The sequence below is a fragment of the Amphiprion ocellaris genome, chromosome 15 (assembly GCF_022539595.1).
Source record: "Amphiprion ocellaris isolate individual 3 ecotype Okinawa chromosome 15, ASM2253959v1, whole genome shotgun sequence".
Taxonomy (NCBI): Eukaryota; Metazoa; Chordata; class Actinopteri; family Pomacentridae; genus Amphiprion; species Amphiprion ocellaris.
The window spans coordinates 26,424,058-26,568,236 of NC_072780.1; the positions used below are offsets into that span (position 1 = coordinate 26,424,058).

Below are 144,179 nucleotides of genomic sequence, written 5' to 3' on the forward strand. Positions count from 1 at the left end.
TACACATTAGTACATGGTTAATAATAATCTAATTGTACAATATATAATCACTCATGTCTTGGTCAACAGTAAACTATGACTTCTGGTGAAACATAAATCTTACTCAGGGGTTGAGGTGCAACTTTTAAGTGCATTTAACACAATAAAAACATTTTTATTTCACTATTTATAGTGACAGGTCGAGTTTGCAGTGTGTTTTAAGTGATGCTGTCACAAGAACGATTCATATCCAAGCTATTGAATCTAAGATGATATTGTAATATTGTACAAATTTGGCAAAAATAAATACTATGCTCTAACTAGATTCTGTTAAAAAAAAAAAAAAAATATTCTCAGTTTCTTCTTGCACCTGGCACCTGGCTGTGAATAACAGTCGTGAAAAAATTCAGGGACTTTTGTGTTGAAACAAAGCTGAATGACAAAAGCTGGATGGTCATGTTCCACTTTCATTTTTGAGTAAAAGTGAAAATGTGAGGCATTCAGAGATTACAGCCGAGAATCTCTGTCTGTTCTACAGAAACTAATATCTCAGTGCTGAAATATAGCCAGGACAGAAGAGCTGGGCTTCCCCTGAGGATTTGGGGGATCACGCTGTCATACAAACTGAAACTTTATGCCTCAAACTGAAAAGATTCCAACAATAATCCTGAGAGTAGTGAAAGCAGCTGTGCGGAAGTTTAAGCTCAGAAAAACCATCAGTGTTGGAGAACAGCTGAATTCCGCCAGCAACATCTGCCTTTAAGCGTGCACTGTGATGGTGTCCTTAAATTGAAAGTCAGTTTTCTCAAATGCTTGACAACTTCAGCATCATCTATCAACGAACGACCAGCCGTGAACCTTCATCACAGACTGGATATCAGTTTCATACAGTGACGCATGCTCCCATAATTCACGTAAAAAAACAAAACGTGAGCGATCAGAACAACAGCTACACTGAGTCATGATAAATGCTTGAAAATGTCCAATGTGTCAAATATCAGACAAACAAGAGCGAACTGGACACATAAATAGTTGTTGCAAACTTGTGCCAGCAGTGACTCAGACACCAGATCTACTCAGAGTAAGACCTCAACAATGAACACTGAGTTTAACTCCGGTCAATTAGACAGCAATCCTGCTGGACTGAATTAGGTGTTCTTCTATTCCCAATAAGTGACTTTTTAAGAAAACAAACGTCTCTATTCATTTCATAGTAATTTACCCATGCTGTGTATGTGCTAGGTATCAATAACCAGCCTTCCTGCTGGAAAGTTTGCTATTTGATGCCAGCAGACAACCAGATAAGAAAAAAATTATGAAAACTTAAAGGGAAAATAATTAAGGCAGGTATATATGTGTACCACAAACTGTCCTGAAATACAAAGTTTCACAAATATGCTGAGAAAAAGTGAACAGAACAACATCAGTACAATAAAACATTACTAAAATGTGGGAAAGTCTGACCAAGGAGAAGCAGCACTTCATTTATCATAAACTTCCACCACCATCTGGTTTGCATCTCTGGGGAAAAGGGTTCATACTGCTGCAGGACAATGAGGTCTAGCACAACAGACACTACAAAACAAAGAATCAAAAACCTTTGGAAAGCTCTATATCCCACAATTCTAATTATGTATGACAGTTAACCAAATATAAGCTTTAAATTGTGGTATTTCATCAAAATCATTTTATTTTATGTTTCAATCAAAAAATCATCAAAGCTGTGACCAACAACCACATGGCAATAACTCAAAATTCAAAGACGGGACAAGCACAGAAACAAGTTAGAGAGACCGAGAAGAAAATATAATAAATGGTTAAAAAAGTAGATCCTGCATGGCTCAAAAAACAGCAGAGAGAAGAGCGGGTTGTTAGACGATACATTCAGCACGGTGAAATAGATCGTTTCTATAGTTGATGTGCAGAGTCGTGTGTAAAAATGTAATTGCTAAAAATCTGTAGTATGTAGACTCACAATTTAGCTTTTGTCATACTGCAATAATAATAATAATAATAATAATAATAATAATAATAATAATAATAATAATGATTATACTAAGTCCTCAAACTTCATCAAAATCTATTTAATCTATGTGCCTCATTTTAAAAAACTGCCAAAAATTAACCATTTGCTTGAACCACATTCTGTTGAAAATATAAAATTCTTTGCTCCTTGTTGCAACTGTAACAACTTTAATGATCCAGCTGTGGCCAAGAGTCTTATTTTTAAAATTCTGGGATTTTTTTTTTTTTTTTTTGGTTGAAATAGGTTGAATTGCAGGTTGTGCGTAGAGCAGGTGTTGGTAAGTATGGAAACAAATTAAAAATATTTTGGACCCCTTTTTTTTTTCCTAGTATTGGACAAACGTGGGTACATGAAAAGTGTTTTGTGTTTCCGTTATTATTTTTTAAACTTTTTTTAAATGATTTTTGGCATTATAACTGTATCATATTGCACAGTAGACATTTCTGAGTTTTCTCGACTTCTATTCATGCTTGTTCTGTTTCCATAGAAGTGCAGGACTTTCTATTGCAGTGAAAAATGAGCCCACATTTAGCAAAAATGTGACAGGAACAGGAAATATTATCTAGAAATAGCTTGGGGATCACACAGTTAAAGAAAAAAGAGGGCAGAATGAATATTATAACATTCATCTCTTTGCTCATAATGTTCTGAAATTGTACATTTTCAAGAGTATTTTCACTTTTGGTCTGGACATATCAGACAAGGAGTAAATCTTTCAGTGTCCCAGATGCTTTTTTAGCTCAGAGAGGAAAACACCCATGTCTTCTTTTAAAAGTCCTTAGTCAACGAGGAATCCCGGCTTGTCTTTGCAGAAATGGAGCGTGCTGTAAACTAACTGCTCCTGTTTATACATGCTCTGCATAAATGCACTCAGTTAAGATTAAACTCATTCCAGTTTCATGTCGTCACAGGCAGGGCCTTTAATTACTAGAACCTAAACAGAAGCCATCCTTGTGCTCTGCTGCTCTGCTCTATGAAGTCATTTATTTGGAGCTTGCCTTTGGTTTACAGCTTAAAAACCAGCTGTTATGTACGACTTTTTGTTCTACTGCAGCTTTTCCTCATGCATCAGTCTCTTTCTAAAAAAAATCTGTTAATGCAACTACATTTGTTTTGTTGAGGGTATTTATTTTGCAACTATTTGAAAAGTTAATATTTGTGACTGTCGGTTGCAGCCAAGTTACTCATGGCTTCACTGTTGAGACACAGAGTTCTCCATTTTTTTCTGTTCTTACAGACACTGTTCAAATGCATAGGTTATAGGTCGGTAAAATTTGAAGTGAGAAATCAGAACAAAGTCATTTTGATAAAATATCATGATTGTAAACTCAGATTTGGTTCCTAAAATGCACATGATTAATTTGAGGACCATCAGAAAGCTTAAAATCTGACAATTCTTGCTGTTTTTACAGTTTCCGGCTCTGATTAACTGTGCAAGTTAACTATTTAGCAAGTTTACTTCATTTCTTTTAAATAATTTACCTTGATATAGCAAATGTAAGCGCATAGGAAAACCTGCAACATCCAGCAGAACTGAAGATCTCCAATGAGAAAATGTACCTTCAAATTAAGGCTGCCATCATTGTGCACTTGGCATGTCAAGACAGGTGTTGTGTGAGGAATTAGTCGAGGAATGAAGTTTCAGTTTGCCAGACAGCATGATCATAAAAACACCTCGAGGGAATCCCGGCTCTTCTGCCTCAGCTGCATTTCAGGGCTGGTGTTTTTGTTTCTATATAACGGATAGAGATTCCAGTTGCCATGATGTCAACTAAATAGCATCACTTTTCATTGCCAAGAATAAGAAGTAAAACACGACTGCTTCATCTAGTCATCCAGAGTAATGAAGAGGAGGTTTATTGAGGTATATAGAGGGAAATATTCCACTTTTGACAAGTCATACAATCAGTGTGTAGAGAGAGCTGTTTCTGACACACTCTGAGTCACAGTGAGGAGATGGTCATAGATTGGTGAGTTTAATTATGAAACTGACTCAGTAACTTCATAATGTGTTCTCATAACACTGTTTACCACTCAAGAGATCAATGCAGCCTTTGTTTCAATCCCTACTCTAGCAGAGTTTCAACATAAGTGTGAAATGTGATTTCACTAAAAAAACAGAAAACAGCTGATGGTTCTCAAAGTCAAATACTGGCGACTTTTTTGTGGTTTCTGAATGAATTATGACTGCAAAGGCTTCAGGACCCACATTTGTCGTTAATTTAGTGTGTCAGTGCTTCTCAAAGTGCTGCAGCAAGGGGTACAGAAATAACAAGAAAAGCACTCAGAGAGCAGTACTCTGCCACAGCTGCTCAGTTGTATCATTTCCAACAGCTGAAATGTTGAAAAAAGTTGTGACAGAAATCACGGCACTATAGAATGTGACTATTTAATATACATGTTCCCATAAAAAAATGACCTTGTGCTGAGCACAGGCACGTGTTATGCATGTGTGTGTTATGTATAGATATCAAATTGCGTGGCCTAAATATGTAGCGGTCAGCGGGAATTGATGGGACAACAAAACACGGAAACATCCCCACAATTTAATCAATTGTTCCTTGTATGATTTCCAGAGGATAGGTCCCAATAAATCTGCAGTGGTCGATTTGCAGTAGGATCGTAATCATGTGATCGTCAGCACGCAGCTGACGTAGTGTTCACTTGTTGTCATAGTTACAGTGACACTGTGATGCCATTTTGCAATGATACAGAAATCTTTAACAAATCCGTGGATCCAGACTATAAGCCGCATCACTGCCAAAATCTAATCAGGTGGTCCTTGTGTCATTTCTGACACCCTGAAATATTAATACAAAATTTGTTATTCCGTTTTTGAGTAATGTTGCTAACAGACAGACAGACAAACCAACACAGATTGTCACATTACTCCGCCAAGGCTCCACCTCCTTGCAGTAATAACGGAGCAAGTTTGTGTGTTTTGTTGAATAAAAGCCTTGTTGGACTTGATTGTAAATGTAAAAAATGCGGTTTAAACAGTTTCTGTAGCATCCTTTAGAAATAACCTCAACTGTTTGGTTTGTAAAATGTCAGAATATCTTTGAATTAGTTTTTTGGCCAAGCATTATCTATCTATATCTATATCTATATATATATCTATGTATTTCTATCTATCTATCTATCTCTCTCTCTATATATATATACACACACACACACACACACACACACACACACACACACACACACACACACACACACAGACACACACACACACACATATATATATATATACATATATATATATATATATATATATATATATATATATATATATATATATATATATATATATATATATATATATAGTAGCAGAACGTGTAGAAATGGTAGAAACTACACTTTATGATTAAAATTGCACTCATTTATTTAGGCGCAGCATCCTCAGCCTACCTGAGGAAATTATCAATTTAAGCTAAGTCTCAGAGACTTTGATTAAAGTTGATCAGTCTCATTCTGAAAGTCATAAACTCTGATTTCTTTGACCTCCAGTTCCCAAAACAAGGAAAAACACGGTAGAAGCGATGATAATTATACACAAACATTTATTAACTAATACTACTAACAAAGAATAAACAACAATGACATGACAACAAATGACAGTGAATAAATGAATGAATAAATGCAGATAAGGTAGTGAACTGTGATCGCCACTGGAAGCAATTGGTAGAAAAGGTGATGAATTTAGAATGACTTTGAAAACTGGAAAACAAATTGTAATTTGTAATTCACCCGTTTAGCAGAAGGAAAGTGATACTTGAGTAGTCGCTGCAGGATGTGGAGCTGTGATGATCTGCTGGATGAGATGTTCAGGAACGCAGAGACAAGAGGGAACTTTGGCAGATTTGCATTGCAAAATTGTGCCAAAGTAAAAACACTACGAGTCAAAGCTCACAGTTATCAAGGAAATATTTGCGCTGTTGTAGTTCTTCAGTAATTCTTAAGTCCAGTTGCATTCTTCTAACAGTTGCATTTTTCTAAGATCCTTTGTTACAAAGCCCATTCTTACAAGCTCAGTTACAAACCTAAGTTGAATTTTTCTGAAAGTCCAAGTTACATTCTTCATAAAGCCAAGTTTTCAAAAGCCCTCAAAAAGCCCCAAAACAAAACTAAAACTAAACCAAAACCAAGTCAAAAACTAAGTTGCATTCCAGATTCCCTCTATATAGAAAGCTTTGGAGCCAAATGCAAATCAGCATCTAACCAATCATGGATGTGTTCCTCCCAAGGGGTGGTGTTAAGCTTCACTGTCCAGGAGAGATCAGAGATTAAACACCTTTATAACTTAGTCTTCGTTAATTTCTTAAATATACTAATCCAACTGTTCAACATTTATCATGATCACAGATCTAAAATAACACCAAATTAATGATTTAAATGACACCAAACACAACATGTTTATCTCATATGGTTGCAGAGATAATAATAAAAGGTGTAGACATATGAATAAACTTACAGATTATAGACTTTAGACTACATGAAGGTAAACTTCAGGAACATAACCATCAGCCTCAGAGACTGGGAGGTTTAATGCTACTCCAGAGAAAGACAGACTTTGTTTGCTGTGTAATTTAGTTAAAGTTAAAAATGAGGTTCATTTTATGTTTTACTGTCCTATATACGAACATATAAGGGTGGTACTTTTCAGTGAGATGTCCTTTGTTTATGCTGATTTCTTTTGGTTAAATGACCATGAAGGATTTCAGTTGGATTTGAGCAGTTTCTTTGCCAGGCCTGGACAGAAGGCAACAGATTTAGTTTGAGAACTAAGCAGCAGAATAATGTGTGTTTTGGGTGAACTGCTGCAGTGCTAGTATAGTAAACCCATGAGGGTTGGGCACACTTGTGTGCATGACATGAAAATGAAGAAAAAAAATCAATCAACAGCCCATGAAACTGGAGCTCAACATGTTTGTTAGAGCTTCAGCTTGTATACAATGTATTTTAGTGAGTAACACTAAATGCATGAATAACTTTTGTAGAAAAAGACGCCTCAAATCACCACACAGCCAATCAGATAACACGAGAAAGCAGGTGAATCCCGTTGTCATGAAGACAGCTTTAATTATGGGGACAATGGTGCAGAATCTGAGACACATAGTGACAGAAATAGTTGTAAGGAAACTGAAAAAACAGGAAGCTGGAGAAAGACCCTGACTCCTTTCTCACCTCTCTACAACCAGAGGATGCTGCAGTATAGAGTTACATCCAAGTCATTGCAAGGCATATTGAAGCTTTTAAATATTCAACTTCTGTTCACAGAGATGAGGCAAATAGAGGGAGTTTAAGTGTGCGAGTGATATTTTATCAGTTAGATAAGAATGGACACAGCCTCCCTTTCAAACAGATGTTGCTGAGGTATGGGAGGAGTGTGTTCCTGGAGCTGTCTGACAAGTATTTCTGCAGAAATGTAATGAACTCTTTATGAGCTACCAAGAAAAGGAAGCAATGGTGACAGTGTATCACAAGGAAGTGAGAAGCAAGAGACTGTTAAGCAGAGGTTAAGCATTGCTTCCTTCAGAAAACCCACCACTGCAGGGAAATTCACTGTCATTGTTTTCTTCTGATGTTCCTCTGGATATTGTGTCGAGGAAGGAGGCTAATGGGTTCTGATGGGAGGTCAGGGAAGCTGTTGGACCTGATGTGGTTAAAGGAGTTGGTTTCCTGTATGTCTGCTTTTAATGTCTTAGTGTAATGGGCTCTGCAAGGAATCCCCTGTTTACTGAACAGGCTGTGCTTTTGCAAAAGCTCATTTAAAAACACGCAAGAGAGTAACAGATTCCTATAAAAGGATGCTACAGTTTGATGCTGGAATCACCCTTTTATAGGCATGTCATTTGCGGCCTTTGGTGACAGCTCTTCCAAAAATGTTGAGCAATTTTCGGGCTCCCAAACTGTGCCCAACATGTTTAGTGCTACAGAGCCACTCTCCACCCAAATACACTCACATTTCTCGGTAACAAACCAACAGAACAACAGAAAAGGCAAAGCAGTGAGTAAAATATCAAATCACATAAACAGTCTTGACACTTTGTTTCTGTTATTGTGAAAGTGGAAATAATATGCCCAAAACTAATGGCACCCCTGGAAATTTTCCAGAAAATACACCATTTCTCCCAGAAATTGTTGCAATTGCAAATGTTTTTGGTATACACGTGTTTATTTCCTTCATGTGCATTGGAAAAACACAAAAAAAAGAAGAAAAAAGCCAAAATTGACAGAATTTTGTATGTAAAGACAATGGAATTATCAATAATATATTATAATAATAAACAATTATTTTTAATCTGTATGTGAGGAAGCCAGACAAGATATCTCCCATTTAACAAGCAAATCTATGTAAAACTAAACAAGACTTTTTCTATCGTTTGTCACTGAGTCCAATTTTAAAAATACATTTAGAGTATTAATCTTGAGTTTACCATCCATTCAATTTTTAAATATAAGAAAAATAAATCAGACAAATATAAATGAAATTCCAATAAATGGATGTACTTTAATAGTCTTTTTATGTAAAAACAACAACAACAACAACAAAAAGAAAAAACTATTTTCTTAAAAAAAAAGTGAACATTTATAGAAGTCATTTTGTTGTAGAACTGGACCTCCCTAAAAGGCATCAAAGTCAGCAAATTAATACACAAATAACATAGGTTAAGGATGTTTGCATGTACATGTACACATGACGTATATAATCTGACTAAATTTGATTCAGCCTGATCTTGCACTTTTGTGTCGTAAACACTGTGGAAAATTTCCAAAGTTCCAAAGTTTTGCAAGTACATTTCCATAATAAGGTCATAGCTACTTTTCCAGACTGTCATCAAATGAAAGGACAACAGGACGGCACAGCTTTTATCGCTTGTATTATTAGAACATCTGATGCACAGATGGTCACATCCTGCAGAACAGCTGGATACATAAAAGCACACAAACACAGATGCTCCAGCCAAGACCCAGAGCTTGATCTGAACTCTTGAATGAAAGCTGTGGTTATGCGTGAGATGTCTCGCCAAACATAAACACACTATCTCACAACACTGACTGACAACGTTAGCATTGTCTTTGTCACCAGCCTGCAGATTTCCTTTGGGCCCCCAAAGACCTAATTTTCTTCCTGTCACTTTCCCATCTCATCCACAAAGAACACAATGCTTGTTCTCACTGGAACAAATGACATCAGTGGGCAGCAAGCAGAGAGTCACCTGGAAAACCTTTTTCACTTTTTCTGTGTTTTATTGTCGAAGCTGTCTTTCACAATAAAGGCAGCTGTACAAACTAATAAACTGTGACCTGAGAGAACCAACTTCAGACTGAGGAATTCTAATGGAAACGACTGAAGCGAAATTGGATGAAATGCCATAGTTGCATTTTTGTCTGAGCAGTTTCTGGACATTTCTTTGCTCTTGTCACATTTTTGTCTGCTGTGGCCTCATTTTTTGTTGCAATGTAAAGTCCTGTCACCACTATGGAAACAGGGCAACCAAAACTAGAAGTAGAGAGAATGCTGAAATGTGTTTGCAGTATAATAAAGTTTCAATGCCATTAATCATAAAAGGTACATTCATTAATTAATAAATTTTTGAAATCACGAAAAAAATGATGTTTTCATATTTTTTACAAAAATATTAAAAATCTTAAATTCAACATCCACAGCAATTTTCCAAGTTGTGAAAACTTCTGTAACTATTCAAGATTCTCTCATTTAATGAAAAAAAATAGGTAATACTAGAGAACGAATACTTTTTTGATTAATTGCCTCTGAGTCTGATAAGGAAAAAATAGAGATGTGTATGAAATTGCTAGGAATTTCTAAATGTATTTTAAGTCTTATGTAAAACAAAAAAAATCTTTAAAAAAAAGTGGAAATGTTATTATTAAATAATTTTGCCTTACTAGCAGCTGCCAAAGTTGATGAAATAATACACACATACGTAATTAATATAACTCAAGTAAGTTTGTATATACAAATTCTTTTGTACATCTTACAGTGTAAAATGGAAAACAACCCACATGTGGATCTATACCTGCACAAGCCATTAAATCCAAAAGAGAGGCTATAATAAATCAACACAAATATAAAAAAAATAAAAAATAAAAAACGTATTAAGGAAAAATATATATAACTGTCCAGATACCCATATTTAAATTAAAAATCAAATAAAACAGCATTAACTGATCAAAAATATGACAAAACAAATACACAGAAAAAAATATTTTGCACTGGGCACTGTTCTGTGTTGGGAAGTAGAGAGCATTGTGGGGTTTAGCTAACAATGGAGCACCGTGACAGAGACTTGTGGAACCCTTAATGACCTCTAGTTAGAGCCAATGTGTTGTGATTGACTAAGGTGGCATTCCAGTATCCCAACAACATGTGTAACAAAGAAGCACCTCTGTGGTCCAAATCATGTGTCTGTTGGCTAAAATAGTGATGTCAGCACTTATTGGCTGATAATGCCACTGATTATTGATTAAGAAAATTTTTCAGAATTTGCATCTTTAACATCCTGCCACAATTTATTCTCTCCCTTTATGGCATTTATGACAAGATGTAAACAAAACAAATGGTCAGGCTTGCATTTGTGCTGAAACTGATCAGTTTAAAAAATGCCTTCAAACAAAACAGAGAAAATAACCTAGTGCTAATAAGGTTCATTAGTTCATTGTACGAGCTTGTATGCAAAATTTGTATCTTCAACATTCTGCCACAATTTATGGATGTAAGCAAAGAATCAAGCTTAGGTTTGTACCAAAACTGATCAGTTCAAAAAATGTCTTCCTCAGTCTTAAACTTTGAGATCAGATCAGATCGTCCTGTAAAAGAGAAATTTACCTGGTGCTAATAGGCTTAGTTAGCGCTGAATGTAATGGACATTCATTTATATTGAAGTCCGGCGCTCTTCACTTTAACTTCGTCCATTAACTTGGGAGCATTCAAACAGACTATACAGAGTGATCAGGTTTCTTCAAGCCGATCTTATGCTTTTTAATTTCTGTCCGATATTTTGAGTAGTTGAAGACTATGTTCAAACCAGAAAAAAACATTTTTAAACTAGTATATCTGGGAAACGCAGTAGTGAGTATTAACAGCTGAAAAATACTGCTCAATTTAAGACAGCTCTCTGCAAGTATCACTGAAGTTGTAGAAAGCCTGAAGATAGGGCAGCTGAAGGTTCTGTCTTCTTAGTGCATCTGTGTAATTCAAGGCAGCTACTTAAAGGGCAAGACCTGTAACATCATGACATCTTTCGGTTTCCAAGAAATGATGAAGGTGCCTTCCCTAAAATGGAGCTTTGGCTTTGCTATTTTCATCATTAGCCATAATTGAGCAACTGTTTTTATCAGGGCTTTTTTTTTAATCTAATGCCACAAAGCTGCACGAATTCACTGCAGAAGTGAAGTACTTACCGTCATTTCAGGGTTGGTTATGTGAATAAACAACATGATTGATTGAAACCGTCACTTCTGTGATAATACACAAGGTACACTGAGGAGAAAGGCTTGTTTACAACTCGGAGTCTGAGTCAGTCAAAATGGTCATCTGCTCCTCATCAGCAGCCTTTGGTTGTTTTGGTTTAGTATTACTGTATGTCTTATTGTTTAGGATTTTTTTGTGGACAATGTCAAAAACAGTTCATGTGATGCAGCAAAATGCACTCAATCCACAAGGAGCCACACAGCAGTGTGAGTTCACGCAACTTGTAAATAAAGAAATATGACAAGTTCTACACCCCTGGGGTCCGCATGGTGTGTGTTATGCATGTGTACATTATGTACAGATACCAAATAGCGTGACCTAAATATGTAGCGGGCGGCGGGAATTAATGAGACTCAGAAACACCCCCACAATTTAATCAATAGTTCTTTGTATCATTTCCTTCGGATATGTCCCGATAAGTCCACAACAGTCGATTTGTAGAAGGATCGCAATCGTGATCGTCAGCAGGTAGCTGACGTAGTGTTCACTTGTAGTCGCAGTTACAGTGATGCCGTGCCGCTATCTCACAATGATACAGAAATCTTTAACAAATCTGTGGATCCAGACTATAAGCCACATCACTGCCAAAATCTAATCATTTGGTCCTTGTGTCATTTCTGACCTTCCCTGAAAATTTCATCCAAATCCATTTGTTCGTTTTTGAGTAATGTTGCTAACAGTCAGACAGACAGACAGATAAACCAATGCCAATCATCACAAAGCTCCGCCGAGGCTCAGCCTCCTTGGCAAAGTAAAAATGCGATTGGAGAAAAGAAACACCCAGAAACTGCTTACGGCTCAGAGGAATGAAAAGTTAATTGATAAATCAAAACTGCACATATTCATGTGTATCTATATTTAATGCTACATGAAAGCTTTAAAATTAAATTTTAAAGGTGTACAAGGTAATGACAGTATGAACAGTAAATAATTTCCTGTCCGTGTCTCTGCAGAGTGCTGAGGACGAGTCGCAGTGGGTGGAAGACCTGTTGAAGCTCCACACGGCCCGAGTCCGAGATGTAGAGATTTTGGCAGGCCTGGACCTCTACAGATCCACAAACCTCACCTACACCAGCACCCTGAGCCTCAAAACCTACCTGCAAACCTTCGAGAGTGACGACTAGATGCACAGAGACAGACGCACACACATATACAGGATGTAGCCTTTTGTAGAAGTCCTGCATTTTCACCGCATGCTCGCCGGACAGACGGTGCATCGCTGCTGCTCCACTCCTGAGGAACTGCCCAAGAAGTGCTCAGAAAAAGAGGAACACACCTCTGAAAATTGAAAAGAATAAAAGAAGCATTTGTTTGGAAGATTACGACAGGAATACTCAATACTACACATAAAATCTGTGTACAAATATGCCAGCATAAGATGCAGGGTGGGCGACTAACAGCTGCCACTACACATCCCATAAATATAGTATATACAAGTCATTCTCCATTACACATAAAGGACCACACCGGTGTCTTAGTTTCTTATCAATAAATGTTCTATAAATCATATTTGTACTGACTGTCCATTGCAAATTTTAAATGTGTGTTGTTCACTTATTAAAATTGATTAGTAGTCCTTGGATTAAGGAATATGGTCATTGTGAGGTAACTCAGTGAGAAGCTAACCGTGAAATTCAAAAAACAAAAAAAAAACTTGGAAAATTGCTTTAAAAAATGTGGAAGAGTTTAATTTTTGGTGTTTTTCTGTAAAGGAATACTTTAAAAAAAATTTGAGATATCCACTTAAATTCCACTGCGTGTGTTTATATGAAATAAGAAGTTGGAGCAAGCAACCAGTTAGCATTAAGACTGGAACCAGGGGAAAGCAGCAGAGCCAGATTGACTGTTTTCCTCTGTTTTTTGTCTTTTTGTTATTTTAAGCTAAACATTTCTTTCCTTTAGCTTCAATATTCTCACCAAAATCAGAAAATGTTAAACTACTTTGCTATATAATGAAGGGACAGTGGCCACTAGAGGGAATCCAGAGGCCTGTCATCTGAATGAATGTAGCATTCAACAGGTAAAAAAAGTGAATAAATAAATAAGCAAAGGCCTTTTAATGTGGATCACACAATTTCTACAAAGATTTGCCACAACAAAGGTTTACAGTGCGTCAGCACAGGGGCACTTTTTACAGTGCATCCTCAAAAAAGAAAATTATTGCTAAGCCTGAAATTGGACAACTTTGTTTTCACATCCACTTGCTTCTTATATATATTTCCCCATAGTTCTGTCACAACTTATCATCTAGGTGTATGTTTTATACAATTCATCATATTTATTGCCCAGTGTCATAACATAACAGCACCTAGTATTAATCCAATGTAACTGCTCTGTCCCCACTTGTCATATGAAGACGGAAATAGATCAGCGATGTAATGCATTTTCCCCAAAGCGGTGACAAGACTGACGCTCTTGTGAAGAAAAATTCTTTGCTTTTAAAACTTGGTCTTATTTTATTTTTTGTTGGCATTGCAGCTGTTCATTTGACATGTCAACACTGACACATCATCTCATCACCACACAAAGTTTTGGAGTGAAATCATTAGTTAATTTGCCTGAATTGCAAGCCTGTGTGCGTGACCAAGCAGGATGAACTTCATGGGAAACTGAGCACAGTTTCTTTGGAATGAAAAATGCATGCCGCCATGATGCATTGATTCTAACTTAACAAGAGCCATGTTTTGGAAAACTGCCTCCTTCTGGAAGTTATAAGAGCAGAGGTCCTTTTTCCCAAGCCGGGTTGGTTGAGTTTCCTTTTGATTCAGTTTCAGCCAAACAAGTCTAATTTTCTGCGACTGTCAGCTTCCTACGCTCACACTTAATTCAGAAAAAGAAGTCAGAACCTGTATTTTTTTTTCATGTTTGGTAGTTATTTTCATAATTCACTGACGAGTTAACATAGCTAACTGTCATGGTAATCAGTAGAACAGAAAATAATCAATAAAAAGTCAATTAAATGACATAAGAGCTTTCCAACTTGTAGAAGAAGCTGTTTATTCCTGTAGTCTTTCAAATAAAAGAGAATTGGAACCTTTCATCAAGTTGAACTGAGTTGTTTTTCCCCATTTAATTTTCCTCTGCAACCAAAAATACAGTAGCGATAAGAAGATGAATTTGACTTGAAGACATCTGTTTTCATGCAACAATACCTGCAAAGTAGTAACAGAATCTGTGTATCTTCCAGCAAAATACAGTGGAAACAGGAGGTAAGTGGCATGATGACAGAAGATTTCCACAGTACTGAGTATTATCTTGCAAACACACTATCCATGTAACACTACTGTGCCTTCATCAGTATCAAAACAATTGTTGAAATGTTAGTCTATGCACATTAAAATGACTTTTTTTGTCATTAAAGTTTTTATTAACTTTTCAATGTATTTCAAATGAAAAAATAATGTTAGAAAGAACAAAAGTAGAGAATACTGGGATACTGGGATTGCACAGGCCAGACAGCCAATTACAAACATAGGATAAAAGATACATAAACAGACAGAGAATCCAATCAGAGAGAAGCTGTCCTTTAACAGCTTCATTCTATAAAGTCTCAATGGGGTGTGAGTACCTGTGCAAGATCTTAGATTGTATGAACTTTCCTTGAGCCTCCTTTATATATTTTCCAGCACATTAAAAGGATTTGAGATAAAAGGTGTGCTTCAGTCTCCTTCTGCACTCGAAAACTAGGTAGGTACCATACTAACAGACATGTTAAGAGTGGGGTCGTAGACCCGAAATCACAACTCAGAAAGGAGTCTGTCCACTGTTTGCATCAAGTAGAGCCACACATCTTCTACACAATGAGTTTGTTGTTGCTGCCTTGTTGAATGTCATCAAACTTATAAGGACTCAACAAAATTGGTCGACATTTTTGGGGACTGGATGACGTTGTTGGACATCCCGACAACGGTAGAGTTGTGGATGTGCTGTACATGTTGTTGTGGCATGTTTCAGAAGGTTTAGAGGGGAAAAGACCCTGATCCTGCTATCCCCACCCTCCTCATCCCCACTCTCACCAAACGAGACAGATGGCTGCCTTCCCTGAACCAGGTTCTGTCTGAGATTTTTTTCCCTCTCCCTATTCTAGTAATTTTCACAGTCCTTCCCACTGTCGCTCATAGGGAATCCAAAGGCAGCTTTGAATTATTGGGTTTTCTGTTCTCTGTTTATAAGATCTGTACCTTACAATGCTAAGCACTTTGAGATGACATATGTTGTGAATCTGCGCTGTGTAACTCAAATCGAACTGAACTGAAAAGACTGAGGGAGTTAGGTGGAGCTGTACTAGAATCAAGTAAACCTGACAACGCCTGGGGACTGTCATCCCAGGAACTATTTTATTAAATCTGGACAACCACATTAGTCTTGCACAGGTCACACAAGTTTGTTGACTGAAAGAAAACAAAGGTATGGTTCAAATGATAAGAAATTACATTTATTGGATAACTGATTGAATAGTTGGTTGACTGCTGGATATCTGGAAGTGCTTGCAGAGAAAGTAACCTAAAACAAATACAGAATAAATCGAATTAATGAAAATGCACAAAAATATTACATTAATTCTATTCAACAGTAAAATTATTTTAAAAAGAAACACTTTCAGAAAAAAAAATGGCACAGGGAGAGGAAAGTGGACAGAAGCCAGCAGAGGGAAGGTGGCCAGTTACACCAGGACCACTTGTGAGCTCACAGCAATTCACAACCACTACTAAACTGGAGTAAGCTTAGGTGCCGCAGTGCTCTTAGCACTACAGCCTGTTAAGGAAAAACACTACAACGTCTAACCTCCACCACCAACTGGCAACCAGCTCCACTAAAGTGGATAATTGCTAAATAAAATGTTGGCTTAATGTATAAAAAAAGCGAAGGCTAACACAGCAAAGCTAAGACAAAACCGACAGCAAAAGAGCCCTATAACTCCACAACAAAAACAACAAAAAAACACATTACACATCAATAGCAGGTTTATAATACATAATGACAGATTCCCTTTAATATCACGCCCTTGTTAACTGCTGGCCAGAATAAGGCACACCTTGACATAATGGTAGCTTAGGTATGCAGACCTGAGGGGGATTGGCAGCATCCGCATTATGCAAAGGCAGAAAAACTTCACAAACCTCAGCCAAACAGACCACAATATGAGGCAAACTCCAACAAATACAACTTAACCATTGTGTGCATGTGAATGAACAACTCTTTGAAACAGGCCATGTGGCGACCATCAGTGAGGGACAACCTGATTCTTCAGTGTTCAAGAGCTATCAGGAAATGCAAAATCTGCCTGAACACAAATGTTCCCACTACATTATCAGTGAGGCAGCAACAAAAATCTGTGCAAAAAGCAAGAGAGGATAAAGAGCTTTTGTTGTAAAAGGTTAGTGTTAGTGTAAGATCAGTTTCTACAATAAATTAAATATAAAATACTAAAAGCCAAGAAAAAAAAGGCTGTTTCAAAGCTTTCAGGCTGCAAATGCAAAGGTTCTTTCTTCTTTACCCACCAGCCTCAATGGTGAAACAACTAACAGCAACTGCTTTGAGGATTTAAGAGGCCTCGTGGTAGAGAAACATACCCAGGAACCAAAGCAAATAAAAACAAACAAAATCAATATTGTGTTTAACAGGCAGCCAGTGCATGTTTTTTGTTAGCATTAAGGAGTCATGCTGCAGCTGAAGAGAAGACCAAGAGGAGTGGCCAGTACTCTGGTACAGGAAGTCATAGTAATGTGTTTGAGGAAATGAATGCAGTGGTCAGTCTTTATGTCACTGTATCTCAGTTTGGCAATATACCATTATTTTGGTGGAACAACTGCATGCAGGGAGGGGAACACAGATGTGAAATTTTCAGTGAGGAGGTTGATGCTCGGAGGTTGTTGATTTTGCTTCTGGCAGTTAAGTGGATTTTGAAAACAGTAACACAGAGATAGTAGAAGTTGAAGAGAATCTTGTATGAAATGTGCAGTGAAAACAGCATGCTTATGGGTCATTCCGCCTCAATTCACTGAATGCCCCATGTTTGACTACCTTCAATTTGACTTCTTTTTGTTTTTTGGTGAATATTGATTAAGTTGATCACGTGTAAAATCTGTGGTCGTATCTAGCATTAGTTGTTTGGGTTAAAAATTCTTAAAGTGTGGTGTTTGAAGTGCCATAACTTGAGAAATAATGTAGCTAGAGGCCTTAAATTCTGCAGGTTTATTGATAGGTGCATATAGTCTTTGACAGAACAATACAAGTAAAGCCAGTAACATGAAGGTGCAGAGTTGGTTAAAAAATGTCAGTGTGTCAGTTTACTCTGATATTGCATCAACCATAAAACCTTTATTTTTGATCTTAAGTGGCTGATTTTTTTTTTCTGCCTGTGGCTGGCACCAATAGGAGCTTTAAAAATGCAGAGTACAGTGCCAGTCAGATGCATATTTCATGAAAAAAAAATAGTAAAACTACATTTTTGCATAAGTGTGAGCAGGGATGATGATGATGAACAGTTATGTTTTGCTGTTGGGCTAAAAGAAAAATCATGATTTTCCACCTCATACTGCTTCAAATAATTTTATGAAAAGTGGTACCATAAGCAATTTCGTCGATGTTTATTATCAATATGTCAGACAAAGTGTTTATAGTTTTACTTGTTCATGAAATTTACATCCAGTGAGTCAGACTATGTTAAGGTGTACAGTAACCAAACCTGAATTATAGAGTTAGCAGGAGGAGCACAGGGTGGATGGTGGGGTATAAACACCACAGACTGGGGTTTTTATTCAGATTCTCATCTCCTACTTTGGGTAGCAGATGTGGTTTTGCTTTAACAGAGAGAAAAGAATGAGTGAAGTTACGATGAACTTTTTCAATATAAAACCAGACTGAGTTCTTACCTTAAGGAACTGTTGAAGACATATAAAAAAAAGTTCAATATTGTCATGACAGCAAGTTGATATAAGATTGGACATGTGCAGTATATTCAATATTTATGTAGTAAAAATGTTTCCTCATAACATGTATGTATTTGCTGTTATAATTTAGTTATGTAGAGACATGATTTATAGGAGACAGGATATTACTGCCACACTGCTGACGTCTTTCATTGTTGACCTAGAAAGCAGCTTGGTGGTTTCTAATACAGTGAGCATCATGTTTACTGCTCAAAATGGGTTTACTGTTGCTCTAAGCCACATTACTTTCAAAGTCATAGCGGTTTTATTTGTTATGTGCTTCATAGTTTCAAAGGAGATGGCTTTTGTATTTCAGTAAAGTGCTATTTGAATAGACTCAGGATACCTGCATAGCATTGTCCCATACACTGATGACTACGCAAGTACATACAACACTGTTCATGTTCCATAAGACAGAATAAACAAACTTACCATTTGTCATAAAAGACATACAGTGCTCCAGTGGAAAGAACTGTTTACTGGATAGTTTGTTGTAAGCTGCAGTAAAATAGAAAATAAAAAAACTGATTAAATAATAGGAATAAGTTCCAGCAATGACCTGTATTGTGTGGTTATTTCGTTGCAAGTGGAACTGCTTTCTATTTAACTGCCTGGTAATGTTTGAAGATTGCCAAGCAAGTATGCAACACATAGAGTTTATGAGAGTTCATTTTAATTCTCTATAAGTTTTACTCACACGTAGTAGCCTAAGAAGTGTCATTTCTCCACCACGTGAGCAGAAACAACATTGAAATGGCAAACTTTATATGTGCAGCCTGTGCAGAGATAGTTAGAACCTTTAACATGCAATTATTATAGTGTATTCCTCATTAAAAGGTCAATTTATAATCAAACAGAAGAGCTGCAACATATCCAACCAATAGAAAACCAATTTGTTAAGCACTTGAGGTCATGGAAAATAGTTTGAGAACCACTGAAAGACAGTAGTAAGCTACATACATGGGATTCCCATTTGCTTTAAACATAATACTAAGTAAAACAAGTGTCGCACTGTAATTACAACTCATTACTCATGATTCAAGATGTAATCTTTTCCACACACCTGCATTTTGCAGGCAGACAGAATATCCAGGATGATGTTTTGTTGCTTCTATAAACAATGAATTCTCATCACAGAGACAATGGAATATCATTCCTCTGAAAACCAACAGACTAAGCTGGGCCTATTCAATTGGCGGCCCGCGGGCCACATCCGGCCCGCGGACCCCTCACAACTGGCCCACCCCCCAATGACCCCTTTCCAACCATCTAAAGCAGCCCTATTCAATTAGCGGCCCGCGGGCCACATGCGGCCCGAAAGCAACCCTCGAGACGACAAGTTCTTACAAAAATTCCAACATTATTGCGAACATTGAATGCAACACTTGCCGTAATCTAGCAACTAACCCACAATGCCTTGCGTTGAGGAGACGCGTTTGAAAAGTTAACATTAGCAGTTCTATACAGGTGAAAATAGCATCATGTCTTTTTCTATCCTGAAACGACAAATCGGCGAGGAAAACCGTCGGTTTAATCCTGCGTGGACTGAGAAGTATTTATTTATTTACCACCAAGTCCGAACGCCAAACCAATGCGTTTACTCTGCAACGAGTGCTTTGCAGCGCTGAAAGATTATAACGTCCGAAGACACCACGTTGAAAAACATGCTGCGTTTCGGACAAACTTTCCCGAGGGATGTCCACAGAGTAAGAAACTGTGAAGGACTGCATGTTGGCTGTCGTGGATGGAGTTTTAACGGACGATAAAGTTAAGACGAGTGTGACATCTGCTATCAAACAGGTCTGACACGTCAAACATTCGCAGGGTTGATGATCTCGCCACAGATGTCTTCGAGACATGGTAAGTGCAACAAAGCAGCGTGCTGTAGCAGACACTAAAGGTAGTTTTATGTATTTATGTGACTATTTTATGTTCACTTATTATAAGTTTAATATTTAAGAAACACATTTTGTTTTGACAGTTATTTCACTTAGTTGCACTTTATTATGCACTTTGATGTCAGCTTTATTTCGTTTCAAAGGGATAGTAACTATCACTGTGCCCACTGTTTATTTTTTTGATTATATGCACTGAAGATGTGACTGTCTCAGATGAGACCAAATATGGCCAGGGACACTCTCTGTTTTTTGTTATTTCAAAAGAAGAAAAATGTCTCAAGTTCTGAAAAGTTACTGTTAACCAAGTTACTTTTTAATGCACTTTGAGATGTGACCAAAACAAAAGATGGTGTTTCTAATCTACACTTAGTTTTTATGTTCATATGCACCTTAACATGTTTACCTATCAAAATGTGTTGAAGTTGTGTGTTTGAAATGTAAAATTTAAAAAAGCAGTATTTCAGCACAGGTTTAGTTTAAGTACTGCTCTTCTATTATGTTTATGTCCTTTTGGATGTGGCAATACGTTTATAAACATCCAGTGTCTTTGTTATCTGTTTGTGTTTATTTTAAATGGTTAACTTTGCTCAGTGTCTGCTAAAAACATCCGGCCCAGCTCATGTTCTTAGTCTGAAAATCCGGCCCCAGTGAATTTTTAATTGAATAGCCCTGGACTAAGCTTTCCAAATGCAACAATCCAGTTCGGAAATATGACTCAGAAGATGAAATGGTGAATCAGTTTCTGTTCATTATTATTTACTCAGCTTGACAGCAAGTGGTTTTGTCTTTGGCTGATGTAGTCTCATGGTGTTGGAAGTCCTCAGACTCAAACAACATTTTCTGATCCTGTACCTCTGTAGGTTCCAGGCTTGATTAGGTTTGTAGGACTGTAAACCCTCCAGTGGTGGTCAAGAAAGAGACCATCATCAACATTGATAGGAAACATGTCAAACTGTGTCTCTGGAAGTATATGTACTCCGCCAAGGAACGGCGGAGTTATGTGACATCGGCGTACGTTTGTCTGTGAATCTGTGAATCTGTCCGTCTGTCTGTGTGAAACATTACTCAAAAACGGACCAACTGATTTGGATGAAATTTTCAGGGAAGGTCAGAAATGACACAAGGACCACCTGATTAGATTTTGGCAGTGATGCGGCTTATAGTCTGGATCTACAGTTTTGTTAAGGATTTCCCATTGCGAGGTATAGACGCCAGTACAGCGTCGCTGTAACCATGACGTGAACACTGTGTCAGTTACCTGCTGATGATCACATGATTGCGATCCTACTATAAATTGACTGTGATTTATACGTTGGAAATCATACAAGGAACAAATGATTAAACTGTGGGGAGTTTCTGAGTCCCATCAATTCCTTCCGCCGGCTGCATATTTAGGTCACACAATGTAGCAAACACCAGCCAGACAATGGTGAAGCTCCTGATGTTTCACAAAGCCTTTATTTACATTCAGCCATCAGCCTTATTTTGAACACAAATTCACCTTTCTGTCCTTCACTCATTTCTTCACCGTAAGAGCTTGTCTCCATTCCAGCTAGGTGCTGCAAGTTTAGACACATCCTTTGATAGACACCAACAGCGTGGAACCATTTTCTTTCATCTTTATGTGAATTTTCAGACATTTCGGCAGTGTCGTTGTCATGTCAAGAAACCGCTTCTTAGAGAAATGCTTCTTGTGCCGCTGAAATGGTGACAAAATAAAAGCCCATAACATTAAAAGTACGCCTTCAAAATGCAAGCATGGAGGGAACGGTTATTTTAACACTAGCAAAACAAAGGCTTGCCAAAAGTGATCAACTGATCAACAGACCCTTACAGGAGTAATTTATACGCAATTTGGTATCCATACATAACATGCACATGCATAACACATCTGTGCTCAGCGCAGGGTCATTTTTTATCAGATTTCATCCATCTGAAATGATACGTCAACTGAGCAGCCTTGGCAGAGTACTGCGCTCTCTGAGTGCTTTTCTAGTTACCATTTTTATACTGTGAATCTACATGTCAAATGTAAACTGACATTAAAAACCTGTGGATAATGTCTTTACTTTTTTTGAAGAAAATGTATGTTTCTTCAAGCATAAAGTAGCATTTTAAGTCCTACTTCCTTCAGATTCAGATGTCATTCTGCATTTCTCTCTCTCTCTGTTTTCACTCACAGTGCCATTATTCATGAGACTGACTTGGCTCACCTGTCAACATTCTGCATAAGTTAGCACATCAAGAGAATCGTTGCCATATTTTACACAAGGAGATCATGTTGAGGTAAACTGTATGTAGTTTACTCACAGTGTACTGATTGGAGAAAAGATTCCAGACCTGGGGTGGGTGGGCTCACTCGCAATCTTCCTGGCCTTTAACCTGCATCATTTGCTGTAAATGTCCTTCAGGTTGGGAAGGGTGGTTCTGATGGTGTGCTCAGCCGAGCGGACCACCCTCCTCAGGGCAAAACGCTCTCAATGGTGCAGGTGTAAAAGTTCCTGAGCACCTTGAGAAGGACCTTAAACTCCCTCAGGCATTTGAAGTGATAGAGACGCTGTGGAGCTTTCTTCACCAGGGTGTTAATGTGACAGGATCATGTCAGGTCGTGTGTGATGTTAACACCCAGGTACTTGAAGCTCTGCATTCTCTCCACCTCTGTCCCGCTGGTCCTGAGTGGGTGGCATACCCTCTGCTGCTTCTTGCTGTAATCCACAATCAGCTCCAAAACGGCAATACCCCTGAGGCTTCCAATTTCTGTAACCGATGAAAGAAAAGGCTTACCTCTACAGTATAGCATCACCGTTGCCAAGGTTTTTCAGCCATTTGCAAACAGGATTCCTCTGGATTTATTGTGTATATTTCTGCGGTTTGCAGTATCTCTTGTATAACAGATCACAGTTGTTCAAGACCATGTCTTTAAAACAGCATTAGCAAAAACAGATCTTGAGTGTTTTTAATCACATATCCAAGCAATTTCATAGAGAATCTCCCTCACTTATGCAGCTCTTGCAGATGAAGATTTGATCTATTTCTTTCTTGCTAAATGCGTAGCATGTGCAACAAGACACTACATCTGGTTGTGTAGAAGCACACAGCAGTCATTACTTTGACTGTTGACTGAGCCAGACCTCATTTAGTGAAGAGTCTGCAAGAAGCTTCTTTGGTCTGACAACACCAAGGCTAGACGATATGTTAGGCACCAACATCGCATATCATCACAAAAACACCATCTCCACCTTGAAGCATGGTGGTGGCAGCATCATGATGTGGGGATGCTTCTCTATGGCAGCAGGCCCTGGAAGGCTTATAAAGGTAGAGTGTAAAATGAATGCAGCAAATATAAAGAAATCCCAGAGGACAACCTGAAGCAGACTGCAAGAGACCTGCCACTTAGATGAAGATTTGTCTTCCAGCGAAACGATGACCTGAGGCATACAGCCAACGCTTCACAGAAATGATTTAAAAACAATAACATGAATGTTCTGGAGTGGCTGAGTCAGAGACAAAACCTCAATCCCCCTGCAAATGTTTGGCTGAACTTACAAAGGGCTGTTCCCTTACAATTTATGCCCAACCCAGAGAGAGCTTGTGTAGTTTTCTAAAGAAAAATTAGGTAAAATTAGGGTCCAGATGTTCAGGCTGATCGGGACCTATTCACACAGGCTCAGTGCTGTAGCTGCAGCCAAAGGAGCAGCTACTAAATACTGACTTGAAGAAGGTGAATATTTATGTTATACTTAACTCTTTGTATGTTTCATATGCTTAATTAATTGGCATTGCTTTGGAGAAAAGCACTAAAAGCGTGAGTGGTTTAGGCAATGTCACAAATTATTAATTCAAGACTATTAATTAGTGAATTATATGTACACATTGGTATGTGTTTTAGTTCTTTAAAAGCCTCTGAGTGTTTTCTGAAATTGAGATACATCCTCCCAAATTTTAGGAAACCCATTCAACAAATACTGAGTCTGTGCATTGGGCTGTGTGTCCATATCGTTGCTCTTGACTTTACTGCAGTGCCAACTAAAAGGCAACCTACCAGTCCAAAGGTAACTATTTTTCATAATTCAAATAATCACAGCTTATCGAGTGAGGCTCTTTGTTGCAGTTCCAAGCTCAAGGTCTCTGACGACACTTAAATAACCTGAGTCGTCCCATCTGCTTCGATACAGCAGGTGTCCATAGACTGGCGGCGAGGTGTGAGTCAACATTTCTCATCATCTCAGCATCAATAATAGTTTATTATCAGCCACAGTTGCACTAGAACTATAATTCTGTCCAATAAAGTAATAAATATTCCCAAGGAATTATCAGTTATCGATAGTCTGGGCAATCAGATCACTTCGCACTGGCACTCTGAATGTCTGTATTCCAGGCTGTGGCTAATGATTATCCACATCTTGCTAATTTTGCTTTTTATTACCTTTTCATCTGCCGTGTTCTCAGGTGAGCCTCTGGTGTTCAAAGGCGTCAAAGGGAACATCATCTGAAAACACACAAATGTGAGGTTATCTCCTCGTTTCTGGTAATCAGTTACTTTTCACTGCTTGCACCTGGTCCAGAGGTCACTGCAGTGAATCCTCCCTTTAGCCACGAGAAGAGAAATGTGTTTCCCTCTGGGTCTATCTGTCGTCTGTCTTTCTTTGCTCAAGACTGTGTGACTGCGCTTTCACGGCAGACATGGGTTGGTCAAAGGATGCACAGAAAAACAAGAAGAAGATCATTGTGAGTACTGTTTTTTTGTTGTTGTTTTGAACTGCTCAGTGAAAGGCTTTTATGTCTTTGTTTTAAACACTGGATACGAGTTGAGGACTTTAATTAAATGCAAGCTTCCATTTTAGAAGCTTCTGGTTCATGCTTACATATTGAATATTAGTAAATGCTGCAAAAAGTGGTGCCATCTGTCAGACAATCCACAATCTCAGGTAGGTTCATGCAACAGACACTCAGTGAATTTACATTTGATATGAAGTTTGAAATCAGAAGTGAAAGTTAAATGGGTTCCACTAATATGCAGAAAGTAAGTAAGGCTTATATGTGAGTGACTGTGCGTTAGTGCCACTCTTACAGATGCATTACTTTCAGTAAGTCTAGTTTTATTCTCTATTGCTTCCATGGAACATTGGCGCAGCCATATACTCTTGCAGAGTTGAGGGGGTCATGAGAGTTTGACAGTTTGACCATTTAGTCTACAAAGGTTTTATGCACTTAGAGAACACCTAAAAATGTGGTCCCTGGTCCTTGTGCAACCAAAGGAAGAGCTGTGCCTGTATTCTTAGAAAAAAGTCAAACAAATTTCTGGCAAGGTTGTTGTCAAGGTGCAGCCATGTTGAGGAGCATGTTTGGTTTGGGAAGCTCAGAGTCACATCTTCGCTTTTTGCAGATGATGTAGTTCTGTTAGTTTCATTGGGTCTTGACCTTTAGAGAACACTGGGGTGGTTTGCCGTTGAGATGAGAGTCAGCACCTCCAAGGTCTGATGCCATGGTACTGTGCATGAAATCAGTGGATTGCTCCTTTGCTGTTGCTGTCACAAGCAAAGGAGTTTAAGTATCTTGGAACCTTGTTCATTAGTGATAAGAAAATGGAGCATGAGATGGACAGATTGACTGGTACAGCTTCAGTTGTTGATGTATCACAGACACATGCCACCAAAAGGAGTTTCCTCCATAAGGAAGATGTCTCCAAGACCTGACACCAATTATTCAACAACACAATAATTCTTTACATGCAGATGATGCACACATATACATTCCCTGGAGATGTGATAACTCAAGAAGGCTGTTGTTTTAGATCATCTCAGTGATGGGAGCTGTTGGATGGCACAAAGTTTTCGTCAACTAAATAATTTAAAGTCAGAAATTATATTGTTTGGTCTCCCAAACTGTACCACTCTCACTGAAGGCAGCCTTGTCTCTTTGTCTTAAAGAAACTTGGTACCTGCTATTTGATACAGATTTAACTTTTGAACCTCAGATCAAAGAAATCACTGACCTGCCACGTGAAGATAAGGCTCATAGATTCAGTAAAGCATGTTTTTATAGACTTGAGATGTTGTGCTTTTATTGTGCATTAAGCTTTTTATAGCTCATTAGGGTTGTAGTGCTTTTATTATTCTATTTATATTTAATAATATTCATATAGTGTGTTTTGCATTTTTGCATCATTTATCGTCTTGTTTAAATAATTGATCATAATCAGAATTTCACCTTGCTTTGTTTCATCTTACTGTTTTGCCTTGTGCTGTTTGGTCCTCTGGGTATCCTGCTTGTGCTTCGTCAGTCAAAGCACTTTGAACAAATTTTTGTCCATCAGGTTCTAGACCACTTTGTTTGCTGCCTCTTGAAAACAAGACTCAGATGTGAAAACAGTCCTCTTCTGCCTTCATTGATTAAAATAATAATGATTTTCAAGATTTTTTTTGGGCCTTTTTTAGCTCTATTGATAGAATAGCACTGAGAGAGAGAGACAGGAAAACGGGGAGAAAATCGGGGGAAGGACCTGCAGCAAAGGGCCATGAGTTAGATTCAAACTCATGACCACTGCATCAGGGACTATAACCCCTGTTTATGAGTCACCACTCAACCTGCTAAGTTACCATGGAGCCCAAAATAACAAAGACTTCATGAAAAAATTATAATTACTCCAAGCTATGTTTTTGAAAACTTAATTATTCCAGCAAATGAATGTTTATCTTCACTTTAGACATCTGGAGTCTGAAAAAAACAGTGTGATCATTATAGAATGATTGTTCAAAGATGCTCAACAAATAGCAAAACAACATTTCCTCTGTGAACAAAGCCTACATCAGCTACAAACCAAATTTAAACATGCGGTCGCACTGCAAGTTCGGGTTTAAAGTGGTATACAACAGTTATAAGAGCAACACGGAAACTGAACTGCAGCAGCAACATGCACAGGAATGTGAAGGACATGTCACAGACAGCTTTCAGCTCCACTTACGCAACACAACACTTGTCTCTTGCAAACGAATGACAAATGTTGTTGGTGTTGAACTTGCTGCCCTTTTATACTGTTTATAAAAGACATCACTCCATGACTCACAGATTGAGACTGTCCTTTTAGTCCGTTTGATTGTGATTAACTGAGTGTGAGTTGTGGGAGGACAGCTGTTAGTTGAACCCAAATCTGTGTCTCGTCCTGTAAGTTAAAGACTCGTTGATAGCTTCAAATTGCAATTCTGTTTCCGCATGATCTAAGGAAATCTGTGTGTGCGTGTGTGTCTGTTTTTGTGTGTCACAGATTGGCGCCTTGGCAGTGTCGATCGTGATCTTGATCCTGGGTTTGGGACTTGGATTAGGACTGGAATTGCAGAGATGCCAAAACAAAGGTGCAGTGAGTCACCCACATATCACATGCACTCACATCTGAATGCTCACATACTAATACTGTAACTGATGCCCCTGCATATCTCCATTCTTTATTATCCAGCATATTTTGGTAATTTCTGACCTGCATTGCCATGACAAAGATAGATCAATTATGGTGACTCAGAAGCAGAGTGACTCATGGTTTTTGTATTCAGTCAAAAGTTCATGCTCAAGGAACTCACATCCACTCACTAACATTAGAAAGAGAGTGAATATCTCCCTAAATGCAGATACAGTTCTAAATGTACATCGGTAACTGATGTTAAGTGTTGTTTAAGGTGGTATTTCTGTAGCTATTTGCTGTCTCTTTTTCTTTACACTATCACAAAGGTGTTCTATTAGATTTGAGTCAGGTCATAGTTTTCACTTGGTTCATCTACAGAAACTCTGTTGATTTTGTGCTTTGGATCATTATCATGCTGCAGTATTCATCTTCTGCCAAATTTCTGCAGACTAGGAGGCATCTTGTCAGCAGGTGTTTTGGAAAATCCAAAGACATTATATAATGCTATCTATAAATATCATCTCCCCACCAGTTTTTGCCTTCATGCTCATGCAGCCCCACATCGCTCTCCCACCTCCATGCTTCACTGTCAGGACTATGCCTTCACTGTGGTAGTCCTGGTTGAGTTCACAGCAAACTGCTGGATCCATCTGAGTCAGACAACTTTGTCTTTGTCCTAACATACCAAAAATGTTATGAATTGTTCTGTAAACTGTCTGAGCTGTCACAGAAAGTCAGTTCACTCAACTCCCCCGTCAGTGGCCTCATTTTAGGGCTATGACGACTGCAGCTCTGATTAGTGGTACTATGCCGTGTTCTATTCTTCCCGATTACTGCCGCAACTGTGCTTCCTCTGGTTTAGCTGGTTTACTATTCTTTCTGAATCCTTTTCCATCTTTGTGAAGTCTCACAATCAGATTTTTCAGCTCCTCTGGCAGTTCTTTCCAGATGGAGCTATGATGAAGACATGCAGACAGACACAGTCCATAGCTTCTAAACTGAGAAAGTTCACGGGGGATTTCATAACCATGTTTATGCAGTTAGGCTGACTGGAGAACAGATGTACTCAGTTGGGTTTCAGTGATAACAGATTTTATAACTTGTATGACCACAGGTACATTCAGTGACATATTTGTGAGTGATTGTCAATAAGATGAAATATTCTACTGTTTAACTTAGAAGTAATGCAGTTCTTGACAGGACAATTTGAAATTATTTGGCAGTTAACTAAAATTGCTCCTGGGTATTTACTTCCGGGCTGCACAGTGGTGTAGTGGTTAGCACTTTCACCTTGCAGCTAGAAGATCCCTGGTTCGCATCCCGGCTTTCCCGGGATCTTTCTGCATGGAGTTTGCATGTTCTCCCTGTGCATGTGTGGGTTTTCTCCGGGTACTCCGGCTTCCTCCCACAGTCCAAAAATATGCTGAGGTTAATTGATTACTCTAAATTGCCCGTAGGTGTGAATGTGTGAGTGCTTGTTTGTCTTTGTATGTGGCCCTGTGACAGACTGGTGACCTGTCCAGGGTGTCCCCTGCCTTCGCCCGAGTCAGCTGGGATAGACTCCAGCCTCCCCCGCGACCCTAATGAGGATTAAGCGGTGTATAGATAATGGATGGATGGATGGATGGGTATTTACTTCCATTGTAGACCGTTACAGCCTGATGTCTGCATAACCCTATCCACCAACACTTACATTAACTATGAGCCTGAAATATTTAAGGCTGTCTTTTAAACTGAATTTCAATCTCAGTCTAGCGACTGCAAAATTAAATTGTAATGTAACTGAAGAGCTTAGGTGACTTGAACAAGGAGCAACTCTCTCTTTATCATGAATGGACATTTTCTGCTGTGAAAAATGAGGAACTACGTGTGTGTGCGTGCGTGCGTGCGTGCGTGCGTGCGTGTGTGTGTGTGTGTGTTTTCCCGGAATTTCCCATTTAGTAAATTCTATTATTGTTCTACTTTCCTGCTGAGGTCAGCTGTTTATTACTGAACAGTGCGTGATATGTAAGAATCATGGAAAGCAGACAAACAGAAACGTCAACGCTCAGCTGACAATTTATGCTTCAGTTCATTCATTTGAAGGAGCACAAGATACTATCATGTTTCCACACAAGGCCTGAGATCAAGATGAATCCTTTGTTTTTTTTCTGTCAGCATACGTGCAGCTTTCCACAGTAAGACTGACTTGCTGCACGCATACTATCAAACATGAAATTAGATTTCACAGTCATGTGAATGTTTATAGGTACTTCACCATTTGAAAGTATCCAGCAATCAGATATGCTGCTTATGGTTTTTAACTTGCACTACAGGGCAAATTGATATTCTAGCAGTAAATATAAATCCCAAAGCAGTTTCTCTGCATTTTTCTGCTCCTGTCACATTTTTATGTCTCATTTTTCACCACAATATCATGTCCTGCATCTGTATAGAAACAGCACAAGCAATGAAAACTTCTGTGCAGTATGATGCAGTTCTAATGCTGTAAACATGACAACCCCCCCCCCAAAACACCAAAACGTGAAAAACTTTTTTTTCACAAACAAACCAAAAAACAAGGGAATTAACACCTACAACATTTTTTCAAGTGCCCATAGATGTTTATGATACTGTAAAACAATTGTGGCTCAACATATTGCAGAGCCAAATAATAAATAAACACATAAATAAATAATGAAAGTAATTTGTTTGCCTCAAGGAGCATAGGAGGCCTCTAGAATAAAGTCATTTCGATCAAATATTATAATTTTAAGCTTAGATTTATCATTAGATGAGTTGTTCCAAGTGAGTGTTTTCCAAAAGCTGCGAGTCCAGTTCTTGCTGTTTGCAGTTGTTTCTCACTGATAAACGTTTTGATTTTGGAGAAATTTTAAAGGTAACTTGCTTTTAAATCTACCGGTGGGTTTTGCGGTTAGAGCATTAATGGACTATATCATTAATATGGTGGTACTGTTTTCTCAAAGGCTTTCCTCATAAACATATACTATCTACCTCTACGGCAAAGTAGTATCCAGCTATGATTATGCAAAACATCTTGCCATTTGTTAGCTTTATTACAGCCTGTTTAAATGTGCCATTTGCCCTTTAAATTTATGCGACTCATATTTTCTGACAGTTGAAAATCTGTCACTTGGGAAAGGTTAAAGAAACTGTTTAGTCATGGAAAGACTAGTCACTATTTTTCACGATCAATTTCCAGCTGTCATGTGCAGATGATTCACACCATGATGCTGTGCTGATATTTCATGTCTTGTCACATGATGATCGCTAGACTGGAAATGTGACTTATGACTGTCTCATCGATGCAGGTCTTCATGTGGTGTCAGGTTTTAAATTCCAATTAAAGGAAAAACCTGTCAAACCACTGGGATATGTTGTTACTAGACACTGTGACTGTGAAGCCAAAACTAACAAACGCTGCAATACTGAGCAACTATTAGGGAAAAAAAAATAACTAAGAAAAACCATCATGTAGGACATTAAACTATTGTGAGAATGGAGTCTTAATTTTGAATTGTTCTAAAATTAATAGAATATTTAAAAAAAACAACAACAACAAAGCTCATATGTATGTAGTTATATATTTATTTATTTTGTATATGTATTTTTAAGAAAAATCAACAGTTAAAATATTTCTACATATAGGCTGAACCTTAAGTTTATGTGAAAGAAATGCAGAAATGTTTATGTCATTACATCAGCAGCGTAAAGGAATAATTTTGACCTAAAACACAATAACACAAGTGTGTCAGAATAAGTTTGTGGTCCGTATATTTACATTGGATTATACTGTAAATACCAATAGATATTGTGAAAAAAAAATCTACATGTGTTTGACTCAAAGCTGAGAAAGATAACTTCATATTTCAGGGAAAAAAATGTCATTTTCAAGATTAAATACTGTGAAAGTATTTATTTACCTACCAGTCAAAAGTTTGGACACACCTTCTCATTCAATGCTTTTTATTTATTTGTATTATTTTCTATACTGTAGATTAATACTGAATATTAACACTTTTTTGTTTACAACATAATTGCATATGTATTCTTTTTATAGTTTTTGTGTCTTCAGTATTAATCTACAATGTATAAAATAGTTAAATAAAAACCACTGAATGAGCAGGTAGGTCCAAACTTTGACTGGTAGTGTATATCTAAGTCCCAATACAGCCATCGAAAGTTTTGAGAAACTTTATTCAATTACTTATTTCCAGAGTAAATTTCACAGCCGCAGAGGTCAGAAGGTAGGAAAAAATGTGTACATACTTTAGTGTACGTGTGTTGACTCATCTGATATCTATTTTTCTCAGATAGGAGATCATTTGTTTTCCCATCTGTCATAATAAATCAAACACACAGCGATACCTGCGTGCCAGAAAAGTATTATGAATTATCAGGGGAGGCTCATTATCTTCCAGACAGACAAACACTGAAGAGACAAAAAACAAATTAACTGCACTAGAAAGCCCCAAAGTTTATCAAAAAACACAGGAGAAGGAAAGAGATGTGTTTATCTCCATGCCGTTATTTAATGGTTCTGATTCAGTCACCCACATGCCCCATGGGAAAGTCTAGCTGAGATGTAATGTAAGATGCTTCCTCTTTGCTACTCTCCCATGAAGCTTTCTGTGTTGAAAAACAAGCAACAGTTTTTCTATGAAGCTTGTAACTCCTCCAGAGGAAGTCATAGATGTCTTGGTGGCCTACCTCACGGTAACTCAGTTTTTGAGGACGACGTGCTCTGGGCAGATTTATTCATTATATATTATGCAATCATTTGTCTGACATTTCGTATTTTTAATTAATTCCCATCATTTTGTAGAAATCTGCACTCATTTTGACATGAAAGAGTCTTTTTTTGGCGTCAAAACAGCCAGCTTAAACTGACCATGAGTAAATGTGGAGAAGTGGTAAAAGAGGAAAACTTTCAAGGCGGATGAATATTTTTAATCAGCACTAGATGGACCGATATATCAACGTAATTGTTCATTTTTAACTCAAAAGTTGAACTTTGCAAAGCAGATAAAAATAAGAGTAAAGAATATTCCCTTGGTGTGAAAAGATGTATAAAAAGCCAGGTGCTACAACTACACTAGTTGGATACGTCTTAGAGCTTCAACACACCCACTGTTAAATAACATGTCAAGGATTTATGTTGTCTTTCACTTCCAGTCACTCCCCACACATCCTGCAGGGACAGATGCTACGAGCCCTACGACGACGAGATCCTCGGCTGCAGATGTGACAGCAGCTGTAATGCCACCGACTGTTGCTACGACTACCAGGACATCTGCACCGTTCCTAGTGAGACGCTGTTTTTCACCTCTCAGTGAAACAACCTCCAAGAACAGTTAGGATATTTCTGATTCTACAGCCAGGAACCTTTCTCCTAGTCGGTCATCTTTATAAGCAGTAGTATGTCGATGCCTTCACAGTTGAGCTGATGATGATAATCAGAGTTTTTGCTTCGCTTTATGGAAACCCCAAACAGTTTGTGGATGGTTTTGCTTTCTTGTCACATTTTTACTCCCTATGGGCTAATTTTTCAAGTCCTGAACCTCTGTCAGAACACAGCAATCATGGCTTGAAGCAGAGAAAATGTCCTCTGTGCAACAAGACACAGTTTTAATGCTCATGAATCATAAAAAAGGGGAAATAGTAAAGTTAAGGCTGAAGAAAAATGTGGAATCAAGATGTGCAACATTTTTCCAAGTGCAAACTGGTGTTACCATTATTGGAATAAACGGTGACTCTACTTGCTATAAATGTTTTACTACTTACATTTCAAACTTGTTTTCAGTTTAATGTATTTTGTCTCTGCTCTGTGTAAACACTGACTGCAGTTCAGCCAAAAAATCTCAAACTAATTTTTGTCGCTATTTTTGTCCGTAGCTTCTTGTTTACACCAAAGAGCACAGACTCTTTAGCATTTCAATGGAGTCTTGTTAGTAAAAACTATTTATTTCAGTCAAATCTTTAAATGAGACATGGGATAAAATGTTTTTGATCTTTAAATATCACAATTTTAAGCTTAGATTTTATTGATTTTCTCAACAGAATGTCACAGGTTAATAGTTCAAGGACTGTTGAAAAGCCAACAATCTCACAATTCTTGCTGTTTTTACAATTTCTGGCTCTGATAAATGAAGGGTTACCAAGCAGAGTGGTCTAACCGACCTTGTGTAGTTTTTGAGAAGTGCAGGTTCAAAGTTTTGTGTTTTCAAGAATGGTCTAACAGTCAAAGTGCCACTGTAAAGCTATAATTGTGGGTTAGACCACTTTGCCACTAAAATTTAGACCATAAAATATTACAGAAATGATTTAAAACTCAGTTTGGATTATTTGTGGGTTAGACTACTCTGCTTCCAACCCCCCGAAATGGTGTTAACGGTTCAGAGGGTTGAGGAAAATGGGAATTTACATTAAAGTATTGCAGATTTGCAAATGTTTTTATCCTCAGTTAAAATTAATTACAATTTGCACCTAACTCTAAACCTGTTTTCTTCAGCCCAGCAGTGGGAATGCACGAGGCTGCGATGTGGCGAGAAGAGGCTGAATCAGAGCAAATGTCACTGCTCTGATGACTGTTTGTCTGCAGGGGACTGTTGCACCAATTATAAACATGTCTGCCACGGTGAGACTCTGCAGGATGACAAAAAACAAAAAAAAATCTTGAGAAGAAACAGTGAATATTATTATATGATAATAAATGAAGATAAGACAAGGCTGGGGAAGATTGGAGCTGCTTAACCCTAAGAAACTGTAAATTAGAGCTGCCTGGTGTCTTATATCCCCACATATGCAACACGTAGACTATGCAGGGTGGTGAGTTTTTATTTTGTTGGAAATGACTTTGCTGTAAATGACAGCAACCTGAGTGACCTGAAAAGACTCATATGGGTATGTTTGATTTAAACACTGATTTAGTCCTGGGAAATGTTATTCTGAGTTCTTCTCAGGGTCTATGAGCCTCCTGCAATTGTAAACTGCAGCTTAAAAGGTTCTTTTCAGGATTAGCAACTTCTGAGCAGGACATGGCTGAGAAAGAGAGCTTTTGCATTGCAAATAGAAACTCAAGACATTTGGCTGAACAAATGTGCTGCTAGCTTAGGCAATTTAGGGTCAAACACAACTATATTTGGTGGCATTTCTTGTATGAGGCGCCCAGCTGTAATGCTTAATAAATCTTTAGCGCAACATCAAAGATTTGCAAATCCAAACCCATTGTTATACCTGTCCATGTATAGTTAACCATTACATTTTACTTTATTGATAGATGCAATGAAATGCACTGTGACTTAAGATATGCAATGGGGAAATACAGAATATTAGCCATGATTCTTTCTTTTTTCACCTTGCTGCAGGGGAGACTGAGTGGGTGTATGATAAATGTGAGGACCTGTCAGCCCCTTCATGTCCTGCTGGGTAAGATTTTATTATAAAGGTGAAAGATTTGTCATCACTGACAAGGAAATGCAGTAAATTCAGTGATGTGAAGAGCATATGGGTTCTGTAAAGTGTCTTGAGACAATTTGAACTGTAATTGGTGCTACATGAATAAAATTGAATTGAATTGAACTGAATAGAACTGATGGAAATCTGTTTTCTCTTGCAATGCATGTCTACTTTTCTGAGCCTAATGTACAGTTAGAATCTCCACCTGTACCGGGCATAGCAGTTAAGTTTGGACCAAAGTGTGGTACAGCTAAAAGAACAGTAAAACACAAGATAATAAACCAGTAAGACAACACAAGTAAAAGGCATCTATCAAAACTCCATCCGGTTTAAAAGCAGAGGAATAAAAGTGGATTTTCAAATCAAGGATGTCAGGACAGCCAGCAAGTCTTCACTGTGCAGAAAGCTAAAAGGTCAGAGATCAGGCACCAACCCGTTCAAAGACTTTAAACAAGTGAAATTTCAAAATCAATTCTAAATTTGACTTTGATTCAATGCAAAAAGGCAAATACTGGCAAAATGTGGTATCAACTGCAGCAGCATCATCAGGTGGGAAAGCAGATACTGGAAAACACCTGAGTAAATACATAACAAAATAAAGGTGTGGATGATGACCCTTTCAAAGATGGAAAAAAATCCCCATCCAAAGCCAAAGGTTTTGGATGGGGAAGAAAACTTGTGTTTTCTGTTCCAGATTAAGAAGTGGCATTTTCAAAATGAAGGCACAAACAACATGTCGGCTCCTTGTCAGGTGCCAAATGGCAGTCTTAGAATTTCAAATTGTTTGTTCTACACCAAAAAAAAAAAGGCTTGCAGAGGCTGACACTCGGAAAACGCCACATGCATTTTTTGTTTTTGTTGCCTAATCCAGTTTGTTGTGGTTAATGGTGACTCATATGTTAATGGTTAATGGTTAATAGTGGCATTTTATCTGAATGTGTGCTTCTGTTTTTACACTGTACTTAGACATTAGAACAGTCTTTGTTATTTTGCTCCTCTATTGTAAAAACCAAAACAAATGTGGATCTTTATTGTAAATATCAGCAGATCTGTCTATCTACCTATCTATCCATCCATCCATCCATCCATCCGTGTGTGTATTTTCCCGGCTGAATCTTTTTTGTTTCTCTCACAGCTTTAAGTCTCAGCCACTGCTGCTCGTCTCTTTGGATGGTCTGAGGGCCGACTACCTGCAGAAGTGGGGCACTCTAATCCCTGTTCTGGACAAACTCAGTTAGTGTCAACCACATTACACTCTGTTCCACATTCCATTTTGATCATCTCACCACAAAAACATGACATCTTACAGAAAATGCAGGTAGTAGTTATTGCTCTACACACACACACACACACACACATTAGGCCACTTCAAAACGGCGAGCTGGTTTTACATTTATTTAGTAGACTGGATATGTATTGCAGATGTCTGAGCTCAACTTCTTAAGAGTCAACTAACAGATAGAAATTTTGTTAAAGCACATAACAGCTGGATTTTGCCTTTGTGTGTGAGCTTCCTTTTCCATTCAGTTTTCTGGTTCATTCAAAACAGTTTGTGGTTAAAGTGCTTGCCAGTGTTTGTGTCAGTTGACCTGCCCTCATGGACTAAATGATTTATCCAGCTCACATACAGAACAATGACACATCCCATCCCTATTACTAAGAAGCCTTTGATGTATTTAATTTTCTTCAGCACACAACTCCCATCTTCCAACGTCACATTTTATCCTGTTATCTTTTATGTTGACAGGGGCGTGTGGAACTTCGGCTCCATACATGCAGGCAGCTTTTCCCAGCAAGACGTTCCCGAATCATTACACCATTGTTACGGTAAAAGCACCTGCACTGCTGCACACGGAGCCATGCACACGAACCCTCACCGAGCACTTTGCCAGGAAGACAGATCTAATCCAGTGCAGCTCTGGGAGTGATGCACCAACTGTAGTCTTGTCTGCATTGTGTTGTTGCTCTGAATAATGCTGCACTGAACCAAAAGGATGCAGTTTTAGCAAGCCGTGGTTGAAAGTTTCTCAAGTAATTTAGTGTTAATGTTTGCATATATCAATTTAGTTGTATTTATATGGCGCCAATGCACAACATAAGTCATCTCAGGATGCTACACATAGTAAAGTGCAGACCCTACAAAAATATATTGCCAAGAGAAACCCAACAAATCCAATGATTGCCTTTGAGCAGCTCTTTGGCAACAGTGTGCAGAAAAAGCTCCCCTTTGCATGGAAGAAACCACCGGCAGAACCAGGCTCAGGGAGGGTGGACGTCTGCCTCGACCAGACAGGTTGAGGCTAAAGGATAGCAGTGAGAAAACAGCTAAACCAAGCATAGGACAACAATAAACACTGAGCAGGTTGGTGAGATCAGTAACTGCAGATGAGAAAAATAAGAGATACCTGCAGACAGGACAAAACACAAACTACAGAAAGAGAAGACACAAAGCTAGCGACATGCAGTGGTGGCAAATGGAAAAAGTGTCATGAGAAGGCCCCCAGGCTCCTCCAACAGTTGAGGCAGCAAAACTAGGGAGTCTTTCAGGATCACCTGAGAAGGCCAAGATTTATCTAAAAGGAAAGCTTTAAGCCTAATCCTTAAAGTAGAGAGTTACTGTGTCCTGAAGTCAAATTGGAAGTAGGTTTCACAGGAGAGAGACTAAATAACTGAAGGTTTTGCATCCTAGTTTGCTTTTCAAAACTGTAAGAAGGGTTCTGTTAGGATAATATAGTATGATAATGATTTTAAGATAACATAAAGCAGGGTCACGAATGGTTTTATATGTGAGGTGAAGGATTAGATATTCTATTCTGGATTTTACTGGGAGCCAATGAAGAGCAGCTGAAAATAACTCCTCTGTTACTTCCTGTCAGAACACTGGCTGCAGCATTTTGTATCAGGTGGAGGTTTTTCAGAGAATTATTAGGACATCCTGACAATAAGGAATTAAAACTGTCCACCCGAGACCAAAGAACCAGTTGTTGAACCAGTTGTTCGGCATCAATCTGAGACGAGATGTTCCCATTTATTTAAAAAAAAAAAAAAAAAAAAAATCATGTGTCTGTTGTGTTTGGGAAACAACTTTAGTTCCACCATCTAATAGCACCCCTGAGTCAGCTGAAATATCTCAGCTGTGTGTAACAGAATTGCTGCAGAAATTTTCCAGGAAATCCACCATAAATCAGTTGTTCTGAAGTGAGGGAATACCATCCACCAAGTTCACTTTCACACTGAGTGACTCATTCATGGGGATCGCTCCACTCTGTCATAAACATGTGATGATTCACTGCCAATGTCCTCTTCATACATCAATTTTATAGAGAAACTGGTTCAGATCCAAACCCCCTTTCATGTTTCTACCCTCCACCTCCTCTTTCAGGGTCTCTATCCTGAGTCTAATGGCTTGGTTGACAACTCTATGTATGACCCGGTGCTTGATGCCAGCTTCAGTCTCTCCAATTCAGAGAAAGAAAATCCTGCTTGGTACCTTGGACAACCCGTGAGTCATGTTAGCTTTGATAGAAAGCCATGCAAACGATGCTTGAGATGCATTTCTTTTTCTTTTTTAAAAAAAAAAATTCCCTTGGTTTTGTACATGCAAAGATATGTAGCCTCAGTTGGTTCAGTGGAATGCGATTGTGAAATCAACTAAATGCCAGCACAGTGCTGATCTGATAAGATATGGTTGAGGTCCAGGGGAATAATATCATTTGATTTAGTGGTGCAACTAAGACAAATGGAATCTTTTAGATAAAGATAACCGTTAAATTTTGCAAGAGATAGACACCTTATTTACTGTTGATCCACACTGATCAGTAATGATCATCTTTCCTGTATTTGTCTGGAGATTTGGCACACAGTAAAGTATCAGGGACTGAAGTCTGGGACCTTCTTCTGGCCGGGATCAGAGGTTAAAATCAACGGAAGCTACCCTGATATCTACCGACCTTACAACGGGTAAGACTGGCATTTCTGTGACCGGTTGTGCACCAAAATCAGGCCCATATGGGTAAACTATTGTATCGATGTAAGTCAGTTTGATTCTTTTTAAATAAATGCATCAAAGTTAAAGCTGAGATAGCATTCGTGCTCCAGATACACTAGTCTATTAGCTGCCAGATCTGCTGTTTTCAACTTCATCTTCTCTCCATTAAGTTTTGGAGCTGATTAAGACATCATGTTCACCTCCGTCATACTTGCCAGAAAAAGACTTTTTAAACATTTACTATGCATCACTAAGTCAGATATAGATAGATGCACACTGCAAACTTGGAAGCTATACAGAAAAAAACAGTCTTCTCTTATCTGTTGCTTCACGCTGATCCAATGAAGGTCAAGTAAGTCAACGTTTTCAGCTCCTCTTTAAGTCTAATCTGTTAGCCATACTGTAGGGCACCACAACCATGAATGTAATATAATTGGTTTATCATTAACTCCATTTACAGTTCTTGCATTGAATTGCTGCAATCAAAAAAAGTGTCATCTGTCGAAATCATTAACTTAAAATAAAGCTAGTTGCTACATGATGCAGTGGTTTTTCCTCTAACAATCTCCTTTTTTGTGTCTGAAATGTGAAACAATAGCTTCTTCTGGTCATTAGCAACTTCCGAATGCTATTTAACTCTACTGCAACAATACCAACATCAACTAGCGCTTGAGCAGCACTTCAACAGCATCCTGACATCTACATTTTTAATAGACTGGATTTGTGTTGCAGATGTCTGTAATTCAATTCCTCCTTGTCAAAAAGAGCATATCAGATATTTATGTCAGTCTTCCTTGCAGGACACCATCGTTTTCACTATTCATAGGTTTCTCATTACAGATATGTACAGTTCAAATTATGATTAGTTGTAATTCCATTAAACTGTAGATTTCCAGTTGCAGAAATCTACAGTTTAATTCTGGGTATCCATTATTCTAGATCAACAGTATGTTTAATTCTCCTTTAATCCAGATTTCAACATTGTCCTTTATAGAGTCTTTAGGTTTCAACTAGTCAGAACCATGCTGTAAATATCTTGAACCTTAATTCTGGCCAGTGAAAATGTAATGAATTAGCATTTTGACAGGACAAAATGACATTGCACATATTGCAGGTGGCTTGTTTTTCAAATATACCACGAAACTGCACCTGTAAATGCACACGGCAGCCGTTTTACCACCATGTTGGAGCAGCCAGATGCCAAAATTTTGATAAATTTGAACTTGGCTAGGCTTCAACGAACAAAGCTATAGTTTCGCACAAACTCTTTGCTGATGAGCCATTTCTATTCCGTGGCATTTTTCAGATAATCTTATCCACTGCAACAGCCGCCATTAACATCTGTCATTTCAAATCTGGACATTCAAACTCATCTATTCAATGTTAAAGTGCTTATGCATACTTGGTGACAATGCAACCAGGCCACATGTGGCTGTGTTGTAACTTTGTTGCTCGAATTGTGAACATAATCTAAGATGCTCAATTTTATAATCTATATTTTGGTAGTAATTCATACAGTTATTTTACTAAAAATGTGAATATTTACAGCAACATTTACAGATTTTGCTGTTACAGTAATTATGTGGGAACTTTATTTACAGTTACCTCAGTCTAAGTCCTTCTTGATTCTGACTGGTTGTTCGTGGTCACATGAGTGTCAGAATGAGGAAGTTGCGTTGTAGAAAAACGTTCTGTCTTCATCGTGCTGTTTCTCTTTGGAAATGGGATCCAACCACCACAAAGAGAACCCACAATATTCTGCAAATTCTGGTGGCTTCAAAAAATCCAAGATAAATATTGTAAGTGCAGATAAGTTCACATCCACACAGCTCCAACACTACAAAGTGAACTTAACAGTCAATAAAATCAGCTGACTCTCAGCAAACAAGTATTGTTGGCCAACTTCCAAAAACACGAGCAGTTTTATTGTTCACTTTTTATGTCCTGTGAAAGAGAAAAGTGATGAAAAAAACAGGAGAGCTGTAAAATTTTAACTCTAAAGTGACAAATGTGGAGCTTTTTAGTTGTTGAGACATCTCCAGCATCCAAATATCTGTCAGTTGCTGATTCAGGTTTACACAGATTATACTTTTAAAGTGTGTTCATGTATGTCATCTGATTCACAGGTTACTGTAACTGTGTTGTAAGCTCAGTGTTTATCCTCCAGTAACATTTTATACTTTGGTTTGATCTTTGAGCCAAATATCAGCATTATGATCTGTGGAGCAATATCAATAAATGTGTAACATATTTATAGAGGACTGGCCAATAAGACTATACGCAATACGAAACTCATCAAAGTGATTATTGAAATAAAGAGGCCACAACAAGTGATGCAGTGCTGATGTGCTGTGTTGATTTAGTAAGAGCCTTTTATCACTGCGTGGGATGGTGGGTTGATTAGGAGGTGATGTTTTAGGAGACCAGATGTTCTTCAGCTTTATCATCTCATGGTTGAAATTTAAAGTGTTCATTCTGATGCTCTGTCCTACGTGTTTCTAGTTCAGATAACAGCTGCTTACGTGGCATTTACGTCCTGGATGTTCTGAGCAGTTCATCCAGTGCAGCGTATTCATCCAGATGGGAGTGATAACATTCACTGAATATTGGCACAGTGACGTCTGGAAAATTTTTTATTGCAATAAGAATATTTTAGTTTATAAACAGGCAACAGTTCCAGAGAGGAGTTCGTCTTTAGCTACTGGAGAAGGGTCACAAGGTCAGAGTGATGGTTTTCATAGGATCAGGATGCACAAATGTCATGAAAAGACCAAAATCAAAAATCTGTTAGCTTGTACTTCCTGCTTTGTATTTGGCTTTAAAGACATCAGTCTTTCAAAAGAACTATACTTTCCTAAGATAAATACATTAAAATTGTATGCTGTGTAAGTTTTTGAACAGAGGAGCTTGATGGCACAGAGTAATGACAGATCAGGTTTCAGATTTGCACACAAATTGCTGGGAGTTGGGGGGCTGAGGCTCAGACTAGTTGCTGGGAGTCAGGGGGCTGAGGCTCAGACTAATTGCTGAGAGTCAGGGCAGTGGGCTGAGGCTCAGACTAGTTGCTGGGAGTCAGGGGGCTGAGGTTCAGATGAATTGCTAGAAGTCAGGGGGCTGAGTCTTGGACGAATAGCTGGCAGCTGAAGTTTTAATGAGCAGAGGAAGGCAGACAGACAAGGCAGGAAACCTGGATTAGGAGGTTGATTCATGCATAGAACTGCCAGATGAAGCTGGAGCTAATCAAACCAGATTACTAAAGGCTGCAAGCATGACTGGCTACATGAGCAGAGTCTCTGTTGGGGCTAAAAAGCGAATCTTTATTTGCAGACCTTATGATTGTGATAACCTGCACCTGGTGGATTTCTGCAGCTGCAGCGCACCTGATTCCACTGCTGCAAAAAGCACACAGACTCACAATAGGGAGATACGGAGTGGCTGCAGAGATTACATCATTCAATGCTGGTTTCGATCTTTTCATGGGAGTTTTGCAATGATAACAAAAGTATAGAATATAACTAGACTGACGCTGATTGGACTTTTGGAAGATACAGATATGATCAGTGTAGGTGAATGGCGTTGATGTCTCAGTGATGTTTGTATTTCAATCCACATAAGACCTTTCGTTCCACGATTCCTCATGAAAGCCAGAGGAGATCGAGCCTTTGCAGTTGTGGCTCCCACGCTGTGGAACGCATTGTCCCTCTCTGTGTGATCTGTGAATAGCCTCTCCATTTTTAAAACACATCTTGTTCACCCTGGCCTTTGGTTGAACAGAGCCACCTTCAATGGATCTTTTATCTGTTTTGTTTTACTGTCTTATTGTTTTGCTTTTTTTGTTTTCGTATTGTTCATGATTTGTTTTACTCCTAAGCACTTTGGTTGACCTTAAGATAAATCTGGCATTGGCATTCTGTGCATTTAGACGCGATTAAATGCCATAAATCATTGAAAAATGAGGAAAAAAATAACTAATGTGTCCAACATTTTACTAAGTGCTCACAGGTGTTGCTTGACATACTATAAATATTTTACTACTTACATTTTTGATTTGTTTTCATAAAAAGCCTGCAATTCAACGCAGACGTCTCTGAATTTCTTGATTTTTACAGAATCTGTTTTTGTAAGTGGATGTTTATGAGACTTTACTGCTTATATTTTCAATTTGTCTTCATATTTTCTTGTCTTTGCTGTCTATACACAGCCTACAGTTCAGCCGAAATGTCCCTTATTTTCTTGAGTTTTACAAAGTCTGTTGTCTTGCAAATGCTTTGTCTTTTGGGGCACATTTTTACATGAAACATGTACTTTATTACTTGCATTTTTTATTTGTTTTCATATTTTCTCCTCTTTGCTCTGTCTATACACCGCCTGCAGTTCAGATTAAATGTTCCTGATTTTCTTGATTTTTACAAAATCTGTTTCCTTGCATTTTTTTTACATTAGACATGTAGATTTTTGAGCTTGTATTTGGTCAACTTAAGTGATGAAACAGAATATTACCGATCAGCAGGACTGACAGAAAGTCCAAAATTGAACATTTCTTTCTTTTTTCACAGGGAAATGGTATATATTTTGCAATTTGAAAAAAAAACAAACAAAAACATGCCTTTCAACCCTGCTGTCAAGTGGCTTTAGAATTAAACATGTCTAATACAAAAATGCTTGTTTGTTTTAGCAAAGTGCCATTTGAGGAACGAGTCTTCACCGTTCTGAAGTGGCTGCAGCTGCCTGATGATGAAAGGTTGGTTGTTCCTGGATTTACATCAAAGAGGTCATCATGTTCAAATCAGGATTCAGTCATTCAAAAAAAGTTTTTGTTTATTGGAATTAAGTAAAAAAGGACTTTCCTCTCCAGACCAGATTTCTACACGTTGTATCTGGAGGAACCGGATAAATCTGGACACAGTTATGGTCCAGTCAGCGGAGGGGTAAGTTCGCCTCAGAAAGAAGCAAAGGAAACACCCTGTTTCTCATTTTTCTGTTCTGTTCTATGACTCTTCTATGAATCTGTATTTTCTTTTCCCCTCTATTCCATCTTCAACTTATCTGCTTTAGTCAGATCTTCATATTCACTTCCTCTGAATACCACTCTTGTTCATCATATTGGATGCACGGCACTGTAACAATTGCAGATCCAGATCCTTAGCCATTGGCACAAGTGGTCACAGATAAGGCTTTTAATGGCATGATTAAAAAAGTCTGAAGTCCAATAATGGGCTTATTAATTTATTCTTTCTTTATTAATCTTAATGGCATTGCTATTTAAATCATTTAAATCCAATCAGCAAAGATGAGACTCTTTATGATTCTTAATAAACAGCTTACACAGTCGTGCAGTGACCTTTGGAAGTTTGCCATTACATAAAGCATGGAAAGACACGTACGCACATTTGATGGTTTCTTTCCTCCTCTTTGGCAGTAAACTGAATAACTCTGGGTTGTGGACAAAACAGGACATTTGTCACCCTTTATCTGGGCAATGCTGATGGAAATTTTTCATCACTTTCTGACATTTGCTAGCTCGAGAAAATAAAAACTGCCCCTAGACGCAGCCCCAGTATGATATTACTTCACAAGCCTTCAGCCATTTTCAGGGTAATTTTACATTTGAGCTCTTATCTTGGTCATTATAAGGGCTTAACCCCACATGCTAGATGTTGTTTTTTTCAAAACAGGCTAGGCTATCCAGCTCTTCCATAGTTTGATATCCCTTTTTTGTATTCGCCTTTAAATCAAGGAAAACATCTATTAAAATTAGTGGTGGGAGGTGAGGTTTTGTAATTAATTAATTAATCGCAATTAATTGCATTTTTGCCAAATAGCTATATTTGACACAATAAGCAACGTCTTTATATTCAGTGTTGGTTGACGACTGAATCGATGAATAGACATATACGTGAACTTAAACAACAAAAACGTTTGTGTTTCATTTATATTTATTTGTGCACTTTTCATCTATTCAATCCAATTCATTTTTTTTTTATATAGCGCCAATTACAGTCAAATTGTCTCAAGACGCTTTCCAGAACCCATATGCCTGACCCCCAGAGCAAGCCAAAAGGCGACAGTGGCAAGAAAAACACCCTTTTAACATGGAAGAAACCTTGAGCAGAACCCGGCTCTAATGTGGGGGGACCCATCTGCCTGCTGGCCGGGCGGGTTGAGAGGGACAGAAGAGGTAGAAAGGTAGAGATAGAGGGATAGAGATAGAGGGATGGAGGTAGAGGCAGAGGAGGAGGCATGTTATATGTGTGTGTGTGTGTGTGTGTGTGTGTGTGTGTGTGTGTGTGTGTGTGTGTGTGTGTGTGTGTGTGTGTGTGTGTGTGTGTATTTGTAAATAGACTGTTTTGCACTTTTTTAAGATTTCTTGCACTGAAAAGGAGAAGCTTTCCAATTTCGTTATACACTGTATAATGACAATAAAGCATATTCTATTCTATTCTATTCTATTCTATTCTATTCTATTCTATTCTATTCTATTCTATCCTATCCTAAGAGGAGGGTGGGGAACAAGGAACATATAACACACAGTTCAATACATGCGTGATAAGCTAGATGATACATACAAAGTACAAGCTAACACTGAAACTGATTCATAAGTTGTCAGGCCCTGGTATTAAATACACTACATATATAGCTGGTAGTACAATGCAAACAGTATGTAGATGAACATATCAAGTATAGTGAGGGTGATGCAGAGTAGACTGGTGGAAATGGGCAGATGGAAGCAGTGGACTGGAGGAAGGTCAGCAGCAGCATCCCACAGATGGAGAGTAGGCCAGTTGGTGGGACAACAACCACACATCTGAAGCATCCAGCTCTGGGACCAGGGACACTCAGCGAAAGGACACAAGGAGAAACAGAGTGGATGCAATGCAATAACTGTGCATATAGTAAATACAAAAGTAGTTAGAGAAGGGCTCAGTGCATCCAGAGAGGTTCCCCAGCAGCCTAGGCCTATAGCAGCATAACTAGGGGCACAACTAAGGGACGTCGAAAGAGGAAGTCAGTTGTACAAATGAAGGCCCCATTTGACCCCCTCAGAGTCACCCAAATCAGCCTTAACTGTAAGATTTGTCAAAAAGGAAGGTTTTAAGTTTGGTCTTTAAAATAGAGAGGGTGTCTGCCTCCTGTGCCCAAACTGGGAGCTGGTTCCACAGGAGAGGTGCCTGATAACTGAAGGCTCTGCCTCCCATTCTACTTTTAGAGATTCTAGGAACAACAAGTAAGCCTGCAGTCTGAGAGTGAAGAGTTCTGCTAGGATAATATGGTACTATCAGGTCTTTAAGATATGATGGAGATTGGTTGTTAAGCACTTTACATGTCAAAAGAAGGTTTTTAATTTCTATTCTGGTTATAACAGGAAGCCAATGAAGAGAAACCAATATAGGAAAAATATGATCTCTCTTGCTAATTCCCGTCAGTACTCTGGCTGCAGCATTTTGGATCAGCTGTAGATGTTTCAGAGAGCTATTGGGAAAACCTGATAATGAGGAATTACAGTAGTCAAGCCTGGAAGAAACAAATGCATGGACTAGTTTTTCTGCATCACTCTGAGACAGGATGTTCCTGATTTTTACAATATTTCTCAGGTGGAAAAAGGAAGTCCTACAGATTTGTTTTATGTGTGAGTTAAAGGACATGTCCTGGTCAAAGATAACTCCAAGGTTCCTCACAGTAGTACTGGAGGCCAATGTAATGCCATCCAGAGTAACTATATGCTTTGAAAGCGAGTTTCTAAGATGTTTGGGGACAAATACAATGACTTCAGTCTTGTCTGAATTTAGTAGTAGGAAATTACAGGTCATCCAGGTCTTTATGTCCTTAAGACAATCTTGCAGTCTGGCTTGCTGATTAGTTTCATCTGGCTTCATAGATAAATATAATTGAGTGTCATCAGCGTAACCATAGAAATCAATACAGTGCTCCCTAATAATATTGCCTAAAGGAAGCATGTATAATGTGAACAGTATCGGTCCTAAGACAGAACCCTGAGGAACTCTGTGATTAAATTTAGTATGCTCAGAAGAGTCATTGTTGACATGCACAAACTGGAACATCATCTGTCCTCTACATTCACAGATTACTGCAAAGTCAAAGAGCAATTATAGTGATGATATTCAACATTTTAAGGCTTTTTCAATGTCTTGAAAAGTGGTCTATTATGGGATGGCTACACTGTTTGCCGGTACCAGGACTGTCATAGCTAATTTGTCCACAGGATTGTGAATTTCTCGCATGCCATTCATTGTCTACGTGAAATGCATCACATTGCAAGCTGCGTTCCGATGCGTCTCTCCGGAGCTCATTGGCAGAAAGTAGACTTAACTTCTACTTTATGCAAATTCGGTGCACACAGCGGATGTCCAACACATCGCGAAATATTCATTAAACGCCTAAACTAGTCGTTGATGAACTAAAACGAGGACAGATTCAGCAAATGCACAGCTTATTTCTTGTCTCAAATGCTTCCAGAAATACTTTTTACTGAAGTGTTTGTGTAATAAAAGAGAAAGTTTGAAGCCGAGCCACCATGTTGGTCTGACATTTCTACCGGACTGAAGCTAAAGTGCTGTCATGTGGCCAGATAGTGGCCCACTATAGTGTGTCCTGTGTATCTTCTTCATGGCTGGCAAACAGACTTTTGGTTCATTACCGCCACCTAGTGGGCTAGAGTGTTCATCAGTGTTACCAGTGTGCCAGAAATTAGGGAACTGAGAAAGGTGCTATTAAACGCTTTACTTTTTTTGTAATGCTTTATTTTTTATGCAATTAGTGAATTAACTGAAATTAACGTGTTAAAGTTCAAGCCCTAATGAAAATATAACAAATATTTGCTTGGATACTGTCCTGATGTTCACATATGTAGCTTTCATATAACGTTTGCAAACCAGGTAAATATCTGATTTAATTTAAAATTGACATGCAGTGTGGTTTGATATGTGTTACACGCTGCTGTAATTAATACTTGGAGGGATGTGATTTTGGATTCAAGTTGCATCTGTCAAGCTCTAAGGGTTCACACAGAGTACAAGATGAATAAAAATATATAACGTCAACCCAGTGCTAAAGTGGAGCTTCACAGCTACTGTAGTCTTTTAAAGCCGCCATATCATACTCCTTTTTAGCAAATTAATCAAGTCTCACACGTCCCTAGAATGTGTTTTTATTTAAATTTTCAGCTCAAAATACTGCAAAAATGGTTCATTTCACCATATAACTTCTGGTTGTAATCCAGTTCTGAATAGGCTGTTTCAGCCTCTGTTGCTTTAAATGCAGCGGAACTGCCCCCTTCAGGAAGAAGACTCTCTCTGTTTGTGATTGACAGTGATTAACCCTTTGATACACAACATGGGTCAAAAGTGACCCAAATTTAATGGAAAATGGGTATCTCTTGACCCATGTTGTGCATCAAAGGGTCAAATGAATGTGTGAGACCAGGACATTTTATCGCGCCGAACTTTCTCTTTGAACAAACATTTCACGTTGAAATATCAACAAACAAATTCACAGCACAGCTTTGTTTTCAACTCGTGTTTTTGGTGACTTTGTTGGATAATGTTGCAGTTTTCGTATTGGTGCTGCATAGTAACAGTTTGGAAATGGTTGTAAGACAGTAACTACAGCTTCTAAATGCTTCACTCACCTCAATGTAGAAGCCAGTAGGAGGAGGAGGGATTGTGCAACCTTTTAACTAAACGTTTCTTCAGTTTCTACTTGGAAACTGGGAAAAAAAATTCTCACTGGCCTGTAAAGCTGGAAGGTCATCTAGTTGAGGGCGGCCTTGAGGAATGGCATTAGTAAGCATTTTCATATCTTTACAGCTTTTTTTTTTAATACCTCCAAGTTTTTAAGACGTATAAATCGCAATAAAAATTTATTTTCACCATATGGGACCTTTAGATAAGGTGAATCAATAAATAGCTGTGTGGATGTTTCAATGAGGTTCAACTCTGTAGGTTTTTACTCCACTGGTGCACTAAGAAGCCAGTCATCATTAAACCAGCAAATTGCATCATAGAAAAGAAAGTCATCTCCTTCCATTATAATAAAAAAAACAAAACAAAACATGATTGCACTCTACAGGAGGGGAAAAAAGACCAAATGCATGGGTTGATTACCAGATTATCTCACCATTACTCAAAGCAGCCTCGTCTCTGCATGTCTGTGGTTTTGCAGTTGCTTAGTACACTGCAGAATCTCACTGACAAGTCCTAGACCCAAAGTTGTAAAACTGGAGGCAGGCTGCTTTGAGTGACTGGTATTTCAATAAATGTCAACTATTTACCTGAGTTTAACATGTGATCAACACCAACTTCCACCCTTGTAACGTTTAAACTGAACACAGGCCACCCAAGGACGAAACGTAAACGACTTCCAGCTGACTGACTCATTGAAAAGCAGAAAACCTCTGATGAGTTAAACGGATCCTGTGCAGAGACGTGACTCATAAACAAGCCCTGCAGCTAATCAGTGTTGGTTAATTTGACAGTCAACCTCACCTGATGTGAATGAGGAACCGGTGTTTCGTAATCGCCTGTATTTTACACGTGACAAAGGAAAAAAACAAAAACACTGAAACAGAGAGTGCAGTTTTACTTGCAGTTCTTCTTTTGTGGAGTGAGAATTTGCAATTATCTATTTTTTTCTGTTTATGGTTTTTGCTTTTTGCTCACTGTGGGCTAATTTTCTGCTACAATATATGCACTTTTCTTTGAAGTTGAAAAACACCTGGAATCAACACATACAACATTTTCCAAGTGCCAACACGTGTTACCGATTCTGCAAAAATAAATGGTGAATCCACACATTAAAGATAGTTTAGTACATACATTTTTATTTTGTTTCCATACTTGTCTCCTCTCTGTTCCGTGGAAACACTGTCTGCACTTCAACCAAAGCAATCAATGATTTTTTATCGTGTGACTGTTGGTCACAGCAAAGTCACTAATAGCTTCACAGTTGTTCCAGTGAGAGCACAAATTTTTGGTTTTAACAAATTCTGGATAAAGCAAACACTTTATTTAAGGCATTTTCTTTAAATAAAACATGTAAAATTAAGAGGCTGGGTTTCCAGTTGTGGTAATTAGTGTGGAATTTTTTTGACTTTTACAAATTCTGCTTAGGGCAAACACTTTATGGCATTTTCTTAAATAAGACATGTAGAATTAAGAGGTTGGGGTTTCCAGTCCCATGAATATATGTATGAAGTGTCAGTCACCCTGCATTCATTGTTGATAACAACTTATTCCTGTTTCAGAATCTGCACAATTTGCACTAAACTTTTGGTTTACTTTTGAACATGCTTTTTTTTCCCCACACATATCTGTAGGTGGAAGTTAAACACTCATTTTTGCTTCTTTAACCTGTCACCTATTGTTTAAATGCATGTGCATGCAGCTGATCCTGATTCATGAATGGTATGTGACAGATAAGTAGCTTGTGAATCATCTGAATGCTGAAAAGCCAAGAATTTTCTTAGTTTTTTTTTTTTTTTTTGCCATTTCTGGCTGTGTTCAGTGCCGTCATTTTCTAAAGATAACGTGCCTTTCCAACCCGCCTGGAGGGTTTTGCTTTCACAGAGTTTATCAAAAATGACGGAGAAAAACAGGATCTAGATGTTTCAAAAGCTGCATGCATGAATCTGTCGATAAAGAGATGGCCTTTTTGTCTGAGTCTTACTCCACATAAACTTTATGAACAAGATTGTGCAGGTACCAACAGTTTTATTTAGGAACTGCTTCAGACATTACATTTTCACTTGCCCTTCTGCCAAAATAGCTGTGCAGGGGAGTTGTTGAAAGCTAGAAATGAACTTGTCAGAGATTTTTCTTGACACGATCGATGATGCCAATCCAGTTTATATTCCTGGAATCACAGGGTAGTTTCAGGCCTGTCGACATCAGGTTTCACCCAGAAACGGCACCCAGCATTTTTTGGTCCAAGCAGTCTAATATAGACCGGGTCTTACAGAGAATCTGTGGCTCAAAAACAGCTGCCAAGGGGTTTTGTGGGACATTTCACCTGACCTGCTGCTTCACAATACAGCTGAGGCAGTTTTAGTCCCCGATGTTCAATAAATGACTTGTAAAACAAAGACACAGCTGCCCAAAATAAACTACTGAAACTGCAAATTCTTACGTAGAAACTCGTACATGAGTGCCATAGAAAGTGTTGGAAAGCTAGTAAATACTACAGGACAGACTAAAGGCCATGTCCAGTAACCAAGTGGACGTGTACATGGTTGTGCAGCTTTGCACTTTTACAGAATACAGCAGCTAGTTACAGATTGGACTGTAGCACCATCATCATTCCTGTGGTGTGTTGAGCACAGTGGGTGAACATGGATAATTAAAAGCATTTGCAAGGTCCAGCTTCAACTAAAGCTTTTTTATTAATTAACTGTAAAGGTGTGGATGATGGAGAATCTCCTTCAAAACAGGATTTGTTTGAGGTACCATTTGTTTTCCTGGCACATGCTCAGTCGCTTGCACAGTGGACATTCTGCACAGAACTGAAATAAAGCAAGCCTGCTGCAGATAGACTTGGGTTGATGATGAAATTTGCATGTGTATTTTTCAACCCCTTGCAGATGAGCTGCAACCAGAAACTGGCCTTGACACATTAGTGACGCTTTAGGGTCCACATGTGTTTTGAAATCCTGCCACAGTATCTCTTTCAGGCTAAGACAGGACTTGACTGCACTACTGCAGAAGAAAGATTTTCTTTCCATGAAGTCATTCTGCAGTAGATTTACTTTACACTGTATAAAGTAGATTTACATTAGACAGTGTTTAGGGCTGATGTCATGCTGAATCACCCTACTTCTGCACAGCTTCAGCTGACAGTCTCACTTACCTCACTTTACAACCTACGCTTGAATGTTAAGGACAAAAATACAAGGGTTTGTGTCTTATTACTTAGAATTTACTATGTTTAGTCATTTCCGCGTCTTTGATCAAGATCAAACTACAATCTAGCCCTCTAATCACAATTTAAAGGCATGTTATATTAAAAACAAATTGCAGAAATTACAGCATTTATCACAAAACAGAGACTGTAACAACAGGAGAAATTGTCAGATTTTCAATTTTTTGACTGTCTCCATTTAATCAGATCCTTTAACCAAGTCTAAGGTTCAAACGGTGTGATTTCATCATATCCAAAATAAACTGCATTCAATGGATTCGAGAAAAAACTAAACATTCTGTGCTCATCGGTGCAACCGAGAAGGTGTATGACCGAGACTGAACTGGAATGAGCAGAATATATCTATATCTATACACACACGCACACACACACACACACACACACACACACTACCGTTTAAAGGTTAGGGGTCACACAGAAATGTCCTCATCTTTGAAAGAAAGCAGTTTTTTTTTCAATGAAGATAACATTAAATTAATCAAAAATACAGTCTAGACATTGTCAATGTGGTAAATGACTATTCTAGCTGGAAACGGCTGATTTTTAATGGAATATCTACATGCAATTTTTTAAAAAATGCTACAAATAGTGTTTGCTCTAATTAGAATTTGATAAAAGCAAAAAATCCCACGCTGATTATCACAACTGGAACACCATTAGTGACTTTGCTGTGACCAACAGTCTCATGACAAAAATTAATTGAGTTTTTTGGTTGAACTGCAGGCAGTGTTTACACAGAACAGATAGGAAATACATAGGGAGTATGCAAATAAATCACAAACGTAAAATATCTACAGTAATTGGGGCCACTATTTTCCCACTATTAATAACACTTATGGACACTGGACAAAATGTTGTACATATTGACTCCAGTTTTTTTTTTTTTAATTTAAAAAAAAAAAAAAAAATGATCAAGAATCGTCAACTTTCGTCTTTACTTTTTAAGGTCTTCTGGCATTCCAACTCTGTCATACAGCACAGGACACAATTTTCCTAGTTCTTCCTCCTTCTAGTTATGGTCGAGTTGTTTCCATAGAGGTGCAGGATTTTGTATTCCAGAGAAAAATGAGCCCACAGTGAGTAAAAATATTTGACAAGCAGAAAACAACCAGAATGCAATGTAAGCCACAGAAACTTCTATAAATAAAGTGAGTGAAACAGAGAATCAAAGCTGTTTGATGCCTGGCAGCAGTTTCCACGTCAACACTCCATCTGATGATCAGTCGACAGTATTTGATTTGGATCATGTTTCAACCTCACCTCATTCAACAACACTTGAACTTCCTTTGAATGTGGTTTCTGTGTAATCCAATACTCACAGCGCTACAATAGGGCATCATTTACAAGAAAGTGATGCTTTGAAGTTGTCATTCTTTTTGACTGGCATCATATCCGATCAGAGCTTTATGGGGAAACCTTCTCTGGAAATGTGCTGAATGTTTGTATTTGTGTTTGTTCCAGCTCATAGCAGGGCTCCAGGGAGTGGATAGGATTGTCCGTCAGCTGATGAATGGCCTCAAGCAGATTGGACTGCACCGCTGCGTCAACATCCTGATAGTGGCTGATCACGGTAACAGTACAGCAACATGCCATCAGAAACATTACACTCAACATTACGGCTCTGTTCAGTCTGCCATGGGTGTAAGCTGTGTCAGTATTTAGTAATAGTAGTATCTTATGTAGAAATGATTTGGATTACAGGTGCCCAGATAGCTCAGCTGGCTGAGCAGGTGACCCATAAACAATGGCTATAGTCCCCAACGCAGTGGTCATGGGTTTAAATCCAGCTCATGGCCATTTACTGCATTTCATTCCCCCACTCTTCTACCCATGTTTCCTGTCTCTCTCGCCACTGTCCTATATAATAAAGGCCAAAAAAAAAACTTAAAAAAGAGAGAAATAATTAAGATTGTAATGTGACAAATTGATTTTAAATTTGGGGAAAAAAAAAAACCTGATATCTCCATACTGTGAGTCAATACCCTCTGTGTTTAAAACAGTTACAGGAGAGAAATAGTAGCTGTACCTTAGAGGAATGCAGGGAATCAGGGCCAAATCTCCCAAATTTTCGGATACCCACATTGTTAGTTCTTATTCATTTTGCCTTCATTTGGCCTTTATTCAATTAGGACGTATTGTTGCTTGACTGAAGATTAATAGTAGCAGTTTTTCTTGACACAACTTGCCCTACTTTTAAGATGTACAGAGATGTTAAGAAAGTCTGAAGACATTAAAACTCCTTAAACATTTGACTGTGAGGCTCACATCCCAACTAGAAATGTTCCTTTTGTTGTAAAAACATTCTGAGAAGCTGCTGTTAGACCATCATGCCCCAACATTCCTAAATGCTTTCCAAATGTTGCACTGAGAATGTCCTTCTTTTGCTTCTTTTCCATGTAACATTGTGGAACATCGTGGTGATGTCTTGAAAAAACATACTTTAACAACATCTTTGGAACATTCCAGACAGAATGTTCTACTATCGATAAAATATTATGTTACAGGAGCGTTCTTTTAGCGTCACATGACATTTTTGGAATTCTGGATCAAGAACGTTTTTCGTTTGTTATCATGTGACGTAATGTGCATCCCTGGCAACATCCTCTCAATGTTAACCTCACAGGAACATATTTAAAGAGATAAATATCATTCAAAGGCTTTTTGAGTATTTGAATAAAACATTTTCCTCTACAGCATTATCAGAATCTGTAGGTAATGTTTGCTAAAGATGTCCTGCTAGCTGGGTGCAGCTTTCAGCTTCATACACTGAATATTTTATGAGTTGTATAATGATTCCAATGAAGGCCACACTAGTATTCTTTTTTATAGTCTGTCATTAATACAAAATCATCAAATTGTCATGGAGTTCATGAAGTTCCAATATCCTGCTAAGACGTCGCGTCCACATATGTGGAGATAATAAATTTTTTTCATAAAGAGCATATTGTTAATAATAAGAACAACAACAATAACAATATACATATGATATAAATATAAGTATAATAAACATAATAATCAGATATTAGATATTATCAGTTTATTATATTTATTGGTTACTCCTTATCCCAAATAACTAGAAGTCTAAAATCTAAAATTCAAGCCCAACCAAAGCTCAGGTCTTAGGAGGATATGAAAGAGTTAAGAGGCAGTTTTAGGGAAATATCTCAGTTACATTAGATGTCAAGAAATTAAATCCAGAAGGCAGATAATGAACATGGATATTATGAAAAGGCAATTTTCCGGTGTAATTAAACTTAAAGGTGCTGTTTGTCAGTCTGTCTGTCTTCACCTGACAGATTGTGGATATGGATTCGAATAGCAAGTTGTCGCAGCAAGTTCCAGCAATGCATTTTATGCATTTTTTGTGTGTTTCATCTAACAGAATTAAAATAACTTGCAAAATGGTTAAGGTCTTTTATCGGAACTACATGTCATGCAATGAACTGCAAAAAAATGCATTCTGATTACATACCAAGTCACTCACTATGTTGTCACAATCTCATTATCATGCCTTTTCGCAAAGATCAGAATGATTTTCCTGAGAAATTTCCTAATCAGTCTTTCTTCAACTGTGCACAAGCAGCTGGTGATTTACTTTAATGTATGATCTTGCAAAAATTTATTCCAGGTCTTAAGTGTTGTGATGCCATTGGCAAGCAATCTGAAATGGAATTGTTAAATACGTGAACTGCAGTTTTGTTCTTTTGGGTCCCTCAGAAGACAAATTACGTCAGCGTTGTTGTGTAGTATCAAAAAAAAAAGAAAAAGAGTTTGATCTAACACTGACATCCATTTGCAGGTATGGAGGAGATGAGCTGCAACAGGAAGGAGGTACTGCAAGAGCTGGTTGGAGATACCAGCAGCTACTTTGTAACTGAGGGTCCGTTCGGGCGAATCCGAGCCCGGAACAAAGACACCGCCAGTGAGTTAATGCACAAAGACAACCTACTTTTATGCTGCTTCACTAATCACACTGACTGAGAATCCAGATATTAGCTCAGACCCACGCTGAAACTCAAGATTTCAAGAGGCAACATTTTGTCAGTTTATCGGGAATCATGTAACGTCCTGAAACAAGCAGAAACATGAAAAATGTCCCAGATTACAGGTCTCTCTTAACGCCAGCTGCACTGCTGACAGCAAATAGCTCCAGTTGGCATTTTAAGTCAGTCAGTGAGACAAAGTGCACATCTGCTTGGCGTTAAGTGGAACAAAACAACCCTCTTTCTCCTGGGCCATGTTCAGACACTGCTCAATGCGTCTGAGCAACAAAACATTCAGTTAAAAGCAGACACGCAAAAAGACACATACACTATTTGCAGTCACGACACGTGTATCTCACATCCAATCTTAGCGTATGTCATAAGAGAAGATGACTTTGATTCATAGTGGAGGATTCATAGCTGTCTTGGTGGCCGCCTTAAATGGTCTCTTTCTTGCAGTCCTGCAGTTATTGTGCCATATTGCTTTCATTTCTTAAGATGGATTTAACTGGACTCGAAGGGATATTTAGCAGCTTATAAATTATATTGTATTGATCCATTGACTATACTTTTTCATAACACTTTCACGGAGTTGCTTGGAGTGTTCTTTTGTCTTCATGGTGCAGTTATAGCCAGGGGTATTGATTCACCATGTCTTATGTTACGTGAGTGAAAAAAGCAATTAAAGTGGGATAAATACCTGTTATTGTGCAAAAGTTTGTGCTTTGAAGTTTCTGTAATGACAGAAATGTGTTTTCTTTCCAACAGTTGACTCAGCTGGACTCGTTGCTAATATGACTGTAAGTATTTAAAATTCTCTTGCTATCAAGATATTAGTTTAAATGCAATATGAGAACATTTTCAGGGAAAACACTGTAATGTTTTACCACATATTAGACATAAACACAACTTGCTGCTATAAAAAAGCAACACCTGTTGATTTCAGTGTAAGAAGCCAGACCAGAAAATCAGGCCGTATCTGAAGGCTCACCTACCAAAGCGCCTCCACTTTGCCAACAGTCGTCGCATCGAAGATGTTAACGTTCTGGTCGAACCTAAATGGCTGTTTGAGAGGTATTTTATCTGCAGTTTGTCTACCATGTCTGTTTTGTTTTATTGATGCCTTAGCTGAAGTTGTGCCGTGTAGTTTTAAACCATTTTTGAGAGTGACAAGCCAATGATGGATAGTTGGGAAAAGATGCCGTTAATTAGAACCAGAGTGCAGTTTGGAATGTTAAAAGGTGTAAAATCACAGTACAATGATTCATTTTACTGGTTTGACATTTTAACGTCCCAGGAGTCTCGTTAACACTTGGGAGGGCCGTGTTTAGTGGAAGGATATGTTTTTTCTTCATCAATTTATGAATCTCTTTGTGTATATAAAATTTAAAGACAAATTCAGGAGTTATTTCAAAATACAGTTGAACATAACATCTTTGACATATTGTATTGCTTTCAAATATGTATTCTGCTGCAGATAAACTTGTATTATTCATCATTATTACTGTTGATTTAACACACCATGGGCATGAACTACTCTTCTATTGTTTGGCAGAATAGCATCACCTCCCCTCCGTCCACCACTGAAATCTACATGTAGAGGATTAACAGGATATTGTTTCTGATATTGCAGTAAACTGGCTAGGAGGTAGAAAAATACATTACACAGAATGCCTGTGGTTAAAACACGGGGGATAAAAGACTTTGCAACATAGAACACACTGGTTAGTAAAAGACCTTGGTCTCTTCATACCTGGTCATTGCATATCTTATTTTTAGAACCTGATCCTGGCCACTGCTGTAAACCTCCATGCTAGTAGAGTTTAACGTTTTACCCCTTTACCACTACTTATTAAAGGTAATATTAAGTCTGGTTCCAGAAAAAAACAATTTGTTGCCTTTTGAAACAGTTTCCTCAACATCATCTTGATAACTACGTCCAGATATGAAAACAGCTGATTTCCATTTTTGTTGTTTCACCAGATTCACTCAGTAATCAGAGTCTGTTAAAATGCATAAACTATAATCTCTCCAAGCTGCTTCCATGAAGTTCAAACATTCAAGCAAATGACTAGTCTGGAAATAATGATTTTAAAATGATTGCGCAAAAATGCTTAACAAACAAGAACAGTTTTGCTGTGGACAAAACCTAAAGTGGCTACTTTAAAGGGGTGTTAGTCAGTTGAAATAGAGACTGCTGGTTAGCATGTAGCCTTTATGGGCGGCATCTCAGTTTTAATTTAAAGTTCCAGCTTCACACCTTTAAAATTGTTGATTTTATAACCACAACATTGTCTGAAAAACTCACCATGCACAGTTAAAAACGATGGCTTTGCTGTAAATTCAGCAATATTTCCATGTAAAATATCAACAGTTAACTGTTTTGCTCTGCACTGTAAACCACAGACACAGAGAGAGTCTTCTTCCTGAAGGGGGTGTGGAGAGCAACAGCTTAACTGCATTTAAAGCTACAGACACAGAAACAGGGCTAAAGTCAGGAGTTATGCAGTCATGATGAAATGAACCATTTTAATGGTATATTAAGCTGAAAAAATTAAAAGACAAATTTTGGATATATGGGAGCTAAAAGGGACAAAATATGGGAGCTTTAAAGTTAAAACAAGGAAATAAAAGTAAAATGTTAATATAAATAAATAAATACAAATAAAATAATAAAGGAATAATACGTTTAATAAGCAGTATCTGTGAAGGTGAACAGTGAATTAAGGCTGGAAGTTCCAACTGCAGTGGCTAAATGCCAACCCATGGCAACCTTGCTCAATTATAAAGGGACCAAAATGCCCGTAAAATCTATATTTTTAGGTCTTTTCAAGAAGACAAAGCAAAAGTGGACAATGGTTCAGCACGTCTTATTTCCTCAGGCCGGTCGTTCCAAAGCTGAAGGATTGTGATGGCAAAAGCACATTCATGCTTTTAATCCCCTGAATGATAAAAACTCACCGACTGGTTTAAAATACAATACAATACAATACAATACAATACAAGAACTTTATTTATCCCCAAAGGAAAATTCAATAAAAGACTTGTTATCTTTAAAAAAAAGAACAAAAACTGCCAAGATTACACCATTTATTAGCCAGAAACAAGAAGAAGTGTGGGTTTTTCACCATTCAACAGTGATTAAATTACTCATCTGCAACATTCTGGTTTGTGGGAGAAAAAACAAAAATTGTTGGTATATATATTAAACTGTTGCTTTTTGTTTTTTTTTTAATTCTGCACTATTTAACACAACTGTGAATAAATTAGTAATTAGTAACTCGGCTGTAACCAACCATTCTGTGAATTTTCAGCTGAACTGCAGGCTGAAAGGAGATAAATGTATCTGGAATCACCTGCAGGAATGTAGAACCTGAACAGTTGTAACAGGCGTAGATGGCAAGATGGCAGTGCGCATGGACGCAGTGGCTCAGTGCTCTACCTTTTGGTGTGTTTTTTGTTTGTTTGCGTGTATGTTGCTCATATGGATGACATCCTGTGGGGCTAACAAAACCTTCAGCCGGCACGATCTCCTAGAAATAGGATTATCCTGCAAGCGGGTAGTTACAGCGGAGTTTCTCCACTCCCACAACATTCCGGGGGACGTCGCCAGGAGCCCCAGCTCTCCTTGGACTATCATCCCCACCAGCAGGCGTCAGAGGCGGCGCATGGAGAGGAGACAGAAGTGGGACTGCAGAGCGGGCTTATTGGTGAGGCTACGGAGATGGCCACACAAACTGCCACTTCCCAGCCTTTTCCTCTGCAACGCAAGATCCCTCATTAAAAAGATGGATGAACTGAGGCTACAGGTTGCAACAAACAGCATCGTGAAAGACAGCTGCATTCTGCTCTTCACAGAGACCTGGCTTCACTCATCCATCCCAGACACAGCAATTGAACTAGCAGGTCACACAGCATACCGGCATGACAGGACTAGAGACTCCGCTGGAGGGTGCCTCTCAGATGCTGCAGGACTGCTTTGAGTCCACTATCTGGGATGTTTTTGAACACCAGGACCTGGAGCAGCACATTACAGCAGTTCTGGATTACATCAAACACTGCACAGACATGGTCACTCTGGACAAGCGCATCCGGGTTTATCCCAACACAAAGCCCGGATGACAAGAGAAGTACAGTGCCTGCTCAGGAAGGGTAACAACGAATTCAGGTGTGGGAATGGGATGCTGTACAGTGCTGCCAGAGCCAATCTAAAGAGAGACATCAGAGAAGCCAAGGCTGCCGACAGGAGAAGGATTGAGGACTGCTTCCAGAGGCAGGGGGTGCAACACATCACCAACTACAGACCAAGCAACACCACAGCTGAGGCTGGTGACGTTACACCGGGGGAGGAGCTGAACCACTTCTTTGCTTGCTTCGAGGTGGAGTCACCCACAGCCACACCTCATCCACCTGCCCACAGCAGCCCCATCCTACAGGTGGAGGACCATGAGGTGAGGCGCATACTGAAGGCTGTGAACCCGAGGAAAGCTACGGGACCAGACGGCGTCTTTGGTAACGTGCTGAGGATGTGCGCGGATCAGCTGGCGGAGGTCTTCACCAGGATCTTCAACCAGTCACTGGCTCAAGCTGCTGTCCCCCCCCTGTTTGAAGTCTTCTACTACTGTCCCAGTCCCAAAGAAGAACAACATCAACTGCCTGAGCGATTACCGCCCAGTAGCACTAACACCTATCATTATGAAGTGCTTCGAAAAGCTGGTCAGGACACACATCATTTCAAAACTCCCGGCAGGATTTGACCCCCATCAGTTTGCCTACAGAGCCAGCAGATCCACTGAGGACGTCATATCCACAGCTCTCAACTCTGCTATGTCCCACCTGGAGCAGCGGGGGAACTATGTGTGGCTGCTCTTTGTGGATTTTAGCAGGGCTTTTAATACCATCATCCCTAACAGACTGGTGACCAAGCTGCTAGACCTGGGCCTGCTGTACTCCTCCTGCCTCTGGATTAAGGACTTTCTGTCTGACCGCTCCCAAACAGTCAGGGCTGGACCACACATCTCCTCGACCCTCAGCCTCAGCACCGGCTCCCCCTAGGGCTGTGTGCTGAGTCCTCTGCTCTATACTCTGTACACCTATGACTGCATCCCCACCCACTGCAGCAACAGCATCCTGAAGTTCGCCGACAACACTACTGTGGTGGGACTCATCTCTGGGGGGGATGAGTCTGCTTACCGGGATGAGGTGGAGCAGCTGTCGACATGGTGTACAGAGAACAACCTGGCCCTAAACACAGCGAAGACCAAGAGAATCGTCATAGACTTCAGGAGGAATAAAGTGGACACTCGGCCCCTGTTCAACAGTGGAAGCTGTGTGGAGAGGGTGTCAAACTTCAAATTCCTGGGAGTCCACATAGATGAGCACCTGACCTGGGACGCACACACTACTGTGGTCATTAAGAAAGCACAGCAGAGACTGCACAACCACCTCAGTCAAAAACTGTTAGTGTTTTTCTACCGCTGCTCCATAGAGAGCATATTGACATATTGTATGCGTACATGGTTCTCCAGCTGCATGGCTGGAGACAAGAAAGCGCTCCAGAGGGTCGTCACCATAGCTGGGAAGATCATCGGCTGCCCTCTGTCCTCTCTGGAAGATCTGTACAGTTCCCGCTGTCTCAGGAAGGCACACAAAATACTGAAGGACCCATCTCATCAAGGTCACTCTCTCTTCGAACTGTTGCCCTCTGGCAGGCGTTTCAGGACAATAAAAAGCAAGAACAAGCAGGATGCAAAACAGTTTTTACGCCAGGGCCATAATTGCACTCAACGGACAAAAACTAGACACACACACACAGTGATAGGGAATTGTGCAATAACAGGAACACAGTGTTATATGATATGACTTGTGGTATGAATGTAGTGTGGTATATTTCTTATGTTAGTTTTTACTTATATATTATGATGCTTGGTACCTATGCACCTTAAGGATTGCACTTTTTTAAAATTTATATATATATATATATATATATATATATATATATATATATATATATATATATATATATATATATATATATAAAAAAGTTATTTGTTGGACCTTTTAGGCTGCTTTATTGTATAGGACAGTGAATCTCAAGCAAGCATAAGTTATGGCAACTGGACTAACCTCGTGTGAGTCGAAAACGTTTCACCTCTCATCCAAGAGGCTTCTTCAGTTCTGAAAGCCTGGTGGGGAGTACCAGATATTTATCCACCAGGAGGGTGGTGGCAAAAACAAGTGGACAAAGACCCGAAACCAACAGACTCGTTAGGTGTTAATGTGAGTCGTTAGCCTTTGATGGGCGGTCGTTACCCCTCCCAGCCCTCTAGGAGGGTGGTTGGGGGTCACCTGACTGCAAGTGGGACAGATGGCTGCACCTCCTTGGGAGGGCTCTAAGAACGGCGTTGTAAGTGGGAGACAAGTGGTGTCTGAGGCCCCCTCCTCTGTTCAAAGATGGCCGTTCTAGTTTGACATGAATGGCTTCTTTTACCCCTCTCTCAAACCATCTGTCCTCTCTGGCTAGAATGCGCACCTTGTGGTCATCAAAGGAGTGCCCCTTCTCCTTGAGGTGGAGGTGGACTGCTGAGTCCTGGCCTGGACAGTGAAGAGAGAGACAAGAAATGGTGGGATGGTGGGAGTAGAATGGGCTGGACTCAAACCCATGACCGCTGTGTTGGGACTATAGCCCCTGTTTATGGATTGTTATGGGTTACCTGCTCAACCAGTTGAGCTACCAGGATGCCTCAAGATATTTTAATGATTATGTTTTTATAGTGTTTAGAGTCACAGATTATTTTTGAATACTGGTAACACCTATGGGTAACTATTTTTTTCAGTTTTCATGAAATAAGTAATCAAATGTCCTCTTGTTTTAATGATTTAGGGCAGTATAACTTTAATAAAATGCTCAAAACACTGTGTTTATTTCTCTTTATAGTCATGGTTGTGCTGTTTCTATAGATTTGCATGACTTTGTTGCAGCGCAAAAACAAACCCATAGTGAGAAAAATGAGACAGGAGCAAAGCAAAAAATGTCCAGAAACTGCTTGGAGTTTGAAGAAAGTTTGATTTGATTAATTTTATGGTAAAACTGGGGAACTTCTGTGTGTCTCCACAGGAATCCAGGATCTCTTACATTCTGCTCTGGGGGGAATCACGGCTACGACAACGATGCTGAGAGCATGCAGGTGAGCGTTTAGGATTTCTACACTTTTCTGTTTAATTCTGTTATTTATTTTCCCTAACTTGGCCATGCTTGCAGCCCTGAAAGATGCTTTTTAAATAACCTCCTTCGTCGTCTGTTGCAGGCCATGTTTGTCGGTTATGGCCCAAAATTTCTGCACCAAACAGAAATTGAACCCTTTGGCAACGTTGAGCTATACAACCTCATGTGTGGTGAGTATATGGGTCTTTAAAAATAAAAGAAATATCATTATCTGCGTCTTGTAATCTGTTGTGGTTTGACTAAACATCTAAAAGCAAAGCCAAAATGGAAAAGTCCCAACTCCAAAAAGTTAAATGCACCAGTGAATGATGATCCATTTCCTGTGTACATCTGCATTGCCAGAGATTAGACATCAGTGGTGAATGTTGATCATGATGATTTCACTGTCTGTGATTCCAGAAATGTAATGTATTATCACACAACCAGTGGTTAGGTTTTAAAATCTCTGTTGTGGGTAAATCTGCCTCAATGCAGATGTGCTAGAGATCTCCCCCACTGACAACAATGGGACCCACGGCAGCATGAATCACGTCCTGAGGAAGCCTCACCACATACCGACGCATCCTGCAGAGCAAAGTGGGCCGGCTGAGTGTCCACTGGAGAGCCTGAACCCTGAAGATCCCCTGGGATGTTCCTGTATCGACCTGGTGGGTATCATCCTTCCTACGTGTTGGAGAGGTGAACTGGAAGGGAGAGTTGAATGGAACAGAATAGAACTGGAAAGATCGTGGGACTTATTTCTTGTTTCTTTTATATATATATATATATATATATATATATATATATATATATATATATATATATATATATATATATATATATATATATATATATATATATATATATATGCATTACATTTGCACAACACCGAATAAGGGAAAAATAGGAAAGCAAAGGGATTTGGCCTTGTCTTTATGCAAATGTGAACCAAGGTTCAACCTGGCTGCACCTTTGAGCAATTATTTCAGAGAAAACAACTGCAAAATAATAATTATAAGCAAATTCATATAAATCAATGTAATTATAACAGACAAGAAGGATGATCTCATTCAGCTGGCCCAAAAGTACATGTTGGCAAAGCCCATTATTCAATGATTTATTTCATACCACAACAAAGCAATCCAGTGGGCTGATTTTGACCAAATCCAACCATTTTCAGAATAAGTTGGAAAGTGGCAGCTTCCTAACATCTGCTTGGTTTTGCTGGTTTTGTAGCCTTAAAATTATTATCACAAAAAATAAAAATCAGTGCATCAGTTTACAAGCAGTCTCAGCCACTTTTAAACACTAATTTAAACAGTAATTATAAGTTCAATGTTATTTCTCTGTTTTTTGGTCTTTGCACATTTCATTAATGAAGCACAGCAATGTGAGGCCAAAACAAGGGCCCTTTATTTATTTCTCCAAGTGGGTAGTTTGGCAATAAATACCAATGATTTTATATAATTGCACCAGAATAACTTGGAAACTGTATTTGTCAGTGAAACACACAGCAGAGTTTTGTAACAATGAAAACAAAGACTGTGTTTATAAAAAAAAAACTTAATGTGAAAAATGATGTATTTCGTGCAGACATGCCTTGGCAGCTGTAAAATGAGATGACTGATTCTGTGAATGCACAAAATGCAAATTACCGAACAGACTCTTAAATGAGACATGCAGAGTGAAGTAATTTGGATGAAATACCACAACCTTTAAGCTTAGAGTTTGTTAGGTTTCCTGACCAAATGACCAAAAGACTGGTGGAAAGTTGAAAATCAGTGTAGTTTTTACAGTTTGGGGCTGTAACAAATAGTGTCATTTTGTGGGTTTTTTGGGGGGGCAACTACTGAGGTTCAGAAAGTCAATGTAAACAGATTGTTCACTTTTCTAAAATGCTGGACAGGTCAGCCTGTGCTTAACCTGCTCACAAGACAAACAAGAAACATTTTAAAGGATTAGCCAGAACCTGATTGGAAGTGAAACAGGGCATGATGACCTTGACATTTCAAATAAATGGTCAATGCAGCCGATAACGTCATGATGCATGTTTTTAGTTCCTGGCGGGTGTCCAAGACTCTTATCTCATCAAGACCGGAGACATGATGTCTGAGAAAAGCTCTCATATTGCAAAAATATAACGAGCAACAGGCCAGCAGCCAGTTACCAGGATAACTTATCGGAGAGTTATGAAACCATGGAAACAACTACAACAGTGATGTCGACCGGAAAGTGCCACATTGTTTTCCAAGTCAAGAGGCCAGTGGAATGAAATAGGTTCCCAGTGATTTACTCTCTTGATCCCATAAACTGTAAAACATGAGTGAGCAAAGACAAGAGCCCGGGATACCCTGACTTTTACTCTCTACTGTGGATGAAGAACGTACAGTTCTGTGAACACAATTCTTTCATCAGGTCTTTCCATATTGCTGACACACATCCATCCATCCATTATCTATACTGTAGTCTATCCCAGCTGACTTAGGGTGAAGGCAGGGGACACTCTGGACAGGTCACCAGTCTATCACAGGTCTACATATAGAGACAAACTGGCACACTCACATTCACACCTACAGACAATTAAGAATCACAAATTAACTTCATGTTTTTGGAATGTGGGAAGAAACCAAGATTTTTCTAAATTTTTCAGCAGCATCATGCAGTGAAGCCAGCCTATCCACCAACACCACCAACACCACCAGTAGGATTGTTAGTAGTCAAGCTTTTTTCAGGGTATAATTCCTCCTAAATCCCCTTTTCCACCTATTTGGAAGCTTTTTGCTATCAGGAGCAGATAAAAAGGGATGTTTACAAGAACAGCTACTCTAACTGGCCCAGTTTGTCTTTCTGGTTGCATTGTAGTGTCGGATTCAACAGCTTTGTTATCAACTCTCAAGATGCAAAAATTATGACAAACAGTAATTTCTTTATTTTCCTCACATTTTGACCTGGTTTCTCAAATATTTGAACATTTTTTTGTAAAATTCAGACTTTGTGTCAAAATTATTCATAAAATTAGGACTAAGGTCTTAAATTACTCACTTTATTCCTTCTAATTTTGACTTTATTCTTCAAGAAGAATACGTATGAATTAAAAAAATTTCCAAAATATATTTTCCCTCAAAATTATAATTTCATTTTTTCACAATAGACCCTTTTTCTTCGAAAATTCTTGGAATTTAAAATTACATTTTTCAAATAGTGTGACTTTTTTGTAAAAATATGATAATTATTATAGAAATATCCCCATAGTCTCTCATAGTTTCCTCACAGTGGCCCTAATATCTCATGTATTGTCTAAAACAACAACAACAGCAACAAAAAACACTCAATTGCCACTCGGATAAAACTTTGGGAGGGCAGGAAATATTGGCCTCCTCTCCAAATTGAACTGATAAGAAAAAATGAACAATACAATTTCGAAAATACTTGAACGTTAACTTGTGAAGTTTTGACTTTATCACAAAAATTGTGAGCCTTTTATTCACAAAATCAGGACTTAATTCTCAAAATATTCACCTTTTTCACACAAATTTTGACTTGAAAAAGCATACATGATTTCTTGAAAAAATTGCAAAAAAAAATTGGTCAATATTACAACTTAGTTTTTATAATAGATATTTTGTCTTTTAAAATTCAGGGTATTCACAATTACATTTTTCTGGCAATATGCTATTTTTGTTAAGATACCATAATTATTATACAAAAATAAAAAATCATTGCCACCTCCCCCACACCCCCCATAGCAGCCCTAATATCTGCTGTATTGTCTAAACAAACACAAAAAACCCAAAAACAAAACAGTATCTCAATTTATGTTGTTTTTTTTAAAAGAAGACACCAAGAAGTTAAAATGCTGAACAATCAGTTGTTGTTTTTCAAATGAAACCGTGTATAAGATTATATTTAACATCAATTCATGAAGGAGTAAATGGTGAAAGCAGAAGAGGAAAAACTGTGAGTTTATTCCAACTTTAAGGAAGAACAAAGGAAAGAAAAGATATTCAGAACGGAGAAAATGAAAATGTCTTTTCCGTATTATGAAGCGCATCTGTGTTGCAGGGAAAACAACATTTATTTCTGACTGAGTGCCTGTCAAGATCTGGGCAGTGGTTGCACAGAAGTACGTAAAACCATAAAAATTTCCAAGTTCCTGCAATGAATTCAGTCTGATTTGTTTTTTTACATCCGAATCCACCCATTTAATAGCCCTGATTGATCATACTTTCCATACCAGTGGAAACTTCCTCCAGCTTCTAGTAAGTCCAGTGGGCTATGATCAATCTGTGTGATCATATAAAAACAATTTGCAATCCCACTAACATTTGCCACCTCTGGCGGGTGTGTGAATAAATGCATGTAAAATATCTGCTGTAGGTGTCACAGTGGGAAAAGTGAGTTTTTGTATCTTCTCTGTAGTCTATCCAAGTAGTTTGGTTCCCTTAACTTAACCACATATCAACTGAAAATGCAAACAAACAAAGAAGAATTAAAAGAAAATACAATAATGGCCCAATATGGGAATTCAACTCGAATCTTCAAGGTGAAAATCCGCCACCAACAACTCATTCAACCTCCAAAGGTGGACTTTGATCCATTTGTGCTTGTACAAAATCATGGCTTCACCACTATTAAATTGGGTGACACCATTACATGGGGCAATAGCAGCCTACTGAGCCATCTAGAAGGTTGATGAGGTTCCTGCTGGACCATAACAATAGGAATGATATGCAATAAGAGCCATTTAATGGACTGATTACTCTGAAACTGGATGGTTGCTTCAACGGAAAATTGATTTACTGTTAAGACATGCAGGTGCAAAATGAAGCCGCTGTATTCATGTATGAGACTGATTCTGCAACAATCCAACTATCACAGTTGTACTTTCCCACTGGCAATGAATCCGGTCTGTAATTCTTTCATTTTAAGAGGTGTATCAGTGGCAAAGTCATTAGAAACCACTGCTGGAGAAGAGATCCCGAAGCTGGAAAAGCACAAAATGCAATGAGGGAGTAAAGACGAAATCCCTCAGCAGAGCAAAGTCTGTGTTATGACTGTGAGAGAGATCAGAAACGACGATTCCTGCCAGTCATGCTGTCAGTTTTCTGCACGGAACCAAAGCAGCTTTGATCGTCAATGGCATGAACTCGACAAGACCTCCACTGGTGTCCTGTAGTACCGAAACAGTAGCAGCATTGTTTAAGTCCAGCAGGCTAAAGCTGCAACAGATTATTCCAGAACGTCATCCAAAATAGGTTCATGGTTTCTTCCAGTCAGAGCAATTGTGGTGAGGCTTTGTGGTGAAACCAGCAGCTACCTGACTGGGGGAAGATGTCGGTCACAGAAGACTTCTTGGACGTGTTTGTGCTTTGTGGAGTGGATTTTAAAATGTTTCAGAAATCAGGAGTGACAAGTTTCTCGAAACTCAGCTAGATGACCACCAAACAGTTTTCTTCACATTCTTAAGATCCCTCTAGGACTACTGTGAAAAGTCATATTTATTTTCTTATTTTGGTGGTAAATCTGATGTTTCCGACAGTCTCCCAAGAGTCTCTGTCAGAAAACTCTTAGAAAATGAGAATGTAACTTAGTTTACTTTTGTGGAGCAGTACAGTTGCAAAAACAGCAGTTCAAGTCAAGGTTTTGTCTCCTATTGTGACATCTTTTTCTATTTTTTTTTTTTTTATGTTTTAAAAACACAAATGCATTGGAGTTAGCGAAAAGCTCACAATGAAGCCCATGTAGTTTAATAAGATGGAACTATTTATTGAGACCGTGTTTTCCATTGATCCTAATTTGAAGTATCACATATTATCAAGGGGGAGTAAAGGCTTTCTGTTAGTAATTTGAAGTAAATATCTGTGGGTGACCCAACTAAGAGATGTTCAGAAGAAAAAGCCATCATTTCATTAGATTTTTTTTAATTTTTATTTTTTTGCAGTAAACTGTTTAAATAGTACAAATACTGTTTTTCTGTATTTTTGAAATACACAAAACTATCCTAAAATAATAATAAAAAAACTGCCTGTGAATGTATATGTATGATGTAAACTAACACTACCTACCTAATTTTTAGTTTTTAAATAGTTTCACTAATATTTCATTTTTATTTAATAGACAAAACCATTAAATATGACTTGTATATTTTAAAAACATTTCTTAAATTAAAACAGTTAACTACAAGTAATAGACTACTAACAACTAACATATTATAGGTAATTATATTGTTTTTATATATGTGAATATCCTTTATTTAACATTAAAAAGCTGAGAAAATACCCAAAATCTTTTTGAAGAAAAAAAAACAACTATGGAAATAACCATTTCATAAAAACACAACATTTTTCATAATTAAAATTTTTTCTATCCTTCATTTTTTTGTTTTGTTTTTTGCACCAAAGCACTAAAGTTTTGTTCTATTACACAAGAAAAAACTAAATATGTATGTCATGCAATTGACTGGTATGCAGTTAGAGAAACATTTCTTTTTTGTGTTGTTTTTTTAACATAGATTTAACACAGATTGACCTGACTTTGGTGTGACTGAAATCTGAGACATAAATAACACCAATAATGTTTACTTGAAATTACTAAAAGCTAAAAGACACCAGAATCAAAGCATGGTAAATATGCTTTGAGGTATTAATGTGAACTGTATTTGGAATAAATAACTCCTCTCAGTGATAATAACTGTCAAATAAAAAACTAAATATAGATACAATTTTAAAACTGAGCAGCACAGAAGCCACATACATGTTGTGAGGAAGTCTGGTACAAGTCACTGAAGATAGATAGATAGATAGATAGATAGATAGATAGATAGATAGATAGATAGACAGATAGACAGATAGATAGACAGATAGATAGACTTTATTGTCTGTCCCAAGCGGTGACAGAAATTGTTCTTTGACAGGCTCCACAATAAAAAACAACACATAAAAACACAAGCCTTGTCAGGAGTCGCTCCGACAGAGTAGCGCCCCCTCATTACAGAAAGAGTACATTATGAAATCTTTGCAGTTCTTTTTATGATTCAAGTCAGTTCAGTTGGATAAGATGTGAATTCCGGATGCATTTATGTGTTGTTTATTATTGTTTACTCTTAAATCTTTCTCTCTCTTTAGGCAGGAAATGCCAGCAACAGCCGTCTGAATCTGACTGCAGAAGAAGGTTAGGAGTTTTGACAGAGATTGAACCTTTTAATTTTCATCTTCAAGGTTTTTTGGATTCTTTTGGATGAATAATTTTAGTTTTTCACCATTTTATTGTCCTGATTCTCACTGCTCATTTTCAGAAATACCAAAATCTGGAAAATGGAATCTCTTGTCACAGTATCTCTACCAGCCGCGACGTTTGCTGCACATTGATCAGCGGTTAGGACTAAAGCACACTTTTCCCTCTTTCAGAATCTGCTGCAGAGAAGAAGCACCTGCTGTTCGGCCGTCCTCGCATGCTGCAGCCCGACCAGAAATACTGCATCCTCCACCAAGAGGGATTCATCAGTGCCTACAGCAGCTCTGCCCTGATGCCTCTGTGGAGCTCATTCACCATGGACAGGCCGGTATGTGCATCACTGGGGACGAGAATTATTTAAAATGTACAGTAGCATTACTAGAGATGTTCAAATGTAGTAAAAATGCACATGCTGTGTAATGTGCAGTACTGTGGATTTTTGAAAAGTAACCTAACTCCTGATGACTAGTTTAAATTTAAGCTGTTGTATTGCCATCTATTAGCACAATAATCATTGGATATTGCAAGTATGCTTGGACTGCCAGATATATAATAAACTAAATGCAAAGAAATGCAATAAGCAAGGCTTTACACAATATAAGTAGTAACAAGTAATTCATGAGGTATGAGTCTAACAAACAAACAGGAAACAAGCAGGTAATGTTGAATATTTCATATGTTAACATGCAAAAAACACAATGTTAATAACTGAAGGACAGAAATTAAACAATCGACTAATGATGCTGCAACTGACCACATAATACTTTTCAATTTACACAAAGGAAGTGCTCCACCAATATTGAAAACACCAGCTAACCGTATTCTGTGGGAATTTTTCATGACTCAAACATGATTATATTAAGAGAGCCATCTAATTAAGTAAATCATTCAAGCGCAGACATTTGTCATACAGCAGCAATGTTCATCCACCAATACTGTGCTGGTTCCCACATGAATCATGAATGTCAAGTTTCCCTCTGATCAGAGAAACTGATTGTGGACTGTTGCCAGCTGTTTGGATGCAATAGGAAGGAAAAATTTGAGAAAAATTCCATCAGCTTGAGTAAAATTGCTCTGCCAGCAACGTAAAACCCTGCCCATCCCATTAAAGAAAGTTTTATGCCAAACAAACTACAGTATTGTAAACTTCTGCCTCTTCTAATAAGACACTCCAGTGACTTTTCTGGACTGTTTGTTGCTGTGTGTGTCATGGTCCCTCCCTCCTCGGTGCTACGCCTCTGGCCAGCTGATGATCCCGGCCGATCGGACACAGCTGCAGAGAGAGTGCAGTTGCGTCCGATCGCTAATCAGCGGCCTGGTCTGCCCAGACAGTATCTTGTGTTTCCTTTGAATAAAATCCGTTTCAGTATTAGTCCGTCTGCCTGTCGTCTGCGGTGCCTGCACTCAGGGTTCAAACCCCGCTGGGCCTTGACAGTGTGAGATCATTTGTAAACATTAAATAACTCTCTTTAGGTTTATTTTTATAGCATCGTCAAAAGCAGAGGTTATCAGAGGGAGCACAGGAACTAAGACATGTATTAAAACGCACTACAAGGCATTTTAAATATTAGATCAAATACTGCAATATACAAGAAATACTAGTTACTGTACTTTTCGGACTATAAGCCGCTACTTTTTTCTCACGCTTTGAACCCTGTGGCTTATACAACGATACGGCTAATGTATAGATTTTTACAGGTGAGCTTCATGCCAGCAATACATTTAGCCTCGTCACATCAGACCAATAAAATTACCGAACAGGTCACAGTGGAACAATGACTCTGTTCGAATTAAATCAAATGCACTCACACTAAATTCTTAAGATCGGTCATTTTGCACTTCATGCACACACCCTCATCATGGAAAACACAAGAAGAAATGTGTGTGATGCAGCTTTTAAGTTAAAGGCAATCGATCTGCCTGTTGTAGAAGGAAATAGAGCTGCTGCATGTAAGCTTGATATCAATGAATCGATGGTGAGACGTTGGAGTCGGCAGCATGAACTGACTCAATGTGTTTTACTGCTGTGTTTCTGCCGTGTTACAGGCACTGTTCAGAAAAAAAAGCGTGTATTTAATTAAAAGTTTAAAAAAATCTTTCTGTGTAAATATCTCATGTTACAACATGGACACCTGCGGCTTATAGACAGGTACGGCTTATATATGTGCAATTTTTTTTTTTCTTTTTATATTTAGTGAGTGCGCCTTATATTCAGGTACGGTCAATAGTCCGGAAATTACGGTATATCACTCCCTTAAATAATCTCTTACTTTTTTGAGCCTGTGGTAATCCGATTGAAGACAATTATAATAATTTAGGAGGTATTCTGGTTGTAGCAAAGTGATGCTAATATACACAAATCACAAGTCAAACTGACACACAACATTAGGTTTTCCAGGAGGAATTCTTAATAAATGCCAGCATTAAGGATTAAAACGAAGGATAGCAACAATAGAGACACTTATAAAAGGTGATAAATATGGCATTATCAGTGTGATCATAGTGTCATCTTTAAAGCAGATGTTCAGACAGCGATGATCAAGAAATATTGCAGTCTAGATCCAGTGTTTCCTTGGGATTTTATCTCAAGATCATGATCTGTTGGTGGAGTTGTTTTTGGAGACACAATTCCAAGAAAATTTCCATCCACATGTGGCCAATATTCTTCACATTGTGTTAGACAAGCTTCATTACTACAGCACCTTAGTGAAGTCAAAAGTGCTTCAGATAACATTTGTGTTTTTCTTTTAATGCAAAAAAGCAGCTTGTCACTGGAACTTTTTTGTCTGTGTTGGATTACGGAGATCATTCATACATGAATGTTTCTGCTCAATGTTTTCAGATGGTCGACACTGTTTACCATGCTTTTGAGGTTTATTACGAACTGTAAATTGTCGACACACCACTGCAAGTTACACTTTCAGGTAGGATGGCCAGCTTTAGCCACCGAAGGATCCATCATTGGTATACTTTCATATATAAGGCAATATCTGGACTATTGCCCACCTACATTTTTCTCTAACTGCTCAGAAAAGTGCTGATCTTTACTCTCTCCATTCACAAGATCATTTGTTGGTTTCTGTTCCATATGCTTGTACTGAATTGGGTAAAAATGCTTTTGTTTACTCTGCGCCTTTTGCATGGAATATGTAGCAGAAAAATTGGAAAATAACCGAGTTAATTTCACTGAGCGCTTTTAAATCCAAACTGCGAGTTCTTGAGGCCCACTCCACAGCATGCACTTGTTTTTCATAACTTGCTTGTAAATTAAATTTTTCATGTTTTTTGCTCTTGTTTTAATTATGTTTTAATGGTGTGATTTTGTAGTTGTGTTTTGTATTTGCTCCTGCCTATCTTGACCAGGATTCCCTTGCAAAAGAGGTTGTTAATTTCAATGGATTTCTCCTGGTTAAATGAAAAATGAAAAATAGAAAAAAAAGACAATGACCAGACAAAGAAAGGAGAAATTGACATAAAGCTCAATTAAAATAGATTTAAAAAGCCAAAATTTGAAAATGTGATCAAAAAAATAGAACAAAAGACATAATGGAAAAAAAGACAGCAATGGATAAATTATTTTTTTTAAATTGGTCATGGTTAATCACGCAGTTTGTTTTTGTGCTATTTTGTGACGATTGGTTTAATTTCCTAATGTTTAACATCTGCAGTTGTCCAATTTACACAAATAATCATTCTGCAAGATTGTGGAAATTGTGATCAGTTTTGATGACTGCTCTACTCTCATTGGTTGAACAGCTCTTCTTTTATCTCCTTTGTTTCAGGTTTAGTCCAGGAGCCAGCAGATGTGCTATTTTTATGTATTTATTTTTGAAATACACAAAAATAGCAACAAAATTCCAAATATAGACTGAAATTATGTCATGTAAAATAACATTTTAATTCTGTAACTGTTTATAACAATAAAATGTCTATTTTATGAGAGAAAACTGATTGTTTGACATATAAGGCTAATTTATTGCAAACATTTCAAATTGATTTAATAGCTGACACATAAATTCAAGTTTAATACTGTAAATATATACAAAATTAGAAACTGGTGACAGTTATTAGAAAAGGAAGTATAGGTTCTGTGATTTGCAGAACAAAAATGTTGAATGAATGTGCTTTCATCAGTATCTATCCATCCATCTATCTAATATACATACTATATATATGCAGACTTAAATATCCTTAATTAAATGTTAAAAAGATAGAAAAGACACATGATTCCTATAAAATTAAGGTTAGAAGAATGTATTTTAATCATTGAAAATAATTATTGTACTGTTTGGCATCCTAGCTGTAGAATATTCCCCTTTTTTTCAAACAGTGCAGGGATGTTTCTGTGTGTTTTTAATGAATTACAAAAAAAATGACCAAACCATGAACCTGGAGATGATGTGGGTCTTTCCCACTTTGATTGATGCAGAAATTCATGTTCAACATGCGCGGTTGAATAACAAAGCTGACCAATCTCCGGTTTTAAAAAACAAAACAGAAAACTTATTCTCAGTGGTGTCTGGATTAACATCTGACTTTGTTTTCACACAGTTTTTGGGGATTTCTTTGGTAGAAAGAGTTTTCCTTGGAAAAACGATCAGATGGTCTAACTTAGGTCACACTAACTGACTCTCAAAACTTTGGTACATTCTAAAAAACCCATGAATCAAAGTGACCGTAATAAGCTCTAAAGTGGCCACGTGGTCTGAAACTGCATCAGGAGTTGATTAATTCTAATTTAAAAAGCAACCAAAACATGTCCCACTCTTCCAGAGTAACTTGGACCCGTTGCCGCCTGTACTGGCCGACTGTTTGAGGGCAGATGTGAGGCTTCCAGCATCTCAGAGCCAAAGGTGTGATGACTACAGCCGCACTGGAAACCTCATCCAGGCCTTCCTGTATCCACCCAGTACGTACTCACTGAGCTTCACAAGAAACACACCCACCAGACACATGAGTGAACACACACACTGCAGTTGCAGTTTGATGTTTGACTTTTATCAGGACCATGAGGCCTCCTCAGTGATTACACCTCCTCCCTCTTTAACACTCTTCCACAGAATTCCAGCTCATTCTAAACGAATCACAACGATGAGGTGTGTAGAACCTCATTCGGAGTGTTTCCAGAATGTGTTTTTACTTGATTTTTTGTGCTTTTGAGTGCGATCCTCTTGAATATTTCTTGCTCTCAACAAACAGACAAGACAGACAGACAGACAGACAGACAGTTTATTGATCAGTGAAATTTGCCATGTTACAGCAGGAGATAGAATGGGAATTTGACAGAATGGGATTATTCTTCATTCAGCTGCCTACCTGAAATCATGTAGAATCAAAACAGGCTCTGTGGTATGCAGGAAGTTGGCAGCAGATCCTTTGGGTGCTGTGGATTGCAGGGTGGCATCCCAGTGTATCAGGCTATTGATTGCTCTGTCTGACAGGGACCTGTAGAGTTTGGAATCAACATCTCAGGGGTTTTTTGTTCTCCTTGAGTCGTGCCTGTGCAGTTTTGTGGTGTGGTTTGGCACGTTGTTCTGTTTTGGGTGAAATGACCCAGTTTAAAAAGCAGTATAAAAACATGGTTTCACAAGATACAGTTCCCTTCAGTAAATTACAAATGCAGAGTGGTGCAGGCCACTTTAAATTTAAATTTTGTAAAATGATGTCAGTAAATGGCAGCAGAGGAGATGCATTGTGAGCTATTTTTGATGAAACATAGAAGCTTTTCATGGACTTTTTGATTTTATATAGCGAATGATTTGATACCTGAAGGCCTACGCAGCTGTATTTGTCATGCTGGACTGTTTACAGTGCAGTGAGGAGAAATTAAGTTTTGGTAGTTTTTCCAAAACTGAGTTCAGGTTCAACTCTCTGGACACACTCGTGGGTCTTAAATGCATGTTATCTTTGTTTCTTTTTTTAATTTTTATTATTTTTTTATTTTTTTACATAATTCATCAGCTAGAAACTGTAAAACCAAACGTCAAATGGTTCTAGAAGTAATAATGTGTCGTGGTGTTTCATCTACAAAACCAAAATAATTGATATTACTTTGTTCCATATGTCTCATTTAAAAATTTACCAAAAATCAATACTTTGCACTAGGCAGATTCTGTAAAAGCTAAAAAATTCTGTGATTCTCAGCACAACCAAAACACCATTCATAGGTCAGCTGCAAGAAACAACCACATCACAAAAACTGTGATTATTCGGCTGAACAGCAGGCAGTGTTAACACAGAGCAGACGAAAAAAAGTATAGGAACAAATTCCGAATAAAAGTAGTAAATTATCTGTAACGTGTAAAGCCAACATTTTTTTTTCCAGTATTGATAACACCTGTGAACACTTGTGAAGAAAGAAAGAAAGAAAGAAATTCAATTTTAGCTTATTTTTTTAATGCACAATGGCATTATAACTGTCATAGTGCACAAAAATACTATTTGAGCTCTACTTCTTTATACAGCAGTAAAAAATGATCCAACAGTAAATTAAAATGTGGCAGTAGCTAAACATGTAGAAACTGCTTGAAGTTCAGAGGGTTAACTGTAGAAAAAACAGGAATTCTGTCTGAGCTACTTCAGTGACGTTCTCCTTGTCGCCACACGATGCCGCATTATGAAAGTCACTGGTTTATCTTGTGTTTCTACAGACCTGAATACAACAGCGGACCAGCAGTTTGATGCGTTACTGCTGAGCAATGTCGTGCCGATGTACTCTGAGTTCAAGAGTAAGTTAAGGCAAAAACTAAGTGACTACATTATTGAATGTTGTTGAGAGAAATTATGTTGAATTTAAATAACTTTCATTTTTATCTTCTCCTGTTTCTATTTTTTCTTTTAATTTAATTTCTTCTCTAATTTTTCAGAAATCTGGGACTACTTTCACAACACTTTGCTTCAGAAATATGCATCTATTTACAATGGCATAAATGTGGTGATGGGCCCAGTCTTTGATTATAACTACGACGGCCAGTATGACACTCCAGCACAAATCCAACAGTAAGTTTCATTTCCTATATCCCAAAACAATAATTTAAAAAAATTTACAGATTTTATCCTGTATATTTTTTTTTTTACAAGTGAAGATCGAGTACTGAAACATTGCCATGTTTAATCTATGTTTGCAAGTTAGACAGTGTGCAGGAGTCCATTTTTGTTCCTGTATTTTTTCTATATAAATCCCTGAAATTATTAAAAATGCATAACAATAACATGCCCAGTAAAAAATAATAACTTGCAACTGTGAAGCAATTCTCAAGAAAATTATTAAGGTAATTTCATTGTACACAAACGCAAATATTCTTCATTGAAAGCCCCCAAAAACACCTGTTATTTTACTGTATTTTTCTGGCACCCAAGCTACTCAAACATTACCTTTAATGGAATAAAATATCATTATAACTACTTTTGAGCTTTTCAAAAAAAGCTTTGGACTGTCAGATTTTTATTTTATCCACAGGGTTTCTTTTCCCATTATGTCTTACTTCCAAGGCAGACTGGGAGGTTTGCAAAAAGTCTTCCTCCAAACAAGGGAGTTGTACCTCTGCTTTAGTGGAAACACTGAACATCATAAAGGAAAAGATTTCGCACTCTGCTGTCTGACTGTTGGTGACCCAGTCCTTCTACCGAAAAAATGGTGATGTGGGGTTGGTCAGGTTCAGCAACGTTATGTTCCCAAAGAATGAGGTCAGCTGACTACCTGAATATACTGAATGACCAGGTCTTTCCATCAATGGAGTTTTTCTTCCCGGACGCGGGCATATTCCAAGATGATGATGCCAGGTTTCATGGGGCTCATATTGTGAATGAGTAGTTCAGGGAGCATGAGACATCATTTTCCCATGTGGATTGACCTCCACAGAGTCCAGACATTCAGCCCCATTGAGAATCTTTGGGATGTACTGGAGAAGACTTTGTGCAGTGGTCTGACTCTGCAATCACCAATATAAGACCTTGGCAGAAAATGAATACAACTCTGGACAGAAATAAATGCTGTGACATTGCAGAAGCTTATCGAAATGATGCCACAGCGAACGTGTGTTGTTCTCAAAGCTAAAGGTGGTCCAACAAAATATTAGTATGTGCGACTTATTTTTGGCCGGGCACTGTATGAAACACTTATTAAATAGTATTAAATCCAAGCTACACAGAATTCCAAGCTATAGTGCAGTGTAGAATAGGCTTTGATAAAACTGAGCAGATTAAAAATATCCTCTATGTTTGTGCAACATGTGGTTAAAACTGTTAAACTAAAAAACCCATGTGCAGAAGACTGGTGGTGAGTTGACTGCAGGATAGTTTATTAAAGGGTTGCTCATGTGGAACAGGAAAATATACCGGAGAGGAGCTGGGCTGATGTCTGGAAAATGAAAGTAGGGTGCAGGACTGAGCTCAGGGAGACAGATGTTGGAGTCATGTTGAAGGTCATTTGTGGCACAGCAAACCAGAAAATAACAGGGGCACAACACTAATGGAACGGTACAAGAGTCAAAAAAGCTCAGGATCAGCTGGTCGACTGACTCTGCACACCTGACTCCACTCCTGCAATTAAAGGGACAGATTTTTTTTAGGTTTGACTCGGGGGACGATGAGCAGTTATAGTCTGGGACATCTGAATAGTTCATCAGCAGGTCAGTTATTTATTATTATTTATTAACTTTTATTTAACCAGGAGAAATCCCATTGAGATGAACAACCTCTTGGGCAAGGGAATCCTGCCAAGATAGGCAGGAGCAAATACAAAACACAGTTATAAAATTACATAATTAAAACATAATGAAAACATGAGTAGAAAACATAAAAAATTAAATTTACAAGCAACTTATGAAAAACAAGGGCATGTTCTGGAGTGGGCCTCGAGAACTTGCAATTTGGATTTAAAAGCACTCAATGAGATTAACTCGGTTAATTTCCAATTTTTCTGCAACATATTCCATCAAAAGGTGCAGAATAAACAAAACCATTTTTACCCAATTCAGTACAAGCATATGGAACAGAAAGCAACAAATGATCTTGTGAATGGAGAGAGTAAAGATCAGCACTTTTCTGTGCAATTAGAGAACAAATGTAGGCGGGCAATAGTCCAAGTATTGCCTTATATATGAAAGTATACCAATGATGGATCCTTCGGATGGCTAAAGCTGGCCATCCCACCCGAGAGTATAACTTGCAGCGGTGTGTCGACTCTTTACAGTTACGTAATAAACCTCAGAGAAGCATGGTAAACGGTGTCGACCATCTGAAGGAACTAAGCAGAAGCATTCATGCACAAAAGATCTCCGTAATCCAACACAGACAAAAAAGTCCCAGTGACAAGCTGCTTTTTTGCACTAAAAGAAAAACACAAATGGTTTTCAAAATAAAAACCCAATTTTATCTTCGGCTTCTTTACAAGTTTTGGACCGTGAGCCAGAGCTTGTCTGGGTCTGCAAGACCTGAACACAGAAAAGTGGATGCAACGCTTTCATAATGACTGTGTGTTTTCATGTTCCTCCAGATTTGTGCCCGGAACAAACATCTCTATCCCAACACATTACTTTGTGGTGTTAACGAGCTGTAGGGACTCAAACCAGCCAGTGAGCGCTTGTGTCGGAGAGCTGCAGACCGTTTCCTTCCTGCTGCCCCATCGAGCTGACAATTCAGAGAGCTGCAAAGTAAGACATCACGTGTTCACCTTTTGAGGAGACTTTTCAGCATTGCTCTTTAATCCTCTTTGACTAACCATGGCATGCTGGGCCAGACAAATAAACTGAAGCACTTTCTATGTCTCAATGTGAAGCCTGGCAATAAAAGCAGATTACGAACAAAGGGTCCACTCTTGGTTACAAGTTTTATGACTTGTGGCCAAATTGTTCTGAAACAATGAAATGATCTGTATATCAGACAGTGACGGCATGTTTCCACAAACAAAATTTCTCCATCCAGCCATTCTTTGCCGCTTGTCTGGGATCAGATGTGGCATTCCAGACATCCCTTTCTAGAGCAATGTTTCCCAGCTCCTCCTGTAGGGTTTCCAGGCCAGATAGGATGTGCAGTCCCTACAGCAAGTTTTGGGTCTATTTTAGGTTCTCGTCCCAGTTGACCAGAAAAAATCCAAAGTAAGTTGCCAGAGGGCATCCTAATCAGATGCCCGAACCATCTCAGTGGGCTCTTTTTCAACTCCAAGCTTGACCAGGATGCCCAAGATCCGTATGATATTCGTAGGACTGAGCCCAGCTACCCTACGAAGAAAACTAATTTCAGCCGCTTGCATGTGCAATCTCATTTTTTCAGTCACTACTACTCGCCATAGGTGAGGGCTGAAACTGGTAAACCTTGAGCTTTCCCTTCCAGCTCAGACACGAGATTTCAGATACAAGTGGCTGAAAGTTTCATGTTAGGTGGCATTGTTCAGCCTTAGGAGCTCAGGCATCGGGACGGAGCAGGCAGCCAGCTGAGTCATGGAATAATCCAGCTGAGGTGGTATGGGCATGTGATGAGGATACCTCCTGGAACCTCACTTTGGAGGTTTTCTGGGCAGCTAGAGAGCCACCACAGGATAGATCCAGAAGTCAGTCAAGGGATTACATATCACATCTGGGGTCCATTTCACAAAGCAGGTTTAGTGAAAACTAAAAAGTAATTTTTTACATTTTTTTTTTTTTTTTTTTTTAATCACAGAGTACAGAAGCCGAATCTCAGTGGGTTGAAGATCTCATGTGGTTTCACCAGTCACGTGTCAGGGATGTTGAGTGGATCACGGGTCTGGACTTTTACCAGGGCAGCACTCGACCAATCCCAGAGCTGCTGAGGATGAAGACCCGCCCCACAGCTGCCATTCACAGAAGTCAATAAAATATTTCCCCAACCAACCTAAAATTATAGTAATTTTTTAATCAGTGTTTTTTTTTTTGTATTGAAGAAGTTGATTAATGTAAATGTAATTAAACTTTTGATAAAATGCTAAATATAATATATATTTTTAGATAGTATTCTCCTGCATATTGCACAAAGAATTATAACGTTGCCCACTCCAAGAAGTGTTGCTATTTAATGTATTTTTCATGGTTTTGATGAGCGCAAATCAAATTCAACAGAGATGATAAGTGATGTATTATTTTTTCACTGTGGTGAACTGGCTGTTGAAGGTTCCCTCATGTTGAAGCTGTAAAAGGAGAAACAATAGACCTTTTCTCATAACAAGTCAACCCAAATTGTGCCAGCAAAACACCCTTTAAAGTACAACAGAGCCACCAGATCACATCACTATAGTGGTCAAGGGTTGGTGTTTTCCTTTAATTTGTCAGACATCTGTAGCTGAATGGATTGTTGCAGTAAGCATCAGTAGCAAAATATAGATACTTCCAGATAACTGCCTTGTTCTGCCATGTTCCTTCCAGTTTTGCCTATACGGAGACCTCTTTCCAAAGTGCCAGCAGAAAAGTTGTTTCAGCATTTGTCAGCCATGTGAACCATTAAAGCACACTGCCAGTCACTGCATAGCTTCTGCTCAGTGCTTTCGTCACTCTGTTGTTGATGATACAAGTGATAGGAAAAAAACAGAACTGGCCTGGCAGTCTGTCAGGAGGAAGAGCACAAGGTTAATTAATGACATGAGTAAGTGGGACGGGGGCCTCCCTTAAGTGGAATACTACTGTCATTAATAAAACCTGCTCTGACAAGCCAAAATGTCCTCTGTGGTAAAGTTCAGATGCAAATCATATAAATGTTTTTGCATATTAGCAGAGTACCGCTATTATAGTTATTATTCTGTTAATGCACTACTTCTAAATGTTACCTAGTAGGATAATGTTTAGTGTGTCCTCAAGTCAAAGACTGTTTAACTAAATATTACACTTCAAATATGTTCAAGAATATAAGAGTGGACATGCTGTTTTGGATTTTGCAGCCTATTAGTTGTCGACTCACAATGAATGTGAACGTATGCCTGCAGGAGAAATAACAGAACTGAGGCCTTGACACCTGGAAATTTTCTGCAAACAGGTTTGTGTCAGTGTCTAGTCACAGGTGGTTTCATGCATGTGTACATGTAAACACAACACTGTGTCATTATGGAAATGATGAAAGATGAGAAAATCATGGATAAAACGGGCCTTTCCACATAATGCACATGACACCAATTTACTTCACGGAAGCTTTTATTCAGATGTGGGAATGGACTACCTCATATGGCTTTGACAAATGCCAATGTGATGTTTATCATTTTTTTTTCAAGATTTTCCTTTGGGACTTTCCATAGTTCAAGTTAATGCCGTATTAAATTGACACCAGTTGTAACCAGTCAAATCATGGAGCACTGTAGTATAGTTCACATGAGTTTCATGGAAATACGTGTCTATGTGAGCCTATATTCTTTCTACACAATATTTTTCACCTTTACCATAGAGGGCTTATCAATATGGATTTCTATCTGTTGAACAGCATACAGTAGGGTTTCCAATATTGTATATATTCGAGAATAACTTGCTGTAACAGCATTGAAAATGTATAATGCAGAGATGTCAAAAAGGAGAGTTTCACTACTTAAAAAATCCTGAATAGAAATCTATGAGAAATGTAGCGGGACATGTAGAAATGGTAGAAACTACACATTAGGATTAAAATTGCACTTGTTAATTTAGGGGCACCATCCTCAGCTTGCCTGAGGAAAATATCAATTTAAGCTAAATGTCAAAGAGACTTTGATTAAAACGAAGTTGATCAGTCTCATTCTGAAAGTCCTAAACTCTGATTTCATTGACCTCCAGTTCCCAAAACAAGGAAATACACGGTAGAACCGCTGATAATTATACACAAACATTAATTAATTAATACTACAAACAAACAATAAACAACAATGACGTGACAACAACAGACAGTGAACAAATGAATGAATAAAGGCAGATAAAATAATGAACTGTGATTGTCACTGGAAGCAGTGGGTAGAAAAGGTGATGAATTTTGAATTTTGAATTGGAAAACAAATTATAATTTGTAAATTCATCCATTTAGCAGAAGGAAAGTGATACTAATAAAAGGTGTAAACATAATAAACTTACAAATTGTAGACTTTAGGCTACATGAAGGTAAACTTAAAACACGGTTAAACATAAAAGCATATACTTTCACTAATAATAAGAAAAAGAAGACATAGGGAGTAAATATTCTTAGACTAAAAAGTCTCTCTGTGTCTTTAATGGCTGTGGTCTGTGACAGAGAGAGAGGAGGGGGTGTTTGTGTATCGTGTGTGCATCTTCCACAAACACTTCAGATTTAATGTGTTCTTCTTCCATCCTGGTCCTGATCAACCTGGTATCAGAGACTGAGCCCAGATCGTCATTCCAATGATGGTGCATTTCTTTAATGTTCTGATTTAAACTGTTATGTGTTAGGTTGGGAGATCAGAAGGTCAGAATGCCAATCCTGCAGAGGTGTGGTTTTCCTCACAGTTGACATTTTATGACCCTTATCAGATTCTAGTGGAGGTAGGAGGCATCCTGTTGTCTCCAAGAGTGTCATGAGTTGTCCTTTGGTAGTTATTATCCGATCAGCAGATGTTCTATTTGGAGGTGAATTTTGGGTTAGTTGTCTCCTGAAATGGTGTCTTACCAAATTTACAGCTTTGGGAAAGGGTCTCTGGATCTTTGTGTGTGGCTCTGGAATGTTCTGCTCCTTAGCACGCTACAGAAAGATAGTGTTTGTATCCCACATTACCCACACCGTTCTCTAAAATGCCAATCACTCCCTTTGTCACAGTCAAACTGTGAAACTTCCAGCCAGTAATGTTGTAACACATATGCATTGCCAAATGGTAAAAGGTCTGCACTTACATTTGATATGTCCTACAGGTAGACCGAATATAAAAGATGGAATAAACATCCAAGTCTGAAAAGTAAAGCCTATGCTGAAGTGCATTAAACCTGCATTCTGTCTAACAGCCAGCAGGGGGCAACTCATCTGCATAGAAAAAGAAGTCTGATTGCATAGAAGTCTATGAGAAAATGAACCGACTTTAAACTTCCTCGGCTACCTAAGTTAGCATTCCTGTTAAGCTTATGATCTCAATCTATGATTGAAAGACTTTTTTTTAATGCAGCGTGGTGTCCATATTGTTAACTATGGTCCCATTTACAGTAAAATCGACAATGAACCAGGCTATGCTTTAAGGCGGGGCTACATTGTGCTGGGTTCTGCAGTCAGATGCCGCCTATTCTTCACATCCAGTTTCGAAAGAATCATCAATTTTTAAACTAAAGGCCTCAAAACAGCGATTCACAAACCAACTGGTGACATTACGGTTGATACATCCACCTTTAATACAGTCTATATAGTTGTACATAGTGGTTTACAATGTGTATCAATAACAGAGTCATCCAACTTTGATTTGACTGATGATTCCATACATTTTTATTTTTTATGTTCCAGTAAATATTGCAACTGCAGTTATAGCTTTGTCCACATTCATTTAAATAGAAGCCTGGTTTGACCTAACTCAAGGCTTTTGCTGTCATAAATGACCGGTACAAACATTTTGTTGCTATTCAGGTACCTGTTTTTCATATTATTGAATCAGTGAGATAATTTTTGTAAAATAACTATTTTAAAGAGTTCATAAGATGTGCCAAAGTTTGCTGCATGACCTATATCTAGATTCTGTTTTTGATGCAGAAGCATAAAAATAAAAGCAAACATTCAGTCCAGAGTTGAAGGGTTGTTTAGAATTGCACAAAACAAGACACATTAGAAACATGTAAGTCATGCATATATGATTTGTGTTCATCTTTATCATGTTTAAATTCATATTTGGATAATGGGATGAACAAAAATAGAACCAAAACAGCAATAAAAAATATCTATAAAAGCTGAAAGGTTGTAGATGCAATAATCTGCTGCACTTAAAGGGCTTCCACAGCAACCCATTGCTTTTACAGTCTCATTTTATCAGCTGGAGGGACTGATCAGTAGGCACAGCAACAATGAGGAGCTGCTGGCTGCTCAATAAAAGACGAGCACAAAGGAAACACCTGCTCTGAGCTCAGGGGATGAAAGCAAACAGGGAAGCAGGCATGACTAGCTAAAAGGGAATTACAAGGGGATTTCAGGAACAAAGAACAGAATGAGGGTCCAGTTGACTGTCATCAACAGTCCAGTCCTTGTGATCCCCAGCAAAGAGTAACCTGGCTTTCCTCTGTCTTTCGTTGATGAAGGACTCCTTCCGTGCCCTGTGTGACTTCAGACCAGGTTCAAGAAGTCGGTTTCGAACTGTCCTTGCCGAACAAGTCATATTTTTTGACAGTGTATACTAATTTTTAAGGTCCCTGGAAGTCTGACGACGATTCCTGACACAGGGAGTGCCCGGTCATCTCGTGGGGTAGAAAGACGTTTCCTGCCGCGACCAGCTGGCAGTTTGATAGTACCATGTTCGGCTTGTTTTTCATGATGTAATGAACGGCTGTCTTGGAGATCTTCAGTTTTTTCGCTACCTGTCTCTTCACTCATGCCAATTTCCAGCAGTGCCAAGATGGCTGCCTTTTGTGGCTTCACATAATTCTTTTGTTTTAGGCATTATGTGAGAGCTGACAACTTCTAAGTTGTGCTACGGCTTGAATTGAATGTAAGCAGGAAACCAGTCTAGGCCTTTGCATGTGTAACACCCATAAATTGCACTACACAGTAACTGACAGTATTTCTAGGGTTAACTCAGTGCAGTTTTCTCGTTGCACAAGTAGAGTGCACAGTAGCGCTGCAGATGTTTTTCTTTTACTTTTTTACGGTAGAGAGCTTTTGCACTGTGGAGACTTTTACCTCTGAGAAAGCACAGCTAAACCGTTGAGTGACATCTTTCTTATTGTTTTCCATTGGCGTAAGCTCTGGTCCACTTTTACCGTACATAAGTTTAGCATGCTAGCTAATTTCGCCATGAGGTCATATTACATTATGTCTGTATGCAGCGTTATGCATCCTGTTATTCATGTTGATGCAATCAAAAAAAAACAATCGGAGATGGCCAGAAAGAATGTATCTATCTTGTGGTGTTTAATTTGGTGACTTAGTCTGAAAATATGGGGAATGCTGTGATGTGTTTACTGGAAGCTAATGCTGCGCAGTTCATTCATTTACACAGCTTTATGTGTTGTGTTTTCTGTTATCGCTGAACTCATGTTGTAGAAACAGAGAAATATTATACTATACAGTAAATGGAGAGATATAGATTTCAATTGTAAAACAACTGCTGTATGCAGGTTGGGTTTTTTTGATATTGTCAAAGTGGATGCTGAACGGCAAGCCAGATCCCAGTGAGCCTTGTAGAGTGAGGAGTGGATCAGCATGCGTGGAGGGTGTGAGATCTCAACTGTGATTTATTGTGCGGCAATGGAAAAGGATACACTCATCTCTTCTAAATTCAGTGAAGACATTTTGAACAAAATCATACTACCCAGGTAGATGTACTGAACTGAACACACACACTCACATTGTCCTTTTTTTTTTTTTTTTTTTTTTTGTATATTGTTTCCAAGTGCACTTGATAAAAAATTGTTTATAGTTACCGGCACTGTTTGTTGGGATTAATACTGTGTTAAATGGTCATTTATCGGATCCCTTGGTGGTTTGTGATCAGTTACATTTAAGGCTGATTGTTTTAATAATAAATGTCAAATGAAAGCTGTTTAATTAAAATATTGTCCTTGTCCATCCTTCTTCAGTGAACCTAGCGTTACCATTACCAGAGATAAAGCCCATATATACACTAAACTATCTTTTTGAGATTAAGTTTCCTATTGTAGTAAATAGTTCATATTCACCTTTTTGCTACATTGGCTTTATTCATGTTTCACATGTGCAGTGCTGCATATGACATGCAATGGCCTCTTATATACTCTGGGAATACAATTAAGCTTAAGCACGTCAAATAAGAAGGTATTATGTAATCAGCTGCATTTTTTGTCGTGTTCCTTGTATTTATTCTACAGGTAATATACTTTTAGTGGTACCAGGCATTAAAATGAACAAGAAATTGAAGAAAACAACAGTGGTCTAATAATTTTTTTCCATGACTGTATATGAAGGATATGGACATAATATGAATGATATAGACATAATAGATATAAGGATATATACAAATGACAGACATAATATGAATTATATAGACAAAAAAAATCAGGATATATATAAATGATACTGGATATAAATATATTGAATATATTCTGCTTGTATGCTCTTTCCGTGACCTTTGTGTCCTTTCCTTCCACTCCTTCAAAGTTAACCATTACCTCTCGTACAGATGATTGTATGGTTCATTGTGTCCGGATATCCTCGTCACTGACACTACTGTTTTGTTCTTTTTTACTCAAAGGTTTATAAACAGAACTTTTCTCCGAATTCGTGACGTCTTCAGGCTATTTTGGTCTCACTTTGTTTAATGACTCGAAGTCTGCAGTGGCAGTGGTTCACATGAATGCTTTTGTTGTATTTCGTACCATTACAACAGTCACTTTAGGTGATTTCTCATTACTGTTTGCAATGCTGCTCTGTCAGAGTGACAATGCAAGTAACACCAAAAGCAGTGGCTCTGCTGGACGAAAAACTGTGGATCTCATGAGTAGTATGTGTCAGTGTCCCTCCTTCTTAAACACAGAGAGCTCTAATAAAACTCAGACACACGATGAACTCATCCATCCAGTACCAGGGTAGGATGATACATTTACTGTCATGTTTCCATGAGTCGTCAGCAGAAGCACAGCAGACTGGTGGCCAAGGGTAGCTACAGAAACCTCAGAATAAAGTAAGACCACCAAATACAACCAATAGTGAAACCGGTTAGAGGGATATGCATCATAGTACTTACTTCCAGCAAGTACTGTAAGTTCTGGCAGAACATTCATTGAACCTTTGTTTTATACTCTGACTACGTAGAGGGAGTGACTAAGATTCTGCCAAAACATGAATAATTGGAAATTAAGTAAGATGGAACATTACAGGTTATTCTGGTTGTAGTGGTGGTTCTGTTTACATTGATTTACTAGCAATTAAAAGATTTTACACTTTTGTTACTGATAAGTGTGAAGACAGCATTAAAATGCATCTGTTTTTATTAATATGTAAATAAAGAGTGTGTTCGTACAAGACTTAGCTCTGGATTTAGTTGAATTTCCTGTGGAGACTCTTAGAGACTGTAGGGATGTATTTTGAAGAACAGCGTGAAAAAAATGACCCAGAACCTGCAGATAAGAGTATTAGGCAAGTTACAGAACTGAAATTGTAATTATCTTATGAGTTTAATTGACAATTAAAAATGCAGAACCTTAGGAGCTGTTCTAGATTTTAATCGAGGATTATATTTTAAAAAAAGAAGCTTGTTATACTATATAAAAGTTGTCATGTGCTTCACCATGGCAGTACAGACTGCATCAGCAAATTATGAGAGTGAGGGTCCAAAAAAATGACTTTGGCCAACAGATATTCGCTGGAAAGTTTTTTTTTTTTTCAAAAACTAATGAGACATTGTACTTGTTTCATACTTTTTCCCCCCAACCTTTAGTATGTACTACAGCTTCCCAAAGTACATACTGCTTCATGCAACTTGTGCACGATTAGGAAATACTACTTTGTCATTATAATGCACCCTATTCATCTGTGTAATCATTTACTGTGATTCCTTGTAATTTTTCCCATTGATCTTCTTATTTCACAATGACTTTTTGCATTTCTGTCCCAATCATAAATATTCCTTTTAGGCAAACTTTTCCTTGTTCTTTATTTCCAGTTATTATTCATTTAAATTGAGAATTTTATTCAATTAAGAAAAAGAAAATCTATAAATACACTTACAAGTAAATAAATTTGCTGCATTCTGACATAAAAGTTCTTTTTGTGTATTTTTAGCTTACACAGATAAGGAGTTAAAACCAAAAAGTAATCATAGAATATATAATAGGAGTAAATAAAACAATGTGACTTCTCTTTTTAGTTCTTGAAGGGTATTTCGCTTTTCATCCAAGAAGCTTACTTCAAAAAAATATTATTTAACTCATTTATGTTTTACACTGTTCCCTCTGGGCCACCATATAACATCTTAGATATTGCTGATCATCAGATAACAAAATTGAAGTTCTGGTTTGGATATTTGCAAAGCCTCAGCCTGCTTCATAACCTCTCAGTCGGTAACATGTTTGCTTAACCTTCATAGTTTTTTTGCAGGGAAGAAGTTTCTCTCCGCTTCATAAAACTTCTCATTTCCGCTTAGTAACCTTTACAGTTTAGGCTTGGCTAATTATGTCGTGTTACGCAAGCTGCTTTCATGACATCTTTAAGAACCAATTACAAACAGTCTATGGTTACAAACCGATACCAACCACCCACTACGAGTGATTAAACTTGGAGCCTCGGAAACTGGATGTATTCAATTTATCAAGATGTAATGGTCCTTGTGTTTATTTGGAGATGATGTCAGCGACAGTTTATTGATTCTCAGGCACTGTCTGATGTTTAATGCTACATTTATTTTTTTCCATTGCCCATTAAGCCTTTTGATGACTACAGCAAAGACCATCCGGGATGTTTACTTCCAATTTACAGTTATCATTACCGTAAGTGCCTTAAATGGAAATTTGCGTATACACAAGTACAACAGCAGTAATGGTTGTGACTCAATCATGAAAAAAAGAAATCTAACCTTTTACATTTTAAAATCAGTGCTATTCTCAGCCTATACTCTCACACATTTGATGAGTTGGTCTTCACATCAGAAATTTTAAGACAATACCTGTCAAATTGCTTCTTTGTGTGTAACAAATTCCTCAATACTGACTAAATACCAAACTTCCCCTCCCCCCAGTATAGAGTAGAAAATACACTGAAAAAATTAACTGGTTTTATTTGTAACCTTTCAAACAATTTAATGTTTTTTTCTGTTTTTTAAAAACAGATTTTGGGTAGTATGTTAAATTTATAACAGTAAATTGTTTAAAAAAAAAAACAAAAAACAGAAACTATGCCAAAATAATTTAAATAATATCAAAATCACCCCCCCCCCTTTTTTTTTTTTACAAATGTTCATTTCACCCTAAAAATACACTATTTTTCTGTATTTAAATCAGCAAAAATATCATTATTATACAGGTATTTGCTTTTATAGTTAAATTACAGATTATATCTACTACAATCAAAACAAAAATGTATTAATTTATATCTTAACTGTTAAAACACAAACAAAAAAATAAGCCAAAACTGTCAGTAATGTTAACTTTTACAAATAAGTATTTTTACAAATGGTGATTTGTCCTTTTACAACAGGCTGTAGAATTGCACTGTTTTGGCTGTACTTAAATCAGCAAAAATATAATTATTTGGCAGATATTTGCCCTTTTTGTTTAATTACAGGTAATATCTAATATAACCATAGATTTTAAAAAAAATTAAGTAATGTCAACAAAAATCTATTATGTCATGTTGGTACATCCCATTCGTTAAGGGAAACCAGGTTCCATTATCCATTATCTTCTTAGTCTTCTATTAAAGCCTAAGCCACGAAAACGATTTTGTCTCCAACATTCTTCACAGGCTGCAGTCTAATTTATGTAAAAGTTATTTTATTTGTTCGGTACGAGGTTAAAGGGGTTACATTTTAGTTTCAAACTGTTTTAAAATAACTATTTCAATGATCAATGCCTTACTTTAGTGACATCAGATGAGGTTAGTAATAAAAAATAAATTTTGAGGAAGAGAATTTTGGAATAGAAAATGGTAAATAGCATCACAACAGGAGTAAATACACTGCAGAGTTTTTGGTGTGAATCATTTTGGTTTCCAGGTACTGTCAGATTTTACTACAAGTGTATGAAAAGTTGCTCATTTATTGAGTAACAGACATTTCGGCTAATTCCTGGCTCTGCTTTTATGACACATTCTATTAACTGTCAGCTTTTATGCACACATAGCTCTAAATGTTCTTATCATTCTGCCTGTGGAATCAAACTGTTACTATGGCAACAGCTGTAATCCTTCAGCAGGAGGACGCAAGAGAGTGAAAGTGTGACGGAGCATATGGGAGGGAAATCCCTTCATCTATGCTTCTTCTCTGCTCTCAAGAAAAGGCTTTATCATAAGTATGTGTAGTGAAATAAAAACAAAATCGTTTGTGTTTATCTTACGAAAGAAAAATTATGCAAACTCCATGGCTACCGACAACCAGCCGAATAAACAGTTGTCGTCTCTGAAGCATTTTTCTCCAAGGAAACTCACTACTCAGGGCTTCCAAAGCATTTTGCTTGAATAATTTAGTAAGTGTTTGTTTGGATCACTGCCCTGTCTGTCTCCACAGTAACTACTCCTCTTTCTGCACCTACGTGCAGATACTGAGACAACTTTCTCTCAAGGCACAGCTCCACAAAAGTGATGCTGCTAGACACGACACAATATATGAGACCACCCAAAAAGCACCTTTCTGTTGCAAGTTATATTATCAGTTTAATCAGAGCTACTTTCAAGCTGCTCTGTGAGCTACATGCTAACATAGGCGGCTAACACACTCACAACAATAACTGCAAAAATGATGCAGGTTAAAAATCTGTGTATGGTTCGCTCAGTCGTTTTTCCGTTTCAAAATAAAATGAGAAAAAACAAATAATCGCTTTGTGTTTTTGTTTTTTCGTTTAAAAATTAAATTCGAAAAACAAAAAGTAGAGAAAGAAAATAACGCTGCGTTTTTAGAAATTTTAAGGTTTAAAGAAAAGAAAAGGCCTTTTCCCATTTGGAAGCTGCTGGCAGAACCGGAAATCAAAGTCAGAACTTGTGGCGACTTGACGTCACTTCTCTGTCCCAAACTCCGAACCACGTCCTTTGAAAACAGCAAAGATATGTTTGTCTTATTTAGAGGAAGTAGATGCATCACACTGAGATCTTATGATCTCAGTGTGAACAAAATTACTTTAATATTCCAAGTAAGTATTTTTAAGTATTAAAATGTGAAGAACTCTGGCGATTCCGACCTGTTCCAGTTTAACTGGTGATCAGGTTAACTGGTGATAGTTTCCGTCTCCAGATGTTTTGTTGCAGATTCGTCCAGACCAGACCTGGCTGTGTGTCAAATATGGATATTAGATAAAGTAGACTTCGCCGAAAAACGTCGGCATCACTACTTAATAAAGTCTGTATCCATGTAAATAACATCTGCAGACAGTAAAAAGAAATGTGCTGGTCGCAATAAAAAAAAACAACACGCATCTTTTTGAATGCTGAGAGGAAACGATTGAATCCAGAAATAAAATCAGAGACCACAGTCTGACTCATCATGCCATCGATCAGTCCGATAAACATCCCGCTTCATCCACACAGATCTTTGTCATTCTGTCAGGTGTTGAACACCTGGTGATTGTTCAGGAAACACACCCAGGTTAACTGGGGATAGTCACAACTTAACACAGGCTGCCTGGTTAATAACGAGACACAAAACTAATTATTGTCTCACCAAGAAAACCCACAACATAGAAGCACGTCCATTGTTGTGTGTTAGTCTGAGTTCAGTGGAACAGATCCAGAGCAGAACTTCAGGTTTAACTCGGGTTTGTTCTCAGAAACACTCAGATCCTCAGCAGTCTCCCATCAGAACAACACGCAGCAGAACATCAGCTGGATCTGATAAAATACATCACAACAAACTTAGACCATGTTGTTAAAACTAGTCACTCTGAAAACAACAAAAAAGCACGTTCAGTCCTAACCGTCATTTCAGAGCACGTTAACCGCTGACAATATTGAATAAAAATGGAAGTAAAGGGATCCTATCTGGTCAAAACAAAGAATATATTTGTGAGTTGTGTCTTTCCAAAAACTCTGGCTGGAAAAGAAATGGCAGACAGATACTTTTAAAGACGTCGCAGAGGAAGACTAGAATACTTCCAGTACTGCACAGTCTGAGTGATTATACTACGCAGGTTGTGTTACATTTTTTAAAATCCTTTTTACATCTTTGTGAAGATGGTTATCGGACTGATCGGTGGCATGATGAGTCAGACTGTGGTCTCTATTTTTATCTCTGGATTACATCGTTTCCTCTCACCGTTCATAAAAATACGTGTTTATTATTTCGGCCCGCACATTTCTTTTTACTGTCCGTAGATGATATTTACATGGATATAGACTCTATTAAATAGTGATGTCGACGCTTTTCGGTGAGGTGTTCTTTGTCTAGTATCTTTATTTCACACACAGCCAGGTCTTGTCGGGACGAATCTGAGGACGAAACATCTGGAGACGGAAACTATCACCAGTTAACCTGATCACCAATTAAACTGGAACACCAGCACCAATAGATGACCAGTGTCCCGTCAGAAACTGTCGTCCACATGTCGGATCTGACTGTAAAACACACAAATGTGCAACGTAACATTCTACAGTTAATAAAGTATGGCACTGAAAATAACATGTGGTTAACAGAACAAATTCCAGCTCTCTCCAAATCAGCATCGGACACATGATTGATCTTCTTAAACTGTTCTCCAGCAGAACCTCCTGACACTCATTATAGAGTAATGCCTGGGTTTTCCACTCTTAAAGAGAATGAAATAGGAAAAGGGTTCGATGACAGCCATTCTAGATGCGTTCACGGTCCAGACCAGCTCTAAAGTGTTCTTCCTCGGTGACTTCCGGTGTTGCTACAAAATAAAACAACAGCCATATTTTGTATTTCGGGTTTAAAAAGCTAGAGCAAATAACCAACACTGTGGTTTTTTTCATTAGTTAAATAATACATTTCTACATTTAGGTTTTAAAAACGGAAAAACAAAAAAAAATTGTGGTCTATTGTTTTTTTTAGATTTTATTTTGAAACACGAAAAACGAATGAGCGAACCACACACGGATTGTTTAACATTGAACATGTTGTCCTTGTTAGACTAGCCAGCTAGCATGCTAGCATTTAGCATAAAACACAATGTACATCTGAGGCTGGTGGGAATAGTAGCTCTGCAGGTATTTTCTCATTAAACAGTTTCAAGGCAATTTTTTGCTCCTGTCACATTTTTATTTACTGTGGGCTAATTTTTTGTAACACAAAATCCTGCACTTCGATGGCAACAGCCCAACCATGAACAGAAGTCAACAGAAGCCAAAAAATATTTTTGGTGCAGTACATAGATGCATAATGCCATAAATATTTACAAAAAAAACAGTTTAACTTCTTTGGCGATTTATTTGACTACAAAATGAACATTGCAACATTTTGCCCACTGGTGTTACCAGTACTGAAAAAGAGAAAGGATGGCTTCACATGCAATAGATATTTTATTAAGTACATATTAGACATATTATTATGTTATTTTCTGGAGATTATTTTTGTTTTTACATAATTTTCAAAATGATTAGTGTTTAATTTTTGACCTAATTTTTTAATGAGACATACAGAATAAAGTGAATTTTGATGAAATACGATTTTAAGCTTAGATTTTCCCAATGGAATGACACGTCACACATATTTAGCTCAGTGGCTGTGAGAAAGTGGAAAATGTCTTGATATTCTCAGATAAATTGTCTAATTTCAGCTATTTTCTTAAAGCAAACAGCCTTTTAAAGCTTCTGGTGGGGTTTTGGATTTGGAGGGTTCAACTACAGTGTTTAATTTTTTGTCTGACTGTGGCATTAAAAAGTAACATTTAACAGTTAATTCAGAGAGGAGCATAAAATGACAGATTTCAAAATATTTCGATCAAAACTAGATGTCAACTTGATCAAAACAGGCAAATTCAAGACAACACAGAGGCCACTGTGATTCATTGTCTCATAACAAATTACATTTCTGTCCAGTTTTGTGCAAATTTATGCAGATTTTAAAATATTTAACAGGATACATGAAAACTTTGATCTGCTGGTGTTGCAACAGGAAAAGTCAAATAATCCCCAACTTCAATAATCATCAACCAAAAATTTCATACAAAATTTCACAGCAGTTCATTTCATAGTTATCACAACATTTCGGATTAGGACAGTTAGGATTCACCCTGTGGAGACCATTAATGTCTCAAACCGATGGTATGAAACCAAACGTGGGACATACAAAAACATTAAAAACAGATTTCTGAGTGGTGAAGTATTTTTTATGTTTTATTGTCAACAAATCAATCCCAATTTCAGGTCTACTCAGAGTTTTTTTTTTTCCGTGATTTCAATCATGCACCATAGAACTGGAGTTCCCTTTATGGTTCTTAAAGATCAACAGTTATTATTGCTGCTTTAAAACCTTGTGTTTTTCTAGATAAACTTTGCAGACTGCAGCTTTAGCTTTTCACTCTGAACCAAGGTTCATGTCTGTCAGATTATATTCAGCTAGGTTTGGTTTCATATAGCACTTCTGCAAGTTCACAAATACGTTATAATCCCACCTGCAGCCCCTGTAGATGATGACAGTTTGCAGATAAACGAAAATTTTATCCGTCTCATGTCACATCTTGCACCTTTGTACACCGCTGCGTCAATTTCTTCATCCTCAACTGCCATTGCTTTCCCTTTCTTTCTCTTATTGTAACTGAAAATTCCAAGAAACGCTGTTGGATCATATTGCTTTTTAAACCTTGCCTCCTCTCTCTGCAGCTGATTTTTCTTTTTTCAGAACTCATGATTGCCTATCCTAATTTTTTGTAACTAATCTGAAAATCAGAGCTCCCAAAAAAAAAAAGTGTTCACACTAGACTCGAACCAAAACCATTGTTCAGTTCAATCCAGACTGAGACTGCGTCTTTTTGACAGGCAAACCTGTAATTTTGGTTCACATTGAACCAAAGAGCCATAAAATCTAGAACAAATAGGTGCAGAAAGACCATAAAAAGGGAAGAAAAGGAGTGTTTTGTTGTGTGGTAAGAAAGATGTGCTGACTCGGGATTGAATCCATAATACTGACTGCCAAGAGAATTCACCCAGTATCAATTTAATTCTTTTGTTTAATCATATGAACATGAATATTTACATATTTTTGGTGTCTTTTGTCACTATTTTGTGCACTTGGACCGTTGCTCATAATCACATTTTGTGTTTTAACTGTGCAACACAATTTTGGACTAATTTATGCCTTGAAAGACCTAAAAACCTAAACAGTTTTCTTCCATAAGAACAAAAAACAAATCCCCTTAAAAATAACCTGGAAATGTTCACATGTTCACAAGCATTTTCCAATGATGTTTTTGAAGGTCATTGGAATAAATCTTGGTTAAACAATTTGTCACTCACCCAGCATCTGACAGTGAGTCAGTGTTGGTTTTCTGTGTTCTGACAATAATCTGCCATAACCTCCTTTCACCGAACCATGAAGAAAATGGTTGGAACCATGCTTCAGTTTGATCCAGACCACTTGTTTTTGTCATGCAAACACTGGTCTTTTTGATCTAGAGGTTTCACACCTGTGATTTTGGAGTTCAAAAGTCTGTATTTTAATGTAAGAGCAGTGTTTTTCTTTTCTACTTTTTGTTTCTCTATTTGGCCCTAAACGAAGCTTAAGAAATTGTTTTGGCTCTTCTGTCTGATTTTTGAAAGATGAATTTAGGTTTGTGCCACCAAAATCAACAGCCCAATTCGTACGGAAAAAATTTCCCGCAAAGTAAGTAAAAGAGCTCTTAAGGTTTTCGTCAGTGTTTGAATATAATTTCTACAAAAAGGATCAACTGAATCTCTTTTTTTAACTGCACATGACCAGATAGATCACTGAGCAGAAATTAAGATGAGCATCTTCTAATAACTACAGGAGTCATAAATTCAGGATCACTCACTCTGGCTCAATTTGACTGGACGACAGACAGTAAATGACTGCTTCTCTTTTCTCCTGAGCCACAAAAAAATATTATAGTATATTTTATTCTAAAGAAAATTTGTCAGCGTGTTCCGACCACTTTGTTGAAAAATGAGTACAAATTCAATGTAGAAACTACAACCAACTATGACTGAAGCTCTGACTAACATGTGGCGACAAAGCGGGCATCAGGTTTCTTGCCTGGACTCTCTGCACACATAAATTCACCCTACTTTATATAGATATATATAGATATATAGATATATAGACACACATATATATACACACATATATACCAAATATTCCTTTGATATATATAATATTTGGTATAAATCTCAAAGGAAACTCAAAGGAATATATGACCTATCAAAAAAATGAAGTAATTTTAAAGCACTGATATGTATTGTCCACAAGGTGTCCTCAGGCAGTTTTAGGAATGAAAGTAAAGCTTTAGCTTCCTTCTGTTGTTTTAAAATTGCTAAATTTTCTTCTTTTAAATTTTTGAAAAAATTCTTACATTTTATACTGTATATTTGAATGTGTTTTTATTTGTGTTTCCTCTGTACGGTGACCTTGAGTGTTCTGAAAGGTGCCTATAAATAAAATTTATTATTATTATTATTATTATTATTATTATTATTATTATTATTATTATTATTATTATTATTATTATTTAGCTGATGATTTAATTGTTAATGGAGGAGAACAGGGTTAATAAATATCAAGTATGTGTAGTATGTGTGTTTTCTGGGGGAAAACAAGCAAAGATGCACTAAAGGCAACAAATCTCAACAATTTGATGCTTTTCTAATACAATTAATAATCTTGATGCCAGACGGATCTGTTTTCCCACGGATGAAATATGGTATGAAAAATCCACCTCACCCCTTTTTTCTGTAATCGGAAGTTTACAGATCAGTGGTCGGCATGACAAATCCCCCCCATCACCCTTGGAGTGCCTGTCACAAGCCTGACATAATTAAGCCCTGACTAATCAAGAGGCTTCTGTTTGGACAATTTCCAAAATGTTGCTGCCCTGACAATATAAATAGTGGTGAGGAGGCAGGCAGTCAGAGCACCATCCCTCCTGACAGAGAGCTGCAGCGTGCCACAGGACATCACATTCACAATGGTAGGTGGAAACGAGCGCAGCCGGTGAAGCGGACGTGTCCAGGCAGCATCTCAGTGCGTAAATTTCTGAGCCTGACGCGACTGCGGCTGTCAGTTCACCCTGGTTGCAAATTTGGCGTTTCTTATAAAATGATTATTTGCAGAGAAATTAAGAAGCGTTCAATTATATGAAGGGGCATTTTAACAACAATTGCAAAACATCGGAGAAGGAACTTTTAAAAACGTGTTTTCATACATTTTACGCGCGTCTGTCTTGTACATTTCTCTTTATGTAACTTCTGTCCTTTCAGGTGTTTACATCCTGTTTACTTCCAGCTGTTTTGGTGCTGCTGCTGTCACTGGTTCACAGCGATGCCTCACCAGCCAAGACCTTCGAGCTCCAGGACCCAGTCACCGGGAAGCCGGTCAAGTGTGACCGCTGCCCTCCGGGGACGTACCTGCGCGATCGCTGCTCGTCGACGCACAAGAGCCAGTGCGCACCGTGTCCTCCCGGTTCCTTCACCGAGCTCTGGAATCACATCGGCAAATGCCTGAGATGTGGAGTCTGTGGGTACAATATGATCGAGAAGACGGCGTGCACGGCCGCCAGCGACTGCCAGTGCGAGTGCAAACCTGGCTACTACTTCAAAGAGGACTACGACATGTGCGTCCGCCACAGCGAGTGTCCGGCCGGACAGGGAGTGGAGAGCCAAGGTAGAACCACAGCGTCAGAGCTGGTCATGAATAAGTGACACGTTAAATCTCCCGCTGAGAGAAAAGGTCATGTTGGCAGTGACAGTAGTCAGAATGCGCTGTTTCTGAACGCGGGTAACCAATGTAGTCCATTTCAGCAATGTTTTTGGCTCAGATGACAACTTGAGAACATAGAACTGTTCAAACAAGCTGTCAAGAGCTGCTTTCATTATTCCCAGTGTAATTAAACTGAGCGATTATCAGCTTGTAGGTTCTACAAACACGTTTGCCTCCACTGACTGAAAGGGGAGAACTCTCAATCTTTACATGTGCAGAGGACTGTTATTTATGAAAACTCTTCTTCTTTTCCTTCTGGCTTTTCCCTTCAGGGATCACCACAGTGAATCTTCTGCTTTCATCTCACTGTCCTCTGTAGCCTCTTCTCTCACATCAACTGTTCATGTCCTCTTTTATAAACTTCCTCTTTGGTCTTCCTCTAGGCCTCCTGTCTGGCAGTTCAAAACTCTGCATCCTTCTACCGATATATTCACTATCCCTCCTCTGTTCATGTCCAGTTTTGGAAAACTATATATAGCACAAAACAGACAAATCAGTGCAGAAAAATAAATCCAAATACAGAAACTCAAGTATTTAATGCTCCAAATTTCTCGACGCAGGCCCTACAAACTCTCCACTTAACATGTTGCCTCTAAATGCTCAAAAACCTACATTCATGACTGTTACCATGGAGACAGCCTGGTTATGCCACTGTATTTGACAACTACCTTCAGCCAGATATTGAGTTTCAGCAGATGTTGACAAGGCATCATTTCCCTTTTGTGTTTCCATCACTTTCAAGAAACAAAGTGAAATAGATGTATGCTGACTTTTTTTTTTTTTAATATGTAGTGATACAAGACTTGAATCAGGGGACTGAAAACACACATCAGTGGAGTAGGTGTGTTTTAGATTGTTTGCTGCCCCACGGAGGCAGAGAGGAGCAACTACATTTCCAGTTTTAGTGGATCAAAACTCTGTGGGATGATGCTCCTCAACAGGCAAACTTCTGCACCTGCAAGATTACTATCCAAACAGATCACTTTGGTTCAGAAGAGTCTGATGCATTGCACATAACCTGCTGTTCTGTTAGCATCTCTGGTCACTTTGATTAGCATGTAACCGGAGTACAAAATGGTTGTTGTTGTTGTGATTAATCAGGACAATGTGTGATTCTCCTGCAGGTACAGCTAATAAGGACACAGTGTGCCACATCTGCTCCAACAACACCTACTCCGACGTTTCCTCGGCTCACAACAACTGCACCGATCACCAGACGTGCAGCGATGCAGAGCTGCTGAAGGGCTCCACGTGGCACAATAGCGTCTGTGCAAACTGCAGAGCGCTCAAGGGTAAGGTCGGCCGTTCAAAAAGTTCCAAAGGCAGAAAAAGACACCTTTACTTCTCACATTTACATTACAGCAAAGTGGAATTACAGTGCAGGCCAGTCGTGGTACGTCACACTAGGAGCAGGTGCATTAAAGTGCCTTGTTCAAAGGCCAAATAGAGGCAGCTTGGCAGGACTGGGACTTACACCAGCAACCTTCTGATCACTGACTGGGAGTCTTTGCTGTTAAAGCATTATTGCTCCCATCTGTGGCAGGTTTATTTTTTGTATCAAACATGCCACACTGTAAAAAAATAAACAAAAAAACGGGTATTTGACAGTAGTTAACTGTGACAATATACTGTTATGTTCCCAGCTTTGATAAATTCTAGATAATATCTAGTAAAATCATATAAAAACAAGTATTTATTAAAATTTAAGTGCAAGAAAACAGAACAACCAGTTTCTACATTTCTGACTTGACTTTTGCCTTTTAAAGACAGACCCAAAAACTGTTCAAAGATGACATCCATTTGGAGCAGGTCCATGTCACACAGACCTGCTCCTCCTGTAAATGGAAAGCATCCAAAACTATTATTGGGCAGCAACTGACTGTTTTATTTTAAGCTCCGACAACTGGTTCTGCTTGATGCCAACAAATCATCAGAATGACGTGTTGCTGTCTTGATTATCTTCTTCATGTCCTGCAGACGGAGGTGAGTACCTCAAAGAAATCCTCCCGGCTTTCTTCGTCCACCTTAAAATGAACATCAAACGTCTGCGTCGGATCGTGCACAGGCTCCCACTGGAGGACGGCAAAAAGCAGGCGGGAACATCAGAATTTAGCCTCTCACAGCTTCACGATCGCATCAACACTTGGGCCGCCTCCGCCACACCAAAGCAGATTCGGGAGCTTCCGGGGATACTGGATAAAACAGGAGCGAGCAGCGCTGGTGAGAGACTACAGAACAAGCTGCAACGCATTGACACGAATCTCAAAGAGCAGTGCGCTCTGGGAAACGAGGTGCTTGCAGTTTTATAGTTGTCCTATCCTAGGCTAGCAAATATCTTACTATATGCACAAGAGATATTCATTCCTCTAATAGTCACATCTGAAGAATTCAAAATATATATACTGCACTATTCAGCATGCACTGTCCATTGCATAGTTAAAAAAGAATACCAGTAATTGAGAGGCAAAGTGAATTATCTTTCATCTTCATCTGTTTAACATTTTCTCTTTTGTCTGACAATTCCTGTTTTTTTTTTTTTTTTAAAAAGGCCAAACAATTAAAAAAGGATTTTGTCACCAAGCTTGAAATTACTTGCTGTCCTGTGTAACCAAATTCAGAAAGAAAGGAATAAATGTCATCATAGATAGTGCAAGACAATGTGGTTTAGAGGACACTTCAATTCAGGTCAGGTGATTGACAAGGAATTGTTGTATACCACTAAAAAAAGTACATTTCTCACAGACCTACGAAGAAAATGGTATCTGGTATATAACTGTACTCTTTCATGTATAACTTTGCTGCAAAAACACAAAGCTGCACTTGGTTTCATATAGCAACGAGCACTCAACTCAAAAATTCTTGTGTTCTCCTTCTGGGAGTGAAAACCCAGAGAGAACCTGCAGAATTCTCACTTAAAATGGAATATGATTTATAAAAGACCGGTATTTTCCTTTTAAAAACAAAAAGTGTTGACCTACAGTAGATCTACCTCCTGTTACACCTGCAGTTCAACCGTCATGGTTTTGCCAATTCTACAGATTTTCTAAGTTTCATTTTTGTGTCAGATTCTAATTTATTCCTATTTATAAACTTAAGGGTATCTTTTGCCCTGAGAGAGACGGTGGTGGGGCTGTTTGGTTTGCATTATTTTTATACAGAAAGAAACTATAGAGTTTTATGCATGTGATGTTTGATATCTGGCTGCTTTGAATGATGCTCAAATAAAATATATAACAAATGTAATCAATGGCAGTCTGTTTTTAATTCCACTCAGAAATTACATTTATTAAAAAAAAAAAAAAAAAAGAACAGTTGAAAATAAGTCATACTAGGATGAAAATATACAGTTGTGAACAAAAGTTTACATACACTTACAAAGACCATATGTATCGTGGCAGTCATGAGTTTCCAATGACTTCTGTAACTCTGAATTTTCGATGATGGAATTATTGGCTATTTGTCAAAAAAAAAGGATTTTGTTTCCTTCATAGATATAATATAGCTTCTAGTGCACTACTGTGTTGCAGCAAGTTCGTGTAGCTCCATTGCCTTGAATTTCCACAAGGGAATAAATAAAGTATCTATCCATCTATCTATCCATCCATCTATCCATCTATCGGTTATCTGGAAATATGAAAACATTTGCTGGGTCAAAAATATACATACAGCAATTCTGATATTTAGTTAAATGTTCTTTGGCTGTTTTCACCTCAGTTAAGTACTTTTGGTAGCCATCTACAAGCTTCTGGTTGTGTCTTTGACCTCTTGACAGAATTGATAGAGTTCAACTAAATTTCTGACAGACTTTTTCATCATCACAGCTCACAGGTTCTTGATGGGGTTTAAGTCAGGAGTTTGGGTAGACTAGTCTAAAACCTTAATTCTAGTCCGATTCAGCCATTTCTTTACCATTTTAGTTGTGTTTTTGGAGTCACTGTCTTGTTGAAACACCCAGCTGCATCCAAGACTCAGCCTTCTGACTGATGTTTTAGGTTTTCCTGAAGAATGTAGAGATAATCTACCTTCTTCATTATTCAGTTTACTTTGTGTAAACCACCAGTTCCACTGGCAGCAAAACATCCCCAGACCATAATTGCCACCACCATGCTTGACGGTAGGTTTGGTAATCTTGCGGTTAAATGCCTCAACTTCTCTCTTTCAAACATATTGCTGGTCATTGTGGCCAAATAGCTCAGTTTTTGTTTCATCAGACCACAGAACTTTCTTCTAGAAGGTTTCTCCATGTAATCAGCAGCAAACTTCAGTTGAGCTATAACATGTTGTTATAGAGGAAGAATTTTCTTCTTGCATGACAGTCTCAGCCCATGGTGTTTTAAAATACTGTGAACACTGACAGATGTGTTTTAGCAGCTTCTAATTCACTGCAGATCTGCTTTTTGGCTCTTGACCATTCTGAACAATTATTTCTCAGCAGCAGGTGACAGTTTGTGTTTTTTTTTTTCCCTGATCATAGCAGTGACCGTACAATACTTACAAACAGTTGTTTGCACAGATTGTTTTGGGATCCGTAGCATCAGTCTCCCCTGTGTGTAGCGTATATGGTGGGCCTATTCAATTGGCGGCCCGCGGGCCACATCCGGCCCGCGGACCCCTCACAACTGGCCCACCCCCCAATGACCCCTTTCCAACCATCTAAAGCAGCCCTATTCAATTAGCGGCCCGCGGGCCACATGCGGCCCGAAAGCAACCCTCGAGACGACAAGTTCTTACAAAAATTCCAACATTATTGCGAACATTGAATGCAACACTTGCCGTAATCTAGCAACTAACCCACAATGCCTTGCGTTGAGGAGACGCGTTTGAAAAGTTAACATTAGCAGTTCTATACAGGTGAAAATAGCAGCATGTCTTTTTCTATCCTGAAACGACAAATCGGCGAGGAAAATCGTCGGTTTAATCCTGCGTGGACTGACAAGTATTTATTCATTTACCACCAAGTCCGAACGCCAAACCAATGCGTTTACTCTGCAACGAGTGCTTTGCAGCGCTGAAAGATTATAATGTCCGAAGACACCACGTTGAAAAACATGCTGCGTTTCGGACAAACTTTCCCGAGGGATGTCCACAGAGTAAGAAACTGTGAAGGACTGCATGTTGGCTGTCGTGGATGAAGTTTTAACGGACGATAAAGTTAAGACAAGTGTGGCATCTGCTATCAAACAGGTCTGACACGTCAAACATTCGCAGGGTTGATGATCTCGCCACAGACGTCTTCGAGACATGGTAAGTGCAACAAAGCAGCGTGCTGTAGCAGACACTAAAGGTAGTTTTATGTATTTATGTGACTATTTTATGTTCACTTATTATAAGTTTAATATTTAAGAAACACATTTTGTTTTGACAGTTATTTCACTTAGTTGCACTTTATTATGCACTTTGATGTCAGCTTTACTTCGTTTCAAAGAGAGAGTAACTATCACTGTGCCTACTGTTTATTTTTTTGATTATATGCACTGAAGATGTGACTGTCTCAGATGAGACCAAATATGGCCAGGGACACTCTCTGTTTTTTGTTATTTCAAAAGAAGAAAAATGTCTCAAGTTCTGAAAAGTTACTGTTAAGCAAGTTACTTTTTAATGCACTTTGAGATGTGACCAAAACAAAAGATGGTGTTTCTAATCTACACTTAGTTTTTATGTTCATATGCACCTTAACATGTTTACCTATCAAAATGTGTTGAAGTTGTGTGTTTGAAATGTAAAATTTAAAGAAGCAGTATTTCAGCACAGGTTTAGTTTAAGTACTGCTCTTCTATTATGTTTATGTCCTTTTGGATGTGGCAATACGTTTATAAACATCCAGTGTCTTTGTTATCTGTTTGTGTTTATTTTAAATGGTTAACTTTGCTCAGTGTCTGCTAAAAACATCCGGCCCAGCTCATGTTCTTAGTCTGAAAATCCGACCCCAGTGAATTTTTAATTGAATAGCCCTGGTATATGGTATAGCGGCATTCAGTATCTGGCCTTGTCCATTTCACACAGACAGACGTCTGATCGCTGCATAGTGTTGCTCTGCGGTGATGTACAGTGTGTGGTGAGGGTTTATAAAGCATTAAAATATCCATCAACAAGAAAAACACTCAGAGAGCGCAATACTCCGCCAAGACTGTTCATTCTCTGACCTTGCGCTGAACACAGACGTGTGTTATGTATGTGTGCATGAATCCCCTGACCTAAATATGTAGCGGGCGGCGGGAATTGATGGGACTCAGAAACACCCCCACAATGTAATCAATCAATCAGTTGTTCCTTGTATCAATTTCGATAAGTCGTGGTCCATTTTTGAGTAATGTTGTACAGGACAGACAGATTCACAGAGAAACATAGCTGACTATCACATAACTCCGCCGCGTTCCTTGGTGGAGTAACAGTAAAATAAATATTGTAGCATCGGACTTGTGTGTGATTGTGTTCATTTGCATTTATTTTATTTTGTTTATTCTTTTGGTGTTTATTTTTGTTGTGCCTTGGATCTTATTTCGTTGACTATTTGGTCAGATATTCGTTTTGTGTTTGCTTATTGCCCGGCTTGGTGTCCCAGATGTTGGTTCTGCATTCCTATTGTGTATGGTACAGCTGATTTAATTGTGGTACAGCGGGGTAGCCGGTAAGAGCGCGGTCCATGTTTGTTGTGCTGAGCAGTGAATGAAACCTGCAAGAAACTGTCCTGTTATGCTGGGGATGTTTAGCATGGAAGATAGCAAAAGACATGAGCACAAAAACGCAAAATTGTAACCGGCCTGACCTAGAGCCCTGGAGAGGGGTGAGTCGACCAAAGGGTTACAATATGGTCGCTATTTCGCGGATTTTCGTCTATCGCGGGAGGGTCTGGAACGTAACCTCCGCAATAGACGAGGGACCACTGTACAACTTGTAAAAATTTTTTAAGAAAGAACAAAATTGAATTAGATATTTCTTTTTGTGACTAAATGTTTCAGTGATTCCATCATAGAAAACTGAATCATGAGAACTGAAGCCATGTCTGTCTGGCCGTGTCTACAAGTGTATGTAAACGTTTGTTCACAGTTATAGATGTGGTTTGTTGGACATGTTTTCATTGCAGAAATGGTTCTTTTTGAAACAATTCAGTTAACTAAAGATTAAAAAATGGTAAAAAGTTGTGAAAATTTGCATTTGCACTTTTTACATTTTTCTTTTTAAGCTTATTGTCATTCTCATCTTAAAAAATACAGCTGAGATTAAACATTTCCTCAAGAAGACAGAAATACAAAAAACCCCAGCCTATTAAAAAGTGCCTTGAAAACAACTGCAATACAAGATAGAGAGTATTTTAAGGAAGCTCTGAATCAGCACCACCTGCATATTATACATTATTCCCAACATGGTGTTTTCCTAATGACTCATCAAACCTTCATAAACAGACAGTAGCCTGAATAGGCGTGTGGTTCGTTGCCACAGACCCACATGAAACCCAAAACACATAAAATTGCAAAAGTAATTTAACAGCAACAAAGCCTAAACTGATGCAGGAAACATGGTACTGCAGTTACTGGACAGCTGACTATGCAGCTCTACTAGACAGGAAGAATGGACTCTCATAACCTTTTTCCACTGAGGAAAAACTTGTTTGAAGATGCACCAAATAAACCAGTTCTTCTTGTTTTGGGAGCCAAAAAACTAGCTTAGGGTCATGAAAACTTTCTCTAAAGTGGCACTTTGCTAGTCTACAATCAAGAACTGCGTATGTCAGGGTCTGGGGATGAGATTATTGTGAGCAACTGAAAACTTTTTCAAAAACCAGAGCTAGCCAGTCTAATTCAAAAGTGATAAACCACAGATTGAGTTTGGACATGAAATCAAAACAGCAGCATGAAAGAAAGAAAACCAGTGACATATTTGTTTGAACTTGACTTGTGAGCAACAGCATTAAGTATAGGTTGACACCTCTCAAATATCTTACTATCTAGACGACAATGTGCAAAAACATAGGTAGCCGTAAGAGCACGGTGTGCTTCAGCAGCTTAAGTGTGGTGACAAAGCAAGAATCTCCATGTAACACCAACAAGCAAAAATAAAACACTGACTTGCACAGAAATGATGGTGGAAACTTTGAGATATATAACCAATAAACTAGGACTGGGTGGGTTGAGTTCCCGTGCAGTACTTCTCTCCAGCTCTCTGTGCTCACATATACTGTATTTTAATAGACCTATATTCCCAATAAAGCTGTTCTTATTTTACATATTTTTCAGTTGCAATTATCAGACAATAAAACAAGTATGAACTAGAGACTCAAACATGAAGTCCAGTAAGACTTCATGTTTGCTAGCAGCCATTTCTAAGCTGCTTTGCACTGTTAAAATACTGATTTTACAATCACAATGTTGCCTCACAAACTCAAACACAAGAGTTAAAAACTACAACTGTTCTCCAAGTTGTGATGTTACATGTAAAATGATCACTCAGAAAGAAAGTGTTAGAAAGTACCACCATGTCAATCACAAACACAGAGAGTGTCTTCTTCCTGAAGAGGGCACTGAAAAATTGCAAGACACATTTTGGGGATATGAGACCTTCAAAAATTTGCTGAAAAACGGCACAACGTGGGACCTTGAAAACATTAAACATCAGGGAAGTGAGACAAATATTGTTCAATCCTGTAACATAATATGCAGCCACGTGATTCTCCAAGTGCATTAAATATATCAGCGGTGCTAATTTGTTGAGTGAAGTCCAGAAAAAGCAAAAACCTGTCTTGTCTTGAGACTCGGTTTCTCATTGTTGAACTGATGTCCAATCACTGTTGCTTGTCTGCAAATTTCAGTAATTTAGGACCAAACATATCTCTTAGTGCCTTTTTCCTCACTAAATCACAGGTAATTTAGCGGCTGTCTAACTGTACTCAGAGGTAAAACCACAGGATAACCAAAATTTAGTCTGTACCCCAGAGCTGGAAAACACCTTTCAGAATACTTTGGTGACTGAATGTAAATCTCACATTACTGTTTTCCTTGCACATTTATTTAGTTGTCTATTTTCTTTCTCATAAAAGTTACTATTTGACGTTTAGTGCATCATTTACTTTAGCATACGTTTTGCTGCCTTTTGTATTTAATATAACATACACATGAAGTTTTATTGCCTTACTTTCACCTGAAAATAGCTTTCAACATGTTCATTTAAATTAAAAAAAGCAACCAGTTTTGGTGTCAAATAAAAAGAGTCGAAAAACTGTCTGGAGCTTCTAATTAAATGGAACAGCGGTGAAAGTGAAAGTACAGCTCAAAAGACAAACGAGAAATGGTTCTGACATTTTCATGAAATCAAATGAGTTACTTAAATATTCAGTAAAGCATCATGAGGGTTTCTGTTGCATAATGTGATTATATTGTGTGTAAGTGGAGGTTGAGAAAAACCCCTTTGTGTCTGAAAACCAACAACAAAGGCATGTATGTAGGAGGCAGGCAGTGATGTGGTCATCTGACATTAAACTCCAAACAATGTCTTCTGATTGATAGGGAACAAACATATCACATGTCAGACAGTCATTCCGTGTCAATAGTCTATAACAGGGCTATTCAATTAAAAATTGACTCGGGCCGGATTTTCAGACTAAGAACATGAGCTGGGCCGGACGTTTTTAGCAGACAGTGAGCAAAGTTAACCATTTAAAATAAACACAAACAGATAAGATAACAAACACACTGGATGTTTATTAACGTATTGCCACATCCAAAAGGACATAAACACAATAGTAGAGCAGTACTTAAACTAAACCTGTGCTGAAATACTGCTTCTTTAAATTTTAAATTTCAAACACACAACTTCAACACATTTTGATAGGTAAATATAAGCACATGTTAAGGTGCATATGAACATAAAAACTAAGTGCAGATTAGAAACACCATCTTTTGTTTTGGTCACATCTCAAAGTGCATTAAAAAGTAACTTGCTTAACAGTAACTTTTCAGAACTTGAGACATTTTTCTTCTTTTGAAATAACAAAAAACAGAGTTTGTCCCTGTCCATATTTGGTCTCATCTGAGACAGTCGCATCTTCAGTGTATATAATCAAAAAAAATAAACAGTGGGCACAGTGATAGTTACTATCCCTTTGAAACGAAATAAAGCTGACATCAAAGTGCATAATAAAGTGCAACTAAGTGAAATAACTGTCAAAACAAAATGTCTTTCTTAAATATTAAACTTATAGTAAGTGAACAGAAGATAGTCACATAAATACATAAAACTACCTTTAGTGTCTGCTACAGCACGCTGCTTTGTTGCACTTACCATGTCTCGAAGACATCTGTGGTGAGAACATCAACCCTGCGAATGTTTGACGTGTCAGACAGGCAATGTTCCCTGTAATTTTTCCTGAGTCTGAGCAAACACACAAACTCCCTGAGCGTTCCTTGGACCACTGTGAGCAACATCAGACGTGTGCACTGTGGTCACACCAGCATCACATCCATTCAAGTTACATAGTTCATTAAAAGAATCAAATTACAGCATTTACATTTCTGTTAAAACACTTAGTCAACAGGAGCCAGTTGAAGGCTGCAGTGATTTTAGTGACACTACAATGTATAAGAGTGAAGTTATTGAATATTTGTCTCTCTTTACTGTTGCAGTGGTTTTGCAAATTGCAGACGGACCCTGTTCACTCCATAGACATCAATGTTATTCCTGTAGCTTGAAAGACAGCTACTTTTGATAAAACTGGGCTTGTAGCACATTGTCTGCCTTGCAACAATGGGAAAGAGGCACCGTTTATGTATTGACAACCTATATCTAATGAGTTATTGATGCTGGAAGCCCGAATCTGTGAATATCTTTCCAACTTTACTGAACTTGGGGCCACTACCACCTAAGGAGTGATATATTTAATTTTGAAAAAAGCATTTAGCCATACTTAAAGCTTTAAGTGCTTTATTAACACGGAACTAAAAATTTTGTATTGTTTTATTATCACAGGTTCTGTCTGAAAACAGGTGGCATCATTTTAAACAGTGAAATCAAACTAACAAAATGTAATGACCAACCAGTGAGTAATACTGGATTCTGCAAAAACATAAACAACTTTTTAAAATATCTAAATCTTATCTTAACACAGTTAATGTATTAACTTTTGTGTGTATGCATGTATTTATTGATTTATTTAGTACTGTTAACATATCAGAGTTCTGAGTGAATTTTTCTTAAGATAGGCAAAGGCCATTTATTGATTACATATAGGCTGTTAAATGTTTATTAAAAACTAAAAAGCATTTAAAAAAAAAAAAACAACTTAGGCATTTACTGAGTCACTAAAATACTGTAGAGTACAGACCACATCAGCATGATTATAAGCATCCTCTGGTAAATGAACAACCAGATACTGATGTCTCTCACCATATGGACTTCAGGAGATGATTAGATGATGATAAACTGTGACCTACTGGTTGGGTTCTCTCTGTTCTCATGTTTCTTACATGTTTGTCCCCTGACAGCCGGGTCCTAATGTTTTTTGAGCAACACACCATACTATGATGTTTTTACAATGATGGTTCTACTATGAAACCAGTTTGACATGTTCAGGTGTTCTTTGTGTGAAAACTCAGAGATTTCAGGTATCAGAAGGTGGTTTTCAACTTTCTTTGTTAACTTTCTGTCTCAACTTTAAATTAAATTTCCTTCACTAACCCAGCCCTCTGGACTTCCAGTAAGCTGTGTTCCTATTGGCTGTCCAGGTGGCTGCTTGGTGTTATCAGGAACACCTGAGCAGCTCAGTGTCTTCCTGCTTTATTTAGCTGCAGACAAACATTTCCTCTGCTTCTCTTCACCACTGAACTGGGTTTGGCTCCATTGCTTTAGTTTGTTCTTTAGGCGTTGGCTTGCAGCTTCCAGCAGTAAAATCATCTTTAATGTGTTTCTTGGTGTGTTTGAGGGCTTTGTACTGGATAGTTGTCTTGGTAAATGTGGTTCTTTAGCCACAGTTAGCACATGGTGCTAATGTGTACAGTGATTAGTGGATTTGGTGCAGCTGAGTTGTGTCTTTATCTTGGCTGTAGTGAGTGAGTGTAGTGAGGTTTTTGGTCAGACACATTCTGTATTCTTGTTTGTGAACCAGCGTTGGTTGTCCAGAAGGTAAGAGTTCCTGTCCTGATTCTCTGTTCTCAGAGGTTCTCTGGTAGGCTGCAGGAGACTTTAGCGTTTGGGTTGTACTAGTTTGGTTTTTGTATGGTTTCATTTGGACGACTATCTTGAGACCCCTCCATGTGGTTTAGTGAGGTTTTCTGGAACAGTTCTACAAAGCAACCTGCAGCAGAAGAGACTTTGAGAGTTTTTAGGAAGTTCTGGAGAGCAGACTTTAGAGCAGCAGAAACATTTGTCAGCAGTTTGAGCAGGAGAAGGTGAGCTTCAGAGTAGAAATGAGACAGAAACCTTCTTGACCCGTGTGGTGAGGTCCTGTACCAAGAGTTTGAGCAGGTTGTGAAGAGTCTGTAGTTCTTTGGTCTGAAAGCACAAGAAGAGTCGACTCATTAAAGGAGAAAACAGGAGATATTGTTGGTTCTTCTGTCGCTCTGCAGTTTCCTTAGACTGAATATCAAGTTTATATTTTAAATGATTTCCCATGTGAGCCCAAGAAGACTTCAATAAACTCCCTCCATCCCCTGGACACAACAGATTTTATTACGGTGTTAATTTTTTTTTTTTTTTTTGTTTTTGAGGTTTAATCATAGTTTTAGCATAGTTTTTTCACTTTGCTTGTTTAGTTTTGTAATCTGTGTGAAAGGTGCTGAACAAATAAAGCTCAATGGATAAACTGAATAATTGACTAACTCATGATTGTGACAACAGAAGTATTTTCATTGTGATTTAAGGGTTTGTTTCATTTTTAAGGTTGGGGTTAAAGTCTTGACAGAAAAAAAATATTAAAGAAATAAACTACAGTAAAAAAGCAATTAAATCAAAGGAAAAAAACATTTATTAAAACTTTTAAGAAGAAAATTAAACATTAAATACAATTAAATTATATTAGACAAAATATTTAATTAGATAATTAAACGGAAGATACAAAGCATGTAATTATGAAATTAAACAAAAATTTTTAAACAAAAATATTGAACATTAAAGATGAAATATTTTAGATAATTAAACATTTCAAAAAATACAATTAAACAAGAATATTACACATTTAGAAAAATACAAAACATTTAATTAGATTATTAAACCTTTAAAAGTCAAAACATTTAATTAAAAAATTTGTTTAATTAGAAAATTAAATCTTAAAGACAATAAAACTTTAAATAGGAATTAAACAGAAAATACAATGAAGCATTAAAAAAGAAAATTAAACATTAAAAGGTTGTAAAACATTTAAAAAGAAAAACCTTAAAGATTTAATCGAAAAATTAAACATTGGGAAAGAAAAGGAAATTATTCAAACAAGCCGATAAAACATTTGAAAAAACAACAATTAAACATTAAAAAGACAAAACATTTCGAAATCAGATCAGACATTAGAACAGAATAAAAGGTGAGAAAAGAGCGAAACTAAACATTTAAGAAGAATCAAACTAAAGATAAAACCTTTGAAAAGACACCAGTTAAACTGTAGAAGATCAAATTAAACAGAAGAAACAATAAAATGATCAAAAGAGCAAAAACAGATAAAGGCCTTAAAGTGTTTTCTAGTCTGAAATGAAAACATCAAGTTGTTTCTTCAAACATTTCCTCTTTCTATGTTCTTGGTTTGATTGTGGACAGATTTACTAAGAACTCATTTCAGAAAACTGCTTTCCAGATAAAGTCTAATAGTAGTTGAAGGCATTTATCAAACTAATGTTACCTTCTGAGCTCCACAAACTTTACTGTTCAGTGAAGAGATTCAAAGTTTGTTCAGGATTTCTAAAAAACCCACAGGTGAAGGTCTGAGAAGAACTCAGATGGATGATCTAAATGTGAAATCAAGACTCATGGTCACAAGTTTTAAGGCTTCTGTTAACCAGAAAGTTCAAACTAACAGAGAAGTACTGAGAAACTTTTAAGATTTCGGTCCTCAGACTGTCTAAAGGTTCAAACTAACAGAGAACTACTCAGGAATTTTTAAGATTTCAGTCCTCAGACTGTCTGAAGGTTCAAACGAACAGAGAAGTACTGAGAAACTTTCAAGTTTTCAGTCCTCAGACTGTCTGAAGGTTCAAACTAACAGAGAACTACTCAGGAACTTAGAGGATTTCAGTCCTTGGGCTGTCTGAAGGTTCAAACTAACAGAGAACTACTGTGGGACTTAGAAAATTTCAGCCCTCAGACTGTCTGAAGGTTCAAACTAACAGAGAAGTACTCAGGAACTTAGAAAATTTCAGCCCTCAGACTGTCTGAAAGCTCAGGTCCTGAGGACTCGGGAGGTGTGGAGGCTTTGGAAAGTCTTGGAACTGAGGGTTCCACCCTCCAGCACAAAGGCTGAAGCCCAACCTCCTGAGAAAAACGGTCGAGTCGAGACACGAGTAAAAAAAAAACTCGAACACGACAAAAAATAGATGATAAATGTGCAAAAAAAAGAAGAATTAGTATCTGAGCGAGTAGCTCAGGGGGATAAGAAGAGGACTACCAAGTGGAAGGTCGCAGGTTCGAGACCCGCCACTGGCATTTTTCTTTGTTTGTCTTTGTCAGGATTTGATAAAAACTTAAGAAGGGTCTGGTCTTGAACCAGCGACCTGCAGCTCCATAGGCAAATCCTTAACTCACTGAGCTACAGATCAGATGAAAAGAAATAATTTCGTCGTCCCTTTGGCATCGTAGTTCCTCAAGTGACCACATGGGTGGAGCCAAGGCGGAGTCTGGGTGGAGTCAGGGGGGGGGGTGGGGGGGGGGGGGGGGGGGGTGGGGGGGGGGGGGGCCCCCCCCCCCCCCCCCCCCCACCCCCCCCCCTGACTCCACCCAGACTCCCCCACCACACCTTCCTCCGCCCGACGAGTTTTTCGAGTCTCCACAGGTTTTCCCGAGTTTCTGGAGTTTCCACCAGGTCGGAGGCAGAACAAGTTGTCAAGAAGAGGTGTTGAAGTCGGCCAGGATGGACTGACTTTTTACAGCGACTAGAAGGAAGATGACTAGAAGAGCAGGTCTTTAACCACCATCCAGAAAATCCATGGAGTCGACTCCAGAGAAATGAAGGGACGTCAACTTTGATCAACCTCCATCCAGATGTTCAACTTCATATCTTTACTTGGAGATTTTTAGCACCACAAACCTTTAGTATCACACTTTATTGTCATTTATTAGGACTTCAATGGAATCCACCAGCAGATTTACTTTTTGTTGACAAACTTTATTCTTGTCGTCGTGGGACTGCAGTATTTAAAACTCTTCCATTTGACCTCATGTTTATTAGTTTTAGTTTAGAAAGTTATTTTAGTTGTCCATTAGTCTCTTAAAAACCAAATAATAAATCGGATTAGTCAAGAGGTTTAAATTTCTTACTTTGTCATACTTTAAATATGACAAAAAATATAAAAATAAAGTGTCTTGAGACAATTTGACCTGTAATTGGCATTATATAAATAAAATTGAATTCAAATTGTATGTATCTTGTAATGTTGGAGTAATTCAGCCATATATGTTGGAAAACACATTTTCTTTGTTCATTAATCTGTTGATTGTTTTCTCCAGTAATTCATTTCTTGTTTTGGTTTATAAAATGTCAAGCCCAAATATATTCAGTTTACTGTCATAAAAACCAAAAACATTTACATTCATGATGCAGCAATCAGGCAGTTTTTCACTTTTTATCTTAGTTTAGTCAGAAAGATAGTTGATAATGTGTGAATTGTTGCAGATTGTGAGCCGTAAAAGGTTTTAATCTTCGGGGCCGAGTGTCAGAAAACATTTAGAAACCAACATCAACAAAGCACTCAGCAAAGATTTGAACATCATTAAAGGGAAATCCAACTTTTGCATGACAATGTCTAATTAAAGGACATTTATTTCCAACGTAAATGTGTGATATTTATCCTCTGGAGCTTTCTCTTCACATCGTCTTCCACCTGGACTGGTTTGGTCGGGAGCATGTGCAACAAACATTTGAAAAACTGCACTTTAACATCAATGAATGACACTGAAGTTTAATCTCTACATAAATGAGACTGAGTCTGGATGTGCTGCTCTGTCATTAACTCCTAAGTTTAGGGAAAGTTCAAACAAAAGAGGACAGTTCAGATAAGACTTGAGAATGAGCTTATTTTGAACAAACATCTCAGACTTTCTGAGCTTCAGCACCTCTAGCAAGATATTTTAACAACAAGCAACTCAAGAGATCCAGAAGTTGGAGAGAGTTAGCTTTAGCTGAGCCAAAGAACATGTGGGACGCTAACCTAGCAAACATTTCAGACTTTTCTCTGTGAATTCTGAGAAATAATTTCCTATTTAATGACAGAGCTACACATCTTAACTCAGTCTCATTAAAACAGACTCTAATTCAGTGTCATCCATCCATATTAAAGTGCAGTTACCCAAAATGTTTGTTGCATGAGCTCCAACAAAACCTGTCCAGGTAGAAGGCCACTTTGACAAACAGGAAGTGGAAGATTCCAAGCAGATTTATAGAAGGGGGAACCGGACTGTACTAAGTGTCGTCAAGTATAAAGGGGTGTTTTGTGGGTTTTTAAGGCTGCTAATGATTATTACTGAGACATTTGGAGTAGATATTCATTTGCAGTAAATGAAAGTATTTAAAATCTTGGAGTTAAACTTAGAAGAACACAAACTCTAACAGAAAACTTTGTTGATACGTTTTTGTTTTGTTTACAGATGTTAAGTTAAAGGAGTTTTATTCGTTACGTATAACCAATCAAATCACTCCAGAAGACAGAGCGACCACAGGTAGATAAAGGTTCAGAGCCAAAGTAGCGCCATTTTTAAATTTATTTATTACCTTAAATCAGTAAAAAAATAAAATACTGATAATCAGTAAATCAGTCAGCCCACAATTACTACAATTCTACAACGGATGTCTCTTTCCTTTGACTTGTTATTTGTACAATATACGATGTATATGATGGCGTTTTTTCATACCAAAGGCTATACTATGATGTTTTCTAAGAGACATACTCTGGTTGTTCTGGCTCTGGGCTGCTGCACTCCTCCTCTGTTGTTTTCTGGATTGTACTCAGCTTCATGCCTTCGTCCATCCGGCCTCCGTTGACTCGTCTCGCCTGCCGTCTCTGGAACTGAAGCTGGATTGGAACAGACCAAAGTACAGTCCAATCACGATGCCAGCTGCCTCTCAAAAGGCTCCTTCATCTGGCAGGTGGCAGCACTTCTTCTGAGGGGAAGCTGAGCTGGCCCGGCAGAACTTTGGAGATGTGTTCCAGTGGTTGGTGGATGTGTGAGGAGATAGAGAGGGACCTTTGAATTGTTCACAAAGCAAAACAGGGAACCCATTAGTAGTTCTAGTTTAGGGTGCTACTGCGGTGTGTTTTCGTGTTTTAAGAGGTGGACAGGAAGTTTTTTTTCGTATTGATTATCTTTTACTTTGTTCCTGGTTGGAATGCCCATCAATGTCAACATGAAGTTCACTTTTAGTTCTGTTGATTTATTTTTATTTTACTAACACCCATTTGTTTTTAACCCCCTCACATGTTGTGTTGTTGTAAACTTACTCTCATATAAATTCTCATCTAACCCTCTGGAAACCAGCGTTTGGACTGTTTTTGTGTTGCTCCTCACCTACTGACAGCTGTGGACTAAAGGCTATACTGTGATGTTTTTAGAGCGAAATGCTATACTATGATGTTTGTTGGGCGACACAATATACTATAGGCTTTTTTAATTGACATATTACTGTGACGTTTTTTTTGTTTTTGTTTTTTTTGTGTTTTTTTCAGCAACATATAAGAATTCGAACAGTTTTAAAAGTTACTATACTTTTACTTGTGCATTGAAATTATTATTCTATGGCATTTTTTAGATGACATATTATACTCTGATGTTTTCTTGAAATACATACTATTTTGACCCACATATCATGACATGACAATTTTAGGCAACATCCTATCATTTTGCGCTTTTTGAAACCACATAATAATCTATGTTTTGTTTTTTTTTTCTTGCCAACATGCTGTACTATGAACTACAGGCCATACTATGTTATTCTTGAGTAAAGTATACTATACTTTGACATTTCTCTGAACTACATCCTATACTATAGACGTTATACACAGAGTGCTTTTGGTTACATGTTGATTTATAATCTAGATTTTTTTCTGTTTTGTTTTTTGACAGGATTACCACAGACCCTGACTGTGAACACCGTCGACACCCCACCTCAGGGAGACACTGCCTAACATCTCAAGGCTGCCTTGGTCGTGGTCTTTCTGGCACGTACTCTTCCAAGATGAGCCGGGAAGTTAAACACTGATGGAATGACACCAGGTCTAAGCCGACAAACTTCCAATTCCTCCTCAACCCATAGTCTCTGGGAAACCTACGTGGAGTAAGAAAAGTAGACAGAGAAGTAATTAAGTCTGTACACAACATATTAAAAAGAAATTCATGCTAATAAATTAAGTACAAAGAACCGAATTCGCCAATATACTGGAGACCAGAGCTATTAATTTGATAAGTATAACCTTGTTTAGTAACATTTCAATTATTTGAGAGCAGTCCTAAAGAACTGCCTGTAATCCCAATCATAAAATGGGTTTGGAGGAAGAACATAGATGGTAATCTGGATATACATGAGTTAGGCTTTATAACTACTACTGGTAGTATTGGTGGTAGTAATAGCAATGTGACTACTACTAGTAGCAGTGGTAGTACTAACTACTGCTGCTGATACTGGCACTGCTACTACAACTTGAAATACTATTACAAATGCTGATACTACTTCTACGACTCTAACAGCTGTTTATACTACTACTGCTGCTTGTACTTTTAGTATTACTACTACTGCTTGTACAACTATACTACAGCTACTATTAATCGTCTGGTATTTGGTTGTCAAGCTGCTAGCTCGCCTTAGCATTTTGCTAGTGGCTAACTAGTTAGCTCTCATAGACTGGAAGCTCTCAACAAGATTTCATAATGAAAAAAGAGCCAAAAACTATTCTTACCTATGAAAAGTCATTCCAAGTTTCCTTGTCTTAATCGTACGACGCAGTGTGTAACTGTATGCAGCACAGTGAGCCGGCATACTTGTTGTTTCCGTTTTCACGCCGTCTACATCAACAGAATGCACTGAAACTTTGCCCCCACTAGCTTAGCCTCGCTGTAGCACGCAGCTCAAAGGGGCGTGTCCTGTCTACTCATTCATATCTATGAGAACAGGTGGCTGCACATAAGGACGCCTGACGTTGATTAGCTGCGTAAATACCATTATATACAGTCTATGGTAAATACGTATGTGAATCGCATCATTGGCTGCAGCAGCCAGTCACCGGTCACTCACTGACTCACATTGAAAAATAGCACAGAATGAATTGTTACGTGTTTATTTTATTTACAATTTAGGTTGGATTTTTTTTTCTTTTTGTGCGCAGCGCAGATTTTCTGTGCGCGGAGACCGTGTCAGCAGTGCGCAATTGCGCACGCGCACAGTTTAGAGGGAACAGTGCAGACAGGACAGGTCCGCTTCATTGTAGTACAGCTCCGGGTGTAAGATGCAGTCAAACTTTGAATTATAGCCGCTCTCTCATGACATCCCTCGGGAAAGTTTGTCCGAAACGCGGCATGTTTTTCCAACGTGGTGTCTTCGGACATTATAATCTTTCAGCGCTGCAAAGCACTCGTTGCAGAGTAAACGCATTGGTTTGGCGTTCGGACTTGGTGGTAAATAAATAAATACTTGCCAGTCCACGCAGGATTAAACCGACGGTTTTCCTCGCCGATTTGTCGTTTCAGGATAGAAAAAGACATGCTGCCATTTTCCCCTGTATAGAACTGCTAATGTTAACTTTTCAAACGCGACTCCTCAACACAATGCATTGTGGGTTAGTTGCTAGATTACGGTAAGTGTTTTTTTTTTTTTTTTTTTTTTGGTTACGGTAAGTGTTGCATTCAATGTTTGCAATAATGTTGGAATTTTTGTAAGAACTTGTCAGTGTTACTTAAAGATGTTTTTCTGTTTTTCTCGGACCCAAGTCCCAATCACTCGGCAGTTGCTTTAGGGCCACTCGAGGGTTGCTTTCGGGCCGCATGTGGCCCGCGGGCCGCTAATTGAATAGGGCTGGTCTATAATGTCACTGTGGTTCCTCTCTGAAAGTTAATACAGAAAAACAGGCGTGTTAGAGTGATATTAACTCACTTCTGCCTTAAATGTTATATACTCTTTGCACTCTGATCGAACTTCCTTCTCTTTAAGAGTTACTGCATCTTATGGCCATAAGAGAAAAAACAAACAACTAATGCTGATCGTAAACATTTCCAACATAAGGAGTCACTTTGACAATTTTTTTTGTGTATGATTTCTTTTTTCATGTTGTCCTTAAATGCAGTGGAGGATTCTGCTAATGGCATTAAATAACTGGAACATTTCCCCAAACACATGATTTAAAATTAAGACCTTTAGCCGAGGTGAAGGCTGATGTCTTTCCCAAAGACTGTTATTCATGCCTTCATTACCACTCAGACTGCTATAATTCTTAATTCTTGTATGTGGGTGTAGAGCAGTCATAAGTTGCACAAAAATAAAGGTGATTGAACCTTTTAGGTTGCTCCTCCTAATATTTTAAACTGCTCAGATGTTGCAGCTGAAGTCTCTCGGTTGACGTGATTCAAGGAGAGCTCGACATGTTTACTCCATCTCCTTCTACTTGTCTTTTAGCCCATTTTTTTAATTGTGTTTTAAGGTTTGCTGTTTTAGTTGTACAGCATACATAAGTGAATTTGACTGCAGAAATGAGAATCTTGTAACAGGACCAACTGAGACAAATCTGTCCCATAATCAAGACAATCATGAAGAAATGTCTTGAAATAATTACAGTTCTGACCCAAGAAGCAGGGAACTTTCTCACTACATGTTCTAACATTACCTACAAGTTCTAATGATGGTTTAAAGAAACCATTTTAATCTAATGTTTAAAGAATGTATTAAGAAAAATTCTCATTTCAAATCAAGTCCCTACAAGGTTAGTAGTTATTTGGGACACCATGTTTTATTTGGACCATTCAGAGAAGTTTTCAGGGTTGTCAGATTATGTTCCATGATCACAACAGAAGAATGTGGTCAAACCAACATTCAAAAATGTTTTCAAGATGTTTTTTTTTTTTATTTTTTATATGAGTCATATATTAAAAGGTGGAACATCTTGCCAGCAATGTTTTGAGGATGTTGGAGAGGTAAGATGTTACTGAAAATTATTCCACTGAACATTCCCACAATGTTACATGATGACAAAGGAAGGTTCACAATGAAGAACATTTTTCTAATGTCTTTAGAATAAAAATGTGAAAAGGACTCTTACCAAAAATGTATCGAGTATAGTGTTCAGTGTTTGTCGGGACCTACAATACAAAACTGTCCAGAAAGATTACTGGACAATTATTCAGGTACATATACAGAATTAAGAGGTCACTCAACAAATTTTTGTAAAGGTAAAATGGGAAAAAGAATTAGGGAATGCGATTGCCCCTCAAAAATGAAAAAAACATAACACACAAATCACAACTAATGCTCCACACATGGAGGGATTTCTCATGGAAAAACTGTATTAGATATTTTATAACTCCAAAACAAAAGTCCAAACAGACTGGCACCCAACCCAAATGCTGGAACTCATATTCTGGGGATGCTCGGTTCTTGAACCCTTCTGGGACAGTGTTCATTGCATTGCCAGAGAAGTTCTGTGTTATGATTTTTGCATGTCGTTTTATGTGGGGAAAATGGACCTAAACTGATTAAAGGAAAAAAAAGTGCCAGCTATCTCCGCAAAAATCTTTATGGTAGCAAGCAAAAAGGCTGTAAACGAGAAGATGGCTCTGCAGGGAACCTCCTACTGACAACCATAATCACAAATATCCAGTATATGACTTTCATTTTAAGAATTCAAAAGGACAAATACAGTACTCATTCTCAAAAATATTTCTTTGGAAAAAAATAAATAAATAAAAAAATAAAATAAAGAATGTCTTTACAGAACTCATTCTGTCTTTAAGGAGAACTTTGCAGGAATGCAAAGAAAAAAACTCCCCACTGAAAGCCTCACTACAACTTGAATGATGCTGGTGTCACCACTGTCACTCCTTTGCATGCAGTTAGAGATGTTTTCCCTGTAACTGTAACATTTGGTTAATGTTCTGTGCATTTTGCTTATTAGTTATAAGCTGAGCATCGTTTTCTGGTATCTCAAACTTAAATTCATAAATTTGTGAAAAAAGGCAAACCAACGAGGAGTAATATGCCACATTAGGAGCGGCTGATGAGACTTAACAATAATACAGCACATCATTTGGAAAAGAGATCATATGCCTCAACTTATTTGGGGCATTACTTCAGGAAATTCCTCTATTGCACATCTTATATGGTTGTTTTCTGCCCTTTACTGTTAGAAAAGAGAAAGATGCAAAATTTGTGCAGTTCAAGGGGAAAAGCTAGCCTTTTACTTTTTTCGTTCTGAGCGACCACTGCATCAAGATTACATAACACACTTATCAATATGCACTAATGGGTATTTTTGGTCACATTACATTGACATATATGATTTAGCGGGGTCTGCTGTGACCAATGTACTATTCACACTTTTGACCCAAATCTACATGTCAGAAATTATGAAATAAATAAAAAGGCACAGAAACCTCTGAAAAAGTCAAATTTGGTTTAGGACAAGTTACACGTGCTTTCCTTTCAGAAGGCAGGGCTTGTACAGTATCGTTCAAAAGTTTGGGGTCACCCAGACAATTCCATGTTTTCCGTGAAAACTCACTTTTATTCATGTGCCAAAATAACTGAACAAGGGTTTTCTAATCATCACTTAGCCTTTCAACATGATTAGGTAACACAATGTAGCATTAGAACACAGGAGTGATGGTTGCTGGAAATGGGCCTCTGTACCCCTATGGAGATATTCCATTTAAAAAAAATGGTAAAAATCAGCTGTTTCCATGTAGAATAGTCATTTACCACAATGTGTAGATTGCATTTCTGATTAATTTAATGTTATCTTCATTGTAAAAGCTAACTACTGGGTTGTCTCTGATGTCTGATATGTACCGGGTCCAGGCTTCAAAGCTAATATTAATGTTTTCAACCAGGAAAAGCCAGGGCCTGATGGAAACCAGGTAGCCAGCATCTCTGTCCTAATAGGCAACAGAAAAAGAAAGGTGGCTATGTCAAGACACAGAAAGAAAAAGCTTTCAAATATAGTACATATTGTTTGTGAGCCACAAACAACTCCTGCTTACAAGGCAGGCAAAACTCCCCAAACATTAAAGATGGCTCTATTAAATATTAGATCTTTAGCAGGGAAGACATTTTTAATCAATGATTTTATTATTGAGCACAATCTTGATTTTATGTTTTTAACTGAAACTTGGTTAGACCAAAATAACAGTGCAGCTGTTCTCATCGAGTCGACCCCTCCCAACTTCAGTTTTATCAGTGAGGCCAGGGTGCAAAAGAGAGGGGGCGGTGTTGCAATTTTATTCAATGAATCGTTTCAATATCAGCAATTATCCTCTGAACATTTCTCCTCGTTTGAATACGTAGCTCTTCAGCTGAAGTCCTCATCTCGAGTTGTGCTACTTAATATTTACAGGCCTCCTAAATACTGTGCAAACTTTTTTGATGATTTTAGTGAACTGCTGTCTATGATCTGCATTGATTTTGACTGTGTAATTATTGCTGGCGACTTCAACATTCATGTTGACAGTCCTCAGGACAAAGGGACTAAAGACCTGTACAACACTCTTGACAACTTTGGGCTGGTCCAGCATGTAACAGAGGCCACACATGACAAAGGGCATACGTTAGACCTACTTATCTCCAAGGGTCTGAGTATTTCCAATGTCACAGTGTGTGATGTTGGCCTTTCTGATCATTCCTGTGTATTCTTTGAGAGCACCGTCTCAGTGCAATCGACAGTTTTTACAGAGGTAACCAAAAATCGATGTATTACTGAAAGCACCTCTGAGATATTTAACCAGGCTTTCTCTTCAACACCAGCTCTGTCTTGGGGTTCAGTTGATGAGCTGATAGGTAGCTTTAATGCTAAAATTGTAAATATTATGGATGCCATTGCTCCAACTAAGGAGAAAGTGATCTCTGGTAAGAAAAAATCTCCATGGAGAAATGCCACACTGGTCAGAAATAACAAAAGAGAGTGTCAGAAAGCTGAACGCAGATGGCGAAAATCAAAACTTCAGGTTTATTATAACATTTATAAAGAGAAACTGTACACTTACAATTTACAACTGAGGAATGCAAGACAATCTTATTTCGCAGATATAATCACCAAAAACAGTCACAATACACAAGCCTTATTTGCTACTGTGGACAGGCTAACAAACCCTTGTGTGTCAGTAGCCCCTGAGTTACATTCTACCAGGGCCTGCAAAGACTTTGCATCATTCTTTATAGAGAAAATCCAAAACATTAGACAAGCAGTTAGTGCCTCCACAGCAGGTTCAGGACATGTCCTATGTCAGCGTAAAACCAATTTAAACACCATGATACAATTTAATCCTATCAATCGCAAAAACCTGGAGGACATTATACATCAACTAAACTCCTCCTCCTGCTGCCTGGATATTCTACCTACAAGGTTTCTCAAAAAAGTTTCCCAGGTACTGCTGACAGATCTTTCATGGATTGTGAACTTGTCTCTTACGTCAGGCGTCTTCCCTCAGGCTTTAAAAACTGCTGTAATTAAGCCACTTCTAAAAAAGAGCAACCTCGACAAGTCACAAATGAACAGCTACAGACCAATCTCTAATCTCCCATTTTTAAGTAAGATCATTGAAAAAGCAGTTTTTCAACAGCTAAACAATTACCTAACAAAAAGTAACAGTTTCAATGTTTTTCAGTCAGGTTTTCGGCAGCATCACAGCACTGAGACAGCCCTTATTAAGGTGATTGATGACATCCGCTTAAGTACAGACAGCGGCAGGATGACAGTCTTAGTGCTGCTGGATCTAAGTGCTGCGTTTGACACAGTCGACCACAATATACTACTCAACCGACTGGAGAACTGGGTGGGACTGTCCAGCACAGTACTCAACTGGTTCAAATCTTACCTAAAAGACAGGAATTACTTCGTGTCTATAGGTAACTTTACGTCTGAGCAGACAGCTATTACATGTGGAGTTCCCCAAGGTTCCATCCTGGGGCCTCTTCTGTTTAACATCTACAGCTCCCACTGGCCCAGACTATCCATCCATCCATTATCTATACACCGCTTAATCCTCACTAGGGTCGCGGGGGGGGCTGGAGTCTATCCCAGCTGACTCAGGTGAAGGCAGGGGACACCCTAGACAGGTCGCCAGTCTGTCGCAGGGCTACATACAAAGACAAACAAGCACTCTCACATTCACACCTACGGGCAATTTAGAATAATCAATTAACCTCAGCATATTTTTGGACTGTGGGAGGAAGCCGGAGTACCCGGAGAGAACCCACGCATGCACAGGGAGAACATGCAAACTCCATGCAGAAAGATCCCGGGAAAGCCGGGACGCGAACCAGGGACCTTCTTGCTGCAAGGCGAAAGTGCTAACCACTACGCCACTATGCAGCCCTGGCCCAGACTATTGAAAACAATAACGTAAGTTACCATAGCTATGCAGATGACACGCAGATTTACATTACAATGTCCCCAGGAGAACATGGCCCTATACAGGTGCTGGGAAAGTGTATTGAACAGATAAATGAGCGGCTGTGTCAGAACTTTCTTTAGCTAAATAAAGACAAAACTGAGGTAATGGTTTTTGGAGCCAAGGAGGGGCGATTAAAAGTGAGCTTAGAGCTTCAGTCTCTACAGCTAAAAACCACAGACCAGGCCAGAAATCTGGGTGTGGTGATGGACTCAGAACTCAGCTTTGAAAAACACATCAAAGCAATTACAAAGTTGGCTTATTATCACTTAAAAATATCTCAAGAATTAAAGGACTGATGTCTCAGCAGGACCTGGGAAAGCTCGTCCATGTGTTCATCTTCAGTCGGCTTGATTACTGTAACAGTATCTTTACAGGTTTACCTAAAAAAACACTCAGACAACTGCAGCTGATTCAAAACTCTGCTGCTCGAGTCCTCACTAAGACCAAGAAAGTAGATCACATCACTCCAGTTCTGAAGTCTTTACACTGGCTTCCTGTCACTCAGAGGGTAGATTTTAAAGTCCTGCTGCTGGTCTGCAAAGCTTTAAATGGTTTAGGACCAAAATACATCAGAGACCTCCTGACTCAGTATATACCAACCAGACCACGCAGGTCATCTGGATCAGGTCTTTTATTAGCTCCCAGAGTGAAAACCAAACATGGAGAAGCTGCATTCAGCTTCTATGCTCCGTATATTTGGAACAAACTCCCAGAAAACTGTAGATCAGCTGAAACTCTCAGCACATTTAAGTCCATTCTGAAGACTTACCTGTTCTCAGCTGCTTTTGACTAAGTTCTTCTAACAGTTATTTTAAATCTTATTTTATGACAAACTCTGCAGTGTAACTTTTAAAATGTCCTTGCTTCCCAACTTCTGTTTTTGATTCTTTTACTCTTCTGCACCCTTAAATTTTAATGACCTTTTTAATGATTTTATAAATGTTTTCTTTCTTTTTATAATTGTTTTCATCTGCTGTTTTAATGTCCTTGTGAAGCACTTTGAATCGCCTTGTTGTTGAAATGTGCTATATAAATAAACGAACTTTAACTTTAACTTTAAAAAAAGCTTTTCTTTCAAAAATACGGACATTTCTAAGTGACCCCAAACTTTTGAATGGTAGTGTATATAAAGGAACGTTTTCAGGCGTAACTATGACTGATGTTTCACCGCAATCCAGCTCTAAATTCCTCCTGGTTGAAATTCTCCTGTTGAGATCAATCCTAGAGGAATGTTTAAAGAAAAACTTATCGCACCACATTGTAAAATACCCACACATGCCACTGTAGTTAAAGTTGTGTTTGTATTCTCAGTCAATATTTGCTTCAGAGTGACAAGGTCGGAACTGTCCGTGATGGGAACTGTTGGCCTTCAGCCACGCAGAGGAAGTCAACATGTTGGCACCCTTGGGTTTAGTGCACTGTTATGAAGTCAAGGTGTCGAGAACAGAAAACGAAACTAAGCAGCAATCCTGTCGGTGCATTCACACAATCAGACAACAGTTTTCAACAGTTTTAAAAAAGTAGAGCGAGACTTGTGCATGTATAGAAAAAAAACAGAAATCTTATCTGGTGTATTAAGATCACTATAAAAACAGAAGTGTGACTGGTGTTGCACGTTACTGCACAACATTTACAGAAATGTAGGAGGTTATGGTAGTAAAACCTCTACATAAAAATTAGGGATTGATCAAAATGGGGTTTTCAGGGCCAATGATAATTATTGGTGATCAAGAAAGGCTGATAACTGATATCTAGAACCAATTTGCATGTAATGTTTTAACAGCATGTGACAGAGAACCTGTAATTCATAACTAGGCTTCTTCATCAATAAGATGACAGTAACTGAATATGTAAAATGGAATTAGGACTGATTAAATTAGGATGCTTTCGATTGAGACTGATCAGTTTGTCTTCATGGCTGCCCTCCAACCTAGCCACTAGAGAAGGCTGCATCAGACCTGAAGTAGCACATCTAATTCATCAATAATTGGTCAATAATTTACCAATAATAGGAAAAATGTCAAATGTTGGCCACAGTAATCAGCCAGGCCGATAATTGGTCTATCCCTTATGTAAACAGACGTGAACATTTAGTACATAAATAAAAGGTACATATACAATTGAGGTACAGTAGGAATGTAGATGTAGTGTCAGTGTTTGGTCATGTTCAGTTCTCTTATGGCCCTGAAGCTGTTTTAAAGTCTGTTTGTGATTTGATGAACCTGATAAAACTATTAAAGTGCAATGTGTCCTTTAGTATGTTTGCGGTTCTACCGATGTGTAGTAGATCAGGGTCTGCTTTGTTTTTCCACAAGAAGATACTGACAAAAACAAGATTACTGAGCCTTTTCACTTTACAATTTCCTGATGCTGCCTTCATCATCATAGTCTTTACAAGCAACCCAAGCTGATACTGTCCACATGGCGTGTCTGCAGAGTCTTTAGCCTCATTGTTTTTACAGCCACACCACCGCCTAAAATGTGACCTCATTTCTACTTAGGTGAGATCATATGCAGAGGTGGTAATCACTGTTGACAACCACAGAGGTGGCATGTGATGTGTCTTTCGGTCAGTAGCAAAACCCACAAGTGGCTGCAGTAATTACAACAGTAGCAAGTTTAGTTATATGGTGTCAAAGTGTGCTTTGGGTGGATCTGTCAAAAAAAACCCACAGAACCGAGCAGCAAACACAACTTAACCCTCTGAACCCCAAACAGTTTCTGAGCATGTTTTGCTAACTTTGACCTCTGCGATTCAAAGTCCTGCACATCTATGGAAACAGCACCGTTATGGCTAGAAGTAAATAGAACTCAGACATGACTTCCATGTAGTATGACACACTTTATATGCCATAAATTACTAAAAAAAAGAGATGCAGATTATTTGCTTTACTATATATTTAATTAATAAATTTTTCTGATGAACAACAGTCAGAAAATTGAATATCCCACAATTCTCTCTGCTTGGGCAGCTTTTTTTGACTGCTAAATAGTATAATTTTGGTAATTTAAAAAAAAAAACAAATAAACGTGCCTTTTAAGCCTGCCGGGGTTCAGACAGTGAATGTTGATCTGTTTGAATTGAACTTGTGATCCTGATGTTGTGAAGCTCACATGAGTCCTTGTGACGTAATTTCCAACTCCCTCCTTCTAAAAACAAATAAACAGCAACATCGTGTACTGATGAAGGTGTCGCCGACGCATGTAGTCTTATCAGACACCCAGATACTGTTGTGTGTCATGACGGAGTGTTTTGTAACCTAGGAAAGTTATCATCTCTGTAATCATTAACACAATGTAAAGAGTGAAAAAAAAAAAACATGTTTGCCTCACGGATAACTGAATATACTCTGAATATGCTGCTGCAGAAGAATCAGCAACCTCAGAAAATGAATCTGTGTCACTGATATTAATGAGGAGATTATGTTTTTATCGCCGAGTGCTGTCTGAACTTGGCCTGAAATTTATTTTATACCAACTCATTTTATCACGGGTGCAGATTTATACACTGTAAAACAACTGTGAAAATCTGGCAAAAAGAGTGCCAGAGAAAAAAATTGAAATATGGTGGGGAAAAAAAAATGAAAAAAGTGAAACAAACAACAAACATAAAAATAATAAAAATAAACAAAAGAATTACATGTTTAGTGTATTGTAATACAATAAAAAAAGTTTGATGTTGTCAAAGAATTAATTACCATTTGTAAATTTATAGGGGCTGGAGATTTAGCTGGTTTAAAAACTATTTATCATTTTTCAACCATTAATATACATAATGTGGCTTTCAAAAATACAGACAAAAATAATTAAATTTTTATGTATATTTTCAAATTATTTATGCACTGTGCTGATTTAAATATAGTACAAAAATTGTGTAATTTTTATACTGTGCATATTTTTTCTTCAAATAATTATATTTTATACATACATTTAAAATGTATTTATTTTGATGATTTAAATACACTACAAAACTTGTGTAATTTTATTGTCAAATGCTGCAAAAGAGTGAATCACCATTTATAAAATGACTAAGTTTATATTCTGTAAAGTTTTGGCCTATTTTTTGCTTTTTCTCGATTTTTAACAGTAATCTGTAATTGGGATCAACATGGGGAAAAATCTGGGAAAATTGCAATAAATTGTTCAATGGATTACAATAATAATAATAAAAAAAAATTCACAGTGTATTTTGCAAGCAAATTTCTCTAAGCCTAAAGAGGATTTCTTGTGGTGCTGTGCTAATATTGTATTGTATTGACAGAGGAGACACTTCACTGTTAGTCAGAAAATGACCATTCATTCAAGGGTACAACAGCGTTCGCACAAATATAGACATAAACATGCCCAAGTCTGATACAAGAAAACATACATGGGTGTTACTTCATACCCTGGAACATCCACTGACATTTCAGTACCTCAGTTACCTCTTTTGAATGATTAAAGGTCAAAGGCTGAAGCTTAGTGAACTTGTGTTACATTTCGCTGGAGACCTTTATGGTTCTATAATACATGAAATGTCATTTTAACACTCCGACTTAAAAACACGTTTAAAATACTGATCAGTATCATCTAAGATGCAAAGTCATTGCCCTGTACTTCTCTATAATTTAGATAATTTGACAGTCATGGGAGAATCTGACCTGTGTAGTATGAAGTTGTGGTAACCAATTATGCAAATCTAACGCCAGTTCCTCATAAAAAGGCATGTATACAGTACAGCTGAGTCATATGTCATACTGAGAACCACTCACTATGATTGACGTATACTTCAGAACTGAGAAGTTACTTATGTTAAGTGGAATATATTTTGACCTTTGATGCAAACTATACTTTGACCTTAAAGTCAAACCTTCCTGTAATCCTGTTTGTGTTTAACCGCAAAAAACAAAACAAAAAAAGAGTTCAATAAGCTGATTAGTTGGGGAAAAAAATTCTCCCCTTCACTGCTTACATTTCCACATCAAACATACTTCCCATATTTTCATCACTTTTTTCCCCCCCAGAGGCTCTCTGGGACATGAACAGGTAAGGAGAGTTTGCTGTTTGTGGTCCTTCAGTGACCTTGCACAGCTTCCAGACATTGCAGTATTTTATATTTAGGCTTAAGTCCTGACCATGACACTGAGTAAATATACTGGACAATACGCTGGGCAGCGATATGTTGAAGGTGGTTGCTGCTCAAAACCAGAACCAACACAGGCAGCAGGCCACAGCTTGGTTATAAACAGGGCAGTCTGCACTTACAAGGCTAATAAAAAGTCAGAGTTTGGCTGAAATCTGTGTGCATCATTCAAGGCTTAATAAAGAAGAAACATATAATATTTGATAATGATGAATGTGGGAATTGCAACAAAAAGCGATCCATGAAGTGTGGAAGTGTAAATTTTCTTAATTTATCGCCAAAAACTAAGACTCTCTGGACCCAAAATCCAAAAGGCAGGTTTGACAGCAATGTTATATTTTTAAAAATTGCCTAAATTACCAAATTTAGCGTAGCCAGGAACTGTGGAAGCAGGAAGAATCATCAAATTTTCAACTTTTGTAAAGGCCTTGAACTAAGCACAAAATCTACATTTCCTCATTATTTTAATCAACCATCAGCTTGAAATGATGTCTGCTTGCTGTAACAGATGAGCGAAGTTTTAAGATGTTCACTAGAAGACATTCTAGAAATGGCACCTCCTGGAACTGTCGCACCACAAGCTCTGTAAAACATTACTGTTTTACCATCATGCTCAAGCCACTGGCTTCCTGCACCAGCTGTAAGCTTCTTTCAAGTACTTTCCCAAGTTATTTTTGTTTATTCAAAGCCCAGCCGCCTGCCTGGTCGTTTCCTGTTTTGTAATTACTGGAACAACATCATTTATTTGGGCAGAGTAGGTTAAAATATGGTCACTTTATATATATTTTAAGAAAGCAGTTGGGTAAACCGGGTTAAGATGCCAACAATGTTTATTTTCTTCTAAAATATCTATTTTAATCTGAATATGAAATGAACCCATATTAAGAGTAATTAAATTATAACAGACCTAATTTTTATTTATAAAACTAAATGTGAAATCTTTCCTTGCATGTCATTTTATGCTATTACTACTATTATTATCCTTTGTAGCCTTGTGTTTATGGTTTTGTCTTGTGTTTTCTTTTATTCCACTTGTTTTTCCCTCACTTGAATGTGACATTTAATTATTCTGTGTGGTGCTGTTATACGCATTTATTTATTTAGCCTTTTTTCAGCTGTATTGATGAGTGCAGTGGAGACAGACAGGAAAAGAGTGGATGGAAGACATGCAGCAAAGGGCGGCGAGCGGGAATCGAACCCTGGCCACTGCGTCGGGGAAGCTCCTGTACACGGGTCACTCGCTTAACCCAATGAGCTATCCAGGAACCCGTACCCATTCATCATGAGAATCTTTCACCTTGTTTGGATCGATCAGCCTTCTGTTGTTCAGTGTTCTTCCTGAGTATCTTTTCTATTTAGCCCTCTCTATAAATCACCTTGTAAATTCTGTTTTTAAAAAGGTGCTATAAAAATAAAGTAATAATAGTAACAGTAGTAACAGTAGTAGTAGCAGTAGTAGTAGTAGCAGTAGCAGTAGTAGTAATACTATAAGAAGTAATAGTAGTAGTAGTAATAGTAGCAGTAGTTGTAACAGTAGTAGCAATAATAGTAGTAATCGTAATAATAATAGAAGCAATAGTAGTAGTAATGGCAATAGTACTAACAGTAATATTTAATAATAACAGCAGCAATATTATTACTAGTAATGCAATAATACTAGTAGTAGTAAAAAATAGTAATAATAACAACATTAGTAGTAGTAATGGAAATGGTCGTAATAGTAGTAATACTAATAGTACTAGTAATAGTAACAGTAGTTGTAGCAGTAATAGTAGCAATATTTGCAGTAGTAATAGCAGTTGTAGTAATAGTAGTAATGGTAATAATAGTAACAGTGGCAATATTAGTAGTAGTAATGGCAATAGTAGTAGCAGCAATAGTTATAGTAAGAATAATAGTAGCAATATTATTACTACTAATGCAATAGTAGCAGTAATAGTAATAATATTAATAATAGTAGTAACAGTAATATAGGAGTAATAATAATAGTAACAATATTAGTAGTAGTAATGAAAATAGTAGTAGCATTAATAGTAACAGCATAAGAAATAATAACAGTAGAAGTACTGATAATAGTAATAGTAGTGGTAGTAACAGTAATAGCAATCATAGCAATAGTCATAATAGTAGCAGCAATTGTAAGGGGACAGTGCTCTCCCCCTTTCTCTTCATCCTGTACACATCGGACTTCCACTACAACTCCGGGAGCTGTCACCTCCAGAAGTTCTCCGATGATACAGCCATTGTCGGGTGTGTATCTGAGGGGGACTAGCAGGAGTACAGGACGGTCATCTCTGACTTTGTTGACTGGTGTGAGCGAAACCATCTGCAGCTCAACACCGGTAAGACGAAGGAGATGATCGTGGACTTCAGCAGGAGGAGGACATCCCAGACTGCACCGGTGAACATCCAGGGTCTGGACATTGAGATGGTGGACACATACAAATACCTGGGTGTTCACCTCAACAACAAACTGGACTGGACACACAATACAGAGGTTCTGTACAAGAAGGGCCAAAGTCGTCTCCACCTGCTGAGGAGACTGAGGTCCTTTGGAGTGTGCAGGACTCTGCTCAGGACATTTTATGACTCTGTGGTAGCGTCTGCTATTTTCTATGCAGTGGTCTGCTTGGGAGCAGGGAGCACTGAAAGGGACAGAAAGAGACTAAACAGACTGGTCAGGAGGGCTGGTTCTGTCCTGGACTGTTCCCTGGACTCCATAGAGGAGGTGGGTGAGAGGAGGATGTTGGCAAAGCTCACATCCATCATGGACAATCCCTCTCACCCACTGCATGACACTGTGGGGTCTTTAAGCAGCTCCTTCAGCAGCAGACTGAGACATCCACCCTGCAAGAAAGAGCGCTATCGCAGGTCCTTCATTCCATCTGCTATAAGACTTTACAACATCAGCATCACTGGCTGATGTTAACATAAACTGGACTATATCAAATCATCTCAAACCATGGTAAAATCTGCACAACAATTCCTTGCACTGCTGGCATTTTCTGCACTTTTACATTTATTCCTCAAGCCACTTTTTGTTGATGTCATTTATTTATAGTGTAGTAATACTCTATTTATTAATTTTTCATCCTTCATTCTTGTATATATTGTATATATTATTGTTATTAAAATTTGTATCTTATTGTACATATGAAAGATTTTTGTTGCTGTAACACGGGAAATTTCCCCTGATGTGGGGAGTAATAAAGGATTATCTTGTCTTATCTTATCTAATAGCAGTTGCATTAATATTAATAGTAGTAATAGCATAAGAAATACTTGTTTTGATCAGCACAAACTTAGCACTTATGCAAAATGACTTATTGCAAAATACTGACATTTGTCTGACTAACTGCGACATAAATACCCAATAACACATACAGAAAGAAAATTTTGGGGGTATTTTTTAAGTTTGTTTCTTACCTATTAATTTACAGGTAATGAGCCTAGGAGGAAAGTTATAATTTAGTGTTACTTTATTATCAGTAATATTTATATTTCTGACATTAAAAAAAAAAAAAAGTAAAATCTCAATCTGTAGGGATGTTTAACCTACAGTGGTGATGCCAGAAGCTGCTGATTTTGTTAGTTTAACAGACAGGCAGCTAGCTAGCCTGTTAGATAGATAATCAATCAATAAGAAATAAAAATGTATTGCTGGTTAGCTTTCATGTTACTATATGAGATGATCGTTTATGTATTTTTTCAGACATTGAGGCTACAGTGTTGAAAATCACTGATATCCATGATGGGCTTGTTCACTCAAAATTCCTACTCTGACGCTTTCACATATAACAGAATAGGTTATTTTTTGTTCAAGCTAATGCATAAGTCTCTATATGACTCATGTAAATGGTAAAATAAAAAGTTTGTATATGTATACTCATATTAAAAAACACAGGCTTTATTTATGCTGTTAAAACATACCTCAAAAAATCACATCTTTTGATTTTTTTCCCCACAAATACAATCATTTTAACGCCATTATCATGTGAGAAAACACCTGAAATGACTTTATGTAGTGGTCAGAAGGGGAATTTTGAGGAGCTTCCTACCCTGGTTTACTCTTCCCTTCATGCTCTCCTATAAACAGTGGAGGAATGAATAAGAGGTGTGGGATTATAGAAAAAACAACTGTCATTTTGAAGGCATTTTGAGGTCAACTTCAGGATGATTAAGGATAAGCAATAAAATGAAACAGTCAAGATGTCGACATACAATGGCTTTTTGATAAACAGAAACTCTTACAACACAAAAATATCACGAGAGCATCAATGAGCAGTAAAACAAAACTGAGGAAAAAGAGAACAAGTGTTGAGCAGGAGGAGGAGTTTGTGGTAAACTGAAAAGGCAGGTGACTGTTTAACAAAGTCTGAACTTAGACAAGCTCACTTTCAAAATAACAAAAAAAAAACCCTAAACTTAAAAATCAGCAAACACGACAACTTCTTCATTTAACCAGCTATGTGAGAAAAAGGCTCCCACTGTTTGTGCTAATAAACATCAATGGCCGAGCTCTCACTGCTTCCTTTGTATCATAATTAAAAAAGCCTTCAGTAAACACCATGACACAAATCCTTCCAGTTTCAGCCATGAGAAATGCTGCTACTAAACAGGAAAGCAGTGGGTGTCATAATGGCAAGGCAAGTTGTGATGCTGAGTCATGCCTTTCTTGCATCCTTCCAGACAGCCCTGGAGGAAGACTGATATTTAAAACCAGAGGGACTTGATAATTAAATCTCTGGGTCAAAACATTAAAGCCTGACTGGAAATGACACTGACTCACCTGAGTGATGTCAACAGTGCAGGTGGCGGTGAGACAATGATGAGGTGATGCAGTAGCAAAGTTCAAATAGAATAAGACAGACTAAAACAGATCTGTTAGGAGTACAAGGTCATCTATGTTTTGGTCATAAAACCTGTCTTTACACTGGCTGTGACGAAAATATATTGTATATACTGTTCCTTGTAGGCGCTTGATTAAAAATGACGAGGCTCAGTGCATAGCAAGCTCCCTGGAACTGAAACGGAGTTATTTCTCTTATGTGATAATATGGAAATTCCGGACATTCTGATCAATAAACTGGACACCCTGGGTCTCCCCCCTCTCACATGCATCTGGATTAAGGACTTCTTAACCAACAGACCCCAGGCTGTGAGACTTGGCCCCCACCTTTCCTCCACCCGCAGACTGAGCACCGGTACACCACAGGGCTGTGTGCTGAGCCCCCTCCTGTACTGTCTCTACACCTATGACTGCAGACCAACCCACAGAAACATCATCGTCAAATTTGCTGATGACACCACAGTGGTCGGTCTGATCTCAGAGGGAGACAAGACAGCCTACAGAGAGGAGGTCCAGAAACTCACAAGCTGGTGTTCAGAGAACAACCTGACACCAAACACCTCAAAGACAAAGGAGATCATCATGGACTTCAGGAGAAACAGAACTGACCCACCCTCCCCTCTACATTAATGGCGAGTGTGTAGAGAGAGTCCACACATTCAGGTTCCTGGGAGTCCAGATCTCTGATGACCTCTCCTGGACAGACAACATCACAGCTGTCATAAAGAAGGCTCAGCAGCATCTACACTTCCTGGGAGTCCTCAGGAAGAACAACCTGGACAGGAAGCTGCTGCTGGCCTTCTACAGCTCATCCATAGAGAGCCTGCTGATGTACTGTGTTTCCACCTGGTACAGAAGCTGCACCGAGGCAGACAGAGCGAGGCTTCAGAGGATTGTTGGCTGTCCTCTCCCCTCCCTCATGGACATCTACTCCACCTGGTGCCTCAGCAGAGCTCAGAACATCAGCAAGGACAGTTCACATCCCGGTTCTCAGCTTTTTGATCTGTTGCCCTCTGGAAGGCGTTACAGATGTATCAAAGCAAGGACAAACAGACTTAAAAACAGCTTCTCTCCAAGAGCCATCACCACCCTGAACTCTCACATGTCTCATGTCTCACACCCAGCCAACAATACAATGTGAAATGTGCAATATACACCACTTCCTCATTCACTCTGCTATTTAAATTCACCCTGTTATTTATACGGTATATTTGTAAATAGACTGCTTTGTACTAGCTTAAAGATTTCTTTGCGCTGAAAAGGAGAAGCTCTCCAATCTCGTAATACACTGTATAATGACAATAAAGCATATTCTATTCTATTCTAAATAACGAAACCTGAGAAAGTGAAAGGGAGTGAATCGAGGAGCACCAATATGCCTTTTATGCAAGAAATTAAAACGAAGTAAAAATCGAACTTTTCTCTTTTCCCAATATGTCCTTGGATCTAACTATCTTTTTTTTTATTTTTATAAGTAAAAAAAAATGTGTTTTAACTCTAATAAGTTGAACAATTTACAGATTTTTCTTTATTGTTTTGTTAAATTACAGAGAATGGCTAGTAAAATCACACACAAAAAATATTAATTTACACATGATCCATTAAAAAAATCCAGCAAAAACTGAAAAATGCTCTCATCAAAAATCTGTATTTTTCTAAGATGGTAATTTGTCTAACCTTAAAATCACACTGTTTTACTGTATTAAATCCACAAAAATCATTGCAATTTTACCGATTTTTGCAATTATTTGAAAAGTTTTGCAGAATTACAGATTACTAGTGAAAATCACAATTTAAAAAAAAATATTAATTTACAAGTTGACTGTTAAAAGAGACATAATGTCCAAAAATTTGTATATTTACATATTGTAATTTTTATTTATTTATTTATTTTACAATGTGTGAAAATGAGAATGCTTTACTGTATTTAACCTCTTTAAGATCCGAGCTTTGGTTAGGATTGTGTTCTAGATTTGTCCTTATTATTTGGGATAAGAAGTAACCAATAAATATAATAATCAGAAAATATATAATATTATTATATTTTATTATATTTGCATTATATTAATTTAATATTTATATTGTTATTATTGTTATTTGGAACAATAATAATAATTAGAATTATTATAGTTATTATTTTTATTATCAGCATTATTAAGAACAATATGCTCTTTTTGAACAAACAAAAAAAATTGTCCACATATGTAGACACCAGGTCCTAGGAAGTTAAATCAGCTGAAAAAAAAACACATATTTTTGCAGATATGTGCCATTATTTTCACACTTTAAAAGCTTTTTTTTTCTGCCACCTTGCTGCAACCAATCTTTTTTTCCTACTTCAGCAAACTTACTGCCATTTGCTTTTACTATAAGTCAGCTCGAAGGATAAAAATGTTCCTTCTCTTGGAAGAAACTCCACATGCTGCTCAAGCATGATTTGGAACCTGCGGCCTTCAGGGTACCTTTCCAGTAAAACACCAATAAAGCTTAAAAAAAATACTTGAGATCTTCCCCCGGAAATAGAAACTGAAATTGTTCGCCCAGTTCCAGTAGAACGCTACTCTTCTTTATGTGTTGTAAGAAGGCTGAACAGGAAACAAGTGTTTTTTGACTTCCTGGAATACGTTGTATTACACACAGTTACACCCATCCAGGAATACTCCTGATTCATATTAATACATTTACTTGGTACATTTACTTGGTAATGGAAACTCCACTTAAGCAACATGGATAATTATATGACTTCACAAAGTCACCACCCAAATCACGCAAGAAATGGTTTCACACTGGGATATTCTGCTTCTTGCTTTTCACCTTTATTTTTGTCAACAATATAATAGAGTATTGTTATTGTCTTTGCAAATTTGCAAAAAAATTAGTCAATCTTTTAGTGCAGAAGAAATAAATCTGAAGTACATAAACGGGTCAGAGAAATTGCTAGTAGCTACTCACACGGTTAGTGGGAGCGTTTGAGTTCAGTTCTCTTATTGCTCTGGGACAGCGTTCAACTTTCAAATCCCAAAATCAACTTTGGTAACTTCCAAATTTCTTGCACACAAATATGCTACTGAAGCCTCTTCTTGTAAATCCAAAACTCCCTTACAAGAACAATGGGCCTTTTTAGGGAAATGAACCTGCATCACCTGACATGCAACTGTGTGTACTGGAACTATTTTGAAAATGTGAATTAGCTCAAACACTTGCAGAGATGCATGTAATAAAGGCCTCCACTCAGACTAACACACTGTCATGCTTTGACTCCACATGGGTTGTCATGTTGCTGTTGCTACTCAAGGCTTTAAAAAGTGCTGCAAACAGCGCAGATAAATAATAAGATAAATAATCCTTTAATTGCCTCTCAACACTGAATCATGGTCAATGTAATTTGGCTTTTTTGTCAAGAATTTACCCCCAAAAAGACTATTTCATGTCAAAGTGAAAACAGATTTCTACAAAGTAATGTCAGTTAATTAAAAATATTAAATAATAAATAAATGACTGCACGAGTATTCACTGCCTTTAAAAGTGACAACACAACAGCAGCCATTTGGTGCAACAAGTCATGCAATTAGTGGAAGTCAATGTGCCTCAGTGAATTTAGTATAAAGACACCTGAATCTGGAAGGTTCAGTGATAGGTGACTCAGCACTCCTGGATAAAACTACACCATAAAAACAATGGAACATGACAAGGAACTTGTATTGAGAACCATTAGTCAGGGGATGAATACAAAAAAAAATAAAAAATCCAATTCATGAAATATCCCTTGGAGTCCAGTTACAGTAAATGCATCATTTAGGAATGGAAGGCAGATGTAACATGGGTCAATCTGCCTAAAAAAGGCCTTCCTAAAAACATTCCTGCACACCTGTGACCACAGATTATTGATCTACTTGTCCATTATTGCAGATTCTAAATCCAATGCCCGATGAGAAACAACACTGAAATTTCATGCTTTTATCTTCACAGTTCCTGAAATATTGTGGTTCGAACATGGCTTCAAATTTCAATACATGAAAAAAACAAAACATGCTGTCGCTACACAAATTTGAAAAACACTTTTTACACTCAGAGAAGTATTTGGAATATTTAGCAAAGACTTCACATATATCTTTGAAAATATCCTGTTTTTATACTCTAAAAACGGCATGACGACGACGACGACTATTATTATCATCATTATTATTATTCTCATCAAGTGTGTCAGTGTAAAAGAATTTGAGCACACTTCTTTTCTGGCCTAACTCATCCTTTGAGAGAACCTCTACAATTTATATATCAAAACACGGGGCTCAATCTGGAATGGTGTGCTAAATGTCCTTTGGTAGCAATTCATTGTATGTTTTTTTCACAAAATTTTTAACAAACTGTCTTAAAAATCCTGATTGAAATGAATGGGAAGTGGGCCAGACACCTGCCAAAACCCATCCATCTTTGGGATTCGGCAGCTCTGGCATACTTCGCAGTAGAACCTTCGTTTAAAGTTTAAACAGGTCACAAGGCTTTGAATGTGATTCATGTAAGTCCGTGTTTTGATATGTTGTACGATTTTTATGCAGTTGCAGTTTAAGTTTCCAGATCCAGAATTCAATCACCCACCAACGTCTTTTTGGAGGCAATATTGTCCACTTTGTGCTCCCCTTTCACCAACTGCGTATTACTTCATATTCAAAATCCACTTTAACACAGCAAACAACAACCCAAGGCAGCAACCTACCACACTGAAAATGCTGTAAGGCAGCCCAGCTAGTCCTTTCCTCAACTCCACTGATGACAACTGTGATGGGTTTAAAGAAATACAAACCACCAACCGTCATCTGATTCTCTGGAAAACACTGTATGTGTCATTGTGAGCCACTGCTTTGCATGTTGCTAAATGCAAATTCTGACCATTTTCCAAGTCATATAATCAACTTTTCTCTTCTTTCTGGTGAACTATGAATGAAAATCTATTTGCAGCATTGCATAATACATTACAGTAAACACTTAATTGTGTTGTTTGTATCTGCTTATCCATAATCAGGTTAGACGGCTAAGCAGAGTATTTCATTGCCCCTCTCCCCAAGATTGTATACCATTATTGAATGCTATTATGATTTACATTTATTTTATAGGTTTCCATTTTTAAGCTTAACCACATCAGCCATCTAGTTGATACTGTCCCTTTAGAGGAAAAGGGACAAACACACCTTTACTAACTTTAGTGTGTCATATTAGTTACAGCCATGCAAATAAAGCTAAATACACACAAATAAAGCTTACAGATACATACTGTAAGCATAAATATTTGTTTAGAAGGTACAGTTGGGCTCATAAATTTACATACGGACATAATTTGCAAAATATGTACCATTCTTTAATGAAACATGATCAGAGCAAATACAACTGTGTGATAAATAATTCTGTCTAACCACTAATACTAAATGAAAAAAAGTTTATTCCATAATCAAATCTATTTTTGAAAAAAATAGACATTGAGTCACAAATTTTCCCAGGGTATGTAAACCCACTGTACATGACAGCAGTGACACAATCCAGGGAGCTGTGTGTGGTCCGGTGAATTGGAGATTTAAGTTTTGATTCAGATAAGGTTTACAGCAGCATGCAAATACTCTTCTTGAAGCAGGGAGTGTGGTGCATCTTAAGCCCAGATTATCAACAACTCATGGATTTCTTGGGAAACTAGAGAACATCTGAATGTGGAAACATTTCATGCAGCTCTTCCTTCTTCTCCTCTGGTCTCTTTTCATTTAAATTAGACTGACACAATAATATCACTATAATGCAACACAATAATATCACTATAATGCAACATCATAACTATACCATAAAGGAAGCAAATAATTTTAAATCATCAAGATATGTTGGTTCTAAAAATTAATTTCTAAAGATTCATTTAATCTGATTCATGCAAAACAACTACAACGAGATGCACAAGCACAAATAGATCCAGAATTACCATAAGAGATGCAAAACAACTACATAGAGTACAGAGTACAGTAATAAGATATGACCACAAAGAGAAGGAAAACTACAAGAAGACGCAAAATGATAACAAAGGCACAAAATTACTTTGAGACACAAAACTCTGACAAAGATGTGCAAAATTACTTTAGGGGACACAAATGACTACAAAAGATTACTAAGAGATGCAAAATGACTATGAAAAGATGCAAAATGACTACAAAGACACACAAAAGACTACAAAGAGATGCAAAAATTACAAAAAAAGAAATACAAGACACCTACTGAAAGACAAATAAGGACTACCAACAGTAGCAAAATGCATAAAAAGAGATGCTAAATGTTTCCAAAGAGATGTAAAGTTTTGACAAAGATGGGCAAAAATCCTTAAGGAGACTACAAAGAGATGCAAAACGAGTATAAAGCAATGCAAAATAACTACAAAGATACACAAAATGACAACAAAGAGAGACTGAGAGATGCAAAATAACTACAAAGAGACACAAATTACAACAACAAAAAAACAACTCCAGGGAGACATAGGGACTACAAAGGGATGCAAAATGCCTACAAAGAGACACAAAATGACTGGAAAAATGATTCCAAAGGGACATAAAATTACTTTGAGAAGAGCCACCACAAGCAGGCAGAAGAGAGATGCAAAGTGACACGAAAGGCACAACACCACTTTGTGTCTTTTAATCCTGGTGTCCTGCTCTTCTGCAGGAGGGGATGGAGGGCTTTCAGTCTGTGCATAGGGACTTACATCATTCATTCATTCATTCATTCATTCATTCACTGAATGTTGGTAGATGGGACAGGGACCAGTCTCCAGAGCTTGTGAAGGACCACCTGAATCTCCTCTATCAGACCTTTCTGTCTCACTTACATGCAGCTCTGTTCTGTATTCTGTCTCTATTCCAATCTAGTCAGTCACCCTCTGTGAAATACAATCTCCATTCAGCTGCCTGCAACAAGAAAACAACACGAGTCACTTCATGTGGCTTGAATGACTGAAGCCTGGAAGTCCCCAGCAGCTGTTAGAGCTGATAAAGCCTTGTGGATGTGATACACAGCACGAAGACCGAAACCACAAGTGCCTTTAACCTTGAGATTACATATCTTGTGATGCTACACAGTAGAAATTACCTTGAATTGAAAGTGTGTCAACTATCCACTTGACCTTGAAAAATCTGTTCATTTTACCTTTTTGTTTAGAATAATTCAGTTCCTATACCAAGCGGATTATTCACAGGAGTATTACTGTTGTTTTGTTATTTTATGAAAGACTCGATGAGAGATTCTTAAAATAAATACTGGAAGTACATTCAGACACGCATTTATTCAGATATTGTTCTGTTGAAGAACTGTTGGGGCCGTCAAAAGTGCTTTATCACCATGATTAGATACACAAATATATTTCTACTGCATAGTCAAATGGAATGTGTTCCACCGAAACCGAGTCAGCTTCCTACAGCAGGAAGGACATGAGTCTTTCTGAGCTGCTGCTAAATATAGATCGATATAGAACAATTATATTGCTTGTAAGAAACCTTCTGATAAGTTTTATTTCACCCACATTTTGTCATAAGAGTCACACCATTGCATGTATTTATACACAGAAGCTTATTTGCAATTCTAGTCCCTCGTTCCAGTCACTGTCGTCACATTCATGCACAAAATGACAGTTTCATTTCATGTTGGCCGCTGTTGGCAGTTCACAAAGGTTGAGCTGCACCTCACATGGAAACAAGAGGCATAACTCCCATTTTTTTGGGGCAAAACTGTATACTATAAAACCCCATAACACTGTTCACAAAAACTCAATGGAGAGGAAAACTTTGAGCTGGTCGCTGTTGCTCTGGGAAAATGTGTTCGTCCACTTAGCACAGGTGGTAGAAGAGCAAAATGTGGCTTTGAACTGCTGCCCCGTGCACTCCCAGAAGTCAGATAGTGCCCAATGTACTGACTGCCACCTGTGTTGTATGAATGTGGGCATTGTCTTGGAGAAACAGCAGCCAGCTCGAAGCTTGACCCTCCATTTTTCTTTGATTGCTACAAACATTTGAGTTTTTGTGGACAGTGATATAATGGTTTATAGTATACATTTATGCCCCCAAATGGAAGTTAAAACCCTCGCAAGGCCATGAACATTTTGAAAGTACTCTCATAACTGTCATGACTACAAAAATATCAACTAGAACTGCAGAAAGGAAGGATCTGTAAGTTCAAAATAGACACAGGCTACAAAAAGGGGAAGGTCATCCATGGCTGTCACACAAGAATAGGCCAAAGGGTTCAAGACACTCTGACTTTTACACTTAATTCTCTAATTCTTCTGCTGTGGATTTTCTTTTTTTAAAACAACGTGCACTTTGAGACACAAAAACACCAAAGACAAGGAGAAGAGGCCGAAGAGAACACAAACTCAAGGAGCTAAAGACACTTTAAAAGACTTAACAAATGGAAAACAATGGACTGATCTTCACTCCATCTAAGATCCCCATCCTCAGCAAAAGACTCTCCATCATGGCCAGAACTGCTATCAGTCCCCTTCAAGTTAAAGCAGATTAACAATACGTTCCTCATTCTTCCCTGAGGAAAGTTCAGTATTCCTTTTACGTTTAGCAGTGGTTATGTAATGTGCTGTTTTATACAAACTGACTGCATCAAACTTTAGCCCAGGAGCTACTGATATACATGGAGCTCCTATTTGAATATCATCCATCGGCACACAGTAGCTGCCTCTCATTTGCCTGTTCGCACATGTTGAACTTTTCTGTTTGCAGATCTCACGGGGTAGAGGTCCTTATCAGATCAATGGATGATAGTTTGACCTGGATTGAGATGTCAAAACCAGCAGGACTGACTGGTCTGACGTGTAAATGCCACTGGTTGACGTGTCATTTGGAGAGTGAAACACGATGAATACTGGATAATCTTGTAAAAATTCAGATTAGGCAGGTTTAGCAAAGTTTCCTTTCTATTTGCGAACCAGTTCTTCCTGAAAAGCTTATCTGTTCAGTTACTGGTCAACTTGGATTCACAATAGTTCAAGACTCCAAAGGTTTCGCAATGACAGCACCTTCACACTGTAAAATGAAACCTTCGTGCTTCATGTCAAGCTTGTCTGTCATGTTTTAGTACAACTCAGTAATTATATTCACAAAATGGATGATAAATGAAGCAGTGCTGCATTGAGTTTCAGAAATACCCGCAGGAGGGAATCAGCTGCAGTTCGTCACCCACATGTTCTCAGGTTTCTTCCTAGGATCACCT

At 38.0% G+C, this 144,179-nt stretch overlaps 3 protein-coding genes and 1 long non-coding RNA gene across 8 annotated transcripts in view; 3 read left to right on the forward strand and 1 right to left on the reverse strand.

Moving 5' to 3' along the window:
- Window positions 1–14,544, forward strand: part of LOC111571912 (ectonucleotide pyrophosphatase/phosphodiesterase family member 2) — a 60,277-nt gene extending 45,733 nt beyond the window's left edge. For all 5 annotated transcript variants that reach the window (XM_055017903.1, XM_055017904.1, XM_035950534.2 and 2 more), the window contains one exon: window positions 12,458–14,544. In XM_055017903.1, coding sequence (XP_054873878.1) covers window positions 12,458–12,628 — 171 coding nt within the window. In that variant the 3' untranslated portion in view covers window positions 12,629–14,544. The remainder of the gene's footprint in view (window positions 1–12,457) is intronic.
- Window positions 14,545–24,900: 10,356 nt separating this feature from the next.
- Window positions 24,901–81,999, forward strand: LOC111571913 (venom phosphodiesterase 1). Its single transcript, XM_023275329.3, has 25 exons — window positions 24,901–25,062; window positions 27,599–27,686; window positions 32,906–33,037; window positions 34,242–34,367; window positions 35,098–35,158; window positions 36,324–36,421; window positions 36,936–37,015; window positions 38,571–38,690; window positions 39,039–39,148; window positions 43,852–43,917; window positions 44,032–44,104; window positions 53,568–53,676; window positions 55,906–56,028; window positions 56,858–56,889; window positions 57,036–57,163; window positions 63,207–63,276; window positions 63,397–63,484; window positions 63,789–63,961; window positions 70,418–70,463; window positions 70,700–70,854; window positions 75,300–75,435; window positions 77,177–77,254; window positions 77,393–77,525; window positions 80,023–80,179; window positions 81,186–81,999. The coding sequence occupies exons 1-25, from the start codon at window positions 25,018–25,020 to the stop codon at window positions 81,357–81,359; spliced, it is 2,601 nt and encodes an 866-aa protein (XP_023131097.2). The 5' UTR covers window positions 24,901–25,017; the 3' UTR covers window positions 81,360–81,999.
- A 16,280-nt stretch (window positions 82,000–98,279) lies between these two features.
- LOC111571914 (tumor necrosis factor receptor superfamily member 6B-like) lies at window positions 98,280–101,734 on the forward strand. Its single transcript, XM_023275330.3, has 4 exons — window positions 98,280–98,407; window positions 98,697–99,099; window positions 100,320–100,487; window positions 101,173–101,734. The coding sequence occupies exons 1-4, from the start codon at window positions 98,405–98,407 to the stop codon at window positions 101,502–101,504; spliced, it is 906 nt and encodes a 301-aa protein (XP_023131098.2). The 5' UTR covers window positions 98,280–98,404; the 3' UTR covers window positions 101,505–101,734.
- Window positions 101,735–116,069: 14,335 nt separating this feature from the next.
- Window positions 116,070–128,628, reverse strand: LOC129350608 (uncharacterized). The gene is made up of 2 exons (XR_008604071.1): window positions 117,484–128,628; window positions 116,070–116,565 (listed from the first exon to the last, which is right to left on the reverse strand). It is a non-coding gene; the product is annotated as an uncharacterized LOC129350608 (long non-coding RNA).
- Between the last annotated feature and the right edge of the window lie 15,551 nt (window positions 128,629–144,179).

Bases quoted from the DNA above. Each gene is read 5' to 3' on its own strand.
- LOC111571913 (XM_023275329.3), top strand. From the start codon at position 25,018: ATGGGTTGGTCAAAGGATGCACAGAAAAACAAGAAGAAGATCATT. The intron at 37,016-38,570 runs GTAAAAGCACCT...CTCCTCTTTCAG, and splicing joins ATCATTACACCATTGTTACG to GGTCTCTATCCTGAGTCTAA. The intron at 53,677-55,905 runs GTAACAGTACAG...ATCCATTTGCAG, and splicing joins CCTGATAGTGGCTGATCACG to GTATGGAGGAGATGAGCTGC.
- LOC111571914 (XM_023275330.3), top strand. The intron at 99,100-100,319 runs GTAGAACCACAG...ATTCTCCTGCAG, and splicing joins ACAGGGAGTGGAGAGCCAAG to GTACAGCTAATAAGGACACA. The intron at 100,488-101,172 runs GTAAGGTCGGCC...CATGTCCTGCAG, and splicing joins AAACTGCAGAGCGCTCAAGG to ACGGAGGTGAGTACCTCAAA.